At 36.0% G+C, this 144,179-nt stretch overlaps 13 protein-coding genes across 18 annotated transcripts; 8 read left to right on the top strand and 5 right to left on the bottom strand.

Moving 5' to 3' along the window:
• Positions 1 to 9,654: 9,654 nt before the first annotated feature.
• On the top strand, positions 9,655 to 12,861 carry LOC135147212 (uncharacterized). Its single transcript, XM_064080076.1, has 5 exons — positions 9,655 to 10,357; positions 10,520 to 10,816; positions 10,890 to 11,879; positions 12,014 to 12,418; positions 12,542 to 12,861. Exons 1-5 carry the CDS (start codon positions 9,655 to 9,657, stop codon positions 12,859 to 12,861), a joined length of 2,715 nt encoding a protein of 904 aa, XP_063936146.1.
• Positions 12,862 to 15,752: 2,891 nt separating this feature from the next.
• LOC108227904 (65-kDa microtubule-associated protein 1) lies at positions 15,753 to 20,566 on the bottom strand. Of its 2 annotated transcripts, none has more exons than XM_017403294.2 (10): positions 20,292 to 20,566; positions 19,931 to 20,018; positions 19,635 to 19,838; positions 19,224 to 19,472; positions 18,927 to 19,142; positions 18,200 to 18,355; positions 17,808 to 18,119; positions 17,144 to 17,231; positions 16,411 to 16,559; positions 15,753 to 16,249 (listed from the first exon to the last, which is right to left on the bottom strand). In XM_017403294.2, exons 2-10 carry the CDS (start codon positions 20,000 to 20,002, stop codon positions 15,965 to 15,967), a joined length of 1,731 nt encoding a protein of 576 aa, XP_017258783.1. In that variant the 5' UTR covers positions 20,003 to 20,018; positions 20,292 to 20,566; the 3' UTR covers positions 15,753 to 15,964. The 2 variants fall into 2 exon arrangements, with proteins under 2 accessions (XP_017258783.1, XP_063935731.1); XM_064079661.1 differs by having other exon boundaries at positions 19,931 to 20,049; positions 20,292 to 20,549.
• Positions 20,567 to 45,804: 25,238 nt separating this feature from the next.
• LOC108226870 (phosphatidate cytidylyltransferase 1-like) lies at positions 45,805 to 50,633 on the top strand. The gene is made up of 11 exons (XM_017401864.2): positions 45,805 to 45,924; positions 46,359 to 46,606; positions 46,830 to 46,981; positions 47,139 to 47,280; positions 47,952 to 48,108; positions 48,561 to 48,608; positions 48,692 to 48,766; positions 49,460 to 49,588; positions 49,673 to 49,729; positions 50,106 to 50,189; positions 50,288 to 50,633. Exons 1-11 carry the CDS (start codon positions 45,856 to 45,858, stop codon positions 50,375 to 50,377), a joined length of 1,251 nt encoding a protein of 416 aa, XP_017257353.1. The 5' UTR covers positions 45,805 to 45,855; the 3' UTR covers positions 50,378 to 50,633.
• Positions 50,634 to 52,124: 1,491 nt separating this feature from the next.
• LOC108225911 (alpha-1,3-arabinosyltransferase XAT3-like) lies at positions 52,125 to 53,685 on the top strand. Its single transcript, XM_017400864.1, has 3 exons — positions 52,125 to 52,245; positions 52,328 to 52,429; positions 52,508 to 53,685. Exons 1-3 carry the CDS (start codon positions 52,125 to 52,127, stop codon positions 53,683 to 53,685), a joined length of 1,401 nt encoding a protein of 466 aa, XP_017256353.1.
• A 2,136-nt stretch (positions 53,686 to 55,821) lies between these two features.
• LOC108227159 (alpha-1,3-arabinosyltransferase XAT3) lies at positions 55,822 to 57,573 on the top strand. The gene is made up of 3 exons (XM_017402161.2): positions 55,822 to 56,044; positions 56,126 to 56,227; positions 56,307 to 57,573. The coding sequence occupies exons 1-3, from the start codon at positions 55,930 to 55,932 to the stop codon at positions 57,473 to 57,475; spliced, it is 1,386 nt and encodes a 461-aa protein (XP_017257650.1). The 5' UTR covers positions 55,822 to 55,929; the 3' UTR covers positions 57,476 to 57,573.
• Positions 57,574 to 57,880: 307 nt separating this feature from the next.
• Positions 57,881 to 65,441, bottom strand: LOC108227160 (uncharacterized). Of its 2 annotated transcripts, none has more exons than XM_017402163.2 (9): positions 65,265 to 65,441; positions 62,122 to 62,193; positions 61,543 to 61,632; positions 60,129 to 60,171; positions 59,523 to 59,629; positions 59,225 to 59,320; positions 58,814 to 59,004; positions 58,656 to 58,725; positions 57,881 to 58,189 (listed from the first exon to the last, which is right to left on the bottom strand). In XM_017402163.2, exons 1-9 carry the CDS (start codon positions 65,412 to 65,414, stop codon positions 58,082 to 58,084), a joined length of 927 nt encoding a protein of 308 aa, XP_017257652.1. In that variant the 5' UTR covers positions 65,415 to 65,441; the 3' UTR covers positions 57,881 to 58,081. The 2 variants fall into 2 exon arrangements, with proteins under 2 accessions (XP_017257652.1, XP_017257653.1); XM_017402164.2 differs by lacking the exon at positions 62,122 to 62,193 and adding an exon at positions 62,235 to 62,306.
• A 5,648-nt stretch (positions 65,442 to 71,089) lies between these two features.
• Positions 71,090 to 71,923, bottom strand: LOC108227161 (stigma-specific STIG1-like protein 2). Its single transcript, XM_017402165.2, has one exon. It carries the CDS (start codon positions 71,835 to 71,837, stop codon positions 71,388 to 71,390), a length of 450 nt encoding a protein of 149 aa, XP_017257654.1. The 5' UTR covers positions 71,838 to 71,923; the 3' UTR covers positions 71,090 to 71,387.
• Positions 71,924 to 77,629: 5,706 nt separating this feature from the next.
• On the top strand, positions 77,630 to 82,861 carry LOC108227158 (uncharacterized). 4 transcript variants are annotated; one of them, XM_017402156.2, is made up of 4 exons: positions 77,630 to 77,957; positions 78,779 to 78,939; positions 79,409 to 80,194; positions 81,076 to 82,861. In XM_017402156.2, the coding sequence occupies exons 1-4, from the start codon at positions 77,717 to 77,719 to the stop codon at positions 82,675 to 82,677; spliced, it is 2,790 nt and encodes a 929-aa protein (XP_017257645.1). In that variant the 5' UTR covers positions 77,630 to 77,716; the 3' UTR covers positions 82,678 to 82,861. The 4 variants fall into 4 exon arrangements, with proteins under 4 accessions (XP_017257645.1, XP_017257649.1, XP_017257646.1 ...); XM_017402160.2 differs by lacking the exon at positions 77,630 to 77,957 and adding an exon at positions 79,094 to 79,165 and having other exon boundaries at positions 78,870 to 78,939; XM_017402157.2 differs by lacking the exons at positions 77,630 to 77,957; positions 78,779 to 78,939 and adding an exon at positions 78,987 to 79,297.
• Positions 82,862 to 84,107: 1,246 nt separating this feature from the next.
• Positions 84,108 to 85,652, top strand: LOC108225912 (mitogen-activated protein kinase kinase kinase 18). Its single transcript, XM_017400866.2, has one exon. It carries the CDS (start codon positions 84,259 to 84,261, stop codon positions 85,615 to 85,617), a length of 1,359 nt encoding a protein of 452 aa, XP_017256355.1. The 5' UTR covers positions 84,108 to 84,258; the 3' UTR covers positions 85,618 to 85,652.
• A 14,884-nt stretch (positions 85,653 to 100,536) lies between these two features.
• LOC135147213 (uncharacterized) lies at positions 100,537 to 103,788 on the top strand. Its single transcript, XM_064080077.1, has 7 exons — positions 100,537 to 100,720; positions 100,803 to 101,171; positions 101,672 to 101,758; positions 101,879 to 102,420; positions 102,640 to 102,820; positions 102,907 to 103,107; positions 103,276 to 103,788. The coding sequence occupies exons 1-7, from the start codon at positions 100,613 to 100,615 to the stop codon at positions 103,786 to 103,788; spliced, it is 2,001 nt and encodes a 666-aa protein (XP_063936147.1). The 5' UTR covers positions 100,537 to 100,612.
• Positions 103,789 to 104,336: 548 nt separating this feature from the next.
• LOC135146942 (uncharacterized) lies at positions 104,337 to 105,493 on the top strand. Its single transcript, XM_064078857.1, has 3 exons — positions 104,337 to 104,469; positions 104,564 to 104,764; positions 105,044 to 105,493. The coding sequence occupies exons 1-3, from the start codon at positions 104,392 to 104,394 to the stop codon at positions 105,320 to 105,322; spliced, it is 558 nt and encodes a 185-aa protein (XP_063934927.1). The 5' UTR covers positions 104,337 to 104,391; the 3' UTR covers positions 105,323 to 105,493.
• Positions 105,494 to 105,591: 98 nt separating this feature from the next.
• Positions 105,592 to 106,880, bottom strand: LOC135147328 (uncharacterized). The gene is made up of 2 exons (XM_064080406.1): positions 106,834 to 106,880; positions 105,592 to 106,479 (listed from the first exon to the last, which is right to left on the bottom strand). Exon 2 carries the CDS (start codon positions 106,429 to 106,431, stop codon positions 105,871 to 105,873), a length of 561 nt encoding a protein of 186 aa, XP_063936476.1. The 5' UTR covers positions 106,432 to 106,479; positions 106,834 to 106,880; the 3' UTR covers positions 105,592 to 105,870.
• A 16-nt stretch (positions 106,881 to 106,896) lies between these two features.
• On the bottom strand, positions 106,897 to 109,522 carry LOC135147214 (protein FAR1-RELATED SEQUENCE 5-like). Its single transcript, XM_064080078.1, has 4 exons — positions 109,483 to 109,522; positions 108,106 to 108,949; positions 107,486 to 107,762; positions 106,897 to 107,397 (listed from the first exon to the last, which is right to left on the bottom strand). The coding sequence occupies exons 1-4, from the start codon at positions 109,520 to 109,522 to the stop codon at positions 106,897 to 106,899; spliced, it is 1,662 nt and encodes a 553-aa protein (XP_063936148.1).
• Positions 109,523 to 144,179: the final 34,657 nt, after the last annotated feature.

Consider the following 144,179-nt stretch of genomic DNA (forward strand, 5'->3'; position numbering starts at 1 on the left):
GGTATCGATATACGTGATATGTATATGCGATATATTGTTTAGTGACTATAGCATTATCTTATTCTCGTAAAGGATTTGGACGAGACGTGTACGCTCGAAGACGTCAGGAAGTCGAAATGGTATTGCAAGGCGAATAAGGGATGAACCGAGGAAGCAAAGATGTACGGTAGATAGAGTATAGCCAGAGATGGTCTAGAGACTATGATATGCATAGATTGTGAAAGTGGAAAGATGAGATTGAGATGTGAGACTGGAGTCAGATTTAAGGCAAGTATCCTACACCCTGCTTTTGGATATATTGCATATTCTGATCCATTCTTTTCTATATGTGTTGCAAGTATCCTAAACCCTTCTCTTGGATATATTGCAAATATTCTGATCCATTCCTTTGGTATCTGTTGCAAGAATTCGTATCTTTCCTTTCTATATTTAAAAGTGCATATGTTCGAATCTATTCTTTCTATTCTTTAAGAATCTAAAGAATTTCCGTGTTATTAATTAATTCGAAGTTCAGATTGTCATTGAAGCATGTGTTGCTCAGTGATAGTTGGAGCTTTGAATGAATTGGGATCTTCTTGATTATTCAACCCGCCATTGTCATGCTGGTTTAGCAGGCTAAATTCAGTTGCTTAGCCGATAATGGAGGATACTGAATAGTTGAGGATTTCCTGAACTGTGATTTATGAAATGAAGGATCATGATTTATGAATAGATTATTATCAAAGTTTGAATTGGAATTATTCTGTTGTTGATGATATTTATGATGATGTTCTGTTAATTTACATTGGCTTCTTGAATTGAATTAGAGAATTGGATTATTGTTTTTATATAAACCTGTGGACCAGATTCGTGGTCATATTAGGCCAATGAGTGCCTTGGATCCAGTGATAGAGCATGGCGGGGCCTGCTCGGGGTTAGTGCGGAATTGATCAGCTGCCTAACCTTGGTTTTAATTAAAATGTGATAGTCCAATTCAATAATTCTTTTGGAAAGATTGAATTCCTCAGTATTCAATTGCTGCAAGGTATTGTGATTTTCTTATACAATACCTAAACTCGTGAACTCAGGTTGAATCCTTTTATATCTTGAACTCGTGAACTTTTGTTATATCATTTCAGAATTTTCATTGTTTATTACTACTTGCTGAGCGTTGTTGCTCACCCTTGCTATTCCTTTCTAACCATTTCAGAAAGGCTTAAAGATGAGTGGCTAGACTGTGATGGTGAATAAGGCTAATGCTAGGCGAGGAGACAGAGTTGAGGATCCAGTGATTGAGGAGTGTTCAGGGAAGTTGATGAGGTTGATGCAAGCTAGAGCTGTGCTATAAGGATTCAAGTGTAAGTCATAGCTGGAATAGTTGACAGTGATTCTTCTTATCGAAGATGATCTGATTTGGTAAGAGATGTTGTGTAATAATAGTGGTTGATTCTAATTTCAATACTGTAACCTGGATGCGATCCTGTTGCTTTTAGGGGGTTGAAATGTCTCTTTCGAATCATTTATTAAAGTTTAAATGTTCTCTTGAAATTCTCTTATTATGGCTTTCAAGTTACAAATTCAGGTTTTGAAATCATTTGATTTATGTTCTTTTTCAAATATTTTCCGGTTTTAAATTCTTTTGAGTTTCATTATCTTTTAAAATGAAAAAAATACAGGGTTTCAAAAGTGTTTTAAAAGGGTTTTGTGTGGTGACGTCAGAATCCAGGCCCCCGGATTCCTGGACTGTCACAGTCATTGAAGCATGTGTTGCTCAGTGATAGTTGGAGCTTTGAATGAATTGGGATCTTCTTGATTATTCAACCCGCCATTGTCATGCTGGTTTAGCAGGCTAAATTCAGTTGCTTAGCCGATAATGGAGGATACTGAATAGTTGAGGATTTCCTGAACTGTGATTTATGAAATGAAGGATCATGATTTATGAATAGATTATTATCAAAGTTTGAATTGGAATTATTCTGTTGTTGATGATATTTATGATGATGTTCTGTTAATTTACATTGGCTTCTTGAATTGAATTAGAGAATTGGATTATTGTTTTTATATAAACCTGTGGACCAGATTCGTGGTCATATTAGGCCAATGAGTGCCTTGGATCCAGTGATAGAGCATGGCGGGGCCTGCTCGGGGTTAGTGCGGAATTGATCAGCTGCCTAACCTTGGTTTTAATTAAAATGTGATAGTCCAATTCAATAATTCTTTTGGAAAGATTGAATTCCTCAGTATTCAATTGCTGCAAGGTATTGTGATTTTCTTATACAATACCTAAACTCGTGAACTCAGGTTGAATCCTTTTATATCTTGAACTCGTGAACTTTTGTTATATCATTTCAGAATTTTCATTGTTTATTACTACTTGCTGAGCGTTGTTGCTCACCCTTGCTATTCCTTTCTAACCATTTCAGAAAGGCTTAAAGATGAGTGGCTAGACTGTGATGGTGAATAAGGCTAATGCTAGGCGAGGAGACAGAGTTGAGGATCCAGTGATTGAGGAGTGTTCAGGGAAGTTGATGAGGTTGATGCAAGCTAGAGCTGTGCTATAAGGATTCAAGTGTAAGTCATAGCTGGAATAGTTGACAGTGATTCTTCTTATCGAAGATGATCTGATTTGGTAAGAGATGTTGTGTAATAATAGTGGTTGATTCTAATTTCAATACTGTAACCTGGATGCGATCCTGTTGCTTTTAGGGGGTTGAAATGTCTCTTTCGAATCATTTATTAAAGTTTAAATGTTCTCTTGAAATTCTCTTATTATGGCTTTCAAGTTACAAATTCAGGTTTTGAAATCATTTGATTTATGTTCTTTTTCAAATATTTTCCGGTTTTAAATTCTTTTGAGTTTCATTATCTTTTAAAATGAAAAAAATACAGGGTTTCAAAAGTGTTTTAAAAGGGTTTTGTGTGGTGACGTCAGAATCCAGGCCCCCGGATTCCTGGACTGTCACAGTTGGTATCAGAGCAACAGGTTACAAGTTATTGGAATTTGAATATAGATTATAGTTTTAAGTTTTATATAGGTTAGACGTTGTGTGACCTCATATCGAGGTATTGTGAGACTATTTGGACATAGTCTAGAGATGTGAGTGAAGCATAGAGTCTAGTTAGATGATCAAGTTAAGTGTGGATATTTAAAGAGATTGGGATTCTTAAATTTAGACATATGATTCCTAGTATATTGACTAATCGAGATGGTATTATTGTGAGAAGGGTCAAGATTAGACCTAGATAGAAAAGTTTGATAATGAATGATTAAGTTGAGATTGGTAAAGATGCAGAGTTCAGAGTATTCTGACTATATGGCATAGTTGAGAATGGTCTATGGTATTGATTTGAGAATGATATAAATGCATGGTTCATAGTATGTTGACCATGTCAGATATTTGGAAGATGTATATTGTTTTGAGTGAAGATATGAAGAGTAAGTGTAGAATATGAGTTGTGTTGAATTAGAAGGAGAGATTAGTAGATAGAGGTTGATAGATGAGAAGTGCATGATAGAGAGTATGTGGAGTTGAGTCCAGTTATTAGAGGTGATGTCTGCGAGTAAGTTAGAACGTTAGTCCTCGACAACGATGTTTTAAGTTAAGCGGGACAAGGCGGGCCCATAACCCACAGGGTGACAATTCAGAAAATCGAAGATATGCTACGTGTGGTGCTATGGACTTCAAAGGCAACTGGATGAAACATGAGAACGTGAACTACTTGGGCCAGACTTATTACGAACTATAACGTCTACGATGACATCTTACGAGGCTATTACGAGTCAACATCGATCGATTATCGAGAACGTTGAAAAAAAATATATATCGAACAATGATTTATTGAAGCAGAGCAAAAATCTGAGAAGACCTTGGCAATACCTCTCTTCAACTAAAGATTCTTTTGATTGTTTTCTCATCAGTGAGATATTATCATGATATCTTTTCTACAAAAGTTCTGATAAAGAAGATCTTCAATTTCTCGAATTCTATGATGACAATGATATTGATTATTGGTGTGAGTTAGTATTGAATCGGTGTATGACAAAGGCGTGTTTATGAAGAGACAGTGGAATCCCTTGATATTCTTTCATATTCTTTGATATCCCTTAATATTCGTTGATATTCTTTGACACTCTTTGATACTCCTTGATATCTATATTCCTCGATAATCCTTAACATTCCTTGATGCTCCTTGAGATTTCTTGGGATCTTTCCATCTGATTGGGATGAACAACCCTATGTATAGGGGACACAAGGTATACCTGTCTGTGTGATAGGAGTTGGATGGGACGCCATCACTTGTGTGTGTTGTGATTACAAGAAGGTTAACAACCTTTAGTAGTGTCTAATATGGACACGCAACATTAAGTTCAATTGATCGTATTGATCTCCCAGTCACTCTTGTATTCCAATGTGACCTATTTTGAAAATATCTTGTTCCTCCGAAATTTCCAAAAGATTGATTCTTGGGAAATGAAGTTTGCAATTGTGAAGGCTTTGATTCTCCTTTTTCTTTAACTTTGAAGGTATGCCAAGGTTGATTAAGGGCGGATGAGCATGTGATATTATGAAGCGTGTACAATGATTTTACAAATGATACGTTTTAGTTTTCTTCGCGGATTCCGAGGGCGGAATCCTTATAAGGGGGGTAGAATGTAATATCCCATATTATTAAATTTAGATTTGATTATTATAAATCTATTTGTCTAAATATAATTGTTGGCTTTAATGGAATAGTGATCTGATTATGTGAATAGTGTGTATGTGATTATACTTGTTATGTGGATTAATATGGATTTTACAGATTATGCGTCCTCCTTCTTTCTCTGATTCCGAGGACGGAATCCCTATAAGGAGGGTAGATTGTAATGACCCGGATTTTAAAAATATTTTTATTAATATTATAAATGATTTTCTTAAAAAGAGAGGAATAAGATTTAATATTTTATTCCAGTTTAATGAGTTTTCAAGGTTTTATATTTAAACCCCGGGTTATTGTGTTATTGATAAATAATTGTATTTCCAAAACGAATTTTCATATATTGTTTTGAAAATTCTGTATGATTATTATGTGAATATATGTGTTATGTGATTAAGTGGTATTGGTGAATTTGTTTGTTAATTAATTATGGTTAATTATTAATATTATATGATTAATATATGAATTTTTGTGAATTTTGTGTTATCTAGTTTATTGAGCTGAATACTCGTATGTGTTCGTATTTGAGAGATTTCAATTTCTATATGCTCAGGAGAAAATATAGTTTATTTGGATATTTTCATATCGATTTATGGAATATTAGATGATTTTATAATCGATTTACGGATTTAATTGCGTATATTTATATTTAATTATTGATTATTTGATTTCCGTAAAACCGTTCACTCGTAACGAGGTAGCAAATTTTCTTCCCGGAATTTTCGACAAAACTCACCTTTAGCCTAATTTGAATATTCCGGACACTTTTCGTGTTTTGACTTTTTCGATCCGGAGTACGGTTTTCCCTGGAGTCGGTCCGGCGGAGTTTTCGGGTACTAAAATTGTCGATAATTATCCAGTTTGTCTCGATAAACGTGAACCGAGATATTTTCTTCATCCTTATCATGTAATAATTGCAGTGGGACCCGCAGACCAATAATTGAGTTAAAAAGCCCCGTTTTGATGATTATCTCGAAAACCAGTACCGATTGGACCCTGCTTTATTAATATAAAGCTATTAATACGTATTTTCATGTCATAAACGATCCAAAGGGGTACCAATTATTTGTAAATATAAATAGACCTTTCTAGAGCTTATTTTCACCGTAGAAATCATTTTCACCAGTTTCTTTGCACGAATACCGAGAGAAACCGAGCGGTGTTCTTCGTGTTCTTCATAATCAAACGAAGATTTGAAGGTGTTATTGGAGTCAGAATCAAGCGTGCAAATAGTCAAATCGAAGATATCGAAGAGTAGAACCCAAATCAATCATCAAAAACAACATGAGATTTACAGGTAGGGAGGAATTGGGGTTTTAAAATTCGAATTTATATGATTTTAATTATGAATTTTTGTAAATGATCTTGTGTGATTGTTTTGATGATTCCATGTTGTAGATTAGCTTCTCCTGGTCAATTTGGTATATCATATGTTGAAGTTTGAGTTCGGTAACATAGATAAAAGTCAGTTTGATTCTTAGAAATTGTCGTTCTTCGTGTTCTTGAATGTTCTTGATTGATTTTGGGTTTTCAATTCGTTGATTCTGGGTAAGAACTAGAGTTACCATCATGTTCTACGAGTTGCAAGGAATTTGCGTGTGTATATATTTCTAGTGAGGGAGCCACGATTATGCACGCCGGAGTTCGAAAAACTCAACGGCGGCGCGACGTTTGAGCCGTTTTTACGGCCAAACGATGGAGTTTTAGAGCGAACTGAAGCCACGGATCGATTACTGGCATCATTACGAAGTAATCTGCAGTTTTTGGTGAAGTTTGGGGTCGAGAAACGTCTCCGGGGACGTTTCCGGCGGCGGAGGAGGGGCGGCACTGCATAATTGCGGTTTAGTCCCCGAGGTTTCGGAGATGGTGACAATTCGTCACCTGGGTTTCTGTTTTTGCACCTTGTACCTCGAACTTTCAGGGATTTACACTTTAAACCCTGGACGAAACTTTCAAATTTTTACAAAATAAACCTTTTGATTTTAAATTTTCAAAAATTGTTTTTAATTATTTATTTAAATTTCAAAAATAGTTTTTAATTATTTCTTTATTCAAAAATAAATCTAAATTAGTTTCTTAATTAATTTTAATTAGTAATTAATTATTTTAATTGGTCAATTAATTTAAATATTAATTGATTAATTAATTTAATTAATTATTAATTGATTTTAATTGATTAATTATTTGGATTTAATTATCCTTTTTGATTTAAAAATTCTGAAAAATAGTTTCGAGCTTTAAAATATTTTTCCAAATTATTTTCAAGGCTCGATAATTGTTTATGAATGATTTCAAGTCCAATTTCAAGTATTTGGGACTTGATTATTAATTCGAAAAGTGATTCTTTTATCGATGTTAATTCCGAAAAATGTTTAAAAATTCCAGAAAATTTTCGAAAAATCATTTTCAATTCGATATTTGATTTGACATCAATTGGGATGGGAAACCTTATGAGAAATGCATTGTCAGCTCTCTGTCTGATGCATTATTATACCGAAAGGGAGTTAGAAAACGGTTTTGAGCATAACTTTTGATCCGTAAGTCGGAATCAAGTGAAACGAAAGAGAGATAGAAGCTTGTGAAGCCTATTTTAATATAATGAGATAATATGATCGAATCTAGAATGTGGTTATATGTTATGTAATATGCAATGCGTGTCAATATGTGACTTGTTTGCTGTGAATTGATGATTACGTGATCTACGTGGTTATTCCTAATAGGGTACATATGTGATAAATGACTTATATGACATAGTGTCATGATTTGATTAGTATTGGATATGGACATATGGATTATAGGAATTGGAATTGGTTGATTGGTTGTTGATTGAGATAGGATAATAGGTGGATAGTCTTATACATAGACGAGACGATGTCGGATTTTCGATAAGGATTTATATGATAATTGATTGGTGATATGTTATGTGGAATATGATTGATTATATGTTAGAGTCAAAGCATGCGTATGTGTTACGTGGTATGTGATAGGTTTAAAGGGGTATATAAGTGGGTATCGATATACGTGATATGTATATGCGATATATTGTTTAGTGACTATAGCATTATCTTATTCTCGTAAAGGATTTGGACGAGACGTGTACGCTCGAAGACGTCAGGAAGTCGAAATGGTATTGCAAGGCGAATAAGGGATGAACCGAGGAAGCAAAGATGTACGGTAGATAGAGTATAGCCAGAGATGGTCTAGAGACTATGATATGCATAGATTGTGAAAGTGGAAAGATGAGATTGAGATGTGAGACTGGAGTCAGATTTAAGGCAAGTATCCTACACCCTGCTTTTGGATATATTGCATATTCTGATCCATTCTTTTCTATATGTGTTGCAAGTATCCTAAACCCTTCTCTTGGATATATTGCAAATATTCTGATCCATTCCTTTGGTATCTGTTGCAAGAATTCGTATCTTTCCTTTCTATATTTAAAAGTGCATATGTTCGAATCTATTCTTTCTATTCTTTAAGAATCTAAAGAATTTCCGTGTTATTAATTAATTCGAAGTTCAGATTGTCATTGAAGCATGTGTTGCTCAGTGATAGTTGGAGCTTTGAATGAATTGGGATCTTCTTGATTATTCAACCCGCCATTGTCATGCTGGTTTAGCAGGCTAAATTCAGTTGCTTAGCCGATAATGGAGGATACTGAATAGTTGAGGATTTCCTGAACTGTGATTTATGAAATGAAGGATCATGATTTATGAATAGATTATTATCAAAGTTTGAATTGGAATTATTCTGTTGTTGATGATATTTATGATGATGTTCTGTTAATTTACATTGGCTTCTTGAATTGAATTAGAGAATTGGATTATTGTTTTTATATAAACCTGTGGACCAGATTCGTGGTCATATTAGGCCAATGAGTGCCTTGGATCCAGTGATAGAGCATGGCGGGGCCTGCTCGGGGTTAGTGCGGAATTGATCAGCTGCCTAACCTTGGTTTTAATTAAAATGTGATAGTCCAATTCAATAATTCTTTTGGAAAGATTGAATTCCTCAGTATTCAATTGCTGCAAGGTATTGTGATTTTCTTATACAATACCTAAACTCGTGAACTCAGGTTGAATCCTTTTATATCTTGAACTCGTGAACTTTTGTTATATCATTTCAGAATTTTCATTGTTTATTACTACTTGCTGAGCGTTGTTGCTCACCCTTGCTATTCCTTTCTAACCATTTCAGAAAGGCTTAAAGATGAGTGGCTAGACTGTGATGGTGAATAAGGCTAATGCTAGGCGAGGAGACAGAGTTGAGGATCCAGTGATTGAGGAGTGTTCAGGGAAGTTGATGAGGTTGATGCAAGCTAGAGCTGTGCTATAAGGATTCAAGTGTAAGTCATAGCTGGAATAGTTGACAGTGATTCTTCTTATCGAAGATGATCTGATTTGGTAAGAGATGTTGTGTAATAATAGTGGTTGATTCTAATTTCAATACTGTAACCTGGATGCGATCCTGTTGCTTATGGGGGGTTGAAATGTCTCTTTCGAATCATTTATTAAAGTTTAAATGTTCTCTTGAAATTCTCTTATTATGGCTTTCAAGTTACAAATTCAGGTTTTGAAATCATTTGATTTATGTTCTTTTTCAAATATTTTCCGGTTTTAAATTCTTTTGAGTTTCATTATCTTTTAAAATGAAAAAAATACAGGGTTTCAAAAGTGTTTTAAAAGGGTTTTGTGTGGTGACGTCAGAATCCAGGCCCCCGGATTCCTGGACTGTCACAGTTAACATATGGTCATTTCTTTGTGTCCGTAGATAGTGGTGTTGACATGTTAAGTGTGAGGTTGTATCATGGTGGATTGCTAAACTGGATACCTCATACCGAGTATATAGGTGGCCAACTAACTGTGTATGATTTTTAAGGGGTTAGATTCCATCTCCCTGGAAGAAATTCATTGTAAAATAGAGGGCTTAGGCTACGTTGGCCACACAACTATTTATTATAGAGTTCCAGGAGTAGTAATGGATGTTGGTATGGTTGAACTTAAAAAAGAGTGTGATCTTACAAAGATGCTAGAGTATGCGAAGGAAAACAACTATAGGATAGATTTGTATGTTAAGCATTTCTTCCTCGAGGAAGGAACAGGGCAGACATCTAATGACATCTATTCAAATGTTCGTCCAGATGAACATGCTAGCAATGACAGTCATGATGTAGGCTATTTAATTGATGAAATTGATGATTATGAATGGGAGGACAGTGACTACTCCATGGGGGAGGATGATGACAGATTATTTGCAGAAAATGTGGATGAAGAAGCTGAATGGATAGGTAGGATAAAGCAGACACTGGGATTGTCAGAAGATGGGGATGACAGTGTTGGACAAGATTCTGATGAAGAGTTGTCTAAGGGATCAGATGTGGATTCTTTAGAACATTTCATGGAGACTCTGGCAGATGAGTGTATTGTGGGAATGAAGAAGATAACTTGGCCATTTTATGAAGACTCAGATGATCCTGCTTGGGAGGTTGGCATGTTGTTCAAAGACCAGCAAGAATGCAGAGACTCCATGATCAAGCACAGCTACAAGCAGGGCAGGCAAATCCATTTCATTAAATCTGACAAGAAGAGAGTCAGAGCTGTGTGCAAGCATCCATGCCCTTGGTATATGTATGCAAGCTTAAATTTTGATAAAACTTTTCAAATGAAGCAAATGGGTCCAGGTGAACATAAGCTGTTATATTCTCCACAATTAATTATTCATTTATTTCTTTATTTATGTTTTTATTAAACTATCAACTTTTTGGGATATTATTGTCTTTTTGCTGTGTACATGTCTTAATGGGTACATTGTTTATGTAACCCTAGATCTAAATTTTATGCAGCACACACTTGTGTTAGACAGCAAAGGGATCTTCCTTTAATTCATTCTGGCTTCCTAGCTGAAAAATATGAATCTGAGTTCAGGATTAATCCAAATTTGCCCATCACTGCTTTCCATAAGAGGGTTCTAATGGACATTCAAGTGGATTTCAATCCTAATGTGCTGAGGAGAGCTAGGAGGAAGTGTATGAAGAACATAAAGGGCATAGATGCTGACCAGTATGCAAAGCTATGGGATTACAGGATGGAGTTGTTGCAGAGGAATCCAAATTCTACTATTGAGCTTCAATTTGAGTCAGGTAGGTTTCAATGTCTCACAGCCCCAAACAGTCATTATATTCAATTATTTTCTTAATCCAATTATTTTTGTAGGCCATCCTGGAGTTTTCAAAAGGATGTACTTATGCTTTGGAGGACTGAAACATGGATTCAAGTTAGCTTGCAGAAGAGTAATTGGTCTTGATGGGACTCACATAAGAAATCACTACAAAGGCCAGATTCTCACAGCAGTTGGAGTAGACCCAAACAACTGTATGTACCCTCTTGCTTATGCTGTTGTTGAAGCTGAAAACAGAGACTCTTGGGAGTGGTTTGTGAAGCTCCTTAGACAAGACATTGATGCTGGGGATGGCAGGGCATGGACCATTATAAGTGATAGACAGAAAAGACTCCTAAATGTTGTTGCAGAGCTCTTGCCAGCAGCTGAACACAGGTTTTGTGTTAGACACATGCAGAACAACTTCAAGCAAAAGTATCCAGGAAGGTCCTTGAAAGATAAGATGTGGTGTGCTGCTAGAGCTCCTAATGTGCAAAAATTCAATGAGTACATGGAACAAGTTAATAGTGAGCTGCCTGCTGCTTTTGATTGGTTGGCGGAAGTTCCTACACACCACTGGTCTAGGCCAGCTTTCAAATGTGAGAACAAATGTGATATTCTATTAAATAACATGTGTGAATCATTCAACAGAAGCATTGTGGTTGCAAGGTCTGAATCTATACTTGTAATGCTTGAGATGATAAGGGAATATCTCATGAATAGATTACAGAAAAAAAAAGAGAAGGCTGCCAGTTGGGAGGATAGGAGAGTGACTCCAAAATGTGGATTGATGATTGACAAATACAAGAGATGGAGTGGTAATGTTTATGCTGCATATGCAGGATATAATGAGTTTCAAGTTAATACTGTTAGTGGTAATCGATTTGGTGTTGACCTCAACAACTGGACTTGTGGATGTCGTAGATGGGAGCTAAATGGGATTCCATGCCACCATGTCATATCTGCCATCAACCGGCTTGGTCTAGATCCTTATGATTTTGTTGATGCTGCATATTCAATTAAATCATATGCACAATGCTACTCAGGTATGTGGTCAATTATGTCATATTTGTTTGAGTATAATTATGTGATATTCTTTTTAGTATAATTATGTCATATATGTTTCATGCCACTATTATGTCATATTTGTTTTAGTATAATTATGTCATATTTGTTACAGGAATCATTTTTCCTATGAATGGGAAAGCTTACTGGAAAAAGCATGGTCATGAGGTCAAGCCTCCTCTCATTCAAAAGCTACCAGGAAGGCCTAAAATGAAGCGGAGACGTGATGGTAACGACGACAAAGATAAATGTAGTAAAGATGGGGCCAAACTGTTGAGGAGGGTGGATCAGACTAGTGTTAGGTGTAGCCTATGCAAGCAGAGTGGGCATAATAAGAGAACATGCAAAGATGCACATTCTTCAACTGACGACCTTATTGGTGCTACTGGTGTCCAAACACCAACGGTTGACACTGCAGCTGTTCCTGAGGATGCTGACGGACACCATGACTGCATCTTGGAAATGGATTTGCATGAGGCACCAATACTTACTCAAGGAAGTCAAAGCACACAAGGAGAAGGTACTATTCAGTGGCCTGAAGTTGTTGGCACACCACCACAAACAGTGTAGCCAGCTTGGCCTACACTTGAGGTAAAGCGTCCCTCTGAGGTTGGTGCAACACATGTTAATGTGGTAATCAAAGGCAAGCACACTCTCAAAGGTGGTAAGGGGAACAATAACAAACGACTGCCTCCTACAAACTACAATGGACCCAGTTTACACGGTTATAGTTTGAGTGAACCTGTCCAGCAGTTCAAGACTAATGTGGGTGGAACTGAGGTTGTATCGGCATCATTTACAAAGAAAGGCAAGTATATGGTAACACATGGTGCTCTATCACAGGCTCTGGCAGCAGCTAAAAGGAAGCTTGGTGAGGCCAATAGTGATGCAGCAGTCCAGTCTGATGAAAGCATGCATAAAGATGGTCATGGAGATGAGGCTGGTGGGGAGGATGCCACGTAGAGGTGCTACTTAAATGTGGAAGCATTGTAGTTGCATGCTAGCAACTGTGAACCAACTTTTGCTTGACTTTTTTTTTGGCCTATCAGTCAACATGTTAGTGCTTTGTTAGACATCCAATGCTGCTACCTAGATTCCGTAAAACTTTGTTTAGTTTTTGTTGCTATTTTGCATTGTGGCACTAACCTAACTGCTGTATGGATCAGTCAAAACTGTATGGTCTTATTTGTGCTGTTTCAAGATATTGTATTTTGTGTGTGGCATTTATTTGGGTGGTTACAACACTGGTTAGATACAATATTCCTCTATATAAAGCAGGCTTCTAACTTCACTACATCACAGCACCAAAACATAAACAAGAATTAGTAATAGACATGGCAGAGTGGAGCAAACCAGCAGTCAATTGCTATAAGGTTAATGTGAAGGGTATTTTCAATAGGCCTAGGTTCACAGCTGCTGTGGGGTGCATTATCAGGAATGATGAGGGGGAATGGGAAAAGGGGTGTGGTGGCTTGATAGGTCTTGTTGATCCAGTCACGGCACAGCTTTGGAGCATCTTCTATGGCCTCAAGCTTGCATGGGAGAGTCATAGGACAAGTCTCGTTCTGGAGACTGATTGTCCATCAGCACTCGGGCACGTACTCCATCCCGACCCTCGTTACCCACTGGCTGATTTGGTCTCTATGATCAACGGTCTTCGGGCAGAGGCATGGGATAGCCTTGAGTTGGAGTGCATCCCGGAGTCCGCAAATGCTGCAGCAAGTGCTTTGTCCTCCCACTGCCTATCTGGTCGTGGCGGTGTGGACGACTTTGTTTCGCCCCCTGCATCTGTTATGGCCATCGTTTCTGAAGAGATGGCAAATTGATGGTGTTGTTGGTTTCTTTGTAAGGGGGGTTTCATTTCAAGCTTAATTATTATCTATTTGAATAAATTTGTGTTTAAGAATGTGTTCTTAACTATATTTAGTGCTGCATCTTCATTCTACCATTGGTTTAAACTGATAAGGAAGCATGTAATTAATCTATCATAACAACAAACTGACCAAACAAAAGACACTCTTCATTCATAGGCAGTTCAAATACAAACATAATAAAGCTAACTTAACACATATACAAACATTGTTCACAGGTACAAACTTACCAAACAAACCAAACTAAACAGAGGTTCACATAGACATTAAAATACAACTTAAGAACATGATAATCTTCTTCCAAGCAATGCCAGCACTGGCCAGCATACCCATCACCAAGTGTGCAACATTAAAGTGCTCTAGTCGGAATCCATGGAATCTCCATTATACATAGGAGCTAGGTTTTCTGGCCCCTCTGTTTGAAGAGTAATCTCCTTCACCACATCACACAAAAGAAGCAGACCAGCAAGCGTGTTCTCGTGCTTCTCTTTCTCGGCAGCCAACCTAGCTTCGTACCAAGCTACCAAACGCTCTCGGCGTCGCCCTGCCTGATCGAGGTGCTTTGAATCGCGCTCCTTCAGCTCCTTGATTATCTTCAGTGTGCGCTCAGTGGGTGGTTCATCAACCCATTTATGAAAGCCACACTCTTCATCAGGACACTCTCGAAACCTCCATCCTGCGTTCGGCCCGTACCACCTAGTCCTCACAACGCTCATGAGGTCGCAGTCACAGGCCAGATCAAGGATTGCATCACATTCTTCAAGTGTGCGGCTCATTTTTTCAGAAGTTGAGCAAGCTGTTACAATGATGGAGAGATTAGGTTAGGCATCATATATATATATATAGAAAGCCACACTGTCCAAAGATGAAACTAGACGGGGTTTATGTGTACACTGAAGTTCCTTGAAGCAAGTTGTCCATACTACCCTTCCTCAACAACGGTAACATGTCAGAGTTGAAGCTGGAAAAGGCGCGAGAGGGTTGCAGCATACAAATCTCGTACTTGAGGGGCTGAATCGTACAAAATGGTACTTGAGGGGTTCATGTGCATATTGGTGTCAACTTGGAGGGTTAAAGGGTGTTTAAGCCTTTTAGCTTTCCACAAGGAGGATTTGTTGCTTAAGAGATTACAAGGGATTTATACATCCGGTCAACCAAGAGTCGGAGACGTGAAATTCGGAGAGTTCATGAAAGAGCAACTATGTTGTGTTTGGTTGGGGAAAATAGAATGAAATAAGTAAAATTACTTAAAACTAATAGAGATAAGAGAGAGGTTTTGAAATAAATTTAAGTGAGTGCAAAATTGTTATGATGAGATTTGAGAAGAAATCGTGAATATGAGAGAATGAAGAATTTCATCTCAAATTGAAGGTATGATCCCTAGCACATAATATAAGGAATGGAATGGAGGTTGAAATGAAATTTGTTAACGATTGCTTATAATATAATTTATTTTCCATTACATTTCTTCCGGAATCATTCACTCCAATCAAACACAACATAAAGAATCATTCACTCCAATCAAACACAACATAAAGAATTACCGTATTCTTTATGCTTCCCGGTTGGTAATTGGTATCATCTGGCGTATTGCCAACTCGTGACTAGCTAGAGTTGTGATGTGATAGTTCTTTTCTTCAGATGCTCGTTTCAGAATATTGATGGAAAAAAAAATTAAACTTATGGGGTACAAAGTGTAAATTCCACATCTATTAATGATAACTTGACAAAAAGTGGTCAAAGAAGTGCATATCGAAGCGCTTCGATTATTGAAAAAGCGCAGAAGTTCTTCTAGTACACTTACTTCTGGAGTGCAATGTGTAGATTACTCTATACATTTTTAAAACAAAATATTTTATTTCTGAAGACTGGTGAAGAGGCCGCAGCTGACGACTGAAGAGATGACACATTAAGAGATCATCCACTAAGAAACTCCTGCAGATTTCCCCCTAGTTTCTTGGGTGGGCATGTGAGATTTTTGGAAACAATATAACTGGTGAAACTTAATAAGCTCCAAACTTCAGTACACAATATTACACAGCTACCTCAGCCTCTAGGCTCTCTAGTCTCTACTCACAAGACTCACACTTGCTAGCTACTCAAATTATGCATTCCCTACTAACAGCAATTAAACTAGTAATAGTAACTGAAAACTGAAACATCGCAGCCTATAGATGTCTTCATCTCACTCATCTTCATGGTGTACTTGGTAGAGGCTCACTTCCTGAAATGCACGAGCCAGCATCCTCTTTCAAGGGAGCTGCAGCCCTCATGCTCTCCCGTCTTCCATCTTTGTTAATGGACCGCGAACCATTTTGATGAGCATTCAGAGATAATCGTCTATTAGGAGTTCCATTTGCCCCATTAGCACGAGAACCAACTGCCTTCTTCGTGCCAACTGGTCGAGCAGGGCTTGGCCTTGCAGTGAATGCTGTTTCCTGTTCGGCAGCATTTGTCTGTTCATGAAACTTCTTCTGATCCTGTAAACACCAAAAGTAGAGTTAAAGGAGGCCAAATGATTGTAAACCTGTATGTTAAGGACCAAATTGTCTGCAAGAAAAACACAGCCTCAAGCTTGAGGAAGGCGCGTCAATCTAATCAGTTGGTAACTTGGTATACAATTTGTACAACTGAAACTGACCTTCATCCTTCTTTTTTCTTCTTCTCGGTCATTCCTGAGCATCGCATATTCGTCTAGCATGGCAAGTAGAGGAACACCGTCGTAGGTAAATGATACTCCACGTTCTTCTTCCCAAGCACGAGTTTTGGCAACTAATGATTCAACTAAAGCTGCACAAAATATAAGGTGATAATTAAAACTTTTGTTGGATACTTGTAACTATTGCTTATTTATAAATAATTCTCCGTTTTAGAATCACTAAAGAAAAGAAGTGATAGTCCAGTAAAGTCATTTTCCAACATTACAACCTATATATATAAGAGTATAAAGGTTCTTTGATTCGCTAGTATGAAACCTTAACCCTATTTCTCCTAATTAGAATGAATATAATTTTATGTGTTTCTTACTCAATAAAATTATAAAAGTATTTAGAAACTAGATCTAATAAGGAGATGTTACCATGTAAGATGAAAAATTAGCAATTTATTCATCAGTAGCAGGTTTTATTGGCATAACATTGACAAATAACAAGTTTAAATAAAAAAAGCAAAAAAATTGTAATACTGACATAAATAAGATAGTAGTAAATAGATAAACCGTGTACCGCAAGACACACGGGTATAAGCTAGTTGTAGCAATAACATTTATGCAACTAACCAGACTAAGATGTCATGATACTTGTCGGACTGGGGTACAACCCCAGTACCTGAAACTTAACCCTGAAAAACAGTATAGTTTTATATGCAACACATACCAGGAATTTTGTTTACTAGAATTCTGGCCTTCTCAGCACGTTTAAGATTCAAGTGTGCACCTCTGCTCGCGTTATACCTATTGTCGTCCTGTTCCAGCAAAGAATAAATAAGCATAATTATCTGAACTTCTATTATGTCCCAAGTCCTAACAATGCTATAGAGGAACCATAATATTTAGATGAAAGAGGCTGGCATCTATTAAAAGCACTCAGTAACAGCAAAAAACTACCATCAATCAACTATTTTTCTGTCAAAATAATACAACGGAGGTATGCACAAGCTATATGTTGGGCATCTTGGGCTGTAATAGTGTAAAAATAATTACCAAGGAAAACTGAATAAGCAATAAATAGAAGTTTATCCTGTTAACTTGCACAAGCAAGCATAAAACTTATTAGGCAAATGAGAAAACTGACAAATCCCAAATAAAATCTAATTTCCAAGAACAGCATTAACAAGGTACAGTCTGCGCTCATTAGGTATCACCTGGGGGGCTGAGGAATTGTGATCAAGGGTGGTTTTATCTGATCATGAGTTCTTAATGCCTTTTACATTAAAACTATGACAGACAAAAATTGCATACTGCTGGCAGTCACAAGGACAAAAGATTTGAGATGTTGATTTACTGAAACATAAGGGAAGCAAGATTGAGAATGTAGATACCCTGTTGTAGTCTTCGAGCCAACTCTCTTCTTCACAAGCTGACATCCATTTCTCCACCTTGTCCAGTATGTCCTTTCTGCTTAGTGCCTCTTCTTTTGCTTTTACTATCTGATTATCCATGTCGTCCAGTAACTCAGCAGGCTCAACATCCCCGGAATCAATCAATGCCATGATTCTTTCACGAGCAGCCTCCGAATCAATCTCTACATGGGCATGCACATAGATCTCTTCCAGCTCAGCTTGTCTCTTAAATGCAATTTCCTTCATTCTGCTAGCTTTTAGCTGATCTAGCCTTTCAACTTCCACCTCAGCCTTGCCAACATAAACAAGGATTTAGATAATTCTGCATACTTATAGTCGATCAGTATCAACAAGATTGGCAGTTTAAATACCTGCTCAATCAGATCCAAAGCAAGGGCGCCAGGAATGGTCACTTCGTCGACAGAAGCTGACACATTGCAGGTAACATGGTCAAACAAGCTTCTCTCTTCTTCAGAGGTATCCATTAGATTCCAAAGATCAATAAGTTGTTTTGCTAACTCTTGAAGCTGTATAGAGTTGGAGCGAAACATACAAACATGAGTATTTTATCTAAAAAGAGAGTTGCAGCAAAGAATTAAAAAAAAATATATAGAGGTACAGACAGCTTCAAAGAGACATTTATAACTTACTGTAATGTATATGAATGCCTGAGAGCACACAATAAGGCAACATAATATTTTACATAATAGGAAAATTGCAAGAATCATATAACTAGATAGATACAGTGTAACATTAGATTTACCAGACAAAAGAATTACTGAATTGCATATAATCATATTAAAAGTAGTAACCTATAAGAAATTTAGTATCCTTATATAAGATAATTAATAATATGTTAAGATCAGAATCAAGTACGATAAATATCACCATAACTATTTTGAGAGTAGATGATTTTGCACAAAGACATTTGTTGACAGGTAAAATAACTTCTATAGTATTAGTAGGGGCCTTGTGTGTCAAGCAACTTCCACAATCATCCAAAGATATTTGATCCTATAAAATACAAATATGCCTGCATTTGAAGATGAAGTGCAGTCTGAGAATGACATTACCAAAAGTCAAGTACTAAAAAGTTACCTTATGCAACCTCTGTTCCTTATCTTCTTCTAAAGCTAAGACGGTCTTGGCCAACTGAGATAAGGTGTCATTACTTATGCTTTTAGACTGTACACCTATAGAATCATCCAGACTAGGATGAACTTCAGTAACGGTACTGAAGAAGTCCATCCGAAGAACAGCACAAAGGTCATGCACCGTGCTGACAAATTCAAGGACCTTATGCAACCGATCACTCTGGAAGACCAAATAAATATTAAAATTAATTATAACATATGATACTAGCAACTACAAATGTCATATAAATTCAAAAATTACCTTTTCTTTCTGCAATTCTTGCAGCTTGGCTTGAAATTCATCCAATTTCTTCAGGGAAAGATCAGACTCATCAACTACAGGGCTTCCCACTTTTTCAATGGTTCCTGTAATTTGACCACATATCATTTGAATTTGAGATTGTACATCTGAGAACTCTTTTATTCTCTCATCCTTCTGCTTCCATAGTTGTTCTAATGTTGGTGCTATAGCTGAAAGTTGCTCCTTAATTGTTCCTGAAGTATTGTCAGGCTGCAAAGAAACAAATAAATTCAGTGAATATCTACTTAATCGCCCTCAGTTTCCAGCAAAGTATCATTTCCCTTACAACTTGTACTTGTACTTGTCCAGGGATCAAAATTAACATAAACACACGTGTCCATATGAAACATATAACTCTGCAAATTCACTCACAATTCCAACATAAGTTTTTTCCCCCAGTGCTGACATAAGACTGTGAAGCTCAACTTGACCATCAGCAAGTGACTGAAGCAAGTGTGCCCTCGACTTGACAGCATGGTCAACCTTTCTCTTGTACACATCCAAGCACTCTTGCTCCAACTGAAGAAGCATCTTATCCCGTTCAGCGTCACTCTCACCAACTTCATCCCAAATTTGCTGCATTAACAAACAACATAAACACGTAAACAACTAAATTCAAACATCACCACAATACCCCTATGGTAACTAACAAATTCAACTAAATTCACCTGCAACTGCTGTAGTAAAGAACCACAAGTGGTTTCTCCGAGTAGCGTGTTCTGCGAATCTAATGCTGCCATTGTTGTTTACTTGACCCTAAATTAGCAGCAATGTGAGACTGACTTACCTATAAAAACAATCTAAGCTTATAAAACCAAATAGGGGGAGCATTAGGGTTTAGTTCTGTGTGCTATACAAATTAACCACCAGGATTTTAGATCATTAAAAAAGTATTATCTAAGCAGATCTAAGAAGCATACATTTAATAGTAAATGTACAAATGCAGGATAAGCACAGATCTGAAACAATGAGCAAACAGATCACAGTAAAACAGAGAGAGAGAGAGAGAGAGAGAGAGAGAGGACTTACAGAGAGAGAGAGGTAGTAATAGTAGTAGTTGTAGAAGTAGGTGGAGACTGGAGAAGGAGATTACCACTCAGATCTGAGCATAAATATTAATAATAATGAGAGAGGTGTGAATAAGTAGTAGTAGTACTGGGAGGGAGTGAGGGGAGATTGAGTGAGAAACGGGGAGACAAGAAGATGAAAGCGAGGAAAGGGAGGACAGAGAAAAACATGACTTATTTATTAGACGAGTAATAATACATGTGACTGTGACCGAAGATTATTGGAAAGATAAGTACATGTGATGTCTGAAGACACTAGACCACCACTTGCCACATTTCACCATGTATATTTCTACACTAATTTTGCCAAGTTACCGCGGAGTAGCAGTGACTACAAGTACTAGCATTTTTTGCCTGCTTTCGCATGGTTTAAGAAATTAATTTTGTATTATTAATTTATTTTATTTTAAGAAGAATTTAAATAGCAATAAAAGATTTGGAAAATAATAAAGAAGGAAACATAAAGAATAGTTTGTTAATAAGCACCGGCCTTGATTAGGGATGGAGTTTTACCCGACCCGATGGATACCCAACCTGTTTCGACCCGATTAAGCCTACCGAACTTATTTTTTTAGATCTGGATCTTATTTTTAGAACCGAAAAAGTTAGAATCTGGATCTCAAGTATTCCGAACCGAGACCCGACCCGAAATCCGATTTAAACCCGATCCGAACCTGAAATCCGGTAAAAACCCGATACAAAATATTATATATATGTATGTATATACATACATATATATATATATATATATATGTGTGTGTGTGTGTGTGTGTGTACATGTTAAATGTAATTATATGTATTGAAATATTATGAATCATTAGGTATGAATATTTTACTTAATTTTATATGCGCAATACATAATTTATAATAATTTCATCAACATTTTATTTTTCTCGATTATAGTGCGTTAAAATATCTAAATATAATAATAAAAAAAAAATTATAAATGATAAGTTGAATAGTTGTATACAATTAAGTTAACATGTTTCACGTGTTTATTGTACTAAATGAAACCTATAATTCCCTTTTTTATATTCGTGTATTTTGAAGAAAAAAAATCAATAATCACAATTTTTATAGATATGTAATATTTACTTAATTTTATTTTTGTAAATATCTGAATTAGACCTGAACCCGAATCGAAACCCGAAAAAACCGAACATATTGGATTTAGATCTTCATTTTCTGGACCCGGACTTGAACCGAACCGAAATATAATAAATCGGGTCTGAATCTCAAGAAACCTAATCCGGTCTGACCCGTTGCCTTCCCTAATCTTGGTCTTGATTCCCATCTTTCTCATAGTGCCTTGATAGAAATGAACCAAATTGATATATTTAAAAAATTTTAGGATTATTTATGTCATTGTGTTTTACTATTTGCAACAGATGCCATGATTATAATCACTGTTCTAAAAATCGTTCTAGGCGGCCACCTAGGCGGTGCCTAGGTGCTAGGCGGCACCGGAACGCCCCGATTCGATCTTAGACGGTGAATTAGGCGTTTTTTATAAAAATCGGTCTTAGGAGGTCAAAATTCCGCCTAGGCGGTCCAGGCGGACAATAAAAAAACAAGATTTTTAATAAATAAAATCTAAAATTATGATTATATTATAAAAATTAAGTATTCACTTGTAGTTAACTTAATATCATATAAAATAAGTAAAATGATTACTTTTATTTAATATTTTTTGCCTTGTTTATAAAATATTGATTGGTATATATTTATTTAATCAATGATTTTGTATTACATGTATTAAGTATTTATTTTTAATATATGATATTATATTGTTTACACTCTACTAGTAGTGAAAAGTGGATAAAATTATTAAATTATATTTAATTATAATAATTTTATAATAATATATGTCCGATTAATGCTCCAATTAATCTTTTCGATTAATCCCCGATTTCCCGATTAATCGCTAGAAGGTACCCCAACCGCCCTGGGACGCCTAGCGATTTCTGGAACATTGATTATAATCATTCCGTCCTACCAGATTCTTTACATCATAGAACGTAATCCCGACATGTATTTTAAGACTCTCATTAAGTATACTTACATAATTAATTTTTAAAATATATCTTTTATAAATTGATATTTAAATGTTACATTTTTATTCAGGAAAAAAATTTCAAAAATAAATTATGCAACTATACTTAACGTAAGTTTTAAAATGAGTATGGAGCCCTTCATCCCCGACGTTAAGAACGGAGTCCCTTAATAATATTTTACTCCCTCCGTCCCTATTTATCTGTCCACTTTGGAAGTAAAAATTTGTCCCTATTTATCTGTCCATTTATACTTTCAAAACTAATTTAATGATAGTTTTTCAAATATATCTTCATAATTTCAATTTTCAAGGCTTGACTTATTTAAAACTTGGTTGAATTCATGTTTTCAAGACATAAAGTAGGGGTATTCCATCATTTTCAAGATATTAATTAGAGGTATTTAATGAAAAAGTTCATACAATCAAGGACACCTTGGTATGTGTTTTTTTTTCCAAAATGGACAGATAAAAAGGGACGGAGGGAGTATTGATTTGGAGATGCATTTAAAATTTCGAATGCGGCAAATACATTTTTTTTTGTTTTACATGCAGAAAGTGAATCGGTAGAGATCTAAATACTCAAATCGGAAAAAGACACAGCAGTTCTCTCCATCCCGCTCAATACCGTTTTTTAATACTCAGCACGAATTTTAAAGTGAATATAAAATATACCTTCATAACTTATTTTAAAATTTTTTCTTTTTAATATTAAAATTGAAATAATAAAATTTTATTTAAAATGTGAAAATGAAAATTATTTATGAAACTATGCTTCAAAGAAGTATTAAAATATGTGTCAACCCAATTTTTAATATGTACTATTAAACATGACAGCAATATTTGATAACATGTGCAAGTCTCGGGTGACAATTTTGGGTAAGGAGTCGTGTTCATGTCAGCGATCGAGTTGATTTTGAGTCAAGCTAAAATCATTTCAAATTGAATAAAATTGAAAATCGAAATTATTAGAAATGAAATTCTGATTTAGGATCCATTTCGAGTCAATCGGGTAATTTCTAGGTCAAGAAGTTACTGAAAGTACAAACAAAATACTATAAATTATAAAGAAATGAATGACAGCAGTGTAAAGCAAAGTTTAACACTCACTATAGTTCAAGATTTGATCCAGGTCAAAAAAGTTTACTACTCAGACTATCATCACTTTGTTGTCCGGCATACATTATAAAGTAGGTATAATTTCTTAAATTAATTTTAATTTTTTTTTCTAAATAAAAATATAGTATTTAAATTTTATTTTAAAAGAAGTTAAAACAAATTATAAAATTATACATTATAATAATCTTAAAATACATGTCAAGAAACAAAACGTAAAAAAATCTTTTATATCACTCCAATCTCTGCTTCTCATTTAATCTTTAAGAGAATCAATATCTTATTTAATTTGAGTTCTCACATAAAAATGGGTCAATATACTATTTTTTCATTTATCTGCAACACAAAACCAAATTTCAAAGTTTCACTGCCCAAAGACTAATCACAGCTAGAAAGGCGCACCATCATAATTTCTATTAGTAAAACCCACCAAAAAAAAGCATAACTGATTTGCATTTAACAACACCCAAAAAAAAGATGAAACATGTAAAAACTTTGATTAGTAATCATCTCCGAACTATTATATGGAATATACATTTTGGTCTATTTGTTGAAAGGATGGAATGATGTTTACATTTGATTAATGGTTTCAGAGGAAAGCCACAATTAAAAAAATTTGAGCCCAGCTTCTTTAAAGAAATCAAAGGATGACGTGAACAGTTTATCAAACATTCCTGATCCACAAATCCAGTAACCCATTGAAATGCTTCATATCTAGTGAAAGCCAAGAAGCGTAATTTTTCTTACTTCATCCAGATTTCTTAAAGCAAGAAAGTCCACGTGAGGCCCTTTAGGGTACACAAAACATTAGGTGTTCATCACAGATAAATCCCTGTTAATCTACTAAAAGTATAACCCACTAACAATAAAAACTCTCTGAGATCTCTAGTCAAACGCGTTGAGTGCGGAAATTTAAAATTTCAAGAATCTATGTAAAATATCGAAAAGAAATTTACCCATTCTATTAGCAGATGTGTAGATAAAGAACAAATCACCGTAATCAAAAATCACACATTGCGTATATACCTGAAATAATCAAAAAAGCATAGATCAATTAATTAAGAGGGATCCAAAATCAGAAAGAACATGTTGATCAAATAAGTAATCATAAAAAAATTATATCTGATTTAAACACTTAACTACAAAGATTTTACAAAAAAACACATGAAAAAGTTTACATAATTAGAAACCAAAAGAGTCAGTGTGGACTGTGGAGAGTTGTAAATATGAAATAGATGGAAAGACTGAGAGAAGTAGTTTTGAAATTCAAAATTTGAAATAATCTGAACATACTACGAAATTTCTTGGAGAAAGCTGAGATACAGTAGTGCAGTAGTACAGATTTGTGCACGTGGTTCAAGATTTGTTTCAGATTTTGTAATTTATGCTCTATTAACAATGAGAAACACGAGTCCCGTTTCTGCTGAAACAACACATTACAAACGTATATTTGTATGTATTGCAGTGGCATACGTCGTAAATACGCATGCTTTTTGGAGGACAAAATCGTAAAAGGACAGTATATTAGGCTTCAGGCAAAATCAATTAAAGAGATTTGAGCCCAGCTTCTTTAAAGAAATCAAAGGATGACGTGAACAGTTTGTCAAACATTCCTGATCCACAAATCCAGTAACCCATTGAACTGCTTCATATCTAGTGAAAGCCAAGAAGCGTAATTTTTCCTACTTCATCCAGATTTCTTAAAGCAAGAAAGTCCACGTGAGGCCCTTTAGGGTACACAAAACATTAGGTGTTCATCACAGATAAATCCCTGGTAATCTACTAAAAGTATAACCCACTAACAATAAAAACTCTCTGAGATCTCTAGTCAAACGCGTTGAGTGCGGAAATTTAAAATTTCAAGAATCTATGTAAAATATCGAAAAGAAATTTACCCATTCTATTAGCAGATGTGTAGATAAAGAACAAATCACCGTAATCAAAAATCACACATTGCGTATATACCTGAAACAATCAAAAAAGCATAGATCAATTAATTAAGAGGGATCCAAAATCAGAAAGAACATGTTGATCAAATAAGTAATCATAAAAAAATTATATCTGATTTAAACACTTAACTACAAAGATTTTACAAAAAAACACATGAAAAAGTTTACATAATTAGAAACCAAAAGAGTCAGTGTGGACTGTGGAGAGTTGTAAATATGAAATAGATGGAAAGACTGAGAGAAGTAGTTTTGAAATTCAAAATTTGAAATAATCTGAACATACTACGAAATTTCTTGGAGAAAGCTGAGATACAGTAGTGCAGTAGTACAGATTTGTGCACGTGGTTCAAGATTTGTTTCAGATTTTGTAATTTATGCTCTATTAACAATGAGAAACACGAGTCCCGTTTCTGCTGAAACAACACATTACAAACGTATATTTGTATGTATTGCAGTGGCATACGTCGTAAATACGCATGCTTTTTGGAGGACAAAATCGTAAAAGGACAGTATATTAGGCTTCAGGCAAAATCAATTAAAGAGATTTGAGCCCAGCTTCTTTAAAGAAATCAAAGGATGACGTGAACAGTTTATCAAACATTCCTGATCCACAAATCCAGTAACCCATTGAACTGCTTCATATCTAGTGAAAGCCAAGAAGCGTAATTTTTCTTACTTCATCCAGATTTCTTAAAGCAAGAAAGTCCACGTGAGGCCCTTTAGGGTACACAAAACATTAGGTGTTCATCATAGAATAATCCCTGGTAATCTACTAAAAGTATAACCCACTAACAATAAAAACTCTCTGAGATCTCTAGTCAAACACGTTGAGTGCGGAAATTTCAAATTTCAAGAATCTATGTAAAATATCGAAAAGAAATTTACCCATTCCATTAGCAGATGTGTAGATAAAGAACAAATCACCGTAATCAAAAATCACACATTGCGTATATACCTGAAACAATCAAAAAAGCATAGATCAATTAATTAAGAGGGATCCAAAATCAGAAAGAACATGTTGATCAAATAAGTAATCATAAAAAAATTATATCTGATTCAAACACTTAACTACAAAGATTTTACAAAAAAACACATGAAAAAGTTTACATAATTAGAAACCAAAAGAGTCAGTGTGGACTGTGGAGAGTTGTAAATATGAAATAGATGGAAAGAGTGAGAGAAGTAGTTTTGAAATTCAAAATTTGAAATAATCTGAACATACTACGAAATTTCTTGGAGAAAGCTGAGATACAGTAGTGCAGTAGTACAGATTTGTGCACGTGGTTCAAGATTTGTTTCAGATTTTGTAATTTATGCTCTATAAACAATGAGAAACACGTGTCACGTTTCTGCTGAAACAACACATTACAAACGTATATTTGTATGTATTGCAGTGGCATACGTCGTAAATACGCATGCTTTTTGGAGGACAAAATCATAAAAGGACAGTATAATAGGCTTCAGGGAAAATCAATTAAAGAGATCTGAGCCCAGCTTCTTCAAAGAAATCAAAGGATGACGTGAACAGTTTATCAAACATTTTGATCCACAAATCCAGTAACCCATTGAACTGCTTCATATCTAGTGAAACCCAAGAAGCGTAATTTTTCCTACTTCATCCAGATTTTTTAAAGCAAGAAAGTCCACGTGAGGCCCTTTAGGGTACACAAAACATTAGGTGTTCATCACAGATAAATCCCTGGTAATCTACTAAAAGTATAACCCACTAAAAATAAAAACTCTCTGAGATCTCTAGTCAATCATGTTGAGTGCAGAAATTTAAAATTTCAAGAATCTATGTAAAATATCGAAAAGAAATTTACCCATTCCGTTAGCAGATTTGTAGATAAAGAACAAATCACCGTAATCAAAAATCACACATTGCGTATATACCTGAAACAATCAAAAAAGCATAGATCAATTAATTAAGAGGGATCCAAAATCAGAAAGAACATGTTGATCAAATAAGTAATCATAAAAAAATTATATCTGATTCAAACACTTAACTACAAAGATTTTACAAAAAAACACATGAAAAATTTTACATAATTAGAAACCAAAAGAATCAGTGTGGACTGTGGAGAGTTGTAAATATGAAATAGATGGAAAGAGTGAGAGAAGTAGTTTTGAAATTCAAAATTTGAAATATTCTGAACATACTACGAAATTTTTGGGAGAAAGCTGAGATACAGTAGTGCAGTAGTACAGATTTGTGCACGTGGTTCAAGATTTGTTTCAGATTTTGTAATTCATGCTCTATAAACAATGAGAAACACGTGTCACGTTTCTGCTGAAACAACACATTACAAACATATATTTGTATGTATTGCAGTGGCATACGTCGTAAATACGCATGCTTTTTGGAGGACAAAATCGTAAAAGGACAGTATAATAGGCTTCAGGCAAAATCAATTAAAGAGATCTGAGCCCAGCTTCTTTAAAGAAATCAAAGGATGACGTGAACAGTTTATCAAACATTCCTGATCCACAAATCTAGTAACCCATTGAACTGCTTCATATCTAGTGAAAGCCAAGAAGCGTAATTTTTCCTACTTCATCCAGATTTCTTAAAGCAAGAAAGTCCACGTGAGGCCCTTTAGGGTACACAAAACATTAGGTGTTCATCACAGATAAATCCCTGGTAATCTACTAAAAGTATAACCCACTAACAATAAAAACTCTCTGAGATCTCTAGTCAAACATGTTGAGTGCAGAAATTTAAAATTTTAAGAATCTATGTAAAATATCGAAAAGAAATTTACCCATTCCATTAGCAGATGTGTAGATAAAGAACAAATCACCGTAATCAAAAATCACACATTGCGTATATACCTGAAACAATCAAAAAAGCATAGATCAATTAATTAAGAGGGATCCAGAATCAGAAAGAACATGTTGATCAAATAAGTAATCATAAAAAAATTATATCTGATTCAAACACTTAACTACAAAGATTTTACAAAAAAACACATGAAAACGTTTACATAATTAGAAACCAAAAGAGTCAGTGTGAACTGTGGAGAGTTGTAAATATGAAATAGATGGAAAGAGTGAGAGAAGTAGTTTTGAAATCCAAAATTTGAAATAATCTGAACATACTATGAAATTTCTTGGAGAAAGCTGAGATACAGTAGTGCAGTATTACAGATTTGTGCACGTGGTTCAAGATTTGTTTCAGATTTTGTAATTTATGCTCTATAAACAATGAGAAACACGTGTCACGTTTCTGCTGAAACAACACATTACAAACGTATATTTGTATGTATTGCAGTGGCATACGTCGTAAATACGCATGCTTTTTGGAGGACAAAATCGTAAAAGGACAGTATAATAGGCTTCAGGTAAAATCAATTAAAGAGATTTGAGCCCAGCTTCTTTAAAGAAATCAAAGGATGACGTGAACAGTTTATCAAACAATCCTGATCCACAAATCCAGTAACCCATTGAACTGCTTCATATCTAGTGAAAGCCAAGAAGCGTAATTTTTCCTACTTCATCCAGATTTCTTAAAGCAAGAAAGTCCACGTGAGGCCCTTTAGGGTACACAAAACATTAGGTGTTCATCACAGAATAATCCCTGGTAATCTACTAAAAGTATAACCCACTAACAATAAAAACTCTCTGAGATCTCTAGTCAAACACGTTGAGTGCGGAAATTTCAAATTTCAAGAATCTATGTAAAATATCGAAAAGAAATTTACCCATTCCATTAGCAGATGTGTAGATAAAGAACAAATCACCGTAATCAAAAATCACACATTGCGTATATACCTGAAACAATCAAAAAAGCATAGATCAATTAATTTAGAGGGATCCAAAATCAGAAAGAACATGTTGATCAAATAAGTAATCATAAAAAAATTATATCTGATTCAAACACTTAACTACAAAGATTTTACAAAAAAACACATGAAAAACTTTACATAATTAGAAACCAAAAGAGTCAGTGTGGACTATGGAGAGTTGTAAATATGAAATAGATGGAAAGAGTGAGAGAAGTAGTTTTGAAATTCAAAATTTGAAATAATCTGAACATACTACGAAATTTCTTGGAGAAAGCTGAGATACAGTAGTGCAGTAGTACAGATTTGTGCACGTGGTTCAAGATTTGTTTCAGATTATGTAATTTATGCTCTATAAACAATGAGAAATACGTGTCACGTTTCTGCTGAAACAACACATTACAAACGTATATTTGTATGTATTGCAGTGGCATACATCGTAAATACGCATGCTTTTTGGAGGACAAAATCGTAAAAGGACAGTATAATAGGCTTCAGGCAAAATCAATTAAAGAGATTTAGCAAAATACAAGTACATTTAGCAAAATATTATACTGATATTATGTTGGGCGGTTTGGTTGTAAGTCTAAATGTAAAGACAACCCTATCTGTTACATAGGGATGATAACTCAACAATAGAACAGGACAAGTAAATAACACTACGCCTGCACCGGAATCGGAAGATACGAAGACAAAGGTTGAAGAAGCCATCTACATTCTTGAAGGAATAAGTTCACTGGAAGAAGTTCATTAATATGTTCATGCCTCAGTGAAGAATATATATATATATATATATATTATGTGCATAAATATGTATATATTTATATCTATAAGTAATTATATATATATCCCTATATATATTTATATTTATATTTACATATAATTTTATGTATATTATATATATTTAAATATATGAGAATATATTTAAATATATGTATATATATATATATATATTACTATATGTTTATATAAATGTTATTTATATACATTTATATATATATCTTTATTTATACATATATTTATATAATATTATGAATATAATATAATATAAATATATGGATGGAGCATACTCAAGTCAATCGAGCTGCTCCAGAATATGGCCAAGGAACTTATTATAGATATATATATGAATATATATATATATTAATTGTGAATTACTTGAATATAATTAATTCAAGTAATTAATTAAACACAATTATTTATATATATATTTATATATAAAGTGATGCATGTTTGGAAGTCAAGAATTAGTCTAAGTACACTACAGGGAGGCGCCAACATTTGTTGAAGCGCAAACTTTGACTAAAGTCAAAGTTTGCGCCTCAATAATCTTCCAGTACTTAGATTTTTCCAAGTATATGTTGTACATACAACATCCCTCTGAAAGCGCAACTATTGACTAGGAAAGTCAAAGCGCAACTTTCCTGTGCTTAAATCTTTCTAAGTCATACAGGGGTACATCTCTTGAAGGGGCGCAAGTTTTGACTGTGTCAAAGCGCAAAGTTTGACTTAGTCAAAACTTGCGCTTGACATCCACTCCATTTTGTGGCTAAGTAAGGATGCACACTCTTCCCTCCTTGTATGGCGCAACTGTTGACTGAAGTGGCGCAAAGTTTGACTTCTGTAAAGGTGGAATGTATTTGAGGCGCAACTTTGATTTATATATATATATATATACATATATATGTATATGTAAGTTGCGCCACCCCTTTGTATATTCTGAGTTAGATTTATTTTGTTAAATCGAATCCGTCCAGGACGAACTCAAGTCGTCCAGGACGAACTCGTTAACCATGGTTAGTTTATGAAAGCCTATAAATATGTGATTGTGGTTCTCACAATTTACATTATCCTTCGGGATGAAATGGCCAAGTGCTCTGCACGGCTACTCCCACTATACACACACCCTAGCCTAGCTTTGTAATAGAAATATCATTAGTGGTTAGAGTTTGTAATATTGAGAGTAGTGGCCATTGTAGCCGAACCTTCGGGTTTGGATTTATAGCACCTTCGAGGTATTTATCAATATACAGATATACCTTGGAAAATATTGTGTGTTGGTTTAATATTTTCATATCCTCAGAAACCGACCCAATAAATATCCGGAACACGAAACCCATTACAGGACTGCAATTTATTTATCCGCAAGATTCGAAAGAATTTTAAATTGTAGTGAGTATCGTATTCAACCCCCCCTTCTACGATACTTTGGACCTAACAATTGGTATCAGAGCGAGGTTGATTGATATACAAATCAGGATCCTTATCGTACGGAAAATCAAGAACCTAGCTTTCGATATTTGATTAGGGGAAATGTTCTTCCGGTTTGTGTTGCTGAATTTGTCCGTAGGCCTAAGCAAGGATTATCTGTCGGATACTGAACTTTGGACTGGGACTTATAAATTTATATTTTAAATTTTAATAAGTTTATTTTATAAATTTGATTTAATTTATTTTAAACTTATTAATTGAGTTTATTATGAATTAATTAAATTTATCTTATAAACTTAATTAAATTTACTTTATAAACTTTTATAAATTCATTTAATAAATTTGAATAACTTTATTTTAGACTTGTAAAGTTTACTCTTAGACTTTATTAAGTTTATCATAAATTTTATAAATTTATTATTTAAATTTTTATAGTTTGTGATTTAAATTTAAGTTACAATATAAAATATAAATTTAAGAGGATTTAACTGATTGTGGATATAAGTTCAAGTTCAAGGGTTCAATTTAGTTTGTTCTGGAAGCTATGATTTAATTGGAGACGAGACACTTGAATATTTTCAAAAATTAAATTTATCTAATAAATTTTAATATATTTACTAAATGAATTTGAAATAAATTTGTTCTAAACTTATTCAGTTTATTATGAATTTATTTGAATTTATTTTTTAAATATAATTAAATTTACTTTATAGATTTAACTAAGTTTATTTTAAACTTTATTTTCTTTCATATTTTAAAACTTATTTTAAAATTTATTTTCTTTATAATTTAAACTTAGTTTAAATAATCAAGTGTCCCGTAACCTTTTTAATTATTCTACTCCAAGACAAATCAGATTGACATTTAGTTGAGACAGATCAAGCTGACAGATTACAAGACAAACACCGGGCTTTCAAATACCAGATTCTCAGAACCGGTAATGGAATTACATTGATGACCCAATCCAATTGATTACTCAAAGGATTATTAGAAGCAGTTTTCCATGTTCGACAAAGATGATTGTGATTCGAAGAAGATTCCATTGAAGACTAATTTGGTACTACTAACAGTGGATTTTGAAGAAGGTACTTCAGGCCTTGATCTGAGTAATTACTCCTACTTGATTATCAGATCACCAGATCAGGATGGGAATTTGTTACATCTACAATGAAGCATCTTTCGAGGGCTCGGAATGTCAACTTTGAATGGCACCACTAGTAGTAGGAAAAGAGAAGTTTTTGCAGAAGAATCTTCAAGGGATTTCAATCTAACTCAGTGATTCAGGGATATACAATTACTCAGTGAATTGTACCAATGCTAAATCTATTTGGAATCAGCTGAACCAAAGACAGAGAACTGTGGAGGTTTAAGGATATAAGTATCGAGTTACTACCGCACCAAATCAGTTTCGTGCATTTATGTCAGAACCTTAGAATTGAACAGAAGAGTTTGTAACTGCTGAATTTGAGGAAGCTCAAGTCGACGAAAGTTAACACTTTTGAAGAATGTGAGGACAGAACTTCAAGGATTAGCATAACACTGTCTGAGAAGTTTTAGTCATGTCAGATTCAGACGGAATCCATTGGTTTCAAGTGGAGACTCTTCGGGGTTCAGTTCAAGGAGGTTGTTTTTCAAAACTGAGTTGGTCAGTACACACAATATTGATTGGTATCTTTAGCAAAGAAGGGTTGCTATATATATTGAAGCCTCGACAAACAAGGATGATAGGGCTTGTCTGAAATTCAAGTGGATGTTTTGAAAGAAGCATCACAACAAGTTCTTATGCTATTTTGGGAAAGGTGTGAGATGGATCAATTGCTGATGAGAAGGATGATTATGGTTATTTGACTATCCAAGCATTCTCTGAAGATGACTCACCTCGCACTTCTCAGGTATGAATTCTTTCTAACTATGCAATACTTATTTCTTTATATTCAAAGCATGTTATAAATCTCTGAGTAGAATTGCTTAACACACAAGCACAAGCATGATAGCATCACATTAGATAATGTTAAACTAGTATGCTAGATTACTATTCTGGTAACTAGGATTGATGATATCTTGTGCATGTATCTTTAGCAGATTCTTAACATGTGTATGAATATTTAGGAGCTGATTATTTGCAATTGTGAGAGTAGAAGCTTTCCTTTGGAACACGACTCTTAGTTTTAGGGGTTATGATCCTAGCATATATAACTTTGTTAAAACATTTACTTTCAGATTCCCTAGTACAATTAGATTTGCTTATTTATCTGAATTGTTTGTTAAGGAATTTATTTGTTCTATGATGGAATGTCTACCTTGTGTCAGTAGAACTTTTAGAACTTCATGTTAGATCTAAAACTGACTTAGGTAATAGAGATAGTATAATGCCATATAACAACAGATTGGAATCAGATTCTTATGCTCTTAGAAGATTATTGAATATATGTAATTCTACTTTATACCTGTTGCACTTGTGTTAATTGGTTTAAGTAGAGAGTACTGAATCTTCTGAGTTACATAACTGCCTGTCTTGCTCTTGTCTTATCTTTGATTGTTTGCCATGTGTATTCAACATCATGTCTGCTTATTTTCATGTCATGAATGCATGTCTTTGTACTTGCATTGATTTTAGAAAAGCATGTTTGAGAATCACATTAGGGCAATGTCTAAATAAGAATTAGCATGTTAAGGTTGCTTCTGCTGTTACCACTGTTAAAGAAAAATCTCTAATCCATCCAGACCCAGTTATGATTGGGGACCATAGAATTCTTTCCATTTGTGATTGCAGGTTACATATGTTCCATATGATTTTTGGTGCACTCTGTTTGCTGAGTAGCTGAAATCATATATTTACCAAAAGTACCCTGTCAGCAAATGTGATCGTGTGAGCAGTTCCGTCAATAATCTTTGAAAGATGACAACAAATATTCTCTTGCGGGACATGCCTGTTTTCCTGGAATGTCATCATGGAAACATATCTTTCTTGAAAGAGTCAAAGCACACAAATTCCTAGTATCAGACTGTTCTCTGACAAAGGACAGTATGTCAGTTCATGGAATAGTGTTTTATCTCAAATCAGGAAGGATTTGAATTTGCTCGTAGCTAATATGTAACTTCAACTGAAGATGGAGTGAACTGTTTTGATAGTGAAGCTTCATCGGATGAGTATTAGCTATGGCACTTGAAGCTCTCAAACTTGTATGTCAAAACAAGGAGCTCTTTTTATTAGTAAGAAGGGATTTGGTGAGAGGACTACCTCATCTGGAATTCATTATGGATGAAGATTATGAGGTATGTCAATAGGGAAGTCGAAGGAGCATCACACAGAAGCAAAGACATGACTAACATTACTGAGCCGCTTCAGATGATAAGTATGGAATTCTATGGATCAGCTAATGTCATGTCTGCAAACAAAGCCAGATATCTTTTTGTGATGATCGTTGACTACTCTAGATTCTTTCGTGTTGTTCGTATGTGTTCGAAGGACGAGACGTCACAAATGAAGGTTGATCAAGATGAACCCTGATCATTGATAAATCCAGAAAGACACCATTCTTGTCAGTGGCCAATCAGAAGCAAACACTAACTCTTGGTATGTGTTTGGAGGAAAATGCCTCTTTGCAACTCTTGCATTTGAAGCTCAAAGAATATTTTCCTCGGCTACTCTATGAAGTCTACAATCTACAGGGTGACTGTGATTGATCAATAGAAGGTGATTGTAAGTCTAGACGGGACATTGAACGACACTTTGCTCCAAGCTGTTAAAGGTGATAGTATTGGTTTAATAACGATTCAGATCCAAGCAGAATCTCTTTGCAAGGATAAGGATTATTAAGGAGATCCCAGCAACAGCTTAGGGGGAGCATTTGGTGGATCCACTAGTCAAACTCAACACCACATTGAAGATGAACAGGACATATCAAGAACGCATCTGCTTAGACAAAGGGTTTGAAGTCAATATCATTCCCGGGTTCTAGTTCTTAAATGTTTTGAATGGTGAAGTGAAGACTAGGAGAGATATTGTGAAAGGATGTTATTTCTTTGGGTTTCAATCTGAAGTGAAACTTAAGGAAGATTCAGAAGCTCTTAAAGGGATCCAGATTGAGTGATTGCACAACAATATGATCTCAATCAAGTTGTAAAGCAGATTGTGCGGATTCTGATATATACCCTGACCTAAAGACAATTCAGTACTTAATACTTGTCGGGTATTCAGATTCCAACTGGATAATTTTGGCTCTGTTACGAGGGACAAGCCAAATTGGTTGCTTAGAGTTACTTTAAAGGAGAAGGTTATGAAGATGATGGAAACAGAATCTTCAAGTTCAGGACTCTACATCTTAGGGGACTCAACGACCTTCATGATTTAACTAAAGCACCATTGACGAGACTCGGGTTCAGGATATTACAGTGAGCTAGAAGATGAAGCTTCATGCAACATTTCAAGGACTTTGCAGTTGCAGATCCAATGGAATTTGTATTCTCTTTCTTCACCAGCTCTCTATAAGTTGCTATCCAACACCTGATGATCGTCACAGACATGGTATGACTTCTGACTAGCATATTATTTTAACATCTGTTTGCTAGAGTCATATTTGGTATTCAAAATATTACCTCTCATGATACAAGGCACACACAATATGACTATCTGTGCTTTGATACCATGATTATATTATATGTGGACTAACGTCACTTGTGCAAGATAATTGCTAAGTGAATGCAGATTAGTGATATGATGAGTTTGTTGGAAAGTTGCAATTCTTTATGGTTTACTAGCTAGCCTAAAGAATGATGGCAATAAAAGGAAGTCAAAGATCTTTTGAATATGCGCATTTTGGAAGATTCTAGACTTGCCAAGACTTGTGCCAACAACCACTGGACTTGATCAGTACAAGAAAGGTACATCAACTGAAATGTCAAGTCTCAGAGGTATTCAACTTATCACTTTATTTAACTGCAAATAGATCACATACTATATTCTCTATAAGGTATTACTTCTTTCATGAGCATGTCTATCGTATTTCTTTAATGAATTCATGAGTATTAAATTGTCTATACATATGACTTGTGAATTTATTTAAAATCCAGTACCTCGTGCTTTTTGCTAGTATATGTGATTGCCATGTTTATTGCTTTGCATGCTTAGATGGTGATTATATGTTTTAGCATGAGTGTTTGTTATTTCAAATTATTTAAATTGTGTTGCATGACAATTAAGTGACTTATTTGTTCATGATTTAAATGATTAGAGATGACATGAAGCATGACTTAATTATGTTATTTTTCTTGATCTATACCTCTTTAACAATTGGTATCTAGTAGAGAACTTTGTCATAATCTGGTCGTGATATATCTGTATTTGTGAACATACTTAGGATAATTTTCTAGGTTGAATTCATTTTTATAGGTATAAAATCTGAAGCATGACTTATTTGTTTCTAGACTTGTAACTTGTATCAGTAATTGGTATGTGGTTAGAATCTAGTTAGAATTTAGTCATGATATACTAGTATTTGTGGAGTTACTTAGATTCTCTCTAGGCTGAATCCATTTATATTAGTGTATATATTTGAAGCATAGCTATGTGTGTTAGATATTTGATGATTTATTAATTTGTATTTTATTTCATGTCTAACTGCATATAGGTGTGATACTTTTAGTATTAGTGATATTTTTGCATGCTTATATGTAGATCACTAATATTAATTGTCATATTTTTCTGCGAGGAGTTGTGTGAGTTCACTTGTGTTTAATGATTATCTGTATAAGACTCGTGAACTTTTCTTCAACTTTCCCTTGGGCTTGCGAATATCATTGTATGATTGTCATGATTTTAGTTGTTATTTGCTTATCTGGTAATTATATGATATTTCGTAAGTAATTTTTATTTTATCTTAGTTAAATTGTGATCCATGACAATTATATGATTATTTGTTTCATGATTGACTTTGATAGAATAATAGAAGCATGATTAATTCATTTTTGAAATATTTAATTGGTATCTATTTTTGATGCTTTATTGATGTTTTATTTGTGGATGAATTGTGATGTGTTGGCACTGGTGAAATATTGTTGCATATTTCTTAAAACCACTAGTGCTAATATATTTTAGGTGTTTAATATTCTGAGTACAAGGGAGACAACAAAATCTTCATTCTGTCTCATATTTATGTTCTGGAGTGGTGAGTTTCTTTAAAGAAATTTCCTTATCAATTGATTTTAACAATTGGTATCCACTACTCTATTTCATAAATATTTCTTAGAATATTTTGCATCTATACATGTAGCGTCATAAGACGAGACATTGATTATCTTGTATTTGTGTACTTGGTGATCTTTGTCACTTGCAGCGTCTGTTTTGACGATGTGCTAGTATGAGGCCTTTTCACTAATTAGTGTGGCGAGTGCTTTATACACTGTAGCGCATAAATTTTCTTGTTTCCTTTTTAAAATTGTAGTGAGAAACAGGAGTCTGTGTCTTTTTCAAAGACAAGTTCATTTAAACCTTTTATGCATAGATTCAGACTCTCGTACTCAAACCAGTTTTTAAAGGAAAACTTTGATTCTTTCATCGGTTGTGATTGTCATTCTTTATGAAAATCATTTTACACTCACAACTGGTTCATTTTTCTCAAAAGATAAAATGCAATGCTTTCATTCAAAATCATAGACTTTCCAAAGTGCATTTATATCTCATTCTGTTCTTCGGAACTTTATCATCCTCTTGGCTTTCCTAGATAGTCATAAGGTTGAAAACCAACAATCTTTATCCCAGACTATAAAACCAAATTCAGAACACATCCCAACTTTTCCCTGGAGTAATAAGGAACTTATTAGACTAGAGGTCAATGAGGGAGAAACTGTACTCGTTGCAGCAAATAAGGATGTGAGGGATAGTGTACCCACAGCTCTACCTCTCAAGGAGAAAAGGTGTTTTCAAAATTGAGGTAACTGTTGCTCATCTGTATTCTCTCAAAAGAATATAGAGCTGAAAAGGCAATACAACAGTCTCTGGAATCATTCTCTCAACAGGATGAGTCCATTGAAATTCGCTCGTCAGCCAGAGCATCTTGTATTGAGTCAAGCACATCATCAGTAATCACTCTGATGAAGAACCTAAACAGAAAATCTTATGGACACAATACAAGAGAGTGCACAGTAAGGTTAAAGGTTTTGTTTCAGAAGCAACTTCTTCATTTACCATTTTACGATAAATAAGATGGTTGATGCCTTTACAGGTGTAAGGAGGAAACGAGGATCTCAATTGCCAAATTTTCAGGATTCTCGTCTCCCTCCCCAGATAAGAACAGATCTGGATCCAATCGGAATGGATTTCCTATTTATAGGAGATCGGCAACTCTCTGACTATGAGTCAATTTGTTGATGAGTCAGTTGAGGATCGGGGATTTGCGAAACCCCATTGCACCGCCAGTGACCTCTCTTGAAGGGGCTATGGTGATTTTCTCATGCAGGTACAGAAGACCATACTTTGAGTGCTGAGAGAAACACTGTGAGCCAAACACTGAGAGTTAAACACTTGGTGAGATTCTGAGAAGAACCAGTGAGACATCAGAATGAGAAATATGTGAGCATGAGTGAGTGCAAACACATAGGATTTTGAGAAGAGTGAAACACTTGTGAGGTACATATAATAATAATTGGTATTGAAAGCTCACAAGTTGTTGAAAGAATTGACGGAAGCAACTACGGTTCATTCCATTTCATGGTTGTGAACTTATGGTTGATGATTCTCTTGAATCAAGTGTCCTCACAGACATTGAGGAGGACTTAGGCCTTTGCCAAAATTAAGCCTTTGTCTAACCTCCCAGAGCAAACAACTCTGGATCCTTAATTGGATAAGCCACTTAGTGGTTGGCAACTTATCGACCATGATTCGGATTTATCTGATGAGTCTGCAGGGACTGGGAATTATGAACTCCCATTGCACCACCGGTGACCCCCTTTAAGGGTGGCTAAGGTGATTTTCTTGCAGGTACTCAGCATTTTGGAAGCTCAGTATTTGTGTGGAGGGATACACTTACAGAACTCGTGAGTGACACCCTTACCCAAAAACCGAGAGAAAATTGAGTGTTGAGTGATACACCTGCAGAACATTTTAGTGAGACACCCACTAATTACCAAATTTATACCTAAAGACAAAGTGGATGTTGTTACTGGAATGTCAGTTTTTATTCCTTACTTTTCCGTTTGGAACCTATTCTTTCAGCATAGGGACCAACCCAATCAAAGTAAACCATTCTTCTGAACTCTTTCTTCGACCCCAGCTTTAGCGTTGTTTAGTTCTCTATGGGGAGATTATCTTTTGGTACAGGAAGTATTGTACACGTTCCTTGACCTATTTGATACCACATATCCTCGGAGGATTCCACAACTAAGGGGGAGAATATATTTAGGGGGAGAATTTATGAAAGGGGGAAGAAAAAGTAAGTTAGCTTTCTTTAGCTGTCTACAACTAAGGAGGATTAAACTACTCTTTAGCTGTGAACTACTGAGGGGGAGATTCTTCTTTCAACTAAGGAGGAGGATTGATCTTTCATCTAAGGGGAGACAACTACTTATCACTAAGGGGAACCTGATCAAGGTAGCGGGAGGAGAAGTATAAGGTGATACATCTACTCTTCAGTAAGTGGTAGACAGGAACTTATTCATTACCACTGAAGAATTCAATGAAGCTGCTGATTGTTCTTTGCATAATGGAATGTTTTGAATTCTCTTCAAGACAGACTATGAGGATTATCTGGCAGGTAAGCAAGAACCAAGGAAATACAGGTGATATGCACATCTGTTGTTTCTATTCATGAAATCTGGAAATGTATTATATGATCCAGAAACTTTGTAGCATTATTTACTAGTCCAGGATTTTACTTTTTCTAGTGTTAGTTGAGTTATCCTCCAGAGGATTTGCTTGTTATGATTAACAAACAAATAGGGGGAGATTGTAAGTCTAAATGTAAAGACAACCCTATCTGTTACATAGGGATGATAACTCAACAATAGAACAGGACAAGTAAATAACACTACGCCTGCACCGGAATCGGAAGATACGAAGACAAAGGTTGAAGAAGCCATCTACATTCTTGAAGGAATAAGTTCACTGGAAGAAGTTCATTAATATGTTCATGCCTCAGTGAAGAATAAAGATTGAAGTATTCAAGATTGTGGAAGCAATGAAGATGTTGTCCAAGTACTCGAAAGATTTCAGTGCAACCCCTGAAGCAAGATATTTCTATATATCTTGGTTGGTTATTTATAATCAACAAACTGAAGCATAAACTAACCCGGAACCGACTGATCAATGTTTGCTGACAAAGAAGGTACAATGTTTGACTTCAGTGTTAGTCGCTTGTGAACCAGACCAGTGCACTAAGCGTCAGCACGTACGGAGCTTTGCAAAGTATTTATCGATCGAAGAATTGATCCAGTTATATCAAGTCATTTGTTCCAAAGCCAAGCCAAGCCAAGTCAAATGCCAGCTATGCCAAAGCTTACTGCTCAAATGCCATATGTCAAAGCTTCCACAGAAAGCCATATCAGGAAGTGACATTTTATATATGTGTGCACTTATATATTTGTATATGTACAAATATAATTATATATGTATATATGTATATTTAATTAAATATAATATATATAATATATATGTATATATGTTTTTAAACATATGTATATGTATATTTATATGTATATATATTTAAATAAATATATATGTATATAGTATATGAATTTATATTTTACATAAACACTTATATATTTAAGTGTATATATATATATATATATTATATTATGTGCATAAATATGTATATATTTATATCTATAAGTAATTATATATATATCCCTATATATATTTATATTTATATTTACATATAATTTTATTTATATTATATATATTTAAATATATGAGAATATATTTAAATATATGTATATATATATATTACTATATGTTTATATAAATGTTATTTATATACATTTATATATATATCTTTATTTATACATATATTTATATAATATTATGAATATAATATAATATAAATATATGGATGGAGCATACTCAAGTCAATCGAGCTGCTCCAGAATATGGCCAAGGAACTTATTATAGATATATATATGAATATATATATATATTAATTGTGAATTACTTGAATATAATTAATTCAAGTAATTAATTAAACACAATTATTTATATATATATTTATATATAAAGTGATGCATGTTTGGAAGTCAAGAACTAGTCTAAGTACACTACAGGGAGGCGCCAACATTTGTTGAAGCGCAAACTTTGACTAAAGTCAAAGTTTGCGCCTCAATAATCTTCCAGTACTTAGATTTTTCCAAGTATATGTTGTACATACAACATCCCTCTGAAAGCGCAACTATTGACTAGGAAAGTCAAAGCGCAACTTTCCTGTGCTTAAATCTTTCTAAGTCATACAGGGGTACATCTCTTGAAGGGGCGCAAGTTTTGACTGTGTCAAAGCGCAAAGTTTGACTTAGTCAAAACTTGCGCTTGACATCCACTCCGTTTTGTGGCTAAGTAAGGATGCACACTCTTCCCTTCTTGTATGGCGCAACTGTTGACTGAAGTGGCGCAAAGTTTGACTTCTGTAAAGGTGGAATGTATTTGAGGCGCAACTTTGATTTATATATATATATACATATATATGTATATGTAAGTTGCGCCACCCCTTTGTATATTCTGAGTTAGATTTATTTTGTTAAATCGAATCCGTCCAGGACGAACTCAAGTCGTCCAGGACGAACTCGTTAACCATGGTTAGTTTATGAAAGCCTATAAATATGTGATTGTGGTTCTCACAATTTACATTATCCTTCGGGATGAAATGGCCAAGTGCTCTGCACGGCTACTCCCACTATACACACACCCTAGCCTAGCTTTGTAATAGAAATATCAGTAGTGGTTAGAGTTTGTAATATTGAGAGTAGTGGTCATTGTAGCCGAACCTTCGGGTTTGGATTTATAGCACCTTCGAGGTATTTATCAATATACAGATATACCTTGGAAAATATTGTGTGTTGGTTTAATATTTTCATATCCTCAGAAACCGACCCAATAAATATCCGGAACACGAAACCCATTACAGGACTGCAATTTATTTATCCGCAAGATTCGAAAGAATTTTAAATTGTAGTGAGTATCGTATTCAACCCCCCCTTCTACGATACTTTGGACCTAACATTGGTTTAGTTTGACGGTTTTTTTATGGTGTGTTCACGAGAACACAATAGTCACAGAATTTAATAAATTTCTCTTGTTTTGATTAGCTTACACCTCTTTGACAATAGTGGACCCCTGCATTTACAACGACCACACGAATAAAAAAAATTCAAATTCATAGATTTTAGTACTTAGCATGTGCGCATGGGCACACACACTAGACAAATCCTTTGTTTTAAAAAAGTGACATCTTACTTAAATTAAAAAAATGGAGTATAAGTGAGAAGTAAATAATTAAATAAATTGTTTGAAAAAAAAAGAAGCAAAAGCGGTGAGGGAAGGTCTAGTATTCTTAATTTCTTTAACTTGCTTCCGTTTGTTTACATAAACGGATCAATAAAAGGAAGCAGCTTCTTATTCCTGTTATATACCAGTAAAACGGGTATATATGATTTTTTTCTAACATGTATTTTTAATTTAAATTTTTTAATTATAATTTTGTAAATATGATATATAAATATGTTACTAAACAAAAGAAATTCAAATATCATATTGATAAGACACTGTTTGTCAGTTAATTATAATTTAAATTTGTCTTCATAACAATTTTATAAAATTTTAAATTTTGGAAATATTGGAAATATTGTATAGAAGTTTATTTCTTTACACTTCACGTATGTGCAAAAAGTCAAAGCGTCTGTTATTTTAAAATGCTGGGAGTATACAGAGAATTTAGCTATGTTTTCTTATAATATTAATTACAAACATGACTCTAACTTGCCCACTATGTTTTTTTATTTGACATTTTTATTTTTGACACACATCTTTAGGTGGGTTGACCAGACCCAAGTTATTATTTTTGATTATTTTTTTGTGAATTAAAATTTTAATTATATATATCTAATCAGAAAAATAAATATTTAAAAATAATATTTTTAACTATCCGGTCAAAACACTTAAAAGTTTGTATCACAAATAAAACGTCAAATAAAAAAATAGAGAGAATGGTGCCCTTTTTTCTATTTATTTTATCCTCAATGAGTATTGATTGGTGTTGTGTGGAATTGTGAGTATTGATTGGTGTTGTGTGGAATTGTGAGTATTGATTGGTGTTGTGTGGAATTGTGAGTAATACTGGAATTCTAAAAAAAGTTTTTCCAGTGTGTGCACATGAACACACTAACAAAATTTTTTGTTGAGGTGGATGAATTGTATTGATAAAGATTTTTGTATATAATGTAGAGACTCATTATTATTAATTAGATTGTAATCACTGGAATCCACCACCTACTTCAAAAGTGGTTGGCACGGGTACACACCAGAAAATACGTTATAAAAATCATGTATCGGTTGTATTGGTTTGGGAGAGGACAAATAGTATGATATATATTTTTTTATTAAACAAGACTAGTATTTTGAGATGTAAAAAGTGTATTTCGGTAAAATAAGTTATATTTATAATTACATAAATTGAAAATGGGATGGGAGTATAAACAGTTATTTTTGATACAATAAGTTCTATTTACACTTATATAAATTAAAAGTGGGATAAAGTTAGAGGAATTTTTGGGAAGGATATACTAAATGATCAAAGATATATGTTATAGCGAAGAGTAAAGTTACAAATCGAAGTTCTCATTCTTCAAAATTGAATTAATACATTTAATAGTTTCAGTTTTAATTTTTTCTGTTTTACATTATTTTAAAACATCCCAAGAATATTATATTCCTATAACATAATTAACATGCACAAAAATAAATTTTATAAATTAAATGACGTAGTTTTCCATAATATAATTAATAAACCGAATAATGATCTAAATGAATACTAAAATTGAAGATATTAACGATTAATTGATAATAATGTTTAAGATCACTTATAAATGATTAATATAAATTTCGATGGTCAAAAATTATATTTATGATAAAGTAAAATATTATAACCGGTGTTCCAAGACTCCGGCTTAAATACAGAACCTAACTCATACCCCTTTATCTCGGTAGGTTCTTTGTGTTATTTTTAACACGTATTTTAATATATGTATAAAGTATAGTAGTTCCATGATTTTTTTTTTAAATTTTGTTCTCTGAATAAACGTTCAAATTTTTATTCAAAAAATAAAATCAAATGAAATTATACTGAGTATTATACTATATAAATCTTGGAAAAGTAGATTTCAAGTTAAAAAACCGGAGAAATTAAGTAAGAATGAAAATGTAAGAGTTGACAGAGTATATTTTTTGGGAGTAAAAATAAACTAGTAATAATTGTGTAATGACGTGTCACTACTGAACCGGAGTATGTGTTGTGTTCTGGCAAGTTATGTGGATTTGAAACAACTTAAAAGAAAAACACACAAAAATGACCTTCATCTTGTCAACAGATTCATGAGTGAGATTTCAAGTAGCAATGTTACAGCAGTAATTGATCGCCACATGCCATCATCATTTCTCAGAAAGGATTCAAATCGTGTAAGATATATTTTCTTCGTCTTTATTTAACAACAATCACTCTCACATTTCGTTCTTCTTTATATATGTATCTCATTTCATTGTAATTTATTTACATGATGATCATAAACATTTTAACGCCTTTTTCGAACCAACTGTCTGATCTTACGATTACATTATAATTTTTGAAGGCATTAGTGTATATATGCTGCTGCATGTTCCATTGAAATTTAGAGGATCATGATCAAGTTATGGCCAGTGTGTAGCTTTTCTTTCTCGTAGATCGTGACATTTCTTGAATTTTTCCTCACATTGATTAATTTTTCCTCACTAATGATGGATAAGTGCTTTAACATTTAATTAGCGTGTAATTTACTAATTAAGATGTTGATATTGCTTTGCACATATTGGCAGAACCTAGTAATTTGCAATAAATGGATTCAGGAAGAATTTTAGTGAGGTAGGACAAGGTTTAGGAAGGCTTGAAGAACAATGGAATATGATCTATCTTCGCAGAGAATGGGTAGATTGACAAGAGTTTGGATACAAATCACATTACTTGGTAGATGAAATCTATGTACTAAAAGGACGTGGTTTCGCTTATTTTCTTGTGTGATTTCATGCCATTCTAAAGCCTAGCATTTAAACAGAATAAATTATCACACATATACACACAACTATTATCTTCTTGATCAGTTCTAACAATGTTGCAAACTTGTCCTCCAGATTGGTTTTCAGATGCATGTGCTTTTGGAAGCTGTTGAGACTGAGGGATATATTCTCCAATAATGCAGAAAAGTAATAATCACAGTAATCCGTCTACACCTAGAGCTCGGCATCGTAGACGGTCAAGTGAGGTTGGTTGCAAATAAATGATTACTTACAGTATATTCATCCTGTTTAGATAATAATATATATGGAGAAATGTAAATACTAGATGTTGCATAAAAAATGTATCTAATATATTCGCTACAATAAGGCAAAGATATTATGATAAAAAATTATCTATGTGTTGGACCATAATTTATATGAAGCTAAAAGAGTTGTGTCATTGATTTGATATGGTGCTTAAGCACGAGAACATCGCAATTGATACACATCAAGCAAAATCTAGTCAATTATTGAACATGCATGTCTGCTATATATTCCCCAAACCATTTTTCCCCTTCATTTTTGATTTACAAAATGTTGTCAAGTAACCTTGCATCTTGTTAGATGACTTGGATTAGATAGTTAATTAAATTTTTTTGATTACCACATAATACAAAATACTGTTATTTTTTGCTTTCAGGCCATACCTGATATTACTAATGGAACACCTTTGCTTATCAATGATACTGAGAAATATAAATCGATGCGAATCCGTGTATATTCTGCTTTGTGGATGCTCGTGGGATTCATCTTGATCGTTTACCTAGGTCATCTTTATATTTGTGCAATGGTCATTGTTATACAAATACTAATGGTGGCGGAACTGTTCAATTTACTTAGAAGAGCTCATGAAAACAGGTGTCTTCCTGGCTTTAGGCTCCTGAATTGGTGAGAACTAGCCTAGTTTTAATTTCTTATCTAATTAAAAGCTATGATAACTAGCCTAGTTTTAATTTCTTATCTAATTAAAAGCTATGATCAGGATTTCAAGATCATCAGTATTCAGATCATAATTCCAGTATCCAGATTATAAATGATACAACTTTTAAAAATTAAAATTTTTATAAATACATAACTGATTTGTTCATGCGGTATATTATACTTGTCACAGGCATTTTTTCTTCACAGCTATGCTCTATGTTTATGGGCGCATCTTAAGTCAACAACTCGTCAATACTGTCACTTCTGATAAATTCTTATATAAGCTTGTGAGCGGTCTTATCAAGTATCAGATGGTCATCTGCTATTTTTTATATATAGCAGGTTTGTTAATATATCTGGTTATATTTAATTGTATTTTGCATATAATTAAGTTGTAGACAATTTATTATCTATCTTGTGTTTCGTTCTGTTTTTAAATATGGGCAAGGGATCATCATGAAATTCTTGACTATATAGCACTTACTCGTTTTTGCTACAGGATTTGTGTGGTTCATTCTTACACTGAAAAAGAAGATGTACAAGTATCAGTTTAGTCAATATGCATGGACACACATGATTCTCATTGTCGTATTCAGTCAGTCCTCTTTAACAGTGGGCAATATTTTTGAAGGAATATTCTGGTAATACAGTCACTAAATCTCTTATATTGTGTTTACTTGATGAGAATGGATTGTAATTATGAAACATTATGCACAATGTTTAATAAGAAAACTTGGAATGAAAATAAAGAGAATGGTGAAGAACACGAGGGAGTAGAAACTTTCTATGATGAAGTTTGAAGGGCATATGAGAGAGGGAGAATTAATGTTCCTTCTGAAGTTGGTGGGTTAGAGACTTAGTTTAAATTGTTTGCAAAGATATGGGAGAAGGAACAAATTGAAATAAAAACAGCCCAGCGTGAAAGAGTACAAATTTCATCTAATTTTCTCATAATTTCATTTCATAAAAGTGAACAAAACCTTAGTCTGAGCCTATTTCACGATCAATGATGCTTCCCTTGCCTGCCCAAATGTTTTTGGTGTCTAATGTTAACTTCTTCCATATTTAATCAGTAATATTTGTTGAAATATGAAAATAAAGAGAAGCGTAGCAATCGAAGTTGTGCCTTTTCTTTCATTAAAAGGAACATGTTTGTCAATTAACCGATTTGAGGAAGAAAACAATTATATGATTATACCAACTCCTAGTACTTTGATTTTGTAAGTGATATTAAATGACTTTCGCTTACTAATATTTGATTTCTACACAATTGACTAAGTTTCATTCACCTGCAATTCGAATTTTCATGCAGGTTTGTTTTCCCAGCACTACTTATTGCTATCAATGACATAGCTGCTTACTTCTTTGGGTTTTTCTTTGGAAAAACCCCTTTAATAAAGCTTTCACCGAAGAAGACATGGGAAGGTTTTATTGGAGCATCCGTTGCAACCATGATATCAGCTTTTGTGGTGAGAAGAATCGTCAATAGTTAAAATCATCACAAGCATCTCCAAAGTTCCTTCCCTTAGCTTTCATTTATTCAGTTAATATTATGCATTTCAATCAACTGACTCCAATGTGACCTATGCTTGGGGTCCAATGTGATGTTGTAAAAAAGAGTCTCAGTACTCTGATCTATATTAAGTAATATTGCCTTCTACCACTGTTTTAGAACTGAGGAAGTAGGTTTTTGTTATGTTAATTACCATGCCTAATAGACTTTGTTAATAAAGTTCAATCTTCCTCTCCTGACCTCTTTTAATATATGCTCATTACTCAAATAAGTCGTGATTTTTATAATTAAGTGGTATGTAATGTTCTCTCCATTTAGCATATTTTTGTTTTTGGTGCTTCTTGATACTGTTTGATTTTGCAGTTCCTGAAATAATATGTGTTAATTTAACATTTATATTATACGCAGTTTGCAAACATCCTTGGTGGCTTCCAGTGGTTAACATGTCGGAGGAAGGTAACCTTTCAAAGGTTCCTACGCTCTGGGAAATATGCAGCTCTAAAACTGATCTAATAAGTTATCTAGTAAAATCTTTGCAGGATTTATCAACAGGATGGCTTCAATGTGATCCTGGCCCACTTTTTAAGCCAGAATATTATCCATTACCTAGATGGGTAAGTTGTAGTTAGACTGCTTTGCACGGAAGGAAACAATTTTTTATAAAAATGAGAGAAGGTATAATGCATTGTAGTTCAACCTGAGATTGAAGTTTTTTCTTGCTAATTACCAGTTTTATTGTCTTTTTGCAGACAATAAAATTGCATTAAAGAGGGTGACTGAAATACTAAATTTAAGTGTTCTCATGAATGTAGTTTGCATGTCATGAATAATATGAATTCCTTGTAAGAAAAGGACTTAGTTTTGGAATTCATTGAATTTCCTGTCAAGTATTCTTTGTCAATGGTGTTTATGAAGTATGATAAATTTACAGTAACAGATTATTCATGGAGTACTAGATTTGCTCTTCTGATTTGATAGATCAAGGTCTTACTTATAGAGACCTACTACTCTTCTTTCTTGATCCAATGAAATATTGGGATTCTCAATACTTCACTATGTTTAACAAGATGCATCGACTACCCTTACATGTTTGTTCTAAATTATAGATTAAAATTCTCAAAGTGTAGGTGTAAGCAAGCCGGAGTAACAGTATATTGTTAATCAAATTTACATAATGAAAACTCTTTTTGATTTTGGTGCCAGATATTGAGTGTAACATTTAACATCTATGAACCCTATTTCATTTTAGATATTATGTTCGTTATTTATTTCAACAAAGACCAACGTCATCTACTGTGGTTTTGCAGTTTCTTTGGAAAGAGATTTCAGTGCTGCCAGTGCAATGGCATGCTTTGTGTTTTGGTTTATTTGCATCCATTATAGCCCCTTTTGGGGGCTTCTTTGCCAGCGGTTTCAAAAGAGCTTTTAACATCAAGGTAACTTATCATTTCCACTACATGGTTGTAAATTGCTAAAATTATGAAATTACTGTTGTATACATAATCATCCTATATTTCCAGGATTTTGGTTATAGTATACCTGGACATGGCGGTTTTACTGATAGAATGGACTGCCAGGTAATGTACTGCTACAGTAATGCATGAGGCCAAATTCTAGACTTTAACATATTCTTAACACATATTAATCCTACCGACTCAATTTACTTGCTATATTATTTGGTTATTCGCAAGGATGTAGACATGGACAAGAACTCAACACGCTTTTCTTTTAATGTTTTTGCAAGTATAACATGTAACTTCTTTTATCAGACATTATCAGGGTCATCGAGATCACAGACTGGAGAGTTTAATTTCAGATTCTCTTCCCTACAAATACATCTCTCAGATCCAAACGTTATAGATAGATTTTAATTTTTAAATTTATAGATGATGTTCAGCTTCTAATTGATCTACAATTTATAGTGGTAAGGTTGATATTTGCTTATATCTACAGATGGTGATGGCGGTTTTTGCATACATATATATCCAATCATTCATAATCCCTCAGACTTATCCCGTGGAGATTATTCTGGACCAGGTGAGTCTGTTAATATTCCAAACTGGGGGCAAGGACCAATACCCCTTAAAATTGTTGCATTCAGCTTCTGAATAACTCGCTAATTTCTGGTGTTACAGATTTTAAGGAGCCTTACTTTTGAGGAACAGAAAGAGTTGCTAAAGAAACTGGAGCTGGTTTTGGCGGAGAGGCAATTTGGAACAATTTGAAGCAGCTATATTTATTTTTATTTTGTTGCTTTTTCCTCTAAAATCAAATTAGGAAATTACAGGAGACATACAATGAGCATAGGATATATTTTGCCTTTACAAAAGAATCCATATAGTGATGTTTAAAATCAAACAGTAGTCTGGTAGTTGAAAACCCTTCCTCCCTCTTGCCTCTTCTTTATACAATTAACTTAACCATAAGAGAGTACAATACATTTGTATTATGCCAGTACCAGTTATAACATTCGAATGATATATCTAGGAGAAGCAGAGTGGTCATAACGAGTAACAATGACATAAACAGGTTTGTTGCATCGAGCCGAGCTGTCAGTACCACCAATCTAATTAGTTCTAACCCCGGTAGGAGTTTGCACGTCTTCAGAAACAATGATATAAAAGTGCATGCACCAGTAGTTGAAGAATCTGAAGCCTGGATACTAGAGAAATATAACAAACCAGAATACTGTACTTCTCAAACCATCTTACATCCCTGGACACCTCTCAGGTAACTTGCACCTCATCTGGAACAAGCAGCCCTCTTAGAAGCATTTACTTTTTAAAGGAACACGGGCTCCTAGTGCCTAATGTCTAAGAGCATCTCGTGTCTAAGAGCATCTCCAAGAAGCCCGGCCATAATATGTATATTGAGGCCGTTTGGATTAGCTTAAAAGAAGTGATTTTTTGCTTATAGTAAAGAAGTGGTGTAGAAGTGAGAAGTAAATAAGTTAATAAAGTGTTTGGAAAAAAAGCAGAAGTTGTGAGATAGAAGCTAGCATTCTCAACTTCTTAAAAGTGCTTCTACTTCTTTACACAAACGGGTCAAGAGAAGCAGAAGCAAGAAGCAACGTTTGCTTCTTGCAAACAAACACCCCCATTGTATATTGCTATGTAGCACTTATAGCTATGCTGAACCCTCACCATCACAAATAAATATTACTAAAAACAAACTATGACATTATATGATATATTATACAAGAAAACACATATATTGCCACAAATTTTGCTATATGATATATATCTATTATGTGGAGAAGATATCAAAGTGGTGTTAATTATTTTATTATGAAATTATACATAAATAAGACTCAAGTATTACTAAATATATTTTCTATTGTCTTTTCTTGTGATTATTTGCTTAATTTTTCCTAGCAGATAAGTTTGTAATGATATAAAATATAAAGAATGGCGCTTGTTAAATTTTTAAATAAAACCGTTAACATTCAAAATTCTGAAAGCTAAAATGACAACAAAAAAGATAGAAGCTAATACCAAGGGACAAAGCTACTAATGTTTTAAAAATCAATATTACAAACCATCTCATTCACTCCAAATTAATAATATTTTCTAACAGTCTTTAATTTTCCACATGTCAATAACTAAAACTAATATTTTTAATGCTTCAAAAATAATTTTCTCATAAACATTTTTATTTAGTAAAAAGTTTATGATATTATTTTTAAAGAGTCAAAAGTCAATACTCGTGAAATAATACTCAAGGAGATTGAGAGCACTATATTTCGCCAAATAAAAATCACAAGATTCACCGAATCGGAGAAATAAATTGAACAAAATCTGGCAGATATCCTTTTCTATTAAAAATTTTAAAAGAATCTGCATAGAGTTATTATCTACATTAAATACAGCAGATAACATCAAGTATAAAGCTTTATGCAAATCCATAAGAACAGCTATCTATTAGCTTTTTTTTGTCAGAACTGTCCATTAACTTATGAGATGTAATAAGAAGATGGAGAAGAAACATAAAAGGCTTCTTTCTGGTGCAACTCCATTAGTGTTGTTGCTTCTAATCACTCTGCTTTACACGCAATTACATCTATTTGCATCAATTTCTCTTCCCTTCAACAAATGTAATCCCTTCATTTGTTTCACTCTTATTTCCAACTTTGATAACTATTATGATGACTTTTCTGACACTGTTGTAAACTGCAGGGATGCAACATTTAGCAAACTGGAAAGTTAGCGACAACACGTTAACTGAAGCGATTAAATGTCAGGAATCGTTCAAGCCTAGTTTAAGAAAGCTACTAAAAGGTTGCTTAATTTAGTTCCTTTATTTGTTATGCACAGAGAATTTTGAAAATTAGATACTGAATTTTTTGAAATTGACAGGAGATGATCAAGGCAAGCTTGAAGCTAATGGATTTGCATGTGATGTCGATTTCTACTCGAAAGTTTGTGTTGCCAGTGAACCATTATTAAGGATTGATACTACAAGAATGGATGTGCAGATGCTGCTAAATCAGACGCGTCCACAAGATGTAATGGCGATTATAAAGCCATATGCATGGCAACATTCTAAGAAAACTCTGGCACATACGACACGAGTTCAGATAATGCAGCAAAACAGGACCAGTTTGCCAGCTTGTCAGTATAATCATACGGTCCCTGCAGTTATATTTTCCTCCAGTGGCTTCAGGGGAAACTTGTTCCATGAATTCAATGAGGTTATCATTCCTTTGTACATCACGTCTCGTCATTTTCAATCCAATGTGCAGTTTATACTCTTGGACTACAACCCTTCATTTGTGAGAAGATTTGGGAAAATTCTGTCACATTTGTCGGGCTATCAAGTTATGAATCCGGCCATAAATGGAAGCGTCCATTGCTTCCCTGCAGGAGCAGTGGTCGGACTCAGGTTCCATAATTTTCTATCTATAAATACTTCCAGCAGCATAAATCCAGGAGGCTACTCCATGTTAGACTTCAAGCAGTTTCTAAGAGAAACATACAATCTCAAGGAGTTTCATGTGGATACACAAAAGCCCAAGTTACTTCTCATTTCCCGAGTGAAATCAAGAAGATTTTTGAACCAAGAAGAAATGGTAAACACTATGGAAGAATTAGGATTTGAAGTGGTCATTGCAGGGCCTAATCAGACATCCAATTTAACCACATTTTCAAAACTAGTGAGCTCATGCAGTGTTATGGTGGGAGCTCATGGCGCTGGTTTAACGAATGAATTGTTTTTGCCTTTTGGCGCGGTAGTGGTGCAAGTGGTGCCGCTAGGGCTGGATTGGGCATCAGCTGCGTATTTTGGTAAACCAACACCAGTCATGGGACTTCATTACCTGGAATACAAAATTCAACCAGAGGAGAGCTCGCTTCTTGATAAGTACAGTCGCGATGATCCTGTTATTGCAGATCCAGTGTCTTTATTTGCTAAAAATTTTCAAGCAGGAAGGGCTCTTTATGTAATCGGGCAAAACATAAAGATTAATATTTCCAGGTTCAGGGAGACTCTTGTTAAAGCTCGTCAACTTCTTGGACATGACAGTTTAGCTCCTTGAGAATGAGTTTGTAAATGATTCAACATTATCTATGCTTCTTGAATTTAATAAAACACTCTAAGGATCAAATATGTGGTTTGTTCACTGAGCCAATCAGGTTAGCCATGCAATAATTACTAACTGATCCAAGTATTTTGTGTCACATTGACATTACAATCATGGAACTTGTCATCAAAGCATAAAGTGGGCTAGGTATCCAATATCACTCAATCGCATCTGCTATACGAACTCGTCAAACGCCAATCTCATATGAGGAATTATATGAACTTATGGATCATGAACTTTTTCTCAGGAATTCTAAAGCCAAATAGACACCATCACAGCCATCACTGCTGCAATAGCGCAGTGTGGTGGGCCTTTCAGCAATAACAGACCCCACATCATCTGACCAATCTCAAGCACAGTCCAACCCACAAACAAGGCGTTCGCAATCAGTATCCGGGCCTACAACAAATCGCATAGGGTGTCAGTTATGCCAGAAGCTTGGTCACTCTGCTGGAGTATGTCGTTCGCTGTCACAAAACCATTTGGAAGCCAAGACAAATTTCGCGAGCAGATCACATATAATATTCACAATTTTCATCAAGTTCATAATCACTCGGGCCCTAAAGAAATCTTCACGGATCATGGTAATTTTATCCAAATTTCTTAAACTTGTCATACTAAGCTTCGTACTCCCACTGGCATGTTAAATTTAAGTAATCATCTCCAACCCAAATATCACTTTTCAATTCAGAATGCTAGATCATATAACGTTGTAGATCTCATTATAAAAAAATTTACAACCCAACTTAAAGTAATATTGTGAGCTGAAAACCCAACTTAAAGTACTGTTTTCGTTAAATAAAAATTATGAAAATGCTAGGCAATGTTGCATTTTGAGTGTTAAATTATCAAACACTGATCACATAAGTTAAAGTAGCGTTTTAGAGTGATATTTGAGATCATTCTTTAAAAATGTGATATTTGAGACATTATTTCTCAAAATTGTGAGATAAAGCACCGACACCCGGATAGAACCTAGTACGTTATAACAGATTCAAGTTGCGTCCTCAAATTACTGTAAATTAATTCTGATCGAACTCTACATATATGATGTATCCATCACATTATTTTTTGCTAAAACTTCATCACATTTTTACCCAATCGATAATGTGAATGATTTGTTACATTGGTTTAAATGCATTGCAGCGCGTAAAAAGGCACTGTATTCTTTCGAGTGTAGTGGACATGCACTGTCTCGATTGTATATTTGCTTTGAATATGTAGTTTTACATTGATAGTAATTTTGAAGCAGGTTCATCCCAGTGGTTCTGGTTTTTTGTGCCTCAAGGGTTTGTCCTCTTGTATTCTTGCTTATATTCATTACCGACAACACTAAACAGAGCCATGAAAGCTTTAAACACTTGCACCCAAACTGTACTTTCTTAAAGCCTTTCATTTTTATAAAGTCCTCTTTTCCTCATTTTATTACTCTACCAACTGGTGTAATCTTTTGACCTGCAATTTGATCATGCATTCTGATATTAGCTTCGGAATTTTAATACCATGCTTTCTACGTTTGCCGACAAATCTTCTCCTGGCTCTAAATAAACATATTAGATATTAAATTCATGATGTAATCAGTTGCGAATGTTGTAACTAAACTCGTTAACTATGAATCAAACGTCTTTCTTTCGTTTAATTTGATTTTGAGAACAGGAACAGTAGTCTTTTTACCGAATCCAAACTTTCATCATTTTGCTAATTATTCATCCATGACAAAATTCAGAGCACAGATGGATGTTACAACTTTACAGCTACTGATACAAGCTTGGAGTAAGTTGTACTTGTGATTCTTATGGCATCTGATGATTTTGCTACAATAGTTGGAAAACATGTGTTGATAGAACCGGTAAGGGTCTAATTGTCTGAGCCGCGAAAATTAGTAACAAACATACATCAAATATGATTTTGTTCATAGAAAGTAGTTTAAATTTTCTTTGGAATTCCAATTATTAGTGGAATTTTATTAATTGATTTTCGAGTTGTTTTAAATCCTGGTTCCGCGACTGCATCGAGTAACATACGAGAGGTGGAGCTGATGATGACAAGTGGCAACGGACTTATAATAACTAATAAGACTCTGTGTCAAGATTAGACAGGCCACCAAATAAATGATTAACTCTTCAGGTTAACAATGTTCATGCAAATCCATAAGAGCTACTGTCCATCAAATTGAACTTGATTGGATAGAATTTAGAGATGGAGAAGGAACCTAAGAGGCTTCTATATGGCGCAACTCCATTGGTGTTCTTGCTTCTCATCACCCTGCTTTACACACAATTATTTGCATCAACTTCTCTTCCCTTCAACAGATGTAATCCCTTCATTTTCTTACTCTTCTTTCCAACTTTAACAACTATTATGATTAGTTTCCTTAAACTCTTGTGAACTGCAGGGATGCAACGATTAACGAACTGGAAAGTTACTGACAGCACGTTGAGTGAAGCGATAAAATGTCAGGAATCGTTCAAGCCTAGTTTAAGAAAGCTACTAAAAGGTTGGTTTGGCCCTTTTTTTAGTTATGAATCAAGAATTTTTGATACTCAATTAGGAATTTTCGTGTTGGGAACTTACAGGAGAAGACCAGAGCAAGCTTGAAGCTAATGGTTTTGCATGTGATCTTGATTTCTACTCTATGGTATGTGTTGCAAGTGAACCATTCTTGAGGATTGACACTACAAGAATGACAGTTGAGATGCTACTAAATCAGACCTGTCCACAAGATAAACCAGTGAGGATTAAACCATACGCGAGGCAAGATTCTAGTGTGATTCTGAAAGATACGACACCGGTTGAGATAATGCAACAGAATATAAGCAGTTTAGCAGCTTGTGAGTACAATCATACTGTCCCTGCAGTTATATTTTCCTCCAGTGGCTTCAGGGGAAACATGTTCCATGAATTTAACGAGGTGATCATCCCTCTGTACATCACATCACGACACTTTGAGTCCAACGTGCAGCTTATACTTTCGGACTACAACCCTTTGTTTGTGAGCCGCTATGCACAAATTTTGTCACATTTATCAGGCTATCAGGTTATGAACCCTGCCACAAATGGAAGCATCCATTGCTTCCCTGGCGGAGCTGTGGTTGGCCTCAAGTTCCATGATTTTCTGTCGATAAACATTTCCAGCAGTATAAATCCAGGAGGCTACTCCATGTTAGACTTTAAGAAGTTTCTACAAGACTCATACAATCTCAAGGAAACTCAAGTGAGTACAAAGAAGCCCAAGTTGCTTCTCATTTCGCGAGTGAAATCAAGAGCGTTTTTGAATGAAGAAGAGATGGTAAACATGATGGAAGAGTTAGGCTTTGACATAGTCATTGCAAGGCCTAAACAGATGTCCAACTTAACCGAATTTTCTCAACTAGTCAGCTCATGCAGTGTAATGGTGGGAGCTCATGGTGCTGGTTTAACGAATGAGTTGTTTCTGCCTGTTGGCGCGGTGGTGGTGCAGGTGGTGCCGCTGGGGCTTGAATGGGCTTCAGCTGTGTATTTTGGTGAACCAGCAGGAGCCATGGGGGTGCATTACTTGGAGTACAGAATCCAGCCGGAGGAGAGCTCGCTTATCGACACGTATGGTCGCAGTGATGAGGTTATTGCAGATCCGGAGTCTGTGTTTGCTAAAAGTTTTGAAGCAGGGAGGGCTGTGTATATAACTGGTCAAAATTTAAAGATTAATGTTTCCAGGTTTAGGGAGACTCTAGTTCAAGCTCGTCTACTTGTTGGAAATGATAGCTAAGCTCCCTGAGAATGAGTTTGTAAATGATTCAACATTATTTGTACTACAACATTTCAATAACACACTCAAGAAACACTCCATGTGGAGTTGTCACTTCATTCTCGTTTCGTAAGAGTTGTCATTTCAAATTTTACGATATAAGCGAAGTTACATGTCATTTCTTCGAACCTTTAACCTTGAGTGACTGATGGGAATAATAATGAAAAGAAACAGTCATATAAAGCCAACTTAAATGGAATCTTAGAGGCCCTGCACTATTTCGTCGGCAAAATGATTGAGCTTGTACAGCCTAGAGGTCCTGGAAACATGTTTATATATGAGACTAGCTTAAATTTACCTTTGTTTCGACTACAAAACATATTTCACTGGCAAGACAATGCAGCACAAAAGAAATCCACCCCCACAAAAGCAAAAGAGTAAAGCATCTTCTCTTTTGTTTTAACCAAAATTATTCTAGTAAAAGTTGATAGGTAATTAAATATGACAATTCATGAACCAGACTAGTCTGAAATTCCAACTTTAACAGATATGTGACAAAATACAGCACAGATAACGGCAGCTACAACAGGGCAGCTGCAGGCCAATAGCCATAACAACATTATCGGCTCAGTTAACCATCATATGCTCAAATCCTCCACCTCCTTGCAGGGTGACACGAGGCCCTTGAACGTTGACAAGCAGATTCTGTAACCATCTCCTCGTGGTTGGATCTTCCTGAAAACAAACATCGGGAATAAGTGTTTGTTATGATAAAACTCTTGGATGAGACAAATACATCAAGCAGCAACAACAACAATATGTTCAAGGCAGGTTTCACCAGCTGCACTAGTATTAGTGGCTCTCAATAGATACGGCTACACACATCATACATGTATGGCAAACCATGGCACTGTTCCAAGTTCTCAGAACATGCAATATCTGACTCATTAACGACTCAAACATGATACAGTGTCACCATCAACCATGTATTTCCTAGTCCGATAGATAAGTAGTTTTGGGTTGGGGTTCTGATCAGAGGTCATCTTCTCAGAAGCTCTTCACGTATCAAATTTACATTCTAGACATTTCAATTTATCACTATATTTTCTCTAATAATTTTCAAATTATTATCCCCGTCATTGGTAACCCACCGCTATTACTTGAATTCCCTTGACAGTTTAAAGTTCTGATATGTACTTACACGCAGGCAGCTACTAAAGGTAGTATCTCGAAGCATATCCGGAAGGCAACTCCTCAATGCATCACAAGCCCTGCACCATATATAAGAAAATCTGTAAGTTGTGAATGTTGCAAATTTGAACGTTTAATGCAAGTAAAGGGAGAAATCATGTAGTTTACCTGGGGTTATCTGATAAGCGCAAGTAGCAGCGAATGATATGCTTCAGCAGCCTTGATGATGGTTGTTCTGCGAGAGCAGCAACCATGTTTGCCAGAACTCGGCCCACCGCAAAAAATCGCTCTGCTGTAGTACAAATATAGTCCAAGCCGACATCATCCAACAATATCTTTTGCACTATAAATGTGGCAACCTGACATCGACATATTTCTGTCAAATATCTATACAAAAGCAATCAAATGCTACCTTCATCTAAGTTAATAACCCCTACTATCATAACTTGTACATGGTGAAGCCTAATAGCCCCACTGTGTTACTAATGGTATTCAATTAAGTCTACACAATCCCATTTGAAGAATGAAAAGGAAAGAACAAAGTAACAGAACTAGAATAACATTCAGGAAACACTCAACTGTTTTTGATAACTCACTCCCCATCTCCATAGTACGCAAGCACAGAGGAATAATTTCAGTTGATAGCAGAAAACTTATAACTTCAGTATCATCAACCTGAAAAAATATTTATGATATAAGTTTAAGGAATCTGAAGTTAGAAAAAAAATGACACATGAACAAGTGAATGAAAAAACACAGGGAATGACAAAATAAAGAGAATAAAGAATTGCAACATTTTCATCAAGGAGCACTATGCAATAGCATAGGTCCATCACATAGTGTGTGTGTGTGTGTGTGGATGGTGAGTGATTATTACCTTCACCAGGGCACCGATGACCCCCAAACTAGTAAGCCTCAGGTATTCGAAAGGCCTTGACTTACTAGTAGTATTGAGAAACGGATATAGATATAGAGGAATATGAGCTGCAAGTGGTTAAATGTTTGTTAGTTTTCCAAAAAAATCACAAATATTATCAAGATAATTCTGGCATGATCTAAGCACAGCCTAACTGCGAGAACCGATAAAAAAAGTGAACTCTAGATATCTTCCAGTTTCTGTTGACAAATTATTTACTGTTTTGCAAGAAGCAGAACTCCACCAGAACTTATGTTTAACCACAAAATGTATTGCAAGAATCAGTTTTAGCACAAGCAAAGAAATTTGGCCGCTGTTTAAGGAAACATTATCAGCAACTTATATGTAATGTTAACATATACAAGTTGTCTCTAACTATTCAATTATTATTAAAATGTCAGAGTTATTACAAATTAGTAATAATTAACAGAACTTTTAATTTGTAAGATATATTTCAATCAGAAAATCACAAGACATCACTGAGGCTGCAATAGCAAGTGCTGATTAATGTCACTTAATAATAATTTATATTGATGGAAACAACTAGAACAAAATACATGTATTTACCATTGAGGAACAACATTCTTGTATCTGGGTGGGAGGCTACACACTGCAAAAACAATAAGTCAATATCGTTAGTAATGAACTGGTGTAGATGAATTTTATAGAGTGAAAATATAATTTATGTGCATTTTATAAAAACCAAGGCAGCTGTTAACACTGCTATGTAAACTTATGTAGCACCCAAGGACATACAGATATATAACTTCATTTAACATAGGTCCTCATGCCTTGCAGTACCAAGTGATTAAATTGAGTTGCGGGGTAGTTTATCAAACTTAACAATTTTAGCTCAAATTGGTAACTTGATACAGAATGCTGTTGATTTCATACAGTTTCACTTTCAATAATACTCCCTATGTCCCAATCATTTCTTTACACTTTCCTTTTCTGGACGTCCCTCTCAATCCTTCACATTTCAAAACTTTAAAATTACTCTCACACACTACCTTATCTATTTTTCTACCTCTATCAAAAAAATATTAATCGGTCTCACCACTTCTCCTACTTTACTCACTACTTTATACAGTTTCCATAAACTCCACGCCACACCCAAATATAAACAATTGGGTGGGATGGAGGGAGTATTATACTGGCTGCAACCATATATATGTTGTTTATACGCACAAGAGTTATTATTGATATTGCATTGTTAAATCGAGTGTCTCACCGAAAGAGTCTCTCTACAATATCCTCCAAGGAGTAACGGTAAGGTATGCGTACATCTTACCTCCTCAAACCCTGCTTTATGACTAGGCTCCAAGAGGTATTATTTAGACAGGTTTGGTTCATTATACATATTTAAACAAGCAGCTCATCTATGAACATTTAACATCCAAATAAAGCATTCTTAGTAATTTTCCTTCGTGCATGATCTCTCGTAAGTGATGATACAGAGTTCAAGATTGTATAGCAATAAAAAAGACTTGTGGAGTTTTTTTTACCAGGCCATTTTAGAATTGCTATCTTTCTACCCCCCCCCCCCCCCCCCCCCCCTCCCCCTGCCTTCCTATATATTATATAACCTTATCAGGTTGTTTTTAAAATAATTTTGTAAATTGACAGCCAGTAGTACCTATAGAATTGTATGATAATACTAACTTCAATTAAAAAATTGTTGGTGTCAGTTCAAAATGAAACTGGAACAATTAGTTAGGGAGGGAGGGAGCAACTAAATAGAAAAGGATTGTGGCTATCCTACCAAGACTTTCAAACTTGACGGGGTGATCTATCTGTTCACAAAGAACCAAAATAAAACAATCACAACTATGATGTAAATACACTTGGGAATTCACCGTTATTAAGTCGACACTGTAATGAATACTCAATGACAAATAATACAAGTACAAGCAATTAATATGTACGTGTAAGGATGTTTTTCCATAAATTTGTTATAGAAAGAAAAAGAAAAGAAAAATACTTGGAGAAGAGCAAGTGCATTGCAGACTCTGTTTGATTGTACTGGAGTCAAATTCGGTGGTGATAAGACAGGGTAAATGGAGACAATTTCCTGCAATCACAAAAAAAAAAAAGGCAATATGTGTATTACTCCAAGTCACAAGGCACCATATAGCTCATGGACCAAAAAGTTAGATTCAAAGTTCATGCTGGTTACCAGGGTATAGTAAAAGAATTAACAAACAACATATAATTCTACAGGCAGATCTACATTTCAAAACCTACTTCGCAGGTGTTTAGTTGATTTACTGAATCCAGCAATCTTACATGGAAAAAATTATAATATTATTTTAAACTCCATTCAATTTAGGGTACATTTAGCTTATATAAACATAATTTTTAATTACAAATTTCTGTCTATGAAACTAATTTAACCCAAGTGACAAAAAAATCAAAAAGTACAGTGTATTTTATGTGTAGTGACATAAACTGATTAATACACAGGTTGACCACCTCTGTCAAACAAATAAATTCATGATATAATTATAAGGTAGGTATAAAATTGGGATAAATAAATTCTTATAAATTTTGTGAAGCATACCTGTAAAAGGGCAGCAATAGTACCAAACGAATTCCACAATAATGGAGCCAAATCTTGAAATAATTCTCTCTTCTAAAAAGGAAACAAAGACAAAACAAGTCTATTAGGCATACCTGAATGAGTGCAGCAATAGTACCAAAAGAATTCCACACGAAAGGAGCCAAATCTTGAAATAATTCCTTGTTCTATAAAATAAGACGAAAGGCAGCACAAGTTTACAATCATACTGCAATTGGGAAATTTATGGGAAGGTACAATATATGGATTATTGTTTTTTAACTAATATTAAACACGTAAAGACAAGCAACCTTATAGCAAATATTCGACATCTTACGGGGACAAAAAGCAATACTAGCGAAGATCAACTCATAAGTAACTTATAGCATTAATTATTTACATTATTTCCATGTGCTAAGTAGTTGTACAATCATCAAATTTATAGGTAAGATTTTGTGATCTTACAAACCCTTACCTAAAAAACCATATTAAATTCATTACAAGATTCCAAGCTCTCACAATTCCAAACTCTTTAATAAAACTCTACGATACTCCCTCTTTTGCTCCTCACAGACCATTAGAAAAAATACACAAAGACCAGAAAAGGCAACAAGTTCCTTCATAATGGTTATACTTCAAAATATCCTGTATAAGCCAATAATCACCTCAAGTTATCTTTTAGTAACAAAGGCTCCTAGACTTTGGATCTGCAGCAATAGTGATGGTTGATTTTGAATGACAAGTCCAGATATTTCCCAGATATTTGTTTACTCGAGAGAGGCGTAAGCAGAAAGGCCATCGACAGGTAAAAATATTCTATGGATCATGGACCAAATTCCATCAAAAGATTTCACTAAGAAGAAGACATTGTCAAACTCACCCCAACACAGGGTATGGAAGTCCTTTAGCACTAGACCAAGAAGACAATGAAGGTTCAGAAGGTAGCATATCTCGATGAGCCATCTTGGAAAATTGAACAATGCGGGAACTAAAGAAACCAACAGAATATACTTTACTAAAACTCGAGAGTGGTAGACCAGATAGTAAAGAATCCAAAATTGTTACCTAGGCGTCTAACCAAATTAAGGAGGCATCTAATTGTATACAGATTAACGCCTAGGTAGGGTAGTCCAGTAAACCAAAAAAAGAAAGAAAGAATCAAATTTTCAAAATCCTCATATTTTGCAATTTTCCACTTGATGATATCTCACACAGCTAACCATAAAGCTTCCACAATGTGGTGCCCGCATAACCGTACCTATAGACAGACTCTGCCTCTAGTGGATCACAAAAACTATCAAAAGATCGATACTAACATAATGGTTCTTCACATACTCAGCAAAACTCAAGATTGGAAGATAATATAGTAAAAAGGGCTTCCAACCAAGCTGAGCCAGTAACAGATAGGATAAGAATAAGATTTAACACCTCGATAGGGTTTAACAGAGCACGACAAATGAAAGAATCAAACTATTTGGAATTCTCATATTTTGCAATTTTCCACTTGGAGCAATCTCGCACAGCCCACCGTAAGTTTCCACAATGTGGTACCCACCTACCTGATACCCCCTATAGACAGACTCTACCACTAGCAGATCACAAAAAAATTCCAAAAGTTTAATACCAAAATACTGATTCTTTATATAATCAGCAAAAAATAAACACATAATTTAATTTTAATTGAAAACCGTACAAGAATTTTTTTTAAAAATCCACAAACAAAAGCATTATCATCAAAAACAGACAAGTAAGGATAAATTAATCATTCAAGCTCAAGAATGCATCTTTAGGGGTATCTTAGTATAAAGCACAAAGTTAAAAAAGAATACTATTATGGCCTATTTGGGAACTTGGATTTTATTTGAAATCCTGTATTTGATCAAAAGACATGTTTGGATACAAAAAAAAAAAAAAAGAAGTTGTATTTGAATTGAAATTCAGGACATTCAAATACTAGTATAAAGCTGAGAATTTATAATGACATCTCAAATCATGTCATTTGAAATCCAAAATTTGAAATGAAATACATGTTTCCAAATGCAATCTTATTTCATTTACAACAAATAAGTATAGCAATAGAGTTGGAACTGTGATATGTTTGTGTGTGTAAAACCAACTTTGGAGAAATCAAGAAGAACATAGAGTTATACATTACGTTAATAAACAGAATGGAAGAACAGTAAGTACTTGAGATATATCAGAATATTCTTTATTATAACTTAAAAAGTTGAAGTTGGTAGACAATATAGTAAAAAGGCATCCAACAACAAAAAATCCACAAAAAGTTCAATCTTGATTAAAAATCCTATAGGAATAAAATATTCTCCCCAAATAAATGCATTATCACCAAAAACAAATAAGTATCAAGAAAAAAACCATTTAAGCCCAAGTATGTATCTTTAGCACTATCTTAATTGTTAATATAATTAAAAGTATAAAGTTGAATAACAATATTTATAATTCATTCACAACAAATTAGTACAGCAATAGAATTGAAGCAGTGAATACCATGGAGAGTTCAAGAACAGCATAATGTTGAACATTATGGTAATAAAAGAAGGGAAGAACAGTGGGTACTTTGGAAACCATCAGAATATTAATTACTAAAACCCAAGATTGGTAGTCTATATGGCAATAAAAGTCCAGCCAACTTGAGGCAGTGTTTGGTTGGATAAGTATAAGATAAACATAGCAATGGGGTTCACGGAAACAACACAAAATAAGAATACAAAGTTTCCCACAGCTCGTAAAGTTTTCAAGGCATGATACCCGCCGACCCCGGTACCAAATAGACAGAATCTACCTCTAGGGAATCACAAAAGATATCAATTGACAGATACTAAGATAATGAATTTTAACATAATCAGCAAAAAATCCACACAAATCCAATCTCAATTAAAACCCACACAAGAATAATAAAAATTCACCTTAAACAAAAGCACTATTACCGAAACCAAAATCATTCATAGCACAAAAAAACCCATTTAAGCCCATATGCGCATCTTGCATCTTCAAATAAATAAAACTATAAAGTTGAAAAAGAAACACAAGAACAAAAACCCAGAAATAATAACTCATTTACAACAAATTGGCCTATACAAAATAGCAATAGAATTGAAACTGCTATATATGTGTGTAAAAACAACCTTAGATAGTTCAAGAAGCGCGTTTTCTCTGACATCGGGATTACTGAGATCAAGAACGAGCTGCTCCGCCGTTTGCATTTTCCGATCGATGTTCGCCGGAGCTCCGACCGCCGTCGATGAACCTGCCCCGCCGAAAGAACCCACGTTCATTGTTATAAACAAAACAAAATACCGACTCAGGACATGGGACTATGGGAGTGATTTATACCTTGGGTGACAACGAGCTTCAATACGGTGTCGTTTGGTCCTGCCTCTTTCCTTATCTACAGGTACTTGTTAAACTATTATCTCCTGATTGGTATTTTTAATTTGTATTATTTAATATAGTTAAGTTCTACGGAGTACATAAAAATATTGGAGTACAAATCATGATTTTTTAGTTTGATCCTATATAATATCTTTGATTATCCAAATTTTGATATAATCTATCATTTATAAGTTGTCTTGCACATAATTGTCAATTAATCATTAATATCTTTCAACTTTAACAAGTATTAAGATTATTGTTCTGCTTATTAGTTATATTGCAGAACATAGAGTCCTATGATTTATAAAAGTAATTATTCTACCATTTGATCCCATTTGATCACGATGTTCATAATTGTCAATTAATCATTAATATCTTTCAACTTTAACAAGTATTAAGATTATTGTTCTGCTTATTAATTATATTGCAGAACATAGAGTCCTATGATTTATAAAAGTAATTATTCTACCATTTGATCACGATGTTTATGTTGCAGAACATATGTGCAGGTTGTCAAATATTTACAAATATTATTGGACAAAAAAAATTGAAATTTAGATGACTAAATTACATTTTATCAAACTTTGTACTCCAATACTCCAATTTTTTTTGTACTCCATAGAGTTTAACTCTAATTTAATATACTCCTTACCATCATTTATATCCGTAATTTATATTTTAACTTTTTTTAATAGAAATTTCATGTTTGAAATTTTAACTTTTATTTATAAGAAACAATATATAAAATAAATTATATAATTACACGATTAAGGAAATAATCTAATTTAATATGTAGAGATATTATTAGACTAGATATGATTATGTATATTAATAAATTATTTAAAAAAATTTAAATTTATGAGTATTTAAACTCCAGTCCGCAATAAATTTTGACCGGCATAATGTTTAATATCATACGTGTTTGGTTAATATGAATACAAATATAAATGAGAAACATTAACAAAATCCATACAATCAATCTGGGATATCTTGAATATCCAAATAATCTAATCACACGTAAATTAATACTTCTTCCGTCCCAAAAGATTGACATTCTGACTTTTTCACGCATTTTAATATTTTAATATGCGCGGAAAAAGTACTTGTACGCATTTTAAATCTTTTTGTTTTGTTCTAAAATTATGGTTACTTTCATTTAAAATAAGAAAATTGAAAAATATTATTTAGGATGAAAGTCCTAAATAACCAATATTTGTAAGAGTATGTCCAAAATACCCGCGCGCCATAACAGTATCCAAAATAACCAGAAAGTTACGCATACTGGTGATGCATATAGGGAGATGCGCATTTTTGTCTTGCGTGTTATTACTTGTTTGTTTTTCCTAAACTGATTTTATAATATACGCATGTGATATATGCGTAGGTTCCCTAGAATGCGCATAACCAGCATGCGCAAGTCACCCAGTTATCAACACACATGATTGTGTTTGTGCATAACTAGTCTGGTGAAGCACTCGCCTACCCAATCTTTTTACAAACAGCATGAACGTCAAAGTTTGTCCTTCAAATTTATTAACTTAGATATTTATATTTCCGAGTTTTGCACTAGATCCACTACTCCAACTTCTTCAACTGCGTGCAATTTCTTTTTGTTTGTGTAACAATTTCGACGTGGACTTAGAGAAAAGCAAGGAAAATGATCAAGACAGCTGTTAACATCTCTTTTGCGTGTGGTTAAACTCACACCAAATTTGTAAGGGGAAAACAACTTTTGTTCAATCTTCAATTATAATATTACATGCGCATATTTAGATTGCGAGGTGCTGTGGATAAAATGGGCAGTTGTACGGAGAATCCGTATTTTGAACATATAGTTATTAAAATTCAGTTATTTTGGGCATTTTCTCTATTATTTATAAGTATCTCTACCGAACACATTGAGATGCGTGTAAAAAGAAGTGGTTCATTCTTTTTGTGACAGAAGGAGCAATAAATATTTATTATATAATTTTTAATTTATTTATATATATATATATTCACCTATATTATATTATTTTTTTATAAAAAAATTTATTCATTATCAACTATGATATATGTATTATAACTTTATTCGATTATATACTTGAATTATTTCATAAATAAAAGTTGTTCATTGTAATCATAAATTTTCATGTTATTAAAATATTTTGTATTAAATATAGAAGTAGTTCATTAAAGTTCATTATGACTTTGTGGGTGTTAAGTATTAAGGATGTGTTCACTTGGATAGAATAGTATAAAGGGGGAATGGAATGAAAATTGACATAGAAGTTTTATGAAGAAAGAAGAAAGTATGAGATATAGTAACTAAATGTGAATATGAATGTGTTTAAATTTCTCGTGATAAAGATCGTAATGAAACATGATTTAGAAATGAAATGAGCATTTCTTCCAAAATATATGAGTTATAATTCTAGTTAAAACAGTAGTAATGGAATGATTGAGAGAATGAAGATTATAGACATTTTCTTTAACCAACACCATGTTAAAGTACCAAATTCATTTCATTCTCTTTTTATTTCATTCCATCGAAGTGAGCACAACCTAAGTGTTGGCATGCTCTTAAATTTGCCGCAGATAATCTTTTCTAATTTGAATACGGACGTTATTAAAATCTATTGAAATTTTGACATTTAATTAATCATGAATGTATAATCGTCCAATTCTGTAATAAAACATTTAATACAATTTTTGATAATTTTAGTTAATTTTCATTTTAGAATATATATTATTTGTCATCAAAAAATGTATATATCTTTCATTATATTATAATATCAAAAACACTACTAAGAAATTTTATAGTTATATTTTATAAAAGTAGATAAGCAGAATAGAGATAGATAAATGAATTGAACAATGGAATCTTTTATAGTTATATTTTAGCTAGAGGTATAATTTATAGTTCACACCTATTTTTCAATATCAAAATATAGAGTTAAATATCAAAGTGGTCACTGATATTATCAAATTTGTTTCCTATTTATATTTAATTAAAACAAAAAATAATAATTATAAAATAAAAAATAAATAGTAAATAAACTTTATAAAATCTAAATATATTATCGTAAATCATAAATAATAAAAGGCATAACCTTTTACATGGTTGTGGTAATATTCAAAAATAATGTGTCAAACTCTAGAAATCGTTGTACGACTAGTATACAGCGTTTTTTTTTTTTTTGACGAAAGTATACAGCGTTTTTAAAACCCTTACACGTGTGCAGCTTTTTGAGATCTGAAAACTCTACTAAAATCTCATCTTTTCACTACTAGAAAAAGTGGATTTAACATCGCCGATTTAACATCGGTTGTAAAAACCGCCGATGTTAAAGGCTTTTCTAATATCAATTATTAAAAAATCGATGTAAAAGAGGAATTTGGACATTGGTTGTTAAAATAACCGATATCTTAAATACAATTTAAAAATGAAAAAACACGTGGGTTTGTTTCCCCCTTTTATCAGACAACAAAACATCCGCTTTTTGTACTTAACAAAAAAAACGTCCAAATTGATTTTCTTTTATTCCTCCTATCTTCAGACAGCAGCCTCTCCCTCTCTCTCCGCTCTCGCGATTCTCTCGCCCTCTCTCCCCGCTCCCCGTCTCTCACTCTCTCGCCGTCTCTCATTCTCACAACCTCTCCCAAACCTTAACTCTCTCTCAACATCTCACAAACCTCTCCCTCTCTCCCCGCTGTCAACTCTCTCAACTCTCTCGCTGTCCAACTTGGATTCAAATTTGGAGCTTCAATTGAAGACCATCTTGAAGACTCATCTTGGAGTAGCTTCAATTGAAGACTCTTGCTGAAGAAATTAGGGTTTGCAGCTTCGTTCGTAACTCAGTTTACATTTTGGAGTTAATTAGGGTTTTGAATCAAATTTGGGGATTTCATCTACAACCTCGTTTCTCAGTTGCTTGAAGGTATATATCCTCTTTTCTCACTTTTATAGTGGTACATGGGATTAAATGAAATCGATGTAATAAACAACTTTTACATCAGTTCAAGGAAGGAAACCGATGTAATAAACCTATTTTACATCACTTTCTTCAAAAACACGATGTAAATAACGTAATTCACTTCATTTCTTTATAAATATTCGATGTCATTATCTTCATAAATCCTACACGGTATGTGTTTAACATGTTCTACTAGTCAAAATATATAGAATTCTTAAAAGAAATGATGCAATAACTGTAAAAAAGTAAAGGAAATACATCGTTTTTCTATTAAAAAATAATGTCTAATAGTATGTAAGACATCGGTTTAAAACCGATGTCTAAAGTGTGGACCTTTTACATCGACGACATACACATCGCCCTGTTTTTTTTCAGACATCGGTTTTTAGCCGATGTCTATTACTCCCTCCGTCTCTAAATACTTTTCCTGTTTGTACTTTTCACGTTTGCCAACACACATTTTTAATCGTTAATATCTTTCATTTCGTAGTAGCATTAAAAATAAAAACTTCACTGTATTAAAGTACTCGTGAATACGAATCTAACAAGATCACTCATGACTATATTTAGTAGGTGTTTGGCGGGGCTTAAAAGCCCCGCTTCTGGACTTTTAAGTTATAAACACTTATTCGTACCGTTTGTGTAAAAAGTCGAGAAGCACTTATAAAAAGCTACGATTCCTAGCTTTTGTTTCACGACTTCTACTTTTTTCCCAAACACTTTAATCACTTATAAGTTATAACTAACTTCTAACTTCTACTTCACTTTTTTATTTTAAGCAAGAAACACTTATTTTAAGCTCGCCCAAACGGCCCCATAGTTTTATAGATTAGATGTAAATTAGTAATTTGTCTCATGTTATGAACAGTACCGACATCCCAAATAGGAAAGAATAAAGAGACGGAGGGAGTAGCTTATTTCTAGTAGTGTTTTGGATCTTGTGTTTTCGGTTTGGTTTGTGATACAAATGTATGACGGCAATTGACGTCACACCCGCCAAGATCTCTCGGGAGTTTTCACCGTCGTGTTAGACTCAAGAAGAAGCTTTGCCTTTGATTAGGGCTTATCGTGAAAGATGGTACGTGCTTGGCCTCCGCATCGCTGATTGGGACTCTGTCGCTGACGCCGTCATCCAACGCTGCCCCGATGCGTCTCCGACAAAGACGTCGACGCAGTGCCGCCACAAGATGTAGAAGTTTAGAAAACTTTATCTGGCGGAGAAATAGCGGTCTCAATCATATCAGGTTGGTTCTTTTATCGTGGTTTTACGCTTGTTCTGGATTTTCTGGACTTACAGCGCTGAAAAAACGTTGTACAACGATTTCTAAGCGTTGTTCGCGTAAAAAAATTTACACGTACAACGTTTAAAAATCATTGTATGTTTTTAAATCCGAGCCGTTCACAGATGAGTCTATGACTGGCAGCTTGTGTGTTGAATAAGGCTCCCCAGCATATGAGTGCTGAGGACCTGGACCCATTATAAATAATGAACATTAAAATATGTTTAATATATAATATTATAAAAATGTTATGTAAATCAAAAAAATATCAATATAAGTCCATTTTTTCACGATAATAAGGGTCAAATTTGTCGAATATGTTAATAATTTTATACCAATACATTCTCAAAATATATAACTTAACTCTCATAAATAACTTGTTTACATTAGCCAAACGGCTCCATACTCGCAAAACATATGATACTGCACCTTAGAAAAACATCCATGTACACATTACAATCTTGTATATTGTGATCAATTCACAAAAATCTTAGTATCTCGCGGTGTATATATATAACAACCACAAGCTGTGGCTTTTCTTTATTGATAGTATGATTAGATATCGGCGAACATCATTCTTGATATATATCGCTGATAACTAACCAGAAATAATAATGTATTAATGTTGGCGGGATCTTAATCAAGCGTAGTCGCAGAGACCATATATGCAATAACCCCCAGGGGAACATTTATTGTTGCATTCTCCGCAGTGCCTTTTATCGTACGTAGTGTCCACACATTCTCCTCTGCAACACGTGTCCGTGTACTTGCACTTGTTCTTGCAGGCTCCGCAGTTCTTGTTGTCAGTTGATAGGTCCAGGCACTTGTTGTTGCAGCAAGTGGAGTTTGTTCCTTGGTAGTTACACACTTCATTGTCTTTGTGGCAGTGATCAGCGGCTCTCGGGTTTCGCTCCTCAGCGAGAAAACGGTTCACTCTTTTAAACGGCATTACAAGAACCTCATCAGCAGCAGTATTGTCGTGGAGGCTGCTGCTTTCGTCGAAGCTGAGATGCTTCATGGTGAGGAGAACCGTGAGTGCCATAGTCATAGTTGTCACGAAGACGATAACTCGGATAGTCGTGGCCGCCATTATTAATAAAAGAATTCGAATTGCTAGTAGGTATGTTGTGAATATGTGATGGTTTACTTTTGGGAGCTGGTAGAGAATGAGATGTAAGAGTGGGGGTTTTATAAGGTGATCTAGGGGGAGGAGTTGACGCTGAAATTGCGGTGAAAGGCGTGTGGAGAGGCTCTTTGGATGCATGTGCTGTTAAGGGTGTGTTGTAATTTTACTACTCCTAACTGCAATGTTTAAGGTATTTTATGAAGTTTCTTGTGTTTGTTAGTAATATAATTGTGGTCCTTGATTATGCGACGGGGTGAAGCAAAGGGAGAGGCCAGGGAATGAAGAAACCGCCTGCACATTAATGCATCATATGTAAGTTGATTATTCCTGAAGCTGATTTGATACACGTCAATTCCATGCTAAGTAATGCATATGTATGTGGACATGCTGGAATGGAATTACATTTGTTAGAGCAACTCCAAGAGATGCCCTATATCATGTCCTGAGTTATAATTTAGGGCAATTAACGATGAAAAAACTTGATCCAACAATGTCCGACAACTCTTATTTTTGGGCACACTTATTCAATATTTTATTATAAATTCTAATCAACACTCTCTTTAGTAAAATATGTCCTAAATTACTAGGACATGCATATTTTATATTATATTATGAAAAATATGTCCTCAATCCGTATCCCTTGCAAAAATTCTTATTTAGATAATATTTGAATTATGTGTTCTTTATTTTTTTTCTTACGTAGTTTAAATTGAATAAAAATACTTATATACATATATTTCAAATCAATGAAACAAAATTACTAAAAACATACTTTTAAAATTATATAGAACAAAATCAATTTTTTTAGACACAGGAGGTTAGTGAGACAGAAAATGATGAAAGTACCTTACCTAAAATTTGGCACTGACAAAGTATTCTTTTGACAATTTCAAAGTCAATTCAGTTATAATAGGAGTACAAATTGCATTTTAGGGCAATATACTACTCCCTCCATTCCAAAATAATAGTCACTTTGACTTTGTACACGTAGTTTGAGAGGTAAAAAAAAATGTATTTCTACTTGTTATTTTCCAAAATTTCTTTTTCTGAATAAAAATAGAGATGTTAACTTTTTATTCAGAAAAAAGAAATTTCAAAAATAATGTGTAGAAGTATATTTTTTTAAACCCCAAAATACGTGCAGAAAGTCAAAGCGACTATTATTTTAAAATCGAGGGAGTACTATGTATAGACTATTGTGCAATATATTAACCTCTTAGCTTCCCTAGCTAATGGCGATATGAATAGAAGAATCCTGACATTCTAGTATTCTACCTAGCATTAGAACCATGTGATCCGGCAAATTTTCACACGACACGAAAACGACACGAAAATTTAGTGTTTGTGTTTGCATTTTGAGTACACGACACGAAAAGGTACACGACACGAAAGACACGACTGAGATGTCGTGTCGGTTTTGTGTTTATTCTTCGGGTACACGACACGACACGAGGTACACGAAATAAATATAATTTAATAGTTAAATATTAATATTTAATTATAAATATGTATATTTATAATAAATATATGTATATTTTCTTTTAAAACAATACATAGTTTATAATATTGTAAGTGTAAATGATTTAAATATATATATTTCATACTATTTTGTAAATTTTTTGCCTAGAAATTTAATATCTACATTAATTTATATATTTATATATATTTAAATTCGATTTTACACAAAACACGACACGAGAATGACACGAAAACGGAGGTACACGACACGAAAATACACAAACGCTAAACGGTTCGATTTTGTGTTTAGCCTTTGAGTACACGACACGAAAAGATACACGACACGAAAGTACACGATCTGCATGAATTGCCAGGTCTATGTCAAAGGGATGAGCGGACAATATTTTCTTTCTCTTTTTTTGCCAATCATCAATTAATTTAAATGACCACCTTCACATTAAAGATAAACGGGATATACGAAACGTGATTTATGATATTTGAGAAAATATAATAAATTTTGAATTAAATAGTCAGGAGTATAAAAAAAAATTATACTAAAACACTACACCATATTTCATCTATTGCAACAGTAAAAATCAATAATGTTACAAAAAATGTTGTCATAGGCAAAAATATAGCTACCCTTTTATAATATTTTTCAAAAATGTTATCTAAAACTAAAAAGTGTTGCATGCCTAATAATTTTTACAGAGATTTAAAAATTTTGATACCAATTTTAACACTTTTGTCAAACGTTACAATAGTTTGTCACATTTTTGTCAAATTGAACAAAAAGAAAAGAATAGGAGGACTTCTTTATTTTTGTTGGCGGGCACAAACTGAAACCCCCAAAATTGAACCCCAAAAAAAAACCCCAAACAAAATCCTCTATGCTCTCCACTCTCACGCTAATGTCACTCTCCTCTCCTCTCTCACGTTGCAAATCCTCAATATCAATCAAGGTAGAAATTTGTATCTTTTTCCTAATTGATGTCTTAATATTTCGATTAAGACTTTGTGTTCTTATTTTGTGATGTTTAGAGCTTAACTTTTTTATGGTTGTATTTTGTTTTGTGTTCTTATTCCCATGTGTTCTTATTTTATAATTTTGTGTTCTTTTTTAAGTTATTCCTCCGTTTCAAATCAATTCGCAGCCACATATATATACATGCACAATGATGGATATAAGATTTTACAATAATGTGTCATAATAAAACGAATAACTTATTTGAAATATACACGAGAAGAAAACTGATTCATTAACAATAGAAAGAGTTTGAAGAGTTATGCTGATTTTGGAAGCTTATGAAGCTGAGAGTAGAGCCGGTCATTCGGGCGGGCCGGGGCGGTTCGGGCCGGTTCAGGCGGTTTCCGAACCGTCGCCGGTGAAACCGTAACCGGCACGTCAAGACTGGCGGTCCGGTCCGTGCCGGGCCGGGTTGGAGAAAACCAAATTCGGAACCGTGTTATACGGTTTACACGGGTTATACGGTTCTACGGTTCGGGCCGGTTAAAGCGGGTTCACGGTTCGCGGTTCAGAATTCGTCGGTTCACTTGCATAACTTTGACAGTTCATCTTCATGACTTTATCTGGCACTCTGGCAGTACTTGTGTGATGTGTCCATTGTGTATTTGTGTGTCTTGTCTCATAGTGTGCGTGCGTTTGTTTGTTTTTTTGTTTTTAGTTTAGTTTTGTTTACAACGGGCTTGGCGGTTTGGCGGGTTACCGCGGGCTGTCACGGTTCAAGTGTTGCAGTACAATTAATTAAAGGGGAGAGTGCATTCCTTTTTTTTCTGAGCATCCTTTAAAGCATTTAAACAAAACTAATCAATTGATTTATAATTTCAAAATTTATTAAAGATTTTTTCATAAATTGAGAATTTTTAATCAAATTAGAGTGTAATAAATAAATTGATCAAAATTTTTTAAAAAATTAATCAAAAGCTAATCACATTTTCAAAAAGAATTTAAATAAATTAAAATTTTAATATAATCAATATATTGATCATTTTTTAAAAAAAATTAATCACATATTTTTTAATAAATCATGAATTTTTAGTATTACTCATGTGCCAAGTTCAGTGGTCTTTCATGAAATTGCTGACTTGTCTTTTATATTATGAAAACAGTCTTTATGCAAACTAGGATTATTTGACATGAAAATGCAAATGGATAGGCGATAGCTATAAACTTCAAAATGCATCAGTTCCACGGCTGGCGGCTGCGCGGTTCAACACGGGCCTGCGCGGTTTTGGCGTGCCGATTCGTGCGGTTTGCGAATAGAACATACAGGAACCGTAACCGGCTCGTCAGCAACTACGGTTCGTGCCGGTTCGTGCCGGTTCGAAGCCGGCACGTTAAAATACGGGTAAAAACGGTTCGGGCCGGTTCGGACCGAGCCAAACCACCCGAATGGCCGGGTCTAGCTGAGAGTGGACAATGAGACGCATAGATGGAGTAAGAAACAGATAACTATATACAATGCACAATTGAAACAGATAACTATTCAATATTCATATATTGATAATTTGTAATATGTTATAAATTATAATATTATAATATTAAAGTATAATACAACCATCTCTTGTGCTCTTATAAGAAAGTAGCACGCACTCTTTTTTCTCTCTACTTTTATTATATTTTGATGATGAAAGAAAATTTTAATAATAAAATAGTAGATATATAGTAAAGATAACACACATTTTTAAAGTTGAAATTAGTTAAATATTTTCTATATTATCAGGAAATACTAATTTTTTCAAAAATGCTATGTACTTAAATAATATTTTCAAATTTGTTCGTCAAATCTGGTTGGCAAGTATAATTGATTCAGTTCACAATAACAATAACAGGAACCTGTATTCACATCAATCATCCGATTAAAATTAAACATATTGTTTGATACGTCATTTGAAAAAAAATTAGGAATGAATTTTGGGATATTTATCACTATTTTTTTAATATTATATTTAAAGTGAAAGTACAATTTTTGGACTTGATCTTAGTTTTATATTCCCTCCGTTCTATTAAGATATAAGTACATGTTTACTATTTGTATGCATTTCGATGCTCTAATAAAATATAATTAAATAATATTTTTTTAAAATTTTAAAACATATTATAAAATTATAATTAAAACTTGTCAAAAAATAATAATAAAGTAGTTTTAAAAGAGAGCATGGAAGTCGGGTTTGTAAAAAGAAAGGGAAAATAGATTTTTTTGCCACCCAACTTATTATTTGTTTAGAAACCTACCACTGAATTATAATTTTTTTCTTTTTTGCCACTAATGTTAGGTTCGGATTTTTTTTTTGTCACTAACGCTAGGTTCGGATTTGATTATTACCACTGAACTATAATTTTTTTCTTTTTTGCCACTAATGTTAGGTTCAGATTTTTTTTTTGTCACTAACGCTAGGTTTGGATTTGATTATTAACACTATGTTATTCTATTTTTCCGACCATCTAAACGATATCTTTCGGAAATCTATTTTTCGGTAGTCTGCAATATAATGGTGATCTGTGTCTATATCTTTATATGTTGTACTCCATGTGTGTCCTAGGTAGTTTATCTTGGAGGACGAGAGTACGGATTTTTTTACTCAGAAAGAAAATCTCAAAATTAACTTATGGAACTATATTTATAAAAAGTGGGAACCTTAAAATACGTGACAAGTAGTGGTAAAGAACTATAAAATCAAGTGATACTATATTTTTGTGGAGTCCTAAAATAAATTATAAAACTAAATTTTTTACGTTCTTAAAATGCTTGTTAAACTCTCATATACTTCAAGGTAAACTAGCTAGGGGACATATAGATGACTGTATATAATGTTATAGACGCATATCATATCACCATAATATTGAAGATGTTTTTATAATGCAAAAAAAATAACATATTGTTAATAATCAAATCAAAACATAACGTTAGTGACAAAAAAAATCCAACGTTTTTTTAAGGAAAAAAAAACCAACATTAAATTTTATTAAGAAAAAATAAAATAAAATAATTTTTGAAATTTTTCGGAGTCTCAAAATGCGTGTCCAACTCTCGTCCTCCGACGTAAACTACCTAGGACACTACATATAAAGATATAGACACATATCAGATCGCCATTATATTGCAAACTAACATTATATTTTAATAATGCTAAAAAAATAACATAGTGTTAATAATCAAATCCGAACCTAACGTTAGTGACAAAAAAAAGTCCCAACCTAACATTAGTGACAAAAAAGAAAAAAATTATAGTTCAGGGGTATGTTTCTAAACAAATAATAAGTTGGGTGGTAAAAAAATCTATTTTCCCAAAAAGAAAATTCAATCCAATCCGTGCGTCTGCAAATTAGGGTTCGTGAAACGCTGGATCCGCACAAAAAAGCAATGGAAATGGAAGTAGTGGGACGGCACGCGCTGCTCTTCGACGACGACGCGATGGCGGCGTTTGTGAATTCAACCGACGCGCTGGTGGAATGGAATTCTATTCCCATCGATCGCTACGACGTTCGCCACCTCCTCTCCTCCCCTCCGCCTCCCAGACGCCGCAATTATCATCATCCTATTGAATCTATTGAATCGGAGCTCGATCTCGAACGTTATGCTGATCTCTCTTATCAGCAACAAGGTCAGCTAATATATATGCCTTGTCATCAATCTAATTCAATCCGTTCATTGTGCGTGTTGTGTATGTGCCTGGAGCAGTGAATAGCTTTAACGGTTTTATCAAGTATATGTTTCGTGTTTACGGTTGATATACTGCTTTTATCTGAAACTTGTTTCAACTGAAATATACGTTGAAGCTTTAATTGATGTCTAGGGAGTGAGTTAGTAGCTGGTGGTGGTTTGTAGTGAGAATATGAGAGCTTGATGGAGATATTTTGTAAATGATTAGGTAGAGTTAGTTAGTAAGTGTAAATGATTATGTAGAAGGCGAGAGTAGATTTGAATTGTTAGGAAGGGATCAAACAGGATATAAGTTATTCTCGAGAGTCACTGGACGTGAGCAGGGTTAGAACATCACTAAGAGTCTCCTTGTTTTGGTTTTGAAATTAAAATATATGGGTGAATGTGGAGTGCCTTCTGCCACTCCTTTTAGTTATATTCTATGATAATTTAACAGTCTCTCTCTCTCTCTCTCTCTCTCTCTCCCCCTCTCCCTCCCCCTCTCCCTAATTGAATAAAGGCACTTTTAATAGTAGGAGCCAAGTGAAGTAAGAGTTTCTAGGACTTGCTAATAGCCTAATACTATTTTGGAGTCCTGTGTAAGTAAATAAGTAAGAAGTTTATTAATAATGGTAATGGTTGCAATCTAACATCAAGCCCGGTTGTATGAAGTGGTTTTTTATTGGTTGACTTTTTTAAACTGACTTTGAATGTTCGGTTGTTTTTGCACCAGTTTAGCTCTGTTTCATGCTTAATATTCATCAAATTCTTCGTCATATGCAGAAGAGGAGGAGGATTTGAAAACAGTTAATGCTGGTGGATACAATGCAGTTGCATTTTCATATGGAAACGAGGAAGAGTCTGCTTTTCATAAGGATTCTGACTCTCGCTTGAAATCATCTGCATTTTGCCCACCATTCCCTGTCCCTGTGGACCTAGTCATAGTAAGTTTATCCTCTTCAATGTTCCATACATTATTCACCTCGTTTTGACCCGAGTATTATTGTGGTTCACTATCTGTACTTACCCTATATGGCCAAATGATATATGTCTAAGGTGCATATGTTATTCTAAGGCTTACAATGTCTAAGTTTTCAGATGCTCGGAGCAGGAGGCAGTTCATGTGACCTAAGGTAGCCAATCACAGGCACCTTGTTCAAGGGCATGCAGGTGGGATTAGGATTATTTAGTTTTTCATTACTTCGGTCAGGAAACACCACCATATCCACTCTGAGAGCTTATGGGATGACATCTATCTTCACGTAGTTTTGTTCTTTCGTCATTATGATTTTCTATATATATGTGAGAATTGCTGGGTGATATTGAATTAATAGTAGGATCTTTTGTTTCATCTTCTATGTTCGTGATTTGCACACATTTTAATCAGAATCTTTTTCTCTCTTGTCTTTTTAGCCTCCTACAGAGAAGTTGCATCAGATTATTGCAAGGACTGCTATATATGTCAGCAAACACGGAGCACAATCAGAAATCGTTCTGAGGGTGAAACAGGGAGATAACCCAACGTTTGGGTTTTTGATGCCCGACCATCATCTTCATTCCTACTTCAGGTATCTTGTTGATCATTCAGAACTTCTGCATTCTGAAGAAAAGCCTCAAAATGACAAGATATCTGGTACTGAACGTGGAGTTGGAGGTGGAGCGTTGTCTTTGCTGGGTTCTTTGTATGGGTTTGGGGATGATGATGATGCTGCAGTTGAGAATGCCTTAACCTCTGAAGAAAATGCCTCCAGTGGAGCTATCACTGCTCACATGTCTGAGAAAACAGCATCTGTAAAAAGTATTTCGATTGATGCACTTTCAAACCATCCAGTCAACTCTCAAGATGAAGTTCCAGCTAAGCCTAAAGATAAAGTCTTTGTGCTTAAAAGGAATTCCTTTACTAGTGGATCAAAAGCTGGAAGTGGTAGTGACAGAAGAAAAGAAGCCGACTCTGTTGTTTCACACTCTGCCACTACAAGCAGGTCACAGTCTTCCTTTGTGACACCTACATCAATGGTCGAGCCTCCATCTGAAATGAAGAAAATGATTGCCAAGATTGTTGAGTTTATCATGAAGAACGGGAAGCAATTTGAGGCAGTACTCATTGAACAGGACAGTGAACATGGTAGATTCCCATTTCTTTTGTCCTCGAACCAGTACTATCAATACTATCTAAAAATACTCGAAGAAGCTCAGAAGGTGTGTACTCTGCGATCTCTGTCTCGTAACATTTTTAATTGAACTATGTCGTATTTCTCTAAGCTAGTTTAAGTGTTCTTACAAATAGAGAAGAAACTATAAGCATAAGTTCATGATTGTTGGTTTAGGAATCTTTATACCTTGAGATGTGCATGGCTATACTATATATACAGGAAACTAATAAGATGTTTACAAGGTTAAATAGTGAACTTCTATAGGCATTGATATATGGATTATGTTTTGAAGTATTTTTTCTCTTGTTTTATGCAGTTTTGTCTTTGTAAAAGCATATTTTATGGTTTTTAATATACTAGCTTGATGATAACTGACTGCTTAAAAAATAATTGCAAAATTCTGAATTTCTGATTAATCAGAACCCATGTGGTTGAAACTAAAACTGAATTTGGTCTAGTTTTAGTCGTATGTTACTTTTCTTAGGGCCTTTTTGTTCCCTTGAAATATATTTTGATTGTTAAATTTATTCAATGTATCATTTTTCTTTTAGGACTTGTGGCAGACTGTTAAACTGGATATTTTCTGAATAGTATGTAGCCTTGAATACAGGAACTAATTATGTAATGATTTCTTCTGATTATTTAAATTTTATTTCCCATTTAAATTTATGGGGTTGATGACTTTATGTATATCTGAAAGCAGGCTCGGATGTTCTTCATTCTCAGAGGATAATTGCTTCAACCTGCATCAATATTGTTATGTCAAAATCACATTTGATTCTGAATGCTACATGCTTCTTTCTGTTTTAAAAAGTTGAAATGATGTTTTGTTCCTTCACAGCCAGATATTTGAAATCTGTCAAGTGAGTTTAATAACCATAAATTTGTTAGTTTTCAAGTTTGATCTTTTTTCCCATTCTTTTGCAGTCAAGAGTTTCTGGGAGGGCCTCAGTAAAAGAAAAAGATGGTTCAGGATTGCATGGGTCAAGTAAGAAGACTATAGTCCCCAAGGGAAGTGGTTCTTCCTTAGAATCTGCTGAATGTGAGATTCCATTTGATTTTGACAGAAAAGATAAGTTCAAGATGGTTATTGGAAAGTCGAAGAATGATGGTCTAGACCCTCCATCGAAGGCTGGTCAGCAACAATCAGAAGTCGGTGTAGATGCTGCTGCTGCTGCTGCTATTCTTCAGGCGGCAACAAAAGGCATTAGGACACCTAATTTGGATTTCCTCTCAAGATCTTCTCTGAACCGTAAAGACAACAACAGTGAGCATGTCTCTAGCTTGGGCAGTTCCCGTGCATCTCATCCTCAAAGTGTTGCTCAGAAATCTGACGAAAATGGAGCCAGGGCTCGTGAAGCAGCCGGCGAGGCTGAATCTCGTGAAGCAAACTTGACCAGAGAGCAGAAGCTGAAGGCTGAGAGATTGCGGCGCGCGAAAATGTTTGTTGCTATGATAAAAAGTGGCTCTGCCCCCCAGATTAAAACTGAATCGTCTCATGGTACATCATCAGAGCCCTGCAATTTAAGTGGTGTTGATGCTGAGGGTGATCGTGCAGCTAGAGAACGGGAAGGTAGCTCAGCCCCATTAGAGATTGGTGCTACAGAAAATATTGAATCAGCTGCAAATAAATTTTCCACTGATGAATATAATGAACGAAAAGCAAGGAGGAAGTATCGTTCAAACTCTAGCAAGCATGACGCTGCTAAAGATTATACTGATGACGAGGAAGACGAGGTGGAAGATGAAGTGGTATATAAGCACTCCAGAAATAAGCACCGCAAAGAAGAGAAAGATCATTCTGAAAAGTATCACAGACATTCCAGGAGGCATCACAGGTCCCGTAGGGCTTCACACGACGGAGATGAAAAAGACGAGGTAGAACATGATGATGAAAAGGATCACAAATATTCCAGAAAGCATCACAGGTCTTACAAGTCCTCAAATGATGAAGATGAAGAGGAGCATGAAGACAGGCGCTATAGGAAGAAACATCGGTCCCTTAGGTGTTCAAACGATGGAGACGAGGTAGAAGGGGATGACAAAAGGGATCATAAATATTCCAAGAAGCATCATCGGTCTTCCAAGTCCACAGATGATGACGATGAAGATGAATATGAAGATAGGCGCTCCAGGAAGAAACATCGCTCCCGTCATCATAGTAGACACCATAGTAGAGATAGTCACAGGCACAAACATAGGAGGCATACTTCTTCGAAGGACAGAGAAAGTCAGCGTCAAAATAGGCATAATATTACTTCTGGGGAAGAAAACGTGCTTTGTATTGGATCTGATGAGTTTAATGGGGAGGTACCTCAACCCGAAAGAGAAGATCTGGAAGAGGGTGAGATCAGTGCCAAAGTCTCAGATCAGTCTAGAGGTAGTGCTGGTGGGGCCCATAGAGAGCCTTCTGTTGACGTATCAAGTTCGTTTCAGGATCAGAAGAGTTCGTCTCAGCCATTGGAACCCACTGAAGTCTCCAATGACCTTAGAGCTAAAATTCGAGCAATGTTACTGGAAACTATGTAAGCATGATGACACTGCATTTTCGTGTAACCATATATCAATGTATGTGCTGAAAGGTGGAAATTTTTATTTTATTTTTTCATATAATTTAAAATAAAAATTTCTGCAACTCCTTGTGTATTTCTTAACCATGTTTCCGATTTGATATAGCTCTAGAGCTTGTGAGGGCTTTTTTATTTTTGCCATAGTCGACATTGCACTTTATCGGATTTTCCCACGGATACAGCTACTATATTAGCCTGCCTCTTCTGTGATTACAGTCTCTGTTAGAGTGGTGGCGTTCATTAGATGTAAAAACTTGCACACTGGTGCTTTCGATATTGTCATATCTACTTGCACATTGTGCTTGTTTTTAATATTGTCAATTTGTCATATTGCACTCCGCACAGGTGCATTGCCATTATTTTCACTTTATTGTTTTCTACTGACTGCAGATATTATATTGATCACCTTATTGCTGTTTATTGTTTTTGCTCATTTAGAAGTTCCTGAGCGGTGATGTTAGTGAGCAAACGTACATTCATTGTCCATACTCAGTAATTTTTTGGCGAGTTTTGAAAAATTGTAAACCGTAGCAAATTCACAGGCTTTGTACAGCTATGTACAAAGTACAAGTAGAACTCTTGCTATGCGAGACCTCGTGTCCGACGATTTTCAGAAGTCAAGCTAAGAACTTGAAACCATCCCTTTTTAAATTGATATGATCATTAATAAATCCAGTGGTACAAGACATGGTTGGCTAGCTGGATCACCGAGTACTAACAGCTCCCACATTGTTAGTGCATAATTGGCATTACAGGATATGCAACCGCATTGTACATTAAACATTGTATTGTTCACCGACGATGTTGCAAATACAATCAGCAGGCAAAACTCAGTTGTTTTACAGGCAGTGCTTAAATTTATAAAATAAAAAATCAAATTTAGGCAAAAATCAAATTGATTAACTTAACAACAGTAATAATACTAATTCAATTAAGTTGCAAATTCAGTACTCCATTCTCCGCATCGAGTTAAAGCGTAGATTTCTTAGAAACCCTTCAAAGAGGCTGACTTGTATTTCTGGTTTCTTAGAGTCAAAATCATGGATTAAGAAAATATTGAAAAGAAACCCTAATTTAATAGTTGACCTTACATTTCAAAATTTACCCAAACCAATTAACCCAATAGCTTTAATTTAAACGCGCCTGCGCCGCAAACTTAAAAGCACATAAAGTAGTAATTAAGATAAAATATAATTAGCGTTAATGCCGCCTGCCCTATCAATCCATCATAGCACATGCTCACGTGTCTTCATGTGGTTGGCTTTATTCCAATCCAAGCTACCGTCCAGCTGTGAGCCTCTCTCCTTTCGCCACGTGGTGATCCCTCTTCACCCAAGCATTCATTCCATTCTTTAAATTGAAATACAAACAAACAGCACAACAAAGAAGTAACTTAAACACATTCACAAGAAAGATTCTTTGTATTAGGACAGTCAAGTGTCTATATATAGCCTTGGACGTTTCACACCATTTGCAAACATCTACAACAAATATTTACACCTCGGGTTATTTTTACACAAACAGACATTTTTTATTTCCGATGGAGTGGACTAGGGGTCCGATCATCGGAAGGGGATCCTCTGCTGCAGTCTACCTCGCAACAAAATGTTCCGGGGACATCTTTGCAGTGAAATCGACGGAGCTAGCCAGCTCTAGCTTCTTGCAGAGGGAGCAGAATTTTCTTGCGCAGATGAACTCTCCTCATATAGTCAAGTACTTGGGCGTTGATGTGAAATTCGAAGATGATAAGGCCATGTACAATATTTTCATGGAGTATTTATCTGGCGGCACACTTTCTGAGGTGATCAAGAAGCGAGGAGGTTCACTTGATGAGTCTATGATCCGAGTTTACACGAATCAGATTTTACAAGGTTTGGATTATCTGCACTCTAATGATATTGCGCATTGCGATATCAAAGGCCAGAATATTTTGCTAGGAAAAGATGGTGTCAAGATTGCTGATCTAGGCTGTGCTAGATTGTTAAAAGATGGAGTTGCGGCCACATCAGCATTTTCGGGCACGCCTGTGTTTATGGCTCCTGAGGTTGCGCGTGGCGAAGAGCAGGGGTTTCCGGCTGATATATGGTCACTGGGATGCACAATTATTGAAATGGTCACAGGAACAAACCCCTGGCCGGAGCTGGATCATCCACTGTCAGCGATTCATAAAATTGGGTTTTCTGGTGAGGTACCAGAATTTCCTAACCGTCTTTCGGATAATGGCAAAGATTTTGTGAGCAAGTGCTTGAAGAGTAACGCTAAAGAGCGGTGGACAGCCAAACAACTGCTTAGCCATCCATTTCTTAATGAGTTGTGTTTTGATTTTGAGAAAGTGGAGAAATTCGACAAGAATTCTCCAACTGGTGTCCTGGATTTAGGCTTCTGGGATTCGGTACAAGTCTCAGAGCCTTCTGTCAAATCATCCCAATTCATTTACGCATCAGATCATCTAGCAAAAGAGAGAATCAGAGGATTGGTTGCTTCTAAAGTCTTGCCCGAATGGGATAACGACGATGATTGGGTGACGGTTAGAATAATCCCCGCGGAGAACAATGCTCAAGTTCTGCAACAGAATTCTGATAGTAGTACTAATTCGATTCATATGGAATTGGTCGATGTTAACTCTTTGAATACAGAAGAGTCTGAAAGTTCTATAGATATTCAGGATTTTTTGCTACTAGAACCATCTGATGTAGGAATGATCGGTAATTTCGACACTTGTCTGAGTACAGACTCGGAGTTGTCAAGTGTATCACAAGTTTCAAATTTTGAAAGACGAATGAATGAAAACATATTCTTGTTGATTATGAACGTTGTCCCAGCTGTCCACATGCATTTTACTTTTAGCTTTGCTGCTGTTTCTTTAAGTTTATTGTTTTCATGCTTAAACTTTTGTTAGGTGGTAATAGTAATTAGCATTATCTCAATAGTGGCGGAACGAAGATCAGATAACGAATTAGGTTCATTTCATATATCATTAATTTTTTCATATTATTGAAATTAGGATTTGCAATTTTTTTTATCGGATTTTGGATTTTAGTCGGGACTCAAGTCTTGACCAACTCCGTCTTAATTTCTTCAAAAATCTTAGGTGATTATAAATGAAATTAGTGCATGTCTGGCTGCCCCGCCTCTGGCTTATTTTCTTTATATTTTTGTGTAAAAAGTCAGAAGTACTTGTAAAAAGTTCAGAATTCCAGCATTTGTTTTGAAATTCTAATTTTATTCAAACACTTTAATCACTTGTAAGTCTTGACGTTTTACTTATAGTCCATTTTTTTAATTTAAGCAAAAAGTCATTTTTTTTTAAAGTTTATCCGAACGATGGCTAAGCCCGCTTATCGACTATCAAGCACATGAAAAAAGGTGTGGTTGGGATTGTTGAGAGGTGGATAGGCAGCATCCACCGGCATTAGAAAGTAAAGAAACGAAACACATGAGGCGTCTCGCGTCTGCGCATTAGACCTTGATTCCCTCACAGTGTGAACATAAACGACTTTACTGTATTAGGTACAGCTGAACCTACGCTATTGCTTTCAGACATGAATTGGAATGGTTGGAGTAGGACTTAATCTTCCTGTTACATAACAGAGTTTTATAACAATACTACTAGTATGTTTCAAACAAAGTCAACTCAACTTGCAGCTTACTTTTCCTTGTATGGAATTCATTCTAGATCAAGAACATAAACAAAGTCAACGGACTCGGTAAATTGTGTTAGTAGCAGTAGTATCTTTTATTTTGCCTGCAAATCAAGTCAAATTTCCCTTTTGTTCCTGTGGGCCGTGGGTAAACAAAACCGCTCATGTGCTTGCGTAAAATGTAAAATGTGGCCTAATATTTCTGGCACTTTTTAGTGAATTTTTTTTGACCCGATTATTGTTTTTACAACGGTATAATCCAATACATATTTATATATTCTTCTGACAGAATTAAATCTCCGTTTTGGTTATACATTTCACATTTTATTTAAGTAATGAAAGAGTCAGCTCATTTATTTATGACTCAAAGACCAACAATTTTTTTGAGTGCGAGAGCTCTCCCCTTCAAAACGAGGCCTTGCGTTGATCCAAAAGGTCACGGGTTCGAAACTCACCAGTTCCCGGGCGTTCACCTGAGTTGAGGAGACAATGAGATGTTTGAATAAAGGGGTTCGGGTTCCAATCCATGCGTATCGCAGAGAAATTCCCACCCGCCGGGTCTTATCACTCGGTTAGTCCGATTTACCAACCTGCATTGCCTCTGAAGCTAGTCGGCGGGTATGCCATGAACATTTTATGAAAGACCAATAATTTTGATGGTCGGCATAATATTTAAAACTCAATACCTATATCATAAAAGTGTTGTGATATAAAATAATGAAAAACTTCACCTAAAAGGGAGGATTATATAATAATATTATAAATTCTGATCCTGGCTTGAAGATCCCAGCATATTAACTGAACTGGCCAAAGAAACGAGTGGATTGACCCGACTACATTCAGGTACCAAACGTTGCGGCAGAAAACAAAGTCAAATCACCTAAAGCCAGCCCTTTATTCCAACAAACGGTTACACCAGGAAGCGTTAACAAAGTCAACTAATTAATAATTTAGAAATACAAAAAAGCTGTTAAGGGGCTAGCTGAAGAAAAATAGAGCACCACTGACTTATTCTACGAATAATCATATTTCGTCCACTATGGAAAGTTGGTAGTGCATGGGGTGGTCTGCTGGACTGCAATGGTGGGTTGGGTGACTAGTCAACGACTAGATCACCGACTCCAAATATCTATCCATTTGGCCTACATGTGTGAGTTGGGTCAGCTGTGTGTTTCGACTAGGCACATACACGCTCTGCCTCTACAAGTGCCCTTGCACTATAGTGCTTCCAATCAAAACGCTGCAAAATAACTAGGGTCCTTCACCAAATCTCGGTCTTAATTTTTACTCTAATAAAATTTAAACAAATTTTCTAAACATTTTTTTTGAAAGAAAATTTTCTAAACATTTAAAATACATCTTGTTATAGAACTAAAAACGGGAGTGAGCGATTCGTGCTTTGGACTGGTCTCGGTGCGAGATGCCTACGTATCTTCTGCGTGGAGAAGAATCAAGTCCAAAACGTAGTTCTAGTTATGAGGGGTAGAGCCCTTTATATAGGCGCTTCGGAGTCAGAAGTGGGACGGAAGTACGATTCCGTGTATCAGACTTTTTATCGAAGTATGCCTCGAAGCAAGAGATAAGATAGAACTCTTATCCTCTTGTTGTTGACGTTTATCCGAACTTCTGAATATTTATCTGCTAGAATCAGATGTATTATAGAATTTGGACTTGTAACTGGACCTCTGACTGGGCCTCTATTAATTAATTACGAAATTAATTAATATTTAAGAGCCTCAGGCCCTATTTAACTGGGCTTTAGTGTTCTTGGGCTTTTAATATCTAATAATAATTAAATATTACTTCTGACCCATATCATTTGCCCCCCAACTTTCGACAAGTTTTGTAAAAACTTTTCAAAAGTTGCTGAGTCCTCATCGGCTTTCTGAGCTCCTGATTCATATATCATGCGAGAAAGCTAACTTCTGCAAATTCCCATCGTCCAAGGTCTGAATTTCCATAAATAGCGCAAGGATCTCACCGATCTTGACTACTTTGAAACAATTCGAGAGATGATTCGAATTGACTGTACAGTAAAGATAGCTCTGTTTCGTATCCTTCGGGATCGTACTTCATTTTTGATTGGAGTATCGGAAGACATGAGTCTTTCTTTTGACTTTTCGAGTCGTTTTCATGACACTACGAGTCTTTTTATTGGTACAACAAGTATTCTTCAAAATTACGTTTGTAATGGTACTTTCGAGCACTTTCGTATTTTTTCAGGGCTAAATTCAAATTAATTGGAATTTTTATGATTAAATTCCAATTTTCTTAGAATTTTTCGAGCCTTTAAATAATTTTCAAAATATATTTGAAATTAAAATTTCAATTTTATGATTTTTCTTGTATTTTTCCCTATTTTCGGAATTTTTGGGACATTTCTTTTAAGAATTAAATAATTCTTTAATAGAAATTCATCCCTCTCCCTGAGATGCTCCCTTGGCGTGGGTACCCCCGCCAAGGAAGCACTTTAGCTTGCCACGCCTAGGAGTTATGTCTCCTGGGCGTGGTTGGTTGATGTCTTGGTTGTTCTGCCTCCTTGGCGTGGGTACCCCCGCCAAGGAGGCATTTTAGCATGCCACGCCTAGGAGTTATGTCTCCTAGGCGTGCTTGACGTAGCTTCCACTGTGACATGCTTCCTTGGCGTGGGTACACACGCCAAGGAGACATAATTCCATACCACGCCTAGTGGCAATGCCTCCTAGGCGTGGTTGACTTCAAGGCCTTTACATAGGCTTCATTTGTTAGTGCTTCCTTGGCGTGGGTACACCCGCCAAGGAGACACAATTATATACCACGCCTAGGAGAGATGTTTCCTGGGCGTGGTTGAAATTAGGGCCTTCACAAGGCTTCATACGTGGGTACACCCGCCAAGGAGACACAATTATACACCACGCCTAGGAGAGATGCCTCCTGGGCGTGGTTGATTTTAGGGCCTTCACCAGGCTTTATTTGTTAGTGCTTCCTTGCCGTGGGTACACCCGCCAAGGAGACACAATTATACACCACGCCTAGGAGAGATGCCTCCTGGGCGTGGTTGATTTTAGGGCCTTCACCAGGCTTTATTTGGTAGTGCTCTCTTGGCGTGTATACAGACGCCAAGGAGACATATTTATACAAACTTCATTTTCGCTAGAATTTTCATTTATTTTTCGTAATAAATAGCATTTTTTGCTCAATTAGCAAAAGTGCCCTAGGCGTGGCTACCCCCGCCAAGAAGACCATTAATTTGGCACGCCTAGGGGTGTGATGCTGCTATATGCTGTGGGCCTCAGTCTAGAACTTGTCAGGCCTATATTATTTAGTTTTTTTTTTCTTTAAATTTTTCAAGTGTCTTCAAGAATTCTCTCGATTCTTCTGGAAGGGGTTGGTCTTTTCAAATTTATGGGCTTCCCGCCTTTGACAAGGCTTGATGACCGGCCCAAGGCCCATTGTACGGGCTGTAGCCAGTTCATTTTAGGGTTTACCGGCAAGTGAACCGGTTGTGGATTGCCTATATAATGAGTGACTGAGAGTTCATTTCTCATTTCACTCCAAAGTTTCCAAGTTTAAGTGCTAGAAAGCCCTCCCAAACACTCTCAAAAAATTCTCTAGTTTCTCGGCGAATTCTTAGGCGTATCTCCGACAATCTTCAAGTTCTTTCCAGATTCCGGCCGATATTCAAGGGTTTTCCAGTTTTCCGGGCGATCTTCAAAAATTTCCCAGGTTCCGATCAACCTTCATCTTTTCTTCATCAGTTTCTGGGTTTCATACCTTCATCCGAAGAAGATCAATGGCTGATTCTACATCATCACAGCAATCCCAGCAATCTCAACTTTCTCCGGCTGCTAATGCTCGTGTTCGGCGAGGTAAAAAATCCCTCGTCCATGCTAGCGTTGTTTCATTACGTGATTTACTTAGCGAGTTTGGTCAGGATTTTCCCAACCTTCATCATCTTGAGGCATATAATCACCCATCTAAATACAAACAAAAGGATGTAGATATAATGGCTAAGTTATTTGGGATTGAGCATCCGTATAGGGCCGTGGCTCCAGGCCCGAATGATAGGGCTTGCTACCCTAGGCCTGGGACCATTAGGGTTTATAAAGAAATGTTTTACGCGGGCTTTAGGCTTCCCCCTCCAATGTTTGTTTATAGGTTGTTGGCCGAAGCCCGGGTGTGTCCAACCCAACTCCAGCCCAATGGCTGGAGGTTTATTTACTGTTTTTTAGTTCAGTGTAAAAAACACAACTTAGAGCCCAGTGTGGCCGTCTTTAGATATTTGTTCAAGTTTGTTAACGCACCAAACGATGAGGGCTGGGTTAAGATCCAGTATAGGACTAAGGGCCGTAGTATTTTCATATCGGACTCGGCCCCTGACTCCTTTCCTCGTTGGAAGGGTCAATGGTTTTATTTGTATATGGAGGGGGCCGATTGGGCCGATTATTTCTATTCACATTTTTACCGGGCCGAGGATGGGGCCATGAGGTCCCTTAAACTAGGGGTCGAAGAGAGAGCGGCCATAAAGATTTTGACCGAGGATTGCCTCCATCACACTTCGCTGCTTATTTCTGAGGCCTCACTTCAAAGTCACGGGCTAAGTGATTTGGGCCCTGAGGGTAAGCCTGTAAGTCTAAATGTAAAGACAACCCTATTTGTTACATAGGGATGATAACTCAACAATAGAACAGGACAAGTAAATAACACTACGCCTGCACCGGAATCAGAAGATACGAAGACAAAGGTTGAAGAAGCCATCTACAGTCTTGAAGGAATAAGTTCACTGGAAGAAGTTCATTAATATGTTCATGCCTCAGTGAAGAACAAAGATTGAAGTATTCAAGATTGTGGAAGTAATGAAGATGTTGTCCAAGTACTCGAAAGATTTCAGTGCAACCCCTGAAGCAAGATATGTCTATATCTTGGTTGGTTATTTATAATCAACAACCTGAAGCATATACTAACCCGGAACCGACTGATCAATGTTTACTGACAAAGACGGTACAATGTTTGACTTCAGTGTTAATCGCTTGTGAACCAGACCAGTGCACTAAGCGTCAGCACGTACGGAGCTTTGCAAAGTATTTATCGATCGAAGAATTGATCCAGTCATATCAAGTCATTTGTTCCAAAGCCAAGCCAAGCCAAATGCCAGCTATGCCAAAGCTTACTGCTCAAATGCCATATGTCAAAGCTTCCACAGAAAGCCATATCAGGAAGTGACATTTTATATATGTGTGCACTTATATATTTGTATATGTACAAATATAAGTATATATGTATATATGTATATTTAATTAAATATAATATATATAATATATATGTATATATGTTTTTAAACATATGTATATGTATATTTATATGTATATATATTTAAATAAATATATATGTATATAGTATATGTATTTATATTTTATATAAACATTTATATATTTAAGTGTGTATATATATATTATATTATGTGCATAAATATGTGTATATTTATATCTATAGGTAATTATATATATATATATCCCTATATATATTTATATTTATATTTACATATAATTTTATGTATATTATATATATTTAAATGTATGAGAATATATTTAAATATATGTATATATATATATTACTATATGTTTCTGTAAATATTATTTATATACATTTATATATATATCTTTATTTATACATATATTTATATAATATTATGAATATAATATAAATATATGGATGGAGCAAACTCAAGTCAATCTCAGTCAAAGGAGTGATAACAAGGAAAGCTCTTACAATGTAAGGAACAACATTTGACCGAAGTCAACAGCTCTTCCTTACTTAGAAGATTTTCTAAGTACATCACAATGGAGTATCTACACTCTTGAGGAGCAAACTTTGACCAAGTCAAAGTTCGTCCCAAGAGATGAGAGAGAACAAGGGAGCACCTTCACTATGGAGAAACTTTGAATTGGACTTAGAATATTTTCTAAGTCACATACATACAACACCATGGAAGCAACTTCACTTGGAGAGCAAACTTTGACCAAGTCAAAGTTTGCGCCTCCAAGCCATTCATGCAGTGGTGCACCTTGCTCTAACTTAGAAATTTTTCTAAGTACCATCACAAGTGAAGACATGCACTCTTGAGGAGCAAACTTTGACCAAGTCAAAGTTCGTCCCAAGAGATGAGAGAGAACAGGGGAACAACTTCACTATGGAGCACTAGTTGGAGTTTTCACTTAGAATTATTTCTAAGTCTTGGCTGAGTTACTGGGAAGCATAATTGGGGCGCAAACTTTGACCGAGTCAAAGTTGGCGCCACCACCCACACATACAAGGGCAAATACAAGCGAAACTTTACTCAAATATATTCTAAGTTGTTTACACAGTGAAGAGTAGAGGATGGCGCAATGTTTGACCACCAAAGGCGCAACAATTGACCGAAACACTTAGAATATTTCTAAGTGATTTCTTACAGGGGAACACTGTACTGGCGCCACATTTGACTCACTACAGGCGCAAGTTTTGACCCTAGTTGTTCCAAGCGCAACTTTGGTCATTTGAAGTTAGTTTATTTCTGGACGTTTTTAATTTAACTATGGTTAAATCGAATCCGTCCAGGACGAACTCAAGTCGTCCAGGACGAACTCGTTAACCATGGTTAGTTTATGAAAGCCTATAAATATGTGATTGTGGTTCTCACAATTTACAACATCCTTCGGGATGGATGGCCAAGTGCTATGCACAAACTCTCTCAAATATTCACACACCCTAGCCTAGTTTTGTACCATAAATATTTGTAGTGGATAGGGCTTGTAATATTTAGAGGAGTGGTCATTGTAGCCAACCTTCGGGTATGGATTTGTAGCACCCTTCGAGGTATTTATCAATATACAGATATACCTTGGAAAATATTGTGTGTTGGTTTAATATTTTCATATCCTCAGAAACTGACCCAATAAATATCCGGAACACGAAACCCATTACAGGACTGCAATTTATTTATCCGCAAGATTCGAAAGAATTTTAAATTGTAGTGAGTATCGTATTCAACCCCCCCTTCTACGATACTTTGGACCTAACAAAGCCCACCATGGTTTTTTAATTTTGACTTGTCTCTTAACATATTTTGCGGATTCTTATGTCACTTTCTTATTTGTCTTGCAGCCCAAGCCGCTCTTGGAAGCATTTTCAAGAAGCGGGAAACAGCTGCTTCCAAGACGGTGGTAGCCGAGGTGCCTCGGGAAAAGAGGGCACGAAAGGAGGGGAAGTCCCCTATTGTCGAGAGGGTTCCAACCTTCCTCACTCCCCGGCCCGTGCCCGTCGAGGAGGACCCAAGCCCCTACGTTGTGGAGTGGGGGCTCCTCAAAAAGGATACTGTGGTCGGAGATTCTCGGGCGGCCGCTGAGTGGTCCCGGAGCGTGATCACACCCCGAGATCGAGCCCATGTGGTGGAGTCGAGCGAGGACCTCCAGATTGAGCTTTTGGGGGCTCAAGCCGTGGCGTCGGTAAGCCTTGATTTTATGCATTACATTATTTCTAAGTCTTCTTCTTAGTTATACAAATTTTCTAACTGCGATTTTTTTTTTTTTTTTTTTTTTTTTTTTGCAGGTCAATACCTACCTCCAGGCTGCGGTTCACAACCTGAAGGCGGTTAGGGCCGAGAAATCGATCGCGGAACGGGACCGCGATCGCTACTTAGAGGCCTCAACTGCTAATTTCGAGCAGTTTCGGAGGGTGGAGGCCGAGTTGGTGGCCGAACAGGAAAAAGTCCGCACTCTGGAAGCGGAACTGGCGAGGGTCCGCAAGGAAGCGGTGGAGGACTTTAAGAAGTCCAAGGAGTTGGAAGACATCCTGGCGGCGGAGTTCGACTTATCCTTTCCCGAGACTTTCAAGTCCTGTTGGGAAAGGATCATAGACGAGCTCGGTTCCCAAATTGAGGGAGTCACCTTGGAACGATTCCCCGTCCCGAAGCTTCCCGGGGAGGAGACCCCTTCCCCGATGGCGGTCGAGGATCTCGGGGATTCGCACCCTGTGGACTCTCAAACTTTGGAGATTCCAACCGAGACTCTTATGATCCAAGACTCCAACTTGGATGAGATGGATCTCGGGAAGGGTGGGGAAGCCCAAGATGAAGCCCGGGACGACGCCCAGGAGAAGGAGGCCCGGGAACCTGAAGTCCAGGAGACTGAGCAGGCCCAGGAAGATATTTTTGATGATGGGCTTCCTTAGGCTAATTTTCCCTATTCGGCCCTGCGTGGCTTATCTTTGTAATTAATTATTCGGATATTTATACCCTTCGGGGCTTTAAATTAAATATTTAAGTTCTCTTTTGTCTCGTCCTTTAATCTCGCGTATTTAGCATTCTTTACTTAGAATACTTTTCGTAAGATTTCAGTTAATTCAAATCTCAGAGTAATCCTCGGGATTTTCATCTTTAATCGATGAATCAGAGTAATGCTTACTTAGAATTTTCAAACTCCGAAACTGACTATTTTGAATCCAAACTTAGGAGTTTTATATTCAATGTGTAAGTTCGATCAGAATTTGTGAACTTTTCAAAACACAAGTACAAGTAAAAATTACTTGGATAAACAAGCTAGATAATCCTCAGGACTTTATTATTATAGTAAAAGAAATAACTATCTCTGGAAATCAACTACGTGGCAGTGGTCTACATGACCTTATTTGCCCTCAAACTTTCCTCCGCCTTTATATATTTTCCGGCTCTCTCTTGTAAATCGTTCATATTGTCCGGAGCCCTCTTGGCTAGAGATCGGCGAAAATTGTCATCAGTGGTGCCTTGTTGGAGCGCAATCATGGCTACCTTCTGATCTAGATCTGGGACCTTCAAGGCTTCTTTGGTAAAACGATTCATATACTCTCGGAGCGATTCGTTCTTACCCTGGTGCAAATTCATTAACGAGGCGGAGCTTTTGGCGTGAGTTTTGCTTCCAACGAACTGTCCTATGAAGGCCCTGCTCAGGTCAGCAAAACAGGAAATAGAGTTCGGTGGTAAGCGACTATACCAGTGCTGAGCCATTCCGCTCAAAGTTTGAGGGAAAGCACGACACTTGATTGCTTCCGTAACGGGTTGGAGCAACAGAGCGTTCATGAAGGTTCGAACGTGGTTGGCGGGATCACCCGTGCCATCATAAGCTTTAATGGTTGGGAGCTTAAATTTTCGAGAGATTCTTGCACCCATAATTTCTGGCGTGAAAGGGGGAACGGGGTTATCGGGATCACCTGCTGGTAACAAGTGAATCTGATTCATCACGGTTTGACGAGGGGTTTCATACCTAGATTCTGGGGGTTGCATCCTTGCCTGGTCTCTTTTTAACCGTGCGATTTCCTCTTCATGAGCCCGGATCCTTTCCTCATAAGTTATTGGCCCCCGGGGCTCATTAGTTTCTTGCCTATGGCGGCGTCGACGGTGTCGATCAGAATCTCTCCTCCTTCGAGGTGGCGTATCATGCTCCTGCTCCGATTCGGAAGAGTCGTAGTCAGTTACATGCACATAGTCATCTCTTGTGCCTCCACGGGTGGTTGTAGTGACCGTTGAGTAATGTGTGCCGGCGTCGGTGACGGTTGCAATTACTCGAGTCAGAGGGGGCAGCGAGCCAAATGTCAGGGGAGTAGTAGTTTGAGCAATGGTCGTACCAAGCGGGAGGGAGGTAGTTACAGGGGTTGATTCAGTCGAGACCCCGGTGGTGGTTCGACTGCGTGGAACATGGATTTCTGAACGTGGTCCGGTTGGATTCGTCATGGTTGTTGTCTTGTCCCACAGACGGCGCCAAATGTTATAGAAATAAAAACGGGAGTGAGCGATTCGTGCTTTGGACTGGTCTCGGTGCGAGATGCCTACGTATCTTCTGCGTGGAGAAGAATCAAGTCCAAAACGTAGTTCTAGTTATGAGGGGTAGAGCCCTTTATATAGGCGCTTCGGAGTCAGAAGTGGGACGGAAGTACGATTCCGTGTATCAGACTTCTTATCGAAGTATGCCTCGAAGCAAGAGATAAGATAGAACTCTTATCCTCTTGTTGTTGACGTTTATCCGAACTTCTGAATATTTATCTGCTAGAATCAGATGTATTATAGAATTGGACTTGTAACTGGACCTCTGACTGGGCCTCTATTAATTAATTACGAAATTAATTAATATTTAAGAGCCTCAGGCCCTATTTAACTGGGCTTTAGTGTTCTTGGGCTTTTAATATCTAATAATAATTAAATATTACTTCTGACCCATATCACATCTATACTCAAATAGATTCACTTAAAATCAATATACTTTTTTCACATATTGTGTAACCATCTACAACATAATAATAAATTCATAAAATTAGAATGAATTGAGATTATTTGTTCTTAAGCAAGTAAAAATTCGAATTTTATGGATGGTATGCGTATCAATTTAAAAGAAAATCCTAACTTTTTTTCTATCTTTTCTCTAGCCGCTTCCCTCTTTTCACATTCTGACGGGACTTCCACCGGTTTCCTAGTGATTATATTTCATATTTTTCTTAGTTTTTAAATTTTCATATTTTGATTATGAATCTGTAGATTTTCTCAGGTGATGATAGAGAGGGGATGATAGATAGCCTTCTGCCCTTTTGACTAAATGGAAAACGTTTTTCTTGACCCCCGATGGTTGAATTATCATCTAAGCACTTAGGGTGTGTTTGAGTGTTGTTGAAAATTATAGTGTTGCAAAAAAAAAAAAGCGTTGTTGTAGGAATTAGATAGTTGTTTAGTAATCTTTTTGATATTTACATATTTTGAGTTATAATATAAATAATAATGTTTTTTTTAATGAGGTTTGATAGTGAAATTTACAACAGTTTTCCACAAAAGCCGAAAAACAGCTTTTTGCAAAAGTATGGGGGGACCTGCTTCTCTCAAAAGCAGCTTTTGAGCTAAAAGCTGTTTTTAGATTTACCAAACAGTTTTGCAACTGTTTTTCAACAAAAAGCTAAAAAGCTGTTGTTGCTGTCTGCTAGGGGTGAGCAAGAATTCTCCAAACCGACCTAAACCGGCCGATCCAAACCGTCCAAACCGATTTTTACGGTTTATTAACGGTTAGGTTTGGTTACGGTTTGAAATTTAAAAAACCGAATTTTTTCAGTTTGGTTTCGGTTCTTACTTCCAAACCGACCGATATAACCAAACCGAACCGAATATATATATATATAGAGTAATACTCCAATAGAAACCAAATTAAAATAGAAACTAGAAACCACAGGCCCAGCCCACTTTTTAACACTCCCAGCCCACTAAAATGATCCAGCCCGCTTATACAAAACCCACTTGCACAGTTAAAAACGATACACACCGATACGATACAGACGATACACACGTTTCGCGCACAACGGTCCATCACCTCCACTACTCCACTGTTCATCATCGCGCTGCTGCACCAAGCTTCAGGTACGTCTCTAATGGCGGTTTCTTCGACTTTTTCCCTCTTTTTTGTTCTAATTAGGTATATTACAGCTTCTACGAAGAAATTCGAGGCGATTTTTGGATCTCGGAACCGCAGCTCAAGCACCGCGCAAAATCACTTCAACATTTGTTTGAATAGGTACTTTTCTGTAGTTTAGTAGTATTTATAGTTAGTTAATCATCTTAATCAACTCGTATTTTTAGTGTATGTCGGTTTTTTTGAATTTTAAGGGTTTTGTTGTATATTATTGTGAAAACTGACTTCAATCTACTAATGTTCTTTCATAACAGCTGTTAATTAGCTTATTTCACTCTGAAAGCTACTAAAATATGGCTAGAACTAGAGGAGGTATGTTAAATTAGGGTTTTATCACTGTTTTTTTAATTATTTGTGATTTCAAGCATTTACTTGTCTGAATATGTTGATTTATTGAATAATATGTTGATGAATATGTTGCTGATTTGTTTAATTAATGAATATGAATATGTTGTTGATGAATAAGATGTTGATTTAGTGCATATTACTCATGTTAATGCATATTACTAATCTCAGTTTGTAGAGTACGTAGAGTACTGATCTTAGTGTGTAGTGTGTAGAGTACGTAGAGTACTTAGTGCATATTAATCATCTTAGTGTAGAGTACTTAGTACACAACCAGGCTGAGACATATGATTTTATAACATATCTTGATGTTAATCTAGATCAGTTATCCAAAAGCCTAATTGACAGATTTTATAACACTAAGTTGAATCATGATTAAGCTCCCAAAGTAGAAACAAATGCCGTGGAAAAGTACTCTTTATCTTAGCTAATAAACTCAGATTTAGTATTGAAAAGATGCTTAGCAATTAATAACTGACAGATATTAAAGCGAATATTTAACTAGTATCCCTCTGGCATGTTCAAACTCCAAGTTAATTTATGATGAATCAGGCATTGATTCAGCACCAATGTCAAGCAGCTTAATATGATTATTTAAGACATGGCTAGCTAATTTTATGAATTAAGTAATTAACATTAAGTATTACTAATCAATTCTTATTAGTGAAGACTGACTAATAAGAATTGATTTGAGAATTGCAGACCTTCTTATTAGTGAAGACTAACATGTATAACCGAAATATTTCTTTAATAAAACTCTTGTAGTAGAGCTAAGTGCTAAGTGTTTCTAATCACATAATTTTTTAAGCCTAAATAACAGAACAAGTTAGAATCTATTTTCTTCTCTTGGTAACCTCAATTGAATTTTAATTATAGTATATATCGAATGTCTGTATATTTGTGTGTTTTGTTTGTGAGATATCTATCTGTTTAAAGTAGACTAGTAGCTTAAAATCTTGATTCGTTTTAAAGGATTAGATAGGTGAATATCACTATCACTAATATATATTAACTATAGGGAAAATTAATTTAAAGGTCCCTGAACTATTGGTGTTTTATTGTCTGGGTCCCTGAAATAAAGATTCCAATATCCGGGTCACTTACGTTTTCAATTTTCTTGTTTGAGTCCTTCCGTTAACTGAGATTCTAACGGACGTTAGAATCTTGATGACGTGGCATAATTGTTGACACTTGTATATGAATTTTATTTTAAAGGTCCTTGAACTATTAGTAATTTTCTCACTTGAGTCCTTTCATTGATTTATAATTTATACTTATGTTTTAAGATATTAACATTTAATTGGCTCAGAAGGTATTCAATCTTTAGTACAACTTAAATTTTTTAATTCATAATTATTTAAGACGTCTAATAGATAATATTATGTGTAACACTAATTGGAATTCTTGTAAAATTAATATTGATAGTTATTTAACAAATTAATATTGAATTGTAACAAAACTTTTTAAGTTAAATAAATTCAAAACTGATTTGTTATAGATTTTTTGACAATTTCTTGTGAGATTTTTTTTTACAATATGACTATAACCTTTGCGTTTTTTTAAAAGAACATTTGCGTTTGTTATGACAATGTTCTTGGTAAGTCTGTTTGACATGTCATTTATTATGTGATAAAAAAAACTAATACACAATAAATTAAGATACATAGAAACAAGAGTTAAAACATTAATATAACACACTAAAATAAACATTAACATATTTATTAATATAACACGATAAATATATTAATGTTTAATTTACACAATAAATATATTAATTTTTATTAGTTAATTATTTATTTAATTAATTTATATATATATATATATATATATATATATATATATATATACACGAAATAAAAAATTACGAATTAAAAAACTTAAGTTGCACTGAAGATTGAATACCTTCTAAGTCGATTAAATGTTAGTATCTTAATACATTATAAATTTTAAATCAATGAAAAGACTCAAACAAGAAAATTACTAATAGTTCAGGGACCTTTAAAATAAAATTCATACACACGTGTCAATAATTCTGCCACGTCATCGAGATTCTAACGTCCGTTAGAATCTCAGTTAACGGAAGGACCCAAACAAGAAAACTGAAAACATAAGTGACCCGAATATTGGAATCTTTATTTCAGGGACCCAGACAATAAAACACCAATAGTTCAGGGACCTTTAAATTAATTCCCATTAACTATATCACTAAACTATATTAAGTATATCACTAAAATATATTAAGTATATCACTAAAGTATATCAACTAAGATCACTAAAATACAACTGCTTAGTATAAATTTGGGAATATACTTCTTGTTAAATAGTATATTTTACATGTATTTGCAAGTTTTATGATTTTGCAGGTTACATAGTTCAATGCAGAAGAAGTTCAAGACTTCGTGCACATAGTTTGTCAAAGTTTACAAACACTGCAGATACTCCTGTAGATTTAGAATCCGAAGATCAAGCAAACATGAATACCAACACCATAGGAGACAAAAGACCACTTGCAAAAGTCTATCGACGTCCAGATAACAAAGTCATAAAGGCTACTGCTGGAAGAAATATCAAAACTCTTGTTGTATGTGATCAACTACATTATTTCTTAGTTGTATTATTGATTTATAAATTAATCTAAATCATTATTTTGTATGATTTCATAGGGAAATAAACTTGTTGATGAAGTAGAAGGGGATGAACATAATTGTAATAATCTGGTGGATGAACAAGATGGAGATCAAGATAATGACAAACAAAGTGATGAAGATATGCAAGAAGGTGAAGAAGACAGTGCACAAGAAGATAGTGCAGAAGACATGGAGCAAGACGATAGTGCACAAGAAGGTGAAGAAGGTGATGAAGATAGTGCAGAAGAAGAAGATGATGAACAAGACGATGTACTAAACGAAAGTGAGGAAGAAAATGAGGATGAAGAAGAAGAGGATGAACAAGAAGAGGATGAAACAGAAAATCAAGCTCAAGTCAACAATGCACAACCAAAGATTAAAATAACAAAATACAAAAGGAAAAAGGTACACTTTCTTCACTTTCTTCATTATTAATTATATAGTATATATATCGAATGTGCTTAAATTCGATTTTAAAGCATCGACGTTTATATAGTCTTTAATTATAGTATATATCGAATGTCTGTATATTTGTGTGTGTTGTTTGTGAGATATCTATCTGTTTAAAGTAGACTAGTAGCTTAAAATCTTGATTCGTTTTAAAGGATTAGATAGTTGAATATCACTATCACTAAAATATATTAACTATATCACTAAACTATATTAAGTATATCACTAAAGTATATTAAGTATATCACTAAAGTATATCAACTAAGATCACTAATATACAACTGCTTAGTATAAATTTGTGAATATACTTCTTGTTAAATAGTATATTTTACATGTATTTGCAAGTTTTATGATTTTGCAGGTTACATAGTTTTATAAATTTGTGAATATACAACTGCTTAGTATAAATTTGTGAATATACAACTGCTTAGTATATTGTTTTATGTTCTTAACAGGAAGCTGCATTTGAAACTCATATACCAAGAAAAAGGATTGCTGGAACATTATATCCACTATTGAAGTTCATGAACAAGGATGTTAAGGTATTTTTTATTTATTTCGTTACTTAGAATTAGAAATTTGAGCACAATATTTTAGTGATGCCCTGCACTGTCGTTTCTTGTGGTTTCTACAACACTAATTATTTCCTCTTATTTCATTAGAAAACAGAAGGGGCTAAACATATAAATAAGAAAAAAGACGAGGTCAAGATAAGGATATCTCCAAGGCATTTTAGTAAGATGGTAGGTGAACTCACAAAAGAGCAGAGGGACTGGGTTACAAGAGCTGGTTTTGCACTCTTACTCGATTTTGAGCTTGACATTCTGCCAACCAAAATCGCCTACAATGTACTCCAAATCTTTGATCACCACTCAATCTCACTGAAGCTGAAGGATGGAGATATTAATATTACAAGTGAAGATGTTTATGATGTGTTAGGCCTGCCAAATGGAGGACATCCTATTATTCTGGCATCACCTGGAAAGTACAGTCAAAGAATCAAAGATTGGCATGCACAATTCACTTTATCTGATCAAATAACAACACAGATGATTGTTCAAGTGATGAAAAACCAAGAAGTTAATGATAACTTCAAATTAAACTTCCTTCTTGTTATGTCAAATGTGCTTATTGGTACAAAAGGAGCTTCTTATGTGGACAAACAACTGCTGCAACTTGATGATAACCATGACAATCTCAAGAAGTATAACTGGGCAGATTTCCTCCTAGGCTACCTTGTAATTGGAATGGAGAGTTGGAACAGAACAACAACAACATTTTTCCGAGGATCACTAATCTTTCTCACTGTAAGACAACAATCTAAATCTTTTTTTTTCTCGTCCGTATATTCTAATAGAATATAAAATCTAATTAATAGTTTTACTTGTTTCACTTTGTAATTGTTATATGTCGACCGTGTGAGGTACAAAGGAATGAACCTGGTTGATAGACAATTTCCTTCCTACAATGGTTGGACTCTAAAAATGTTGAGACAAAGACAAGAAATTGAGGTGATTGACGGAGTTTTTGGAGTTGGATCAATCCAACCAAGTTTAAAAGAATATCTTCAAAAAATTGATCCTTCTGAACCTCCAAAGACAAAGGTATGATCCTGTTTGTATATGGAATACGTAGTCGAAAACCTATCTTATTCTTTTTATATAAAAATGTGTTTCATCCTTAATTGTAGGTAAATGATAATGAAAATGGAGCCTGGGATACGTGGCAGTATTGGTCAGAGGTGGATAGAATTGAAAAAGATTACCTGAAGAGAAAGGAGTCAACATCACAACAACCTCATGAATCAACTCAGTGCCAAAGTCCACAAAATACACAGTATTACACTCCTCCAACAGAGGCAGCTGATGGAAATGTTGAACAAACTGAAGAGGTACATTATATATGAATTAGTAACATACTACTATAATTCATGCAAATTATCACTAAAAACTACTATATATATCACTAGAGTATATTAGATAGATCACCTATTAAAATATTATAATACTACCATATATATCACTATATTTCAATTCTAAATTTTGCATTGACTTCTCAGGATGTACTTCATGATTTACGTAAAAGGGCAGAGGAACTTGTGGACATAAAGTCCAAATTTGATGAAGATTTAGTGAAAGCAAGGGAAAAGTTTCCCGATAATAAAAACTTTGCTATTATCGGTGAAATGCTGAAAGAATATCTCATTCCTAACCAGGAAACTGGTGATGATTTGGGTGATGAATTATCACCTGAAATTGTCGCCAGCCTAGAAGTTGTTGAAGAAATGGACAGAACCGACATTGAGATCCTTGCTGAGCAACAGAAAGATGATGAGAGATATGTCCCTCCTTTTTCCCTTGGCCTGGATGACATAGAAAAAGAAAGTAATCAAAATTTGGTCACGCCAGAGCCAGAACCACAAGAGAGAGAAAAAAGCAAGCGGACAAAGAAAGTTGGTCCATATCAAAAATCACCTTATGTCAACAGGGTGATTGATATCAAGGAAAGAATGAACAATGAAGACTTTGGATATTGGGTCTTCTTGCTAAAGAAAAAGGGCGAGCTATTTTAAGTATTTTGCCCTTTCTGTTATATACATTACTTTATCTGCCTAATACTATTTAATATATATAATTACAGGGATGATTTGTTTAGATGGGAGGAAGTAAGATGTATCAAGGAACACTTGTTGACGCTGAAACCAAAAACAAGTGTATACTACTCTGTGATTGATACATGGGCAACAATCCTAAATGACAGTGAAAAGTACAAGGCAGATGGGTCACCACTAAGACTTTTCTGCACAATAGGAGATTTGGTAATATATACTGCCTTCGTATATATATTCTAATTAATTTCTTTCAGTTATTTCATAACTACATACACCAGAATCTAATATATTTATATCAACCAGATTTTCAGCATTGATCCAGAAAAGAAAGTCACCGAAACTTATGATTCGTTTGCCAGTGGGATGGACAAGATTCTTCAAACTTTTTCCATCAAAAAAGTGGAAGACGTGGAAATGGTAAATGTCATTTCTTAACTAATTTTGACATAGATCTCAACATTTCTCAAATATCTTTAACTAAAATATCTCTTAATATGATTACAGGTGTGCTTTCATATTAATAAATATGAGCATTATTATTTGGTATGCTATGGTATCAAAACCATGGGATACTTTATAATTGACAATATTAAACGTGAAGCACAGCCTAAGATGTACTATAGCAGAGTTTTGGAGGTTTTGGTAATATATTTTTTTATCCTTCATTCCACTATTATGTATATAAACATGCACTGTTTTAAGTCCACTATACTAATATTTTACTTCTCTTTTACAGCATTCTCACTTTTGCAATTATATAAGTAGGAATGAAAATCCAAATTTGGGATCAAGAGTGCGGAAAATGAAGCCTCGTTTTGTGAAAATGCCATGGCAGACTACTGACAATTCCACAGATTGTGGTATCTTCCTCATGCGCCATATGGAAACCTTCAAAGGAGATATCAAAAACTGGAACACTGACTTAACAGAAGAAGGGGTAAGATTAATTTAATATTTTACATACTTATATACTGCTTTACATTTTAGTGATATAGTTGACATACTTTAGTGATATACTTAATATAGTTTAGTGATATAGTTAATATGTTTTAGTGATATAGTTAATATGTTTTAGTGAAATTGATTAAAGTGTATATAGCTTTGTAATTCAAATGTGTATGCAACATGTCCTTAATTTCTTTTCAAATTGCTCTGTTTATTAGGCTTAAAAAGTTATGTGATAACAAACACTAATAAACAAATTATCATATTGCAGCCAACACAAGATAAACAAATAACTAGGCTGAGGTTCAAGTACAACACAGCAATCCTATCTTCACACCTGAATGAACTGAAAGAGCCTATCACCACAGAAGCTATAGGCTTGTACAACACAGCAGAGAAGCATAATATCATCAACGTCGTCCTAGCTGGAAAAGCTGCAGAAAAGTTTCCAACTAAAAAATCCGGCAATAGAGTGAAATTCGCGGTGAACTTAATAAGTTCTTTCCACGAAGCAGAAAGGTCGTCTCAAGAAGGACCAACTCCTTCTTAGATTTAGTGCATTGTTTTACTGCACTTTTATAGAATATTAGAAACTGATTGAACAGAATTATTAGATGGCTGAAAATTATCAGTCCTGTTGAGACTGAAAATGATTTAGTGGTTTGTTTTTGTAAAGATATGGTTATTTTGTTTTTACCAGCTCAAAATGCAATGGTAAATATTTGGCTTTTTTACTTTTGTTATTGTTTCATTTTAGTTTTATGATTTTTCATTGTTTTCGTTACACAGTAAAGCAGGATATCACTAAAAAACCACACATATCACTAAAACTTGGGATGTATACTACTAAATTACACTGATAACACCACTAAATTACATTACCTATATCACTAAAAACCAACTCATTTTCACTCCAAAACTTGACAAATTCAGTTTATATATTCAATATAAACTGACAATGTATCAGTACTAATATGCTTTATAAAGACAATTTATAAACAATCAAAATGTACTCAGAAAACATAAAATCAAAATGTACTTAACACTTTATAAAGACAAGTGCACAAGGTCTTTTAAAATTGAAAATTAAAATCATATTCACAACATATTCGAAACTACAGCTCCTCCATCCTTCTTTTTCTTCGGACAAGTTCTCGAATCATGAGTGGTTGCCGAACATTCTTTACATCTTCGAACTCTTTTATTTGCTTTTGTCATTGCTTTCTCTCTATCACTCACAAGACGCTTGAAATAATTTCCCTTGTTCCTGGAAACAGTTGGTGCAAGAATGGTAACCTCTTCAACCGGCTGTTCACCTACCATAGCTGCCATATGATCCTTTTTAGTAAAATCAACAGAATCTCCATCATACTTTTCAAAATCACTACTTATCTGCTTAATGATTTTGTGAACATAGTCAAGCTTATCCATTTCAACTCCAGCTTTGCTAAGAATCTGACGAAAATCAAACCATAAGTTTGTCAACTTCAACGACACTTGCTCCATTTTAAAATAATCCGAACACACAACATTAGATTCCAATGAAGTGCCACTTTCTGCAACTTTCATCCAACGATTAAGCACGAGACTCCTTGGAAATTTTGTGACACCAATCTGCTTTAAGCCACAGAAAGCATGCCTACAAACAATTCCACACATAACAAATTGTTTGCATGAACATACGGCATGTGATTTGCTAACAGTAACCTGCAAAATGAATCATAAATCACCATTCAAATCACCATTTTGAACCATTACCAATATGAGATATGCTTCAAAAATAAAATGACATAAAAACCAAAGTTCGGCAGGTGGTCCAGTACATTTACTTCCAAACCAGATCACTACTAATGACTACTTGCAATACAAAACAACTACTAATGCCACTACAATTTATCAGAATGCAAAATATTTTAATAATGCATTACTAAAATTATATTATGCATATTTTCAAATATTTTATATTTACTTTCTGTTCCACAATAACAATTACTACTGTAAAAAAAATATAAATCAAAATTAGAATATATAAAATACTACTATAAAGGGGAAAACACATACCTTAAAAAGTTTATCTTTAACTTTGACATCCTTTATTTCAAAATGAGTTACCCCATCAACTTCTTAACTCATTCTCTTGATTTGCATATCCAAGCAAGATGCCAAAATTTCTTCTTGAACTTTGTAAAAAATGGAACGTGTAAATAGCTCAGCTGCATCATCTTCAATGAACCATCTTGATAAAATGTTTGGTTTGCTTGAGTTAGACTCATGGTCTAAACGTTCTGTTTCATTCCGCTGCCTATGCATTGCACTCTCAAAACGTATCCAAAACTCACATAAAGTATCACCTTGCTTGTGAAACTGTGAAAAGAAAAAATTTTCACTTTCGGACCTTGAAGTTGTCCTCATCAAGCCAAACATAGGACTGTCCCTGAAATAGGCAGGAATCCACGACTTTCTTATGTCATACATATCTGATAACCATTTGTTATCTTCCAACTTAAACTCTCCTATAACCGCTTTCCATCCACTTTCAAACTCATCAATTTCCAAATTCGATGACCATATGTAAGTTTTCATTTTCTCCATAAAGTCTGTTTCCTTACACAAACGATTCCCAAGCTGCAATATTATGGAAAATTACATAAATATATGACAGTAAATTTCAGATGCTAGGAACCAAATTTCTAAAAAACAACTAAAAAACTACCTTAATAGGGAATTTCTGCATTATATGCCACATACATAGGCGATGCTTGCTAGCAACCAAATCATTATCACCACAAAATGAAGCCGGCACAGATACCTTCATTGCAGGGCACTGATCAGTTATAAACACCACTGGATTGCGTCCCATGGCCTTGACAAAATGTTTAAAGGCCCAATTATAATGAGCAACATCTTCTTTTGATAACAAACAAGCAGCAAATGTGACACATCTATCATGTTTGTCAACACCAGTGAAAGGCGCAAAAATCATATTATACCTGAACATAGATAAAACAGATTAAAAACCACATAAACTAACATATACCACTAAAATACACTGAAGACATCACTAAAATATATTTAGGGTATCACTAAAATATACTGAGATTATCACTAAGGTACTGCAAATATAACTCCAGTATACCATTGTCTACTGCACCTTGAGCCTTGTTAAAAAGATTAATTAAAAAAATTACAAATATACGTACTTTACTTCATAGTTCCAGACAAGGTATTGTAGTATAATATAAACCATTATCGACATTCTATCAACATTACATAAAAAGAAAACTAATAATTCTATTACTAAAAGACAACAATTTGAAATGTAAAATAACTTACTTGTTAGTATCAAAAGTGGCATCAAATGACACAGCATCTCCGTATATTTCAAAGTTCCTCCTACTAGTTGGATCAGCCCAGAAGAGCATAGTCAAATGCCCGTCACCATCAAGCTCATAAGCAAAATAAAATGATTTTGATGTCTCCTGTAATACTTTAAACTTGTCAATCAGCATCTGTCCATCCCTTTCACCGACAAATTCTTTTAAATCCCTATTAAAATTCCTGAAATCACGTAATGTTGCCCCAACATTACTATATCCACCTGTCATCTCTTTGACCAAGCTAAATGCCTTGCTGCAGCCGATATTTACCTTCGCAGCATCAAAAACAAAACTTCGCAAACTAACTGTCATCTCTCTACTAGACCTCAGAAACTGTCTACCACTTTCACTAGCAAGCGGATGGTTGTGAAGTTCAACAAAATTGAAAATATAATATCTGTTCTGGCTCCTAATTTTCATGACCACTTTTGCTTTACATCCACACCTCCGTGACACAGTACGTCTTTGCCTAATTCCTTCAGAATGACTTCCATCAACAAAACCTTCCTTACTACACACAAAATGTTTCAAAATTATGGTACCATCAGCATCTCTCTTCTCCGTTGTTTTTCGTACATCAAAACCCCCTAGCCTCCCATACTCTCTGTAAAAGTTGTACGCCTTATCTAAGCTATCAAATGACTGATTTTGAAACGGTACTTGACTTCCATCAACAGAACTAGGCATAAAATACTTCATACCACCAGGAGAGACAATGCAATTCGTCACTGATTTTTCGCTTTCTGTTGAAGAAACAGGAATACTAACACAAACATTAGACGAATCACCGCAACTTGAACCTGAAATACAACAGACATACTCAAAAATTATATAAATAATACTATAATACTCTAACAGGATCATACTATAACTGCCTACTGCATCACATTGAAAATAATAAACAAACACTACTAATATACTGCAGCACCTACACACTAACTCAGTCATCAAAAACTTGCAATCATACATTAAAAAGCAACAATACAGCAACTACATATCTAAAATCTATCCAAAACACATACACTAAAAAACACACAATTCCAATACAACTAAATTATATTAGCTATATGACTAAAAATCATATATAAACACAATTACTATAACTAACAATCATCAATCCAGCAACTACATGTCTAAACTCTAACTAAAACACAAGCACTAAAATATACACAATTCGAATACAACTAAATTATATTAGACATATCACTAAATAGAAACTAGAAGAATATGAGCATGCCTAAACTACAAAAGCAATATGAGCATGAAAACACTGTAATCTGATATAATCATCAAATTATATCAAAAAACAAAAACAGTGAACAACAAACTTTACCTTGATTATCACTAATCTTCGTTAAGTCTGATATAATCATCTTCAGCAATTCGAATCTACTTCAACCACACTTTCTCGAGCTCGAATTATAGACACAAAGCAACAAAGAGAGAGAGCTCCAGAATAACAGAGACAGAGAGCTTCAATCAAACGTCAAAAACAGACAAAAGCCAGCTCGAGTTAGAGACACAGAGCAATAGAGACAGAGAGATATCGAAGCTCGAGTACAGAGAAGACAGTAATCGAAGACAATGGCGTCGCTAAACTACAGTTTAGAGAGAGAAAGCTGCTAGGCGCTGAAATCATGGAGCGAAGAGAGAGAAACGGAAATCAGTTATGATATTCAATTAAACAAAATCTTTGTTTTTTATATTTTACATATTTTATTATTTGAATGGCTATGATTGAAAGTAAATTATATTAGATAGATGGTCAAGATTAGTTCTAAGTTTTTATTTTAAAATTGGTTTCTATTTGATCCTTGGCCTATATATATATATATATATATATATATATATATATATATATATATATATATATTGAAATAATAATATACATGTGTGAATAATAAATTGATAACAAAATTATATTCTACAAAATATGTGAAAATAAAACATATAAAACTATGATCATATTTTTTTAAAGAATATTGATATACTAATTTGTATGTATTATCTTTTTGTTTTTTTAATAAAAGTATAAGAATTACATTTTTATCATCTTTCTCCCTCTCCTTATATTTTACGAGCTCTTATAATTTAATATCTTTTTAAGATATAATTAAAATCTAATATACATATTCATAATATATTTCAAACTTTCAATTCTTGTTTTGCCATTTCAAGTTTAATTTTGTTGTTGAAATTGTTATATTGATAAAAAACGGTTTTAACCGAAACCAATCCGAACCAAACCGTTTTAAACGGATCGGTTTGGTTCGGTTTTTTTACTTAACGGTTTGGTTTCGGATTGAAGTTTTGGAAAACCGATAATTATGGTTTGGTTCGGTTTGGACCCTCGAAACCGTCCAAACCGACCGATGCTCACCCCTACTGTCTGCAACAACAAGCCCAATTACCTTAATCAATAAATGCTAGTATTTGACATTATAACTAGCATTACATTGTTGTCCATTACAAATTTTATATGAAGCCGGTATCCACATCAGCTCATCATCTGCATGGAATTATAACTTTGTTATTTCTACCCGTTTTACATTTTTATCTGTTATAATTTTGTACCAGATGTTTATGGTAGTTCTGTCATGTTCGTTGATATGGTGTAACCCGAGTCTTGCCTACCCGGGTTCATATATGGGCCCCGACACCAGTAAGACCGACTACCACACAAGGCAATCGAGGCAATCCCCAATCTTACCCGGGTGCACAACCACGGCAGGACTTCTTACCCGGGTACATCGAAGCTTACAACTTACCCGGGCACACCCGTACCAGCCGACACTTGCTGTACAAGGCACAGACTGACACGATAAAGACAAACATAACGGTCAACTACTGGCGATAGAGACAAGCCAGGGAACATTCCAAAATACTACTTCTACGCTGACACCTGGACACGTGTAGGGGATCAAACCCCTACACGTGTAGGACCAGGATCCAGGTACGCACCCTTGAACCCTAATCCTTGGCCTACAAATAGACCAAGGATAAAGAGTTTAGGGGTTAACTTAACTCTTTACACTCATTTCTCTGCACACACATAAGCACTCAGCATACATATAAACACAAAAGCCACCAGCCACCAGCAACCACCATACACCACCTTCACCCACCACACATAGATAACACTTTCTCTAGTCTTTATCCTTCCGAAACCTACGCTTACTCTCACGCCGGAGGCGCTTTGGGGCCAAACCCCCCGCCGGCGTTGTTTTGTAGGCCCCCATCCAGCAGCTACACCACGGAACCACCAGTCACGGCGGAGGAAGGACCGGGGTCGGAGATTGACGTTATCATTTGGCGCTAGAAGGAGGGGAAGGTGTCCTCTGTCCTGTGGTCACGGTGCCACTGGACTCATCTTCTTCAACAAACCCCCGAAACGGGGGTCCGAATCACACCAGTAAGCTTTCATAAAACACCCAGCTCCTCAAAACCTTCAGCCATGGCTTTTCTTGATATGTGCATGATAGAAAACCTCACCTGACCAAAACCCTAAATTTGTCTGTAGTAGAGCATGATAGCAAACCCTGTCTGAGCAAAACCCTAATCTTGTCTGTAGTACATAAAATCTTCTGTCTCACACCTGCACACATTTTGTCACTTAACTATTTGTGGTATCTCTGAAAATAGTAAGTTGACTACTTGTGCACACTATTTTTGTCATCCTGTCACTATCTATACTATTTGTGGGCACTACCACCGAAACAGCAACCATATACCCTGTGTGAGTTCTTGAAACCATGACAAAAAGGACACGCTCCCACCTGGGTCTTCCCCAGAACCCGGACAACCCACAGACAGACCAAGACAACCCGAACCAGGATCATGCCTCAGGACCCCTTTTTACCCATGTAAACCCGGACGAAAACCAAGCAATCAACCCCAATGATGCCCGGGTCACAATCGAAGCGAACCAGTACAAGTACACCGATGTCCCGGTCACCACCCTTCACCTGTCCCAGCTCACCAATGTAGAGCTGGCCGAAGCCATCCGACAGTACCATGATCGCCGGGAAAGCAACCGCAGACTTGAGGACATCGGTGAGTCCGAGGACTCCGGGAACAGCCGTCAATCCCGGGGTTCCGTCTTTGACCGGATCGGAGACAAAGCAAAGAAAAAGAAACAAAAGGAAAGTGAGGAAACCCGGCTCAAAATCTTGGCTGAAAGGAAAGAACAGATCCGAAAAGAGGAAGAGGAAAAACTTGAGCAAAAAATCGCCCTCCGGATCCAACTCGAAGAGGAAAAGTTGACAAAAGGATCCCGGTCCAAGCGATACCGGAAGGAAACAACACCCATCTCCGATGACGAAGATGAAAGACCGGGGCAAACCAACCTCAGAGACATGATTAATGAGCTCAACAGGAAAATTGGGAATGATGCCGGGCTTGAAATTGGGGGAACCCTGACTCCCTTCAGCCACTCCTTGGAATCCATACCCCGACAAAAGGGTATGAAACACTACAACTTTGAATCTTTCAATGGACTGGGAGACCCGGAAGAACACCTGCACTACTTCGAACAGATAGCCCAGATCTACTACTACAATGATCTGACCAAGTGCCGTTTCTTCGCTTCCACATTCAAGGGAGGGGCACAGAGATGGTTCAGCCGGATCCCCTCCCGGAGCATCGGGTCCTGGAAAGATTTCAGGGAAGCCTTCCTCAGAAGGTTTCGAGCAAACAAGACACACGAACTCCATATGTGTCACCTGGAAACGGTTCGCCAAAATGACAATGAGGCACTCTCGGACTACATGAAACGTTTTCAGGAAGCAATCAACAAAATTTCCAACCTGGATGAGCGTGAGGCTCTGAGCATATTCCGAAGGAACCTGGACCCGGAACAGAACGAGAGATATGTGGTCGAGCTGATCAACAAGGAACCCCAGAGCCTGGCAGCTGCCTACGCCATGGCTGCCAAATTCATCAAGGAGACCGATGTGCTCCAAGCAATGAGGATGACCCGACAGGGTAGTTCAAAAGGAAAACAAGTCGAAGATAGACCCAGGAAAGAATATCACCAGGATAAGAAATTCAAACCGGACAGACAGACAAACTTCATCCAGCAATCAGGTCCCAAGAGGACCAGCCAACAGGGATCCGGGTCCAGAAGTGACCCCGGTCCAAACAAAGCAACCAGGGAACCAAAACCAGAGCCCGAGTGGACTCCTCTAAACAGATCCCGCGAGGACATACTCAAAGGAGTCCGGGACAAACCCTTCTACTACCCACCAAAACCCATGCAAACTCCTCCTGAAAGCAGACCCACCAACAGGCACTGTGATTACCATGGTACCCATGGCCATAAAACTGAAAATTGCATATCCCTCAAGTACTTCATTGAAGAACAGATCAGCAAAGGAAACATGGGGCAATATATAGCCCGGAATACCGCCGACAAAACAGGGGGATCCGGGAAACAAAAGAACATTGTCAACATGGTACTGGGCGGATCCTGTTCCCCTCCTCCCAGCCCGGACTCCTGTCAAGAAGTCATGTCCATCCAAGCCTTCCCTGAACAAGTCATTTCCTTCAGCAACAAGGACTTCGAGGGTGTTACCCGGGGTCACAATCAAGCCTTAGTGGTAACCCTTGACATGGCCGAAAATGAAGTGAGGAGGATCCTGGTAGACAACGGCTCTTCAGCCAACATTCTGTTCAAACACACCATGGATCGAATGGAACTAGGAAGCATCCGGATGAACGACTACAGGGAGGATCCTTTATATGGATTCGGGAACAGCATTGTCCCGGTCCTTGGCACACTTTATCTCCCGGTCCGATTCGGAACTCTCCCGAACCAAGTCACCCACACCATCAAATTCTATGTGACGGATACACCCTCCCCTTACAACGTGATCATCGGCCGCCCAGGTCTGAACAAGATCGAAGCTATTACTTCCATCCCACACCTAAAGTTCAAGTTCCCAACCCCGTTCGGGGTAGGGGAAGTCAGAGGAGATTCGGCAACAGCCGGGATGTGTTACAGCCAAGCCTTGGTCATGGCGGAAACACACCTGGACAACAAAAGAAAGGCAACCGTCTTCCAAAAGCAGAAAAGCAACAAGAAGCATCGGCCTTACCAGAGAACAAACCCCAAGGGTGAAGTCCAGGTCATCGACCTAGACCCGGGCAGTCAAAACCCGGGAGCAACCAATCCTGGTCCTGGACAAAGCAACCAGAAAGCAATCATGAACCCAGCTCAAAATTTCGTTGAGAAGAACACCAATTCCCGGATCCAACAAATGATCTCGGCACAAGAATTAACCAAGGTCGAAGCCGCGGTCGAGACCGAGTCGGTCCTGATCGAAAAAGACAACCCGACAAGGAAAATCAAAATTGGAAAAGGCTTGGATACCGTTTTTAAAGAAGAACTCATCCAACTCCTTCGGAGCTATGCAGATGTTTTTGCCTGGAGCCCGGACGACATGCCCGGGTTGGATAAATCACTAGCAATGCACAGCCTGGATGTGGACCCCAAGAAGAAACCGGTCAAACAAAAACGAAGAAATTTTGCACCAGAAAGGCAGAAGGCAATAGATGAGGAAGTTGGCAAATTGATAAAGGCAGATATCATCTGCGAGATCAAATACCCGGAGTGGCTAGCTAATGTAGTCATGGTAAAGAAAGCAAACGGAAAATGGAGGATGTGTGTTGACTACACGGATCTAAATGCGGCATGCCCTAAGGACCCTTATCCTCTACCAAGCATAGACCAGCTTATTGATGCCACATCAGGACACCTGATGTTAAGCTTTATGGACGCCTTCTCCGGGTACAACCAGGTTAAAATGAACCCAGCAGACATAGCCAAAACAGCCTTCATAACCCACCGGGCAGTGTATGCCTACAAGCTGATGCCTTTCGGGTTAAGGAACGCCGGATCCACATACCAGAAAGCCATGAATGAGATTTTCAAAGATCAACTTGGAAGGAATTTGGAATGCTACGTCGACGACATCATCTCCAAATCCACTTCGATCCCGGGCCACATTTCTGATCTCAAAGAATGTTTTGAGAATATGAGAAGGACTAAGCTCAAGCTCAACCCGGACAAGTGCACCTTTGGAGTAGAGGCTGGAAAGTTTTTGGGTTTTATGGTAAGCAACCGGGGTATCGAGGCCAACCCGGAGAAGATCAAAGCTGTGCAAGAGATGCAACCACCTCGGACTCAGAGGGAGGTCCAAAAGCTAGCAGGGTCCTTAGCGGCGCTCCGAAGGTTTGTCTCCAAACTCGCTGAAAGATGTCTACCATTCTTTGAATTGTTAAAAGGGGCAAAAAATCAGAAATTAGTAGAATGGAACCCGGACTGCCAAAGAGCCCTTGATGAAATCAAAGCATATCTGTCCAAACCCCCAATCCTGACAAAAGCCTTACCCGGAGAACCTCTCTACCTATACCTGTCGGCCGGTCCCTTGGCCGTCGGGGCAGCCTTGATCCGGGAGGAAGCCGGGCAACAGAAGCCTGTCTACTATGTCAGCCAAGTCCTCAAAGATGCGGAGACCAGATACCCCAACTTAGAAAAATTTGCATTTGCACTGATCACCGCGTCCAGGAAACTCAGACACTACTTTCAAGGAAGAGAGATCAGGATTGTCACAGACCAACCGTTAAGGAAAATTATTCACAAACCAGACATATCCGGAAGACTGGTAAACTGGGCAATCGAGCTTAGCCAGTTCAGCCTAACGTTTCTACCCCGGACAACAGTCAAAGCCCAGGTCCTGGCAGACTTCGTAGTGGAATGCAACTTTCCAGAGAACCAGACAACCCCCATGGAAACTGACCCGGAAGCCCCGGGAGAACTCAACCCGGAGCCTTGGATACTTCACGTCGACGGTTCCTCAACAACCGAAAGATCAGGAGCCGGGATAATCCTGAAAAGCCCGGATGGGTTCGTAATCAAAACAGCAATCTCTTTCAACTTCGCAGCAACCAACAACCAAGCGGAGTACGAAGCCCTGTTGGCGGGGTTAAAGTTGGTCCGGACACTGTCAATCCGGAACCTTATCATCTACAGCGACTCACAAATCGTGGTCAGGCAGACAAATGGGGAATACCTCGCCAAAGACCCGATCCTGACCAGGTATCAAGCCTTGGTGAAAAGCTACCTTACCCTGATCCCCGGGTGCAAAATCTTGCAAGTCAACAGGGAAGAAAACGCGGAGGCGGACAATCTTTCCAGGTTGGTCCAAAATTCAGCAGACCTGGATAGCTCGGTCTATTTCGAAGAACTGCACAAGCCAACAATAGAGCAGGAAGAAATCTTTGAAATTAACAATGACCCTACCTGGATGACTCCCCTGATCAACTACATAGAGAAGGGAGAGTTACCTGAAGACAAGGGGAAAGCGCAACGACTGAAGGCTAAGGCGGCCAAATTTTTTGTCGAAGGAAGAACACTCTTCCGCCGAACCTACTCATCCCCAATCCTGAAATGCATAGGTCCGGAGGAGGCCGAATATTGTCTAAGAGAGGTTCACGAAGGGATCTGTGGAGATCACATGTCGGCAAAAGGCCTGGCATATAAAATCATCCGGCAAGGCTACTATTGGCCAACTATCCACCAGGACGCCATGGAGTTTGTAAAAAAATGCAAGAACTGCCAGCTGTTCAGCAACGTACCCCGGGTAAGCCCTGTCCTTCCTTCTTCAGTTCTATCCCCGATCCCTTTTGCTGTTTGGGGGATAGACATCATGGGACCTTTTCCCCGGGCTAAAGGGGACCTTAGGTACTTGCTAGTCTCCATCGACTACATGACCAAGTGGGTCGAAGCTAAAGCAATGCGGACGATCAATCAACAAGATGTCATCCGGTTCATGGACAACATCCTGATGAGATTCGGGCTACCAAGAGTCCTGGTTTCAGACAATGGACCCCAGTTCATAGGGTCGGACTTCGAAAGCTACCTGGCTGAAAGAGGCATCAAGCACAAGAAGTCTTCAGTCGCCTATCCCCAAGGAAATGGCCAGGTAGAAGTCACCAACCGTATCCTACTGAGAGGAATTGAGAAAAGGCTGGAGGAAAGCAAAAGCAAGTGGCCAGAAGAACTACCCCATGTCCTCTGGTCATACCGAACCAGTCCTCGAACAAGCACCGGAGAAACTCCCTTCAAGCTGGCATACGGAACGGAGGCAATGCTCCCGATCGAAGTCGGGTCACCTTCCCACAGAGCAATCAACTTTGATGAAATTGCGAACGAAGAAGGACTCCGGGTCAACCTGGACTTGATAGATGAGGTCCGAGACCAGGCAATCGCAAGGATGGAAAAATACAAGGAAAAAACCCGGGATCACTTCAGCAAAAAGTCCCGGGTCAGGAACTTTCAAATAGGAGACCTGGTCCTACGGGACACCGAAGCCTCTGATCCGACCAACACAGGCAAGCTGATGCCTAAGTGGGAAGGCCCTTACAAAGTCAAAGAAGTCCTAAGGCCGGGCACCTACAAATTGGAGCATATGGACGGGTCAGAAGTATCCAACACCTGGCATGGTCTTAGGTTGAGGAAGTTCTATCAGTAAAATCAACGAGAAGGAAGGATCCCAGAAGACAGCCATATATCCCTAAAAAGCAATCATGTACCTTTGATCATTATCAAAGCTGTGTAATCTTCTGAATATCAATGAAGTCTTTTGCTACAAATGAATTTATATTGTTATTTACTTAGAAAATTTCTAAGGCAACCAAAAACATATAAAGCAGTCAACCCGGGAAGGTTATACCCGGGCCCATCCATGCAACCATTTAACTTGGAAAATTTCTAAGCATAAAAGCAAAGAAAACAGTCAACCCGGGAAGGTTATACCCGGGCCCATCCATGCAACCATTTAGCTTGGAAAATTTCTAAGTATAAAAGCTAAAGAAAACAGTCAACCCGGGAAGGTCATACCCGGGTCCATCCATTCAACCATTTAACTTGGAAAATTTCTAAGTATAAAAGCTAAAGAAAACAGTCAACCCGGGAAGGTCATACCCGGGTCCATCCATTCAACCATTTAACTTGGAAAATTTCTAAGTATAAAAGCTAAAGAAAACAGTCAACCCGGGAAGGTCATACCCGGGTCTATCCATTCAACCATTTAACTTAGAAAATTTCTAAGTATAAAAGCTAAAGAAAACAGTCAACCCGGGAAGGTCATACCCGGGTCCATCCATTCAACCATTCAACTTGGAAAATTTCTAAGTATAAAAGCAAAGAAAACAGTTAACCCGGGAAGGTTATACCCGGGTCCATCCAATTCCTTCTGTTTCGTTTACTTGGAAGATATTCCTAAATATAAAAGCTGTCTAAGCAATCAACTCGGGAAGAAACTACCCGAGTCCACCCGTACATTTTCACTTAGAAAAATTTTCTAAGTACAAAACTACGTAGACAATTAATCCGGAAGAGGAATATACAAAGCGAACAAAAGTACTCACAAGCGAATGTGACAAGGAAATGTTTGATAGAAAGCAACAAGAGTAACAATCCATAAACCCGGGTCTACGTAGACCCCGGGCAAATATTCAAATCCGACACAAAGCAATTCAAATTACAAAAGATTGTTTCGAGTAGACAATACAGTAAACAGAAGTAACGAGGGGAATAGAGTCAATTGGCAGCAGAATCCGGATTGATAGGAGCTGTAGGAACGATGAAACTGGGCGAGGGGCCATCATAAGGCTCGGGTTCCCCCTGGCCGGCGGTGATCTTGTTCTTCGCCTCAATATAGATATTGATGAAGCTGCTCAGACTAGCCTCCGGGTTTGTTTTAATGTGCCTTTCGGCGACATTCCAGCATCGGACAACCTCCGCAGCGGCAGCCTTAGCCAGGGCATCATCATACGCCTTTGATTCCTTAAATTCAGCAATCACGACCTCGGGCTCTTTCCTCTCCTCAAGCTGCTTCTTCAACTTCTCCACATCCTCCTCGAGCCCGGCCACCTTCCTCTCAGAGTCACCCGCCCGGGTCTCAGCTTCCTCCAGCTTCCGTTTCCACTCAGCCTCCATCCGGGTTTCGGCCTCTTTCACCCTCTGGTTCAGCTCAGACTCTAGCTTCTCTTTAGCGGACCTCTCCAGAGCCAGATTGGACTCGGCCTTCCGGGTCCTTTCCCCACAGAGGTCAGCATTATCTCTCTCCGATTTAATCACATCAAAGGCCATAGTGTTGAATCCGGCCAAACGAGCTCCTAGCTGCAAAACCCGGACAAACAACATGGACAACATAAATGACAAGGAGCTTGACTTAGGAAGAAAATCAGAGTAAAATAAAAGTCAAACCACATTTACCTGGCCCCAAAGACTCCCAATCTCTCTGAAGACATTCACCAGCCCAGTGTCATCCATCTTCACCCAATCTTCTTCGGTGGGGATCCCGGACATCAGCTTGATTATACCCCGGGCGGAGTACTTCCCGGCACCAAGGGCAACCCGGTCACCCTCCCCCTCATCCTCGTCATCATCCTCATCCGAATCAGACTCCACCATTATCTCCTTGCCCGAATCAGCTTTGGCAACCTTAGCAGGAGCCTTCTGCACCGAAGTCTGCTTTCTCTTCCTACCCCGGATTACCAAATCCGGACTACCCATTTCCGTAGTTTCCTCCATCTCCCCCGGGGTGACCTTTTCAGGTGCGGCACTGGATTCCCCCCCGGTCGCCTCTGGCCGGGAAGACCCGGATTCGCCATTCTTCTCGGCCCCGACCTTAGGTTTCGGGATGGGCTTCGGGATCGTATGGATTCCCCCCAAATTTCTTAAAGCAGCGGCGAACAGTTCGTTAGACATGCCTTTCAAAAGTTCCCTGTTGAAGTGCGGCAAACCTGCAAGATAAGAGCAATACCCGGGTCACGTAACAAGTCACAAAAAGTAGATAACAAAAGCACACAAGCATGAAAGGAAGAACATGGCAACCCGGGTTAAAAGTCTACCCGAGTCAGATAAAAACAATGAAGAGTAGGCACAGCGACACAAACACGAGGAAACAAACAGGGGATCCGAACTATCCCACATAATAAAAGGAGAAAGACACTTACATCCCCATTCGTGCAACTTATCAAATTGCATAAAAGTGTCCCGGGTCAATTGCTGCCCCAGACACTCACAGAAACTTGCAAGCTGATCCCGGAACTCCCCCGAGGCACTCGGGGCGTCAAAATTTGTTCTAATCAATTTATCATCCGTGACAAGATACGGCATATAATGAATGTCCAGACCTTTCAGCATCAGAATTTCACGGTTCCAATTCTTCAAAGATGTCTGGTGCATCACCGGTTTCAGGAACCCGGGCCCCAAACCGCATTCCTTAGACCAGAAGCGGAGCTCATACAGTGGTTTCTCCCCGGATTTCTTAAACTGAAAAAGGATGTGAAAAAGCTTAAACGTGGGCTGATACCCCATCTTGTTGCAAGAACACAGGAACCAAGTCATCCACTTGATTGCGTTCCGGGTAATCTGCATCGGCGAACACTTGTACTCGTATTAACAAAGATGCCTGAGGAATAAGTGCCATTTCGGGTTCCACCCGGACCTCAGGTGCTCCATCCATACCGGCACGAATCCGTCGGCCGGGCGGTGATAAATCCTCTCCCCGGGCTCCGGCCATCTCCACTCGACCGTATCCGGGAGTTGAAAGGCGGCCCGGATCAACCGATCTTGAACTTTCCAGGGCTGCTCCCTAAAAGAACTCTTGACCGGGTAGGGAGCCCGAGCGACTGCGAACTTACTGAATCTCTGGTCAAAATCCCCCTTGTTATAAGGACCAAGGGGACCGTCCGGGTGCTTGTTCTTGTAGAAAGAGGCAAGGCTCCGGTAGAACTCCGTCTCCTTCGCAAGGGGAGCCTTGGTAATGAAATAAGATTTAGACGCGGCCCACATACCATCCGGGGTCATGATCACCTGTTTCCCCCCGGCAACAATCACCTTCTGGAATTCAGATATCACCCCCGAAGTAGCAGCTTCCCTCTCGGCCATCTTCTCGCGGGCTCGATCTGCTAGTGTTTGTCTCTCGTCTGTCTCACTGTCGCTAGAATACTGTCCGGGCACACCGGAAAAGGCAATAATATCTCTCCTGGCCCTCTTATGGATCCGGACCATAGACCTAAAGGAAAACGAGAGCCCGGGTCAGTTCAACATTCAACCAATTTTATTACAAATTTTATATAGGTCCGGATCCTGTCCTAAACCTATGTGAAATACAACCAGCCAAGAAACTATTAGGGTACGACGGTAGCTACCCGGGTTCACCAAGGAAGCATATACACCACAAAATCCTTACAAACCTACCCGGTCCCTCCCCTTTTTCAAATTTATGTGGGGAGGAGAATACCACATACAACAATGGCAACCGGGTACACACACGGATCCTAATACCCGGGTCAAAAGCCCTACCATGCACAGTTATACACAACCAATAAACACCTAAAACAGCTAAGTCCTAAAGCTACCCAACCCGGGCACAATCACCCTACTCGGGTTCAGTTCGAGACCCCGCGAAACCCAACAGTCGCAAACAGACACCACACAAAATTCAAATCCAAATCAAGAATCAAAACCGAAACCCCCAACCGATATACACATATACACTCAAGAACATTCATGCTCAAACCCAGACAAACCGAAACCAAAAACACAAAAACCCCCGCTCCAAACACAGATTATAAGCCCAAAATCCACCAAAAACACATTCAAACATAAACATATTTGCAAACTAACATTTTCGCAAAACAAATCCAAACACAAAACACAACATTCGGGATCGGAAGACTACAAGCGGTTACGATTCAACGGATCCGTACATGCATATACTCGTAAAGAAAATGGTCGAAAAGGGAAGAAGATGGGGCATAGAGGCTTACTTGAGTGGAAACCGAAAGGAGGAGATTGTAAAACTCCGGCGGCAAGATGTCAGCAAAGAACTCCGGCGAAAATCCCAACTACGAGTCCCAGAGAAAATGAGAGCAAGAATGAAACGAAGTGAAAGTAAAAAATGATATGGGGGGTTAGACCCCCTACTTATAGCCAGTACCGCCTACGTGGCAGGAACCCATTGGCTGAGCTGCAATTATTACAGTTGTAATAATAACTCCCTCAAAAGGCGCGCCACTCCAATTTTCAAAAAACAAAACGGCTGCAGACCCCTCGACTTCCGAGGAACAACAATCGGTTCGACTCCCCTCAAACCCGAGTACAACCCCCCCACAAGACCCGGACCCAACCTCGACACGGAGAACTCAAGGAAGAACTCAGAAGCAAAAACCTCCAACCCTCCACCCGGGTCTACCCGGACAGGGGGGCAAAAACCTCCAACCCTCCACCCGGGTCTACCCGGACAAGGGGGCAAAAATAAACCCTCCACCCGGTTCTACCCGGACAAGGGGGCAAAAGCAAAACCTCCTACCCGGATTCACCCGAGTACAGAAACAGGAGCAAACCCCCTTACCCGGATGCCCGAACAGAAAAGCAAAAACAGCAACTCTACTCTACTCCCTCACATAGGAAACCTATATAAGGGAGTGGGGGGCAAATGATATGGTGTAACCCGAGTCTTGCCTACCCGGGTTCATATATGGGCCCCGACACCAGTAAGACCGACTACCACACAAGGCAATCGAGGCAATCCCCAATCTTACCCGGGTGCACAACCACGGCAGGACTTCTTACCCGGGTACATCGAAGCTTACAACTTACCCGGGCACACCCGTACCAGCCGACACTTGCTGTACAAGGCACAGACTGACACGATAAAGACAAACATAACGGTCAACTACTGGCGATAGAGACAAGCCAGGGAACATTCCAAAATACTACTTCTACGCTGACACCTGGACACGTGTAGGGGATCAAACCCCTACACGTGTAGGACCAGGATCCAGGTACGCACCCTTGAACCCTAATCCTTGGCCTACAAATAGACCAAGGATAAAGAGTTTAGGGGTTAACTTAACTCTTTACACTCATTTCTCTGCACACACATAAGCACTCAGCATACATATAAACACAAAAGCCACCAGCCACCAGCAACCACCATACACCACCTTCACCCACCACACATAGATAACACTTTCTCTAGTCTTTATCCTTCCGAAACCTACGCTTACTCTCACGCCGGAGGCGCTTTGGGGCCAAACCCCCCCGCCGGCGTTGTTTTGTAGGCCCCCATCCAGCAGCTACACCACGGAACCACCAGTCACGGCGGAGGAAGGACCGGGGTCGGAGATTGACGTTATCATTCGTGATAGTATGTTCGCATATTATCTAGTTGTCCTATATAGCAGCATATAAAATATTTGTGATGGATCAAGAATGATGTATTAAAAAATTCTGCAATCTTTTTTCTAGACTACTTCTGCATCTTTGTTATTTTATAATTAGTCTACATGGTATCAAAGCATTGTGCGCATATCTAGTTTTCATCAAACACTGAGATTGACGCAGTTTTATCATTTCTTTGTTAAAGTTTTCATATGTACAAATTGTAAAGTAGATCTTTATAATGACCATTGCAGGCGGGATATTCACTTTCTCAGATAAGCGAAACCCTCTTTTCTTGCATCTGTCTAATGGACCACTCTCGATTAGTGTGAGTGTGTGACCAAGCTACAAATTGCCAGTGACTATCGTTCTTAGAAGAGATTTTTTGAGATTCAGTTATCGAAAAGAAAACTAAAATTTATTAATGGGACTCTCAAACACAGTACCACCGATGAGAGTCAAGCAGCGCAATGAGATATGTGTAATGACCTCGTTATTTTCTGACTCCATGGTAAAGTCTTTTAAACTATCAAACAAGCCATTTTGTTAATTAATACTACTCATAAGATTTGGCTTCAACTTGAAAAACGTTATATACTTAGTAATGGGTCTAGAAAATACAAGCTTAGTAGATATCTATTTCGGCTAAAACAAAACAAGTCAAAAATCAATGATTATTTTAGTACGTTGAGTAGCTTGTGGGAGGAAATAGACTCCATAAACATTTTATCGGCTATTATTATTGATGACTGTTATTCTGCTATGCGAAGTCAATTGTTGTTGCAAAATCCTTTACACATGGTTGAGGAGATCTTTGTTGCTATATAGCAAGAAGAATCACAATATGATGTTTCCAACTAGAGTGATATTGAACTAACTACTATATTAAGTCGCACTCAATCAAATTCAAAGGTTGTCTTATGTACTGCGTGTGGTAGGCATGACCATATTAGTGAAAGGTACTGGTTAGTTATATACCCTGAATGGCACCTCAAGTTCAAAAATCATCTCAAAAGGGATCATCTAGTACATCTAGTATGTCTCGATCGAAAATTGCAAGACATGGTCAAATTAGACATACCAATATCGCACAAAATAGTGTTAACAGTGACAAATCAAATGTCATCATCACCACTAACAGCTCTAGCTGTTTAAATCTTAACTACTAAATTTTTGTTCTAAAAAATTTAAAATAATCTATAAAATTACATTTTGTAAATAATCAAGTGAGTCATCAAAATGAGCTCGATATATCAAATTGTTCACCGAACTCAAAACAGTCTCGAATAGGTCACTTAAGTCAACTATAGAGATCTCCAAATATGAATTAAAAAGTAAAAATATTATTAATGGAGGTTTAAACATTATTTTTGAATAATACCACAACTAAGCACAGGGTTATGACTTCCAGTATTTATGATAATACATTTAGATTTTATCAATTCATTTACTCACTTAATTTTTTATTATGTAGTTATTTTCTTTGTTTTAATTAAAAATAAATAGTAAATAAACTTCATAAATTTTAAATATATTATCATAAATAATAGAAGTTATATAATCTTGTATTTAGTTGTGGTAACATTCAAGAATAAATAATTTGTAAACCTCCATAAATAATATTTTTATTATTTGAACTCATATTTAGAAGTACCTATAATTGACTTAAATAACCGATTTGAGACCGCTTTGAGTTCGATGATCTAAGTTCATATATCGAACCACTTTGATGATTCATTTCATTATTAACCCTATCAAAATTTGCTAAAAAAAAAAAAACACCCTATCAAAATGTGTCAAAGTCGGTACACAGAGATATGGACTGCAATTTTTTAGGTTTCATTATTATGAAGATAAATTCACCGGCCCGATTGAAGGAGGCCTATTAAAGTCGTTCCAAATCCGGCCCACGAGGTATAGTCCATTAACAAATAGAGTATTTCACAGTCTGGCAATTTGTTCCCGTCCGGAAAACCTCCTTAAATTAATATTTGTTCTTTCTCCTTCTTTTTTGAAAAAGAACTCTATAAATTAATAGTTTTTTTTGTCACAAGATACTTTCTCGTATAAAAAGATAGCACAACAGCCGTGGCCAAGAGTCCCGTTCAAGAAAGTTTACTATCTAACCCTCATGCAGAGATAACCGAGGACACTTAGACAATAAAACTTTAATGTTCGAGAAGAAAACACCCATCAGAGGTCCTTTATCCTTTTCGCTCTTTATTCCTGTCGTGTATCCTGAAAAAGCAAACACAAATAAAAGAATCATAAAAAGTTTTTAGGGTTAATTTGATAACTACCTAACTTAACTATTGGGCTTTCAAATATATGGCCCAACTTTTCACATATTACAAGCTTACGGTTTATGGTTTCGTTTTTTTTAAAATTACGGTAGTATAACAGAAGGAGCCAAACTCCTCTCAACTGCAGCTCTCTCTCGCGTCTCTCTCTCTCAACCGCGGTTCTCTCTCGCGCCTCTCTCTCTCTCTCTCACGCAGTTTCTCATCTCTCTCATTCACGCTTCTCAATCACGCAGCTTCTCCATAAATTCTTCATCTGCACTTAATTGGCCCCGCAGGGGCAGTTTGACAGTGAATTCGAGTTGAATTGGACTGGCGACAAGCGTCAACGTCTGAGATTTGTAAGTGAATTTATGTGTTTAATGTATGTATGTATGAATAAGGTAAATTGATATAGAGATAGCAAACTGAGATTAAGAGTTTTGTTCTAGAAGAGCAGTATGTATGTACGTTATTTATGTGTTTTCTGTATGTATCTATCCATGATTGTAGTATATATTGGTTGTCGAGAGTTGTGCTTGAATTGTATATGATGAGGAACAAACATTAATAAAAGTTGCAAATAAGGTTGCAAAAGTTGCAGCTGATAAAAGTTGTTGAATAATCATATAAAATTCAGTTGCATATTGATCTTATGCAATCGTGAGGAGACAAAAGCATATGATCACATATGAAAATTAATAAAGTTGCAAACAAGGTAGCAAAACTTGCATCTGGTAAAAGTAGTTGAAGAAATACATATAAAATTCAGTTCCGTATTGATCTTATGCAGTCATGAGTGTTTGTTTGTGTTTTCAGAAGTGAATGCATACTTATGATATGATTTTTGTGATTTGTTGGTGATGTTTGTCATGCTTTATTAAATTAAGTATTTAGTATTAATGTGACATTCCGTTGAGGAGGCACCGTATGGGCTCACATTTTTTAATAGTGTTTATGAGTAGTACGTTAATAAGTACCCTTGGCTGTGATATGCTCCCGATCCCACATGTATTCCTGCACCAATTTATTCTATATATGTTGCAAATAGTCTAGGTACTTGCACACACAAGACCATTCTGAAATATGTGAATGACATGTTGAGTATCTTTAGTCAGATGGTATATAAAAGTCGTGATACATTGCAGGGTACTTTGAAACAATGGATGAAAGAACCTTGGAAGAATTGACTCTCTCTCAGTGCATTAATGGGATATATACTTGGGATATTTCAAACCCTATATATTTCAGGGTAGTAAGGCATCTACAAAGACCATTTGACATGAATCTGGATATTATAGAAATCCAGTTTCATTTTAACTATAATCTCCGAAGAGCTCTAAGGATCCACAAATGCTGGATAAATTTCATATTTTGGACGACTTTGACACCTTCGGCTGAGGGTTTTATATCTAGATTTCAGTTTCATGTAATGAATTATCTAGATCAATTAGGAGTTTGTTACATATTTGATGATGTCACATGTATCTAACTTGTTTAGTGTGCAGAAGCAAATATCAGAGTTTAACTGCAAATCAGAGTTTGACGACTGCAAGCAGGATCAGAGTTTAGCGAAGATCAGAGTTAGCAGGCGGCTGATTTTCAAGAACAGATCTGGATAAACAAGGAAGATAAAGATCAAGGAAGATTGTGCAGATCAGGACAGCAGAAGGATAGCTACTGATTAGATTATTTTAGGAAGCAGATAATTGTAAATCAATCAGTAGATATCATGTAACTGTGTATATAAACACAGCTTAGGGTTTACTCTATATGAGTTAGAACATCGAGCATATTGTTTTGATAACCCAACAGCTCTTAGTGATAAGTTATAAATCACTAAGAGAGTTTTTGTAATCTATTGAGTTTTGTGAATAAGAGTTTACTTTGATAATTCTCTTGTTTGAGTATTTTGTTATTGATTGTGTTCACTATATTAATTCATATAGTGAGTTAATTCGGCCTAACAAGTGGTATCAGAGCCAGCTCTGTTGATATACCTACAGTGAGATCTTAATCACACAATCATGTCTGAAAAATCACAAACTTCAAACAGTAGATATGAGTCACTTAGGGTTCCGGTCCTCAGGGCATCTGAATATCCTATCTGGAAGGTTAGAATGGTTATGTTTCTGGAGTCCACAGATCCAGAATACCTGGACAGGATTTATGATGGTCCACACATGCCAACAAAGCTCTCTGTTGCAGTTGGAGATGAACCCCAGAAGATGATTCCCAAAGAAAAGAAAGACTATACTCCTGAGGACATCTCATCAATCAGTAAGGATGCAAAAGTAAAACACTTGTTGCACAGTGCTCTAGACAATGCTATGTCTAATAGGGTGATTGGATGCAAAACTGCAAAATAAATATGGGATGCTTTGGAAATCAGATGTCAAGGAACCAAAGCCATCAAGAAGAACAGAAGGACCATACTTACTCAAGAGTATGAACACTTTGATTCAAAAAATGGTGAATCATTGACTGATCTTTATGACAGATTTGTCAAGCTGCTGAATGATCTATCTCTAGTGGATAAAGAATATGATCTGGAAGACTCAAATCTCAAATTCCTACTTGCTCTTCCTGAAAAGTGGGATTCGAAAGTAACCACTATAAGAGATAATCATGATCTTGAAGAGATGTCTCTGGATGATATCTTTGGGAGATTAAAAACCTATGAACTTGAGATGGAACAGAGGAGCAAACGACATGGAGGGAAACCCAAACCAGTTGCTCTAAAAGTTCAAGGAGAAACAGCTGTGAAAAACAAAGGAAAAGCACAAGTCACAATGTCTGATACTGAGTCATCAAACTCTGATAATGACTCAGACTCTGATAAGACTTCAGACTCTGATGACAGCGATACTGAAATGATGCAGCTGGCAGCATTGATGGTTAAAAGCTTCAAGAAGATGGCTTACAAGAACTTCAATAAAGGGAAGAAGTTCTCAAGGAAAGACAGAAACTCTGATAAGAAGGTCTTCAAAAGGAATGAAGGCAAAGAAGAAAAATCTGGAAAAGCTGATAAGTCTAAGTATACCTGCTTAATTGTCGTGAGAAAGGTCATTTTGCAACTGAGTGCAAGAAAGCCAAGAAAGAAAAGGAACAAGCCTTCATTACCAAGAAAGGAAGCTAGGCAGACTCATCAGAATCAGAGGAAGAAGTCAACTATGCCTAATGGCAAACACAGACAACAGCAATGAGGCTGTTGAAGCTAAGGTACCTCATTCCACTCTTGCTTTTGACACTGAAGATATAGCTGAGTTAAGATTATTTCTTAAAAATTTGCATGTCAGTTATAGAGATCAGACTTTAGAAAATGAGAGACTAAAATCTGAGATCTTAGAAGTTAAGAAAAGTAATGATCATCTTGAGAAAGAATTAGTTCAGATGCTAGAAGTTCAGAAAGAAAGAGATGATTCTGTTTTCATTAAAAATGAGCTATTAAAGAAAACTGCATCTCTTGAATCGGAACTTGCCAAGGAAAGAGAGATAATCAGAACTTGGACTAACTCAGGTAAAACCACTCAGAATATCTTAGAAAGTGGAAACTGGAAGAAAGGTTTAGGATACTCTGATAAAAATGAAGCTGAGTCATATAAACAAGAAACTATTAAAATTGAAAGACCTAAGGTTGCTCCAGTAAGATTTGTTGCAGAATCAAAGGTTTATGACAAATCAAAGATTGATAAACCAAAACAGGTCAACATAGGTTTAATGACTCAGAAACAGCTTAAGCATAAGCTCAAGGAGGTTAAACAAGAAAACAGGATTAAGGAAGCTAGGAAAAACAGAAATGGGAAAGTAGGAATAAACAAAAGCAATAATTATATGCCTATTCCTAATGCTCCTAGGAAAACTTGTCATAACTGTGGTAATCCTAATCATCTTGCTTCTTTTTGCAGGAAGAATAAGGACATAAATACTATGTCTCCCAAATCTGAAGTTAAGACTAGGAATACTAGATTTAGACCAGAAAATCCTTGTTTTCACTGTGGTAGTTTATGGCATTCCATCTACACTTGTAAGGAATACCATAGTTTATACTATGATTATTATGAATTGAAATCTTCTTTGAAGAAAAAGATTGATTCTCCTGGTTTAAACTCTGTTAGCACAAACTCTGATTTAAACTCTGATAAATCTTCCGATGCTAGTGTTAACAAACTTAACAAGAACAAAGGATCCAAGCAAGTCTGGGTCCTTAAAACTAATCATTAGTTGTGCATGTGATTGCAGGGCAACAGGAAAAACATCCTAGTTCTGGACAGTGGATGCTCAGGACACATGACAGGAAATAAAGCCCTGCTATCAGACTTTGTGGAGAAGGCTGGCCCAAATGTTTCTTATGGAGATGGCAACATAGGGAAAACTTTGGGATATGGCAATATCAATCTTGGGAATGTCATCATTCAATCTGTAGCTCTGGTCTCAGGACTTAAGCACAATCTACTCAGCATAAGTCAAACCTGTGACAGAGGGTATCATGTTGATTTCTTTGAAGAACACTATGAAGTGGTTAGCAAAAGCACTGGGAAAGTTGTTCTGAAGGGATATAGACATGGAAATATATATGAAGCCAAGCTCTCTTTAAACTCTGAAAGCTCCGCAATCTGTCTACTTGGCAGAGCTAGTATTGAAGAAAGCTGGAACTAGCACAAGAAACTCTCTCACCTGAACTTCAACAATATAAATGAGTTAGTGAAGAAAGATCTTGTAAGAGGACTACCCAAATCAGTTTTTACTCCAGATGGACTTTGTGACTCCTGTCAGAAGGCAAAATAGAGGAAATCCTCATTCAAAAGTAAAACTGAGTCCTCAATTCTTGAGCCTTATCATCTGCTTCATGTTGATCTTTTTGGAGCAGTAAATATAATGTCCATTGCAAAGAAAAGATATACTCTGGTCATTGTTGATGAATTTACCAGATATACTTGGGTATATTTTCTACACAGCAAGGATGAGACATCTTCTCTTCTAATTGAGCATGTCAAGCAACTGGACAAAATTTCTAAAGATGCAGTAAAGATCATCAGGAGTGATAATGGCACTGAGTTCAAGAATTCTAAGATGGAAGGGTTCTGTAAAGCAAATGGAATTAAGTAGGAATTTTCAGCACTTGGAACACCTCAGCAAAATGGTGTTGTAGAAAGAAAGAACAGAACTCTGATTGAAGCTGCTAGAACCATGCTGGAAGAAGCAAAATTGCCAACTTACTTCTGGGCTGAAGCTGTGCAAACTGCTTGCTTCACACAGAATGCAACTCTGATAAATAAGCATGAAAAAACACCATTTGAGATGGTTAAAGGCAGAAAACCAAATCTCAAATACTTCCACATATTTGGGTGCAAATGTTTTGTTCTCAAAAGTCATCCTGAACAGTTGACCAAATTTGATTTGAAAGCAGATGAAGGAATCTTTGTTGGCTATCCTCTATCAACAAAAGCCTTCAGAGTTTACAATCTGAGAACAAGAGTAGTCATGGAATCCATCCATGTCTCCTTTGATGATAAAAAAATAACTGGGATGGAAGATTTTGATGAACATGAGCAACTGAGATTTGAAGATGAAGATACATTCTCTGACTCAATAAACTCTGATTCTGAGATAATATCAGAGTATGTCATTCCAACTCATCATCCTCAAGCACAGGTTGAGGGAGAGCATTTTCACAATGAACATCTGGGTGGAAGCAATGAAGAATCAGCAGAAAACGCAAACTCCGATACTGATTCATCAAACTCTGATAGCTCTACATCAGAAAATCATGAGACCACATCTTCAGGGGGAGCATCAGAAACTCAGAATGCTCATGAAGATAGCATGAATCATGGGGGAGAAGCATCAGAGAATCAGCATGACACTGGAAATAGCATGAATTATGGGGGAGGATCAAATTCCATAAGTCAAATGAGTCAACTGCCACATGAAAGGAAGTGGACAAAGTCTCACACACCAGATCTGATAATTGGAGATCCAGATGCTGGAGTACAAACCAGAACTGCATCATCAAATGAATGCCTATTTCATTCATTTCTATCTCAGACAGAACCTAAGAAAGTGGAAGAGGCTCTTCAGGATGTTGACTGGGTAACAGCAATGCAAGAAGAGCTAAATGAATTTGAAAGAAACAAAGTCTGGACACTAGTACCAAGACCAAAGAACAGATCAATAGTTGGTACCAAATGGGTGTTCAGAAACAAGACAGACAGTGATGGCATAATCACCAGAAACAAAGCAAGACTGGTAGATAAGGGATATTCACAACAGGAAGGAATTGACTATGATGAGACCTTTGCTCCAGTTGCCAGATTAGAAGCCATCAGAATCTTCATGGCCTATGCTGCACACAAGAAATTCAAAGTTTTTCAGATGGATGTAAAGAGTGCATTTCTCAATGGGGAGCTGGAAGAAGAAGTGTATGTTGAGCAACCTCCAGGTTTTGTAGACTCTAAATTTCTAGATCATGTCTACAGACTAGACAAAACACTCTATAGACTAAAGCAAGCACCAAGAGCATGGTATGAAACTCTGGCTCAATTTCTTTTGGACAATGGTTTCAACAGAGGTACAATTGACAAAACTCTGTTTTATCTCAATCATGGTAATGACCTGATTTTAGTTCAAGTTTATGTGGATGATATCATCTTTGGATCTACTAATCCTAAACTCTGTGAAAGATTTTCAAAGCTTATGCAGTCTAGATATCAGATGAGCAAGATGGGAGAGATGAGCTATTTTCTGGGACTACAAGTCAAGCAGACTGATGAAGGCATCTTTATTAATCAGTCCAAGTATACTAAAAATCTGCTAAAGAAATTTGGTATGCAGGATAGCTCAGTTGCTACTACTCCCATGGCAACAGCCACTAAGTTAGATAAAGATACTGGAGCATCACTACAAGAAATCTAATATTTACCTACCAATATTTTAGCTACCAATATATATTGGTAGATAAAAATAATCTTTTGCTACTAGTAATTAATTGTCAAAATCATTGGTGGGTAAATAATAGTTTCTTTTCCTTATGTGCTGACGTGGCAAACACGAGTGTTATGGGGAAATTTCTTGGGCAGAAAATATTCCAAATTCACTAAATTTCAAATGGATTAAAATTTAAAGCATCGGCACACATATCATCCCAACCAATATACAGAACAGGTTTGCTGTGTGTATAATTTAAAAAATAATATATAATTTTGTTATGATTCAATAATTATATTCTAACGAAAACCGTTATAAATTTTATATTAAGAAATCTGATCAATTTAAGAGATCCATTATAAATGTGTTACAATGCCTATTTGATAACTTGAATTTTATTTAGTTAGATTTGAATTTAATTCAAAATCTAGAACATCCAAATACTAGTATAAAATTGAGAATTTGAAATAATAGGTAACATATTATATATAATATATAATATATTTTATTTTTGTAAGAAATAATTTTAAATAATATATAGTATAAAAGTAATATTAGGTATTATTTTAAAGAATGTTAAAATAAAATATAGTTAAAAATTAAGTACCTTTGGAATTATATGAAAATCATGCCCCACCCTATTTTTGAAAATAATGTGTTTTTCACATTTTTTATGTTTATAAAATATTTTTATGATTAAGTATTTAATATTTATTATTTGCATAAATAAGTCACTTAATTTTAGAAAAAAGTACAAACGTACAGTATTTTTTAAAAAATAAGTAATTATTTTTTAAAATAATATAAATCAAAAGGAGTCATATTATGTAAAATTTAAATTTTTATTTAAAAGATAAATTAATAATGAAAAAATATTCAGAACCAAAACAAATTGCTCCACCTATTTTTTAAGCTTCTGGCGGTATGAGGCGGGTTGTTGTTTATCCAAAAAAAAATTGTAACTGCCTTATCTATGCACTATCTAGTTTGTTTCCACATATTTCTCTCAATCAATCGTGTGTTAATGGGCCTCCGCAACATTATTTTAAGCAGTTTTAAAGTAGACTTTTTCAAATCATGGATGTTGCAATCTGTATAAGTCTGATGCTAGCCGTCTTCAAAAGTATGCCATCTTAATTTTTTTTTCCTTTCTGTTTCACTGTTTATTAGTCGTTCTTATATTGATTTGGTATGTTAAAACTTTTTTTATTTGCAGAATATATGATCTCCCCATTTTACGATCAACTCACAATGAAGAAAGAAGACTTTTAATGCATTGGTAAGTTATTACATTTTATAGTCTAATTTTCTTCCATCTCTGTTTTGTAGGTCTAAAAGAGAATTCTTCCCAATCATACTAATTATTAGGAGATCTGTTCATGACAAAGGAACAATTTCTTTATCAAACCCACATGAGAGATACATCAGAGATATTAGCAGCATTGAGGTACATATTTTTCTTTCAATGTATTTGCAGGTATTAATTTATATATATATTTGTTTTTCTTATTTAAAATTTATAACATTGAATTTATTATTTGTATTCCATCTTTGTAGTTCATGCCTTCAAGAGATTATTTCTCCCCACGTCATCAAAATCATATTGCTGGCCAGTTAACTCCGTTGATGAGATTCATGCTCGGTGGAAGTGCAAAATTACAAAGATAGTGATAAGCGGTGATGGAATAAAGCATTGGGGTTCAGGCCATCAAAGAGTTATATCATTAGAAATTTATAAGTTTTGATCCTTTGATGTTACAAAATTTCACATGTAATATGAATGATGTTTTTTTCAGTTTCGCATAATTCTCTTGTCCAGTTGTATGACATGTTCTTTGGTATTGTGACGATTTTACAGAAATTTTTATTAAAATATTAACTTTTAATTCAAAATTAATATAAAATATGTATCCGTAATTAAATATTGCCATAAAATCCAATTTAGAATCTCCCGTCCACTTATATAAACTATATAATTGGGGATTCAACACGTGGACCAATTGCAAAGCGCCACTTGGAATAGTAAAAAAATGACATGTGGCTAACATTGAAATAAAGTCATCGACACGTCAGCTGATGACTCAACATCCATCTTTCAACAAAGTGGGGTCCATATAATATACTACCTACCAATATAATAATTGTAGGTAAAAACTCTTTCTCCACCATCTTTTATCTACCAATTGTTACCAATCCAGTATTAGTAGGCAATAGTTATTACCTACATATATAATTGTTTTACCTACACTTAAAATTGGTAAGTAAATATCAAATTTCTTGTAGTGCATCAGTAGAAATTACTAACTACAGAGGTATGATAGGCTCACTTCTATATCTGACTGCGAGTAGACCTGATATCATGTTTGCTACCTGTCTCTGTGCAAGATTTCAAGCAGATCCAAGAGAACCACACCTTGTTGCAGTCAAAAGGATTTTCAAATATCTCAAGGGAACAGTTGAGATGGGACTCTGGTATCCCAGAGAATCAGACTTTACACTGATTGGTTACTCTGATGCAGATTTTGCAGGATGCAAAATAGACAGAAAAAGCACAAGTGAAAGCTGTCAATTTCTTGGAGGCAGATTAGTATCTTGGTTCAGTAAGAAACAAAAATCTATCTCCACATCTACTGTAGAGGCAGAGTATATTGCTGCAGGAAGCTGTTGTGCTCAGATTTTGTGGATGAAAAATCAACTGTTGGACTATGGGTTATCTCTCACTCAAATTCCTATTTATTGTGATAACCAAAATGTTATTGCCATGACAGGAAATCCAGTACAGCATTCTATGACCAAGCACATCGGTATCAGATACCATTTCATCAGAGAACATGTGATGGAAGGAACAGTGGAACTTCACTTTGTGCCTACAGATCAGCAGTTAGCAGATATCTTCACCAAGCCTTTGGCTGAAGCAACATTTACAAGACTAGTAAATGAATTAGGGATGATCTCTGGTCCTTTCTAAACTCTGCTATATTGCATTAGAATGTATCTACTGTTATCTGCTACCACAATCATGTTTTATAACTGCATCTGTTATTCTCTGACTCAATCTCTGATGGTTATGCTCTGTATGACAAACACTGATATTTATACTCTGACCGGACAAACTCTGATTACATGAAATATTAACTGATAAGTGTCATTCCTGTGAAGAATATGTTGCAAAATCTTGAATTCAGTCATGAACATCTCTAAAGTCTGATATTTGTGACTTTACATATGTGGAAATCTATCTGATGGTATCTGACACATAACATGATCTAAATCTTTCACTTAGACCGCCTTACTTCTTAAATATTAGATATGTAATCAGTGTGGAATTTGCTTTACTCTTTATGAGCTCAGAGTTTAATAAATCTTAAATATGGATCACTAAAGTTTGTTTCTTCTCTTACAAAAAAAAAATATTTATTCTCAGGTACTCCTTTGAGATCTTAGATAATCTGTGAAAGGAATGATCCAAGTGCACTGCTGGTATTAAGCAAAATGCATCAGGAAAATCTTATTTTTCTTGGAGACTTTTTACATTCTCTGATTACTGGAGAAATACACTGAGAAATATTAATCTGAGGAAGGTTATAACACACTTACCCTGAGAAGTTTCCATTCAAAAGATTAGTGTATTAGTAAAGAGAAGAAAGTTTATACTCTGTTCCATGTTATGATAAACTCGGCCTATGAAGTGTTTAAATCATCTTCTGATAATCTGACTCATTCTTATGTTCTTAAGAATTTTGTCAGTCTCTGTGACTTTGAAGGAATCATGTAAACACACATTTTACACTCCACATTTGTGATTAACAAATTTTGTGACAACGAGGACTGTCTGACTATATTCAAATAGCTGTTTGCAAACTCTGAGGAAGTTTGTTGATAAATCTCCATATTGCTTTCATTTATCAGAACAATATTTTCTGTTAACACTCGGTTTGTCACATATTCTTATATCTGTTTAAACTCTGGTCAAATGGTCAAGCCTTTGATCAGCATCGGAGTTTAAATTAAATTATATTTGGTCAAGTAAATATTAGTTTTAACTGTCAAACGGTACAAAACCCATTTGAATTCCTGAGTGGAGAAAAACACGGTAAATAATTGTGTTTTTCTCGGAAATTGTTACATGCTTGCACGATTCACACGCCACTAATAATTACCGCTCCACTCACTCTTTGTTACCGTTAGTCAATTGCCACGTGTCCCACTACATCCTTTAGTCAGTATATCGTGCATACTCATATATATATATCAGTTTTAAAAAGTTTTAACTTTTTACACACGATTTTTACTGCCTCTCTCTCTCTCTCTCACACTTCTCTCTTCACTCTCTATTACGCATTTCATCAAACACCTTACATACACTATCTTAAACTCTTGTTTTCCTTCAGAAAAATGTCGACAACAGCATTTGAGTTCGATGGGGCTAAATTTGTCACAAATAACTATGCTGCTATACTTGACAATGATGAAGCCCCCAAGGAGTTTCATCTGATACAGGATTTTCTGGCTCACAGCGAGCTGATGTATGCTCTGACTCAACCAGAGTCTATTTCTCCTTCACAGGTCCTCACATTATGGAGGACAGCACGTTATGATGATGGAGGTGATCAAGGCTCTCCATCCTTGACCTGTGATTATGAGGGTCAAGAGTACTTTGTCTCACCGGCGACTGTCAGGAAGGCTCTTCATCTTCCTGAACACAACAAGTTCGATTCTTCAGTCCCCACTCAAACTCTGAGGGACATGATGACCTTCTTTGGCTATGCAGCAAGTACTGATAAGATGGGGGAACTCAAGCGTCCACATCTTTGCAAGGAGTGGAGCTTCTTTTATGATTGCATCACTAGAGCCTTCGGCAACAAGTGTAGCAACTTTGATGCCATTCCTATCTTCAGTCAGCAAATTTTAAACTTTAAAGCATAGTTGATTCTTCTTTGAGCAAATACTGACTAATTAATTTATTTTTGCAGGAAGCATTTTTAAGAGGATTTTAGTTCATAAATGTTTCTAACCCTTTACATTATATGCAAAATAATTTCTGACAAATCATGCATACACGTAGGGGAAGCACACACTTAGAAGATTTAAATTTTATGTTTGTTTGGCAAATACCAAAAAGGGGAAGATTGAAAGGACATCTTCGTTAAAAGATTATTTTGGTATTTGTATAACTCACATAAAATTTAAATACACTTAGAATCCTCTCCAATAGGACATCATTATTTAATTGATCTTGTCAAAAGTCAAATGGTCAAACTAGCTCAAAAAGAATTTCCAAAATTATATTTATATCATATAAATATAAATGATACTCCTTGGTTACAAAAAGATTTTCAATATTTTTCTAAGGAGTATTCAAAGGTTTTACACCGCAATTTATCGGACGAGAAATATCGATTAATGGTATCTTCTTGTTTTACAATTGCGAAAGCAAAAATGCAAAAGAAGCTTGAACAAGGAATATACATTCATTATATTCTTTAGAACACTCTTTTGACATTTATTTGAAAAGACAAAAATTTATTACTAAAGTCTTTTATTTTAAAGTAATTTATTCCCAACTATTCAATTTATTATCTTACGGAATAAATTATTTTAAAACTCTCAAAATATTTCCTTCAAAATTCAAAATATTTTATCTTCAAGGAAATATATTTCAAAATGTTTACTCAAGTCAAAATATTAGCCAAAGTTCTGTTCAAACTCGCAAATGGCTAATCGTATTTTATTCAAACCCAGAGACCGGTTTTTATCGTTTTAAATCCAAATAAAATACTTCTACTTGCTAGAATGACTTGAAACTTGAGATGAATCATTTGAATAATGTTTTTGGTGCATAGTAAAAGTTTCGTAATTTTCTGAGAAGTTTGGTCCGGACGCTATTTTTAGGGGCTGACTGAGATCTTTGACTGGACGTTTGACCAAGTCAACATTGACCAAAATTGACCAAAATTTCCAGATCACCATTTTCCAATATTCTATGATTTATCATATTTTTGGTGTATTTTATTGGAGGTCTCGAAAAATCGTCGCATTTAATAACGATAACGATACAAAGTTACGTTATTAATCAAATTCTCGGGAAGCGTGTTTGTCTTCTAGTGACACAATTCAGCTGAGAATTGTCCCATAAAGTTGTTTGTCTTATTATACAAGTGGGCAACTAACACAACAAAACCACAATCCACACCTTTTCAATCTCCACCTTTCATTTTCTTTTCATCTCAACCATTCACTCCACCCACCTCTCTCTATAAATACACACCTCCTACACACCAAATACTTCCAAGCTAAGAGCCAAGAAAGTGCTGAGATTTTGAGAAGTCATCAAGAAATACAAATTTATATTCTCTCTCAAATATACTTCTCCACCAAAACCTTCTCTCTCTCAAATATATATTCATATATTCAAGGTTTTGATCTACAAGCTTTCTTACACTAACCGAGCTCAACCTCAACCACTTCCAAGCCTTTGTAAGGGCTGCCCAAGTAAGTTCCAAGTGCCAAAATACGGCCGAACCTCCGGCGAATTTTTCCGGCGAACTTTTCCGTTCATCTCTCGTAAGTGGTTTCTACTTAGCTTCTTATTTGTGTCTTAACCGACCATTTTGTTTTAGAACTTTGTGCTTAAACTCTCTTCATCTTACAAGTTCTTCTACAAGGTTCTCTAAAAGAGAACAAAAGATCCGGATTTGTTCAAGATATACAAGAGATATATCTTCCTCTTTGATAGAGTGGAAATAAACGAACAAATATCCGTGAAAGTACTTGACCTCTTGAAAAGAGGCATTTGATTTGAACGAAAGGTTCAAAAGTACTTATCTCTAAAAGAGATTTATTTGACAAAGAGTCAAATTTGTGATAAAAGAATCGTCGTCCTCCCATCTATCACCATAGTGTTGTGTGGGAGAAAAATATACGACCAAAAAGATCTCTTATTCACAAAAGCTTCGAAAGAAAAAGTTTAGCAACATTATCAACTTAATTAGCTAAACTTTAAAGAAGCTAAAGAAAGCATATTCGATCCCAAACTAACCTAACTTTATTATCTTGGGAAATATATCGAATATTCCGAACGTCGTTCGTGAAAGCTTTCTTACATCCTCAACTTCGAAAAGATTGTGTACGAAGTTATAAAAGAGGATATTTTACATTCTCCGAGATTTTCAAGTATATCTCAGAAAGGAGTTCTTGTAAAATAAGTATTCTTTGATCATTGAATTGATTGGAAAGAATACAAGTGAAGTCCTAAGCTTTTAAGCTTACAAAGAAAAAGACTTCTTTGATTACTCCCCAAATTAAATTTTCTTGGAGTAATCAATCGTATACTTGATCAAAAAGAATAGATCAAAAGAAAGTATACTTTACTTGACTTTAATATTCATAACTTGAATATTATTGTCAAATCCTGAACTAATACAGTAACATACTAGTTCAAAACTCATATTTTATAAACTGTTTGTTTTTCGTAGATATTGTATTCTAACTTTTGCAGTGAGGTGAAGTGAAGTGAGGTGATTCTTGTTCTAAGACCCAAGTCTTAGACGTACTAACAGGGAGTTAGTCGTCTTCGCACCGTGAAGAAAAGAAAAGATCCAAGACCTAAGATCTAAGATCCAAGACCGGCAAAAGCGTAGGAGTACAAAGACTACATCAAGGTTCTACACCAACTTTGAAGAAGTAACGGGAAGTTACGTTCTAAGATAAGTCACGTAGAGGTTTTACATTTATTGTGAGGTTGTAACGGGTAGTTACGAACCAAGATAAATATTTGTAAGTGTTAGATTGTAAAGGCTTCTCCGCCGGCTATAAGGAGTACATCTTTCTTATAGTGAAAAATCTCGAGTCCGGAGAGGAGCTCGGGGACTGGACTAGGGGTGAGAGAATCTATTAGAGGTTGCTCCATCGCGAACCAGGATAAAATCAACCGTGTCATACGTGCTTTCTACTTCCGCACATATAATTGCTAAACAACACGGTAAAAATATTAAAATAATTTTTAAAAGGGAAAAATAATTTTTAAATTGGACATTAAGCTATTCAACCCCCCCCCCCTTCTAGCTTAATTCAACGCCTTATTCAGGACCTAACAATTGGTATCAGAGCTGTGCTGCTTAACGTGTTTGTCAAGTGATTTTCAGATATACAGGCACAACAAGCAGTGATCCTAAATGGCGTATTTAAATACCATTGGTTGCGGTGAAGGTCTATCTAGCTCCCGACCACCTCTATTTGATGGCACCAACTTTGCAACTTGGAAAACGAGATTCCGCATCTATGCTCGGTCTCAAGGCGTCAAAGTTTGGATGGCTATAGAGGATGGCATTATCATTCCAACCAAAATTATTGATGATGTCATCTACGAAAAGAAAGTGAGTGAATATACTCATGACGAGGAAGATAGAATGAACATCGCTGCCAAAGCTGAAATGGTTCTCACAAGTGCACTTGCAGAAAAAGAATATAAGCGCGTGAATAATTGCAAGTCGGCACAAGAAATGTGGAACAAACTTGTGGTTACATACGAAGGAACTACTGATATCAAAGATTCTCGAATGGATACTTTGATTATGGAGTATGTGAATTTCAAACTCCAAGAAGGAGAAAACATCATCGATATGGAAACGAGATTCACTCGTATTGTTGATGAGCTTGCCCAACTTGGAAAGAACTATACACAAAATGAAAAGAATCGGCGAGTTCTTAAATCTCTACCTCCAAGCTGGAAAGTCAAAGTTACAACAATCAAAGAGATACACAATCTCAATGATTATCACATTGACAATCTCTTCGGAAATCTTCGTGCTTACGAGGAAGACAATGTTCCGGATACGGTCATTCCTAAAGTGGAAGAAAAGAAGAAAAATATGGCACTCAAGGCCATATTAATCGATGATGATGACAACGACGAAGAGTTGAACGAAGAACTCAAAAATCTTGATGAAGGCGAAATCGCTTTATTAACAAGACAACTTCGTCGTGTGCTCCAAAGCAAAGCTCAAAGATATGGAAAAGGCTTTCTCAAATCAAACAATCAACATAGAGTTTTTAACTTAAATGGAAGGCCTAATTACTCTCAAAATTACACTCCTAACTAGCTACAAGAGTAATTTTCCTCCTTCGGGCTATAACAAAGGCAAAGGAATTCAAAATTCAAGTTCGAATTCCTACAACAATGCAAGCAACAACAACATCAACAACAACAACTATACATCTCCTAAGCCTAAAGAGCCTGTTCAAGAGGAGACACAAGATGTTTGTTTTGAATGCAAACAACCGGGTCACTACAAGAGGGAATGTCCTAAGCTAGCCAAAGGACGTGTTCTCGTAGCTGAAAACGGTTGGGATCTAAGTGAGGATGAAGAAGCCTCTGAAGCCAGTGAAGAAATTGTCAATCTATGCTTAATGGCTTCGGACAACGCATCTACTTCTTCAGATGATTCCACTATGAACCAAGAGGTAAGTGGTCCCTCACGAGTATTAGAAAATATGCATCTATTTATTGACTCTAGCTTAAATCTGCTTGACATGACTAAAAGTGATCTAATTGATTTGCTAGTTCATATAAATAGTAGATATTGTGACACTAATCAAAGATTCCTAGCTACGTGGTCTGAACACGAAAAGCTCAAAGATTCGAGTAAAGATCAACAAAAAGAGTTGACTCGAATGATGGAATCTATGATCGAAAAGGAGGATGATATGAAATCACTCAATGATCAAAATGACTCCTTAAAGCTTGAAATCAACAAGTACAAGGACAACATCATAAATCTTGAGATAGAGAATGTTTCCTTGCTACTACAAGCTGAAGAATTGGAAAATGAGAAGATACAATTAAATGAGAATAATTGTAAGCTTCATGTTGATGTATTGAATTTGAAGATTCAGAATGAATCTTTGACTCAAGAAAAGTCAACCCCGAGTCATCAAAAGAGCTCTCTTGAAATTGAAAAAGAGATGATCCTAGTCTTAAAAGAAAATGAAAAGTTTCAATTAGAAACAAAAAGAATAAAGGATGAAAATTTCAAGCTCATATCTCAAGTCAAGGATCAAGAAAAATCTTTAAATGATAAGATTGATTCCTTGATTAAAGAAAAAGAAAATCTTGAGATAGTGGTTCAAAGATTCACACATGGCAATGAGATACTAAACAAGATGGTATACTCAAAGAAATCCTTTAATCGTGAAGGTTTGGGATACAATACCAACACTCAAAATGAACGAGTGAAACCATGTGTGGAACCTCCTAAAGTTGCTCCCATTCCACCTACTCTAAAGTGCTCTTATTGCAATAAAATCGGACATACTGTCTCCTTTTGCAAATATAAGAGTGGTGAGATTAAGGGGAAGCATGTATGGATTCCAAAAGAATCAAGATCATACACTCGGGTTGACAAAGCTATACCAAAGAAATCTGGTGCCTATAAAGATCAAAGGCAACCAAGGTTTAGCTATCATCAACAACCAATTAAGTTTCAAAGAGGAAACGGAAGGCAAAGTACAAGTTCTAAAGGCAACATTCCTAGAAGTTATAATATGCCTAAAACGAGCTTCTATCATCACCCAACTTCACATTATAGTTGTGATAGAAACTACGTGCATCCTAGAAATGATTTAAGGCAACATGTTTATAATACTAGGAATCATGCATCTAGATATTTGTATGTGCCTCAAAATGATTATCCAATTCCTAAATTATATCATGCAAATACTAGAAATACTTATGTTGGACTAACCCCTGGACCCTCAAGACAAAAGGGTACCAACAAATTTTATTGATTGTATTTGTAGGTGTGCCTTGCTGCTAAATCAGACATGTGGTACCTTGATAGTGGTTGTTCGAGGCATATGACTGGAAACAAGTCACTCTTGAACAATATTAAAAAGGTTGCTGCTGGAGATGTCACTTTTGGAGATAGTAGCAAAGGACGCATCATTGGAATTGGGGATATTGGAAATGAACGTGTCAAAATCTCAAATGTTCAACTTGTCACCGGTTTGAAGTACAATCTTCTTTCAATCAGTCAACTGTGTGACAATGGCTACAAAGTGATCTTCTATCCTACTCACTGTTCAATTCTGAACAAGGATGGAAAGTTAGTCCTCACTTGCCCTCGTAACAAGAATGTCTATACTTGTGACATGGGTAAAGTCAAGAATGTGTGCCTAATCACTACTAATGATGATCCATGGCTATGGAATCGAAGATTAGGCCACGCAAACATGAAGCTGATAAAGAATCTTTCTTCAAAAGATCATGTTCGAGGAATACCAAAGTTAAATTATCAAAAAGATCATATCTGTGATGCCTGTGAGATTGGAAAGCAAATTCGAGCCACTCACAAAGCAAAGTCTATGATATCTACATCAAGGCCTCTCGAGCTTCTACACATGGATCTAATTGGTCCTGTTCTTGTTCAAAGTCTCGGAGGAAATTCTTATACGCTGGTAATAGTTGATGATTTCTCAAGATATACGTGGACAGAATTTCTCAAAGCCAAAAGTGATGCTTTTGAATCTTTCTCCGCTCTATGCAAAAAGATCCAAAATCAACAAAACAATACCATCGTCTACATC

This window comes from Daucus carota, chromosome 6, assembly GCF_001625215.2.
Source record: "Daucus carota subsp. sativus chromosome 6, DH1 v3.0, whole genome shotgun sequence".
NCBI lineage: Eukaryota > Viridiplantae > Streptophyta > Magnoliopsida > Apiales > Apiaceae > Daucus > Daucus carota.

Excerpts from the sequence above, each read along its gene's own strand:
- LOC108225911 (XM_017400864.1), top strand. The coding sequence starts at position 52,125 with ATGGAGAAGAAACATAAAAGGCTTCTTTCTGGTGCAACTCCATTAGTG. Across the intron at positions 52,246-52,327 it reads TTCTCTTCCCTTCAACAAAT|GGATGCAACATTTAGCAAAC; the intron begins GTAATCCCTTCA and ends TGTAAACTGCAG. Across the intron at positions 52,430-52,507 it reads TTTAAGAAAGCTACTAAAAG|GAGATGATCAAGGCAAGCTT; the intron begins GTTGCTTAATTT and ends TGAAATTGACAG.
- LOC108227904 (XM_017403294.2), bottom strand. The coding sequence starts at position 20,002 with ATGGCAGCATTAGATTCGCAGAACACGCTACTCGGAGAAACCACTTGT. Across the intron at positions 19,143-19,223 it reads AAGAATTGCAGAAAGAAAAG|AGTGATCGGTTGCATAAGGT; the intron begins GTAATTTTTGAA and ends TTGGTCTTCCAG. Across the intron at positions 16,250-16,410 it reads AAGAAAAAAGAAGGATGAAG|GATCAGAAGAAGTTTCATGA; the intron begins GTCAGTTTCAGT and ends TGGTGTTTACAG.
- LOC108227160 (XM_017402163.2), bottom strand. The coding sequence starts at position 65,414 with ATGAACGTGGGTTCTTTCGGCGGGGCAGGTTCATCGACGGCGGTCGGA. Across the intron at positions 59,630-60,128 it reads AAGAATGTTGTTCCTCAATG|CTCATATTCCTCTATATCTA; the intron begins GTAAATACATGT and ends AACCACTTGCAG. Across the intron at positions 58,726-58,813 it reads CGCTTATCAGATAACCCCAG|GGCTTGTGATGCATTGAGGA; the intron begins GTAAACTACATG and ends TATATGGTGCAG.
- LOC135147328 (XM_064080406.1), bottom strand. The coding sequence starts at position 106,431 with ATGTGTGGAATTGTTTGTAGGCATGCTTTCTGTGGCTTAAAGCAGATT.
- LOC135147212 (XM_064080076.1), top strand. The coding sequence starts at position 9,655 with ATGGATGTTGGTATGGTTGAACTTAAAAAAGAGTGTGATCTTACAAAG. Across the intron at positions 11,880-12,013 it reads ATATGCACAATGCTACTCAG|GAATCATTTTTCCTATGAAT; the intron begins GTATGTGGTCAA and ends TATTTGTTACAG. Across the intron at positions 12,419-12,541 it reads TCAAAGCACACAAGGAGAAG|GCAAGCACACTCTCAAAGGT; the intron begins GTACTATTCAGT and ends TGGTAATCAAAG.
- LOC135147213 (XM_064080077.1), top strand. The coding sequence starts at position 100,613 with ATGAATACCAACACCATAGGAGACAAAAGACCACTTGCAAAAGTCTAT. Across the intron at positions 100,721-100,802 it reads GAAATATCAAAACTCTTGTT|GGAAATAAACTTGTTGATGA; the intron begins GTATGTGATCAA and ends ATGATTTCATAG. Across the intron at positions 102,421-102,639 it reads AACCATGACAATCTCAAGAA|GTACAAAGGAATGAACCTGG; the intron begins GTATAACTGGGC and ends CGACCGTGTGAG.
- LOC108226870 (XM_017401864.2), top strand. The coding sequence starts at position 45,856 with ATGCAGAAAAGTAATAATCACAGTAATCCGTCTACACCTAGAGCTCGG. Across the intron at positions 46,607-46,829 it reads GGCTTTAGGCTCCTGAATTG|GCATTTTTTCTTCACAGCTA; the intron begins GTGAGAACTAGC and ends TACTTGTCACAG. Across the intron at positions 49,589-49,672 it reads AAAGAGCTTTTAACATCAAG|GATTTTGGTTATAGTATACC; the intron begins GTAACTTATCAT and ends CTATATTTCCAG.
- LOC108225912 (XM_017400866.2), top strand. The coding sequence starts at position 84,259 with ATGGAGTGGACTAGGGGTCCGATCATCGGAAGGGGATCCTCTGCTGCA.
- LOC135146942 (XM_064078857.1), top strand. The coding sequence starts at position 104,392 with ATGGGATACTTTATAATTGACAATATTAAACGTGAAGCACAGCCTAAG. Across the intron at positions 104,470-104,563 it reads GCAGAGTTTTGGAGGTTTTG|CATTCTCACTTTTGCAATTA; the intron begins GTAATATATTTT and ends TCTCTTTTACAG. Across the intron at positions 104,765-105,043 it reads CTGACTTAACAGAAGAAGGG|CCAACACAAGATAAACAAAT; the intron begins GTAAGATTAATT and ends ATCATATTGCAG.
- LOC108227158 (XM_017402156.2), top strand. The coding sequence starts at position 77,717 with ATGGAAATGGAAGTAGTGGGACGGCACGCGCTGCTCTTCGACGACGAC. Across the intron at positions 77,958-78,778 it reads TCTCTCTTATCAGCAACAAG|AAGAGGAGGAGGATTTGAAA; the intron begins GTCAGCTAATAT and ends CGTCATATGCAG. Across the intron at positions 80,195-81,075 it reads TACTCGAAGAAGCTCAGAAG|TCAAGAGTTTCTGGGAGGGC; the intron begins GTGTGTACTCTG and ends ATTCTTTTGCAG.
- LOC108227161 (XM_017402165.2), bottom strand. The coding sequence starts at position 71,837 with ATGGCGGCCACGACTATCCGAGTTATCGTCTTCGTGACAACTATGACT.
- LOC108227159 (XM_017402161.2), top strand. The coding sequence starts at position 55,930 with ATGGAGAAGGAACCTAAGAGGCTTCTATATGGCGCAACTCCATTGGTG. Across the intron at positions 56,045-56,125 it reads TTCTCTTCCCTTCAACAGAT|GGATGCAACGATTAACGAAC; the intron begins GTAATCCCTTCA and ends TGTGAACTGCAG. Across the intron at positions 56,228-56,306 it reads TTTAAGAAAGCTACTAAAAG|GAGAAGACCAGAGCAAGCTT; the intron begins GTTGGTTTGGCC and ends GGGAACTTACAG.
- LOC135147214 (XM_064080078.1), bottom strand. The coding sequence starts at position 109,522 with ATGATTATATCAGACTTAACGAAGATTAGTGATAATCAAG. Across the intron at positions 108,950-109,482 it reads GAAGATTAGTGATAATCAAG|GTTCAAGTTGCGGTGATTCG; the intron begins GTAAAGTTTGTT and ends GTTGTATTTCAG. Across the intron at positions 107,398-107,485 it reads TGCAGAAATTCCCTATTAAG|CTTGGGAATCGTTTGTGTAA; the intron begins GTAGTTTTTTAG and ends ATAATATTGCAG.